Source organism: Notothenia rossii (genome assembly GCF_949606895.1).
Source record: "Notothenia rossii genome assembly, chromosome: 4".
In the NCBI taxonomy this organism is placed as follows: Eukaryota; Metazoa; Chordata; class Actinopteri; order Perciformes; family Nototheniidae; genus Notothenia; species Notothenia rossii.
In genome coordinates this window covers 86638872-86783050 of record NC_136902.1, presented here as the reverse complement: position 1 = coordinate 86783050, position 144179 = coordinate 86638872, and the positions used below count along the sequence as shown (strand labels likewise).

The 144179-nt window shown below is 42.5% G+C and overlaps 5 protein-coding genes across 7 annotated transcripts in view; 1 reads left to right on the top strand and 4 right to left on the bottom strand.

Annotated features, from left to right (window-relative positions):
• LOC307036631 (uncharacterized protein) overlaps window positions 1-8594 on the top strand; it is a 32611-nt gene extending 24017 nt beyond the window's left edge. For both annotated transcript variants that reach the window (XM_079677115.1, XM_079677117.1), the window contains 3 exons: window positions 7123-7206; window positions 7547-7678; window positions 7793-8594. In XM_079677115.1, coding sequence (XP_079533241.1) covers window positions 7123-7206; window positions 7547-7678; window positions 7793-8076 — 500 coding nt within the window. In that variant the 3' untranslated portion in view covers window positions 8077-8594. The remainder of the gene's footprint in view (window positions 1-7122; window positions 7207-7546; window positions 7679-7792) is intronic.
• Window positions 8595-38954: 30360 nt separating this feature from the next.
• LOC307037991 (uncharacterized protein) lies at window positions 38955-79463 on the bottom strand. The gene is made up of 10 exons (XM_079679270.1): window positions 79311-79463; window positions 75384-75537; window positions 71239-71336; window positions 65193-65314; window positions 64919-64980; window positions 63757-63962; window positions 48075-48230; window positions 42971-43213; window positions 42761-42845; window positions 38955-39381 (listed from the first exon to the last, which is right to left on the bottom strand). The coding sequence occupies exons 1-10, from the start codon at window positions 79432-79434 to the stop codon at window positions 39303-39305; spliced, it is 1329 nt and encodes a 442-aa protein (XP_079535396.1). The 5' UTR covers window positions 79435-79463; the 3' UTR covers window positions 38955-39302.
• On the bottom strand, window positions 79453-107079 carry LOC307034955 (zinc finger B-box domain-containing protein 1-like; the record flags this gene model as incomplete). Its single annotated transcript, XM_079673877.1, has 9 exons — window positions 106919-107079; window positions 104589-104730; window positions 103998-104111; window positions 93540-93630; window positions 92521-92572; window positions 91851-91960; window positions 86181-86276; window positions 80764-81003; window positions 79453-79518 (listed from the first exon to the last, which is right to left on the bottom strand). Coding segments are annotated over exons 2-9 (834 nt in total), but the record flags the coding sequence as incomplete, so codon positions are not given.
• A 24751-nt stretch (window positions 107080-131830) lies between these two features.
• LOC307036008 (uncharacterized protein) lies at window positions 131831-133342 on the bottom strand (the record flags this gene model as incomplete). The annotated part of the gene is made up of 2 exons (XM_079675940.1): window positions 131831-132060; window positions 132100-133342. 2 exons carry the CDS (start codon window positions 133340-133342, stop codon window positions 131831-131833), a joined length of 1473 nt encoding a protein of 490 aa, XP_079532066.1.
• A 3743-nt stretch (window positions 133343-137085) lies between these two features.
• The window catches only part of LOC307038126 (cilia- and flagella-associated protein 337-like), a 37804-nt gene continuing 30710 nt past the window's right edge, over window positions 137086-144179 (bottom strand). For both annotated transcript variants that reach the window (XM_079679421.1, XM_079679420.1), the window contains 3 exons: window positions 143689-143879; window positions 140773-140970; window positions 137086-138610 (listed from right to left, as the gene is read on the bottom strand). In XM_079679421.1, coding sequence (XP_079535547.1) covers window positions 138410-138610; window positions 140773-140970; window positions 143689-143879 — 590 coding nt within the window. In that variant the 3' untranslated portion in view covers window positions 137086-138409. The remainder of the gene's footprint in view (window positions 138611-140772; window positions 140971-143688; window positions 143880-144179) is intronic.

The window sequence follows — 144179 nt, the reverse complement described above, 5'->3', positions numbered from 1 at the left end:
ATTCAAAATAAGCACCTCTTCTCGCTTCACCATAGCAAGGAGGGCCGTCTGGTGAGACATCTCACTTCATGTTACTCTGAGAACTGGGGTTACGTAAGTAACCTATAGTTCTCATTCATAACACTCCGTTCGATGTCTCACTATGGGATATTGTAGCTCCCGAATTGCCAGACGAGCTTATCTCAAAAGTCACCAAGACCAACCAGAACTTAACAGTTAGAGCTCTAACTCAGCAGGGGGCCCAGCACTGCATGGGCCACACTGGGAGCAAAGACGTCTAATCTGTAAAAGCGGACAAAAGTGAGCGGCGAGGACCAGCTCGCTGCTGCACAAATGTCTTGGATGGAAACACCCTTGAACAAAGCCCAGGATGTAGCCAGACCACGAGTCGAATGAGCACGCAAACCCGAAGGTGCCTGCAGACCCTGACTCGTGTAAGCCAAAGCAATTGCCTCCACAATCCAGTGAGAGAGCCGTTGCTTAGTAACAGGCTTGCCCTTCTGAGGGTTAGCCCAGGACACAAAGAGTTGGTCATTATGACGAAACGATCTGTCCATATAAGTGCGTAAAGCACGGACTGGACATAGCAAATTCGGCTGCTGTTCCCCGGAGGGACACAGCGGCGGAGGAAATACCTCAATGTCAAAGGGGGTACATGAACCAACCACCTTAGGTATAAAGGCAGGGTTGGGCTTCAGCAACACTCTCGTTAACCCTCGGGCGAACTGAGTGCATGAAGGATGTACAGATAGCGCATGAATGTCACTGACTCGCTTGGCGGATGCCAGGGTCAGTAACAGCACTGTCTTGAGTGACAGGTGCTTCATGTCAGCTTCTTCCAGGGGTTCAAATGGGGCTCGAGTGAGCCCATCTAAAACCACTGTCAAGTCCCATAAGGGCACCAGTGACCTGGAAACAGGAAGGAGCCTGCAAGCTCCCTTCATAAAACGGCAGACCAGAGGATGCTGGCCAGCCGTCTTACCCTCAAAACCCACATGGCATGCAGCAATAGCAGCCAGGTAGACTTCGATCGTGGAGAAAGCTCTGTGTTGATCAATTAGGTCCTGTAGAAATGATAAAATCACTCCCACAGGGCATTGAAAAGAGGTGTGCCCTTTTTGAAGGCACTAGTCCTCAAACACCCTCCACTTACAGTCATAAAGAGACCTAGTGGAGGAAGCAGGAGGACCGGAGGCCAAATGTGCGCGAGCGCGTCCACGCCTAATGGTGCGTTTTGATCGCGCATTGAAAAGAAAAGCTGACAGTGAGCATTTTCTTTTGATGCGAACAGATCTACCGCGGCTCGGCCGTAACGCACCCACAGCTGGCTCACAATCATTGGATGTAGAGTCCAGTCTGCATATAGTGGTACACCTCTGGACAGCAGGTCTGCACCGAGGTTCATCACACCCGGTACGTGCGTCGCTCTCAGAGAGAGGAGACGGCCGCAGCTCCACAAGATCAGTTTGCGTGCCAGCATGTGTAACTGGAGAGAGCGCAAACCCCCTTGTCGGTTTATATACGATATTGTGGTCGTATTGTCCGTCCTCACAAGGACATGGTGTCCTCTGAGAAAAGGCAGAAAGCGTTTTAGGGTGAGGAACACCGCTAAAAGCTCCAGGTAATTTATGTGCGACCGCTGGAGGTCTCTGCTCCAGAGACCCCTCACCGGACGACCTTCGTAAATACCTCCCCAGCCTGTCAGACATGCGTCTGTGGTGACCACCTTCCGTGAAAGGACAGCACCCATAGGCACGCCCCGTACCAGAAAAGTCGGGTGCAGCCAGTGGCGCAGTGCCATTACGCATTTCACAGTAACCATCACTCTCCGTGCTCCATGACGCGCGGGGTTTAGTTTTAGAGCGGCTACCCAGCGCTGAAACTCCCTCATGTGTAACCGTCCCAGCCGTACAACCAGGATGGCTGACGCCATGAGCCCCAGTAACCGCAGGCATGATCTGAAAAGAACATGTTTGCGCAGCTGGAAATGAGCGAGGCAAGCTCTGAAAGCTTTCACTCTTTCCGCTGACAGGCGGGCTGGGCACCGAGTTCAGGTGTAAACCCAGGAAGAGTACAGTCTGTGCCGGGCACAACATGCTCTTTTCTGTGTTTATTATGAAACCCAGGTTGAGCAGTTGCTTTACGAGGACATTTGTCTGCGTAATAGTCTCCTGTTCCGACTGTGCGAGAAGCAGCCAGTCGTCTAGGTAGGTTGCCAGGCGAATACCCTGTTGTCTTAACGGGCTATCGCGGCTTCCGTACATCGTACAAACACTCTTGGACTGAGAGACAGACCGAAGGGAAGTACTCTGTATTCGTAACAGATCCCCTGAAATGCGAACCTCAGATATTTCCTGTGTGGGTAATATACTGGGATGTGGAAATACGCATCTTTCAGGTTGACTGATGTAAACCAGTCGTTTTGTCGCACGAGACGCAGCAGAGATGTGTGAGTGAGCATTCTGAATTTGTATCTTCTTAGATATTGTTCAGAGCCCTCAAATCTAGTATTGGCCGAATTCCGTTCCCTCCCCGTTTGGGAACGAGGAAATACTTGGAATAAAAGCCGCTCTGACTCTGCTCGGCGGGTATTATAGATATAGCCTCCTTTTCTAGAAGTGAGAGAATCTCTCTTTCTATAATGTGGGCTGACTCCCCTCGGGCCTGTGAATACAGAACGCCCGAGAAGCAAGGGGGGGTGACAGCGAATTGGAGTCTGTAACCCCGTGTAACTGTCTTGAACACCCAAGCAGACGTTGTGAGCATCTTCCACTGTTCGCTCCTTAGAGCCAGCGGAGATGTCACGTCTTTTGCCCTCTGAGTCTCTATTTGTTGTGTTATGGGGCCCTCTAGTGTCTGAACACGGTGGTACCCCGATTTGACAGTCCCCACCGACACTGCGCATGCGCGTGACGGAGGTGCCTTCACAACCCCAGCCGGCACTGTGCCTGCACGTGACGGTGGTAGCCTCACAGCCCCAGTCGTTACTGCGCATGCGCGTGGCGGCGGTGCCTTCACAGACCCGTTCATCATCCGCCTTTTGAGAGAGGCCGTAGCTGCTCTCAAAAGGGGAACAAATGTGGGGCTGTTTATTGGTTTTATTGTTTTCTCTTTCATTTTTCTGAGCTGCGCCCTCAGCCTGAGGCCTGGATGCGTCAGCGGAAAATGCTTTATCCGAGAAAACAGAGCAATATTGTGACATGTGTTTTGGTGCACTTGAGGATGGCTTTGAGGCATCTCTCGAGGCAGCGGGAACACATCTGGAGCTGGGGAACCTTCCAGCTCCGTCACCGAGGGAAGAAGAGGAGGCTGTCAGGCCGCCAGCTTCTTCTTCCTCGCCTGCTGGCCGAAATTCCGGGTTGGCTGCGCCTGGGCTGCAGCCGGAACCGGAGACTTTCTGGGCCAATTCGCCCTCGTCTCCTGCCTGGGCTGGGGACTCGGGGCGGGCCGTGACCTCTGCTGTTTCGGTACTTTAAACCGAGCAGCTGAGGTAGATTGGGCGAGGGACTGCCGCTGTGAAGGCAGCGGCTCGACCCATCGAGGAAGACAGAGGTGGAGGGCCTCGTCTTCCTTCTTCTTGGACTCGCATCTCTTCTGCATAGAAGCGAGCGCAGATCCGAAAATCCCCTCGGGAACGATGGGCATGTCCAGCACATCCTCTCTTTCCCGGTTTTGGGAGGTTGGTGAGGTTGAGCCATCTAGCTCTTTCCTGCACCACCATAATTCCCATTGCCTTTCCCGTGGCCTGGACGGCGCAGCGTTGAACGCGGAGACAGATGTCCGTGATCGCGGCTATCTCGTCCAGTACTGCCGGTCCAGGATTACTCGATAGATCCTCGCAGAGCTCCGCTTGGTAAGCGGTTAGCAGCGAGGAAATGTTCAAAGCCCTGGCAGACAATGCTGCGGCTCTGTAGGACCGTTCAGTCATGGTTGACTGGAACCGGTCCGCCTTTGCCGGCAGCGTGGGGTTCCTGCTCGGTGTAGTCGCCATCCTCGGGAGGAGGTGAGCTGCCACCAGCGGTTCCATCGGCGGTATGCGGAGCAGGCCGAGCCTCTCCATACCGTCGCAGTCTAGGGGAGGAGGCACCCTGGATTGGGGCCTTGTTGCTGAAGGGCCGGTCTCTCCACGAGATCGACACCTCATCCAACATCTCCGGGAAGACCGGCAGGAGTTGCCTCTTTGTCCTCGTTGCTTGGGGCAAAATTTTCCCCTCGTAACGGGACCTGTAGGTCTCCTTGGCCATTTCGGGCCATGGGATGTCTAGGCTGGCTGCGGCACGCTGACACACGGCCTGCAGGTCTATACTCAGACAGGGCAAAGCTGGTGTGCTATCGCCCGGGAGAGCAGCCATCGCTCCCGGCTTTGCAGCCTGAGCTGATGACACGAAGACATCATCGTCTTGCTCATCAGAGTCGGACAGGAGGAATCCAGAGGTTTCATCCTCTTCGTCCTCCATGTAGTCCAACTCCGGGACATCATCCGCGGGCGAGACCATGGTGAGGTCCAGTTGGGAGCCCCAGCTTGACACAGCGCGGGGCTCCGCTCGCACGTCCCTCGCTGCCACCGAGTCCCAGCCTGACACGGCGCGGGACTCCGGTTCTGCAGCTGCCACTACTGATGAGCCCCAGACCGACACAGTGCGGGGCTCCATCTCTGTGGTGGACGCCCCCGTGTCCTGATTTCCGTCCGGTAAATCAGAGGACATGAGGGAGTCCTGACCCGACAAGCTAGCTTGGCGTGCTAGCCGTCGGCGGAGGCTCTTGATGGTGAAGCGGGCACAATGTCCGCACGAGCCGGGGTTGTCGATAGCCTCCTGGGCGTGTTCCAGCCCGAGACAGGACGAGCAGACCTGGTGTGAGTCTGTGCCTGATATCTTCAACCCGCAGCCACAGAGCCGAGCCTCCGAGTCCCTGACTCCTCTGGTGTGAGGGAGAGAAGCGTCCATCTCGGTCGCCGTGGTGACGGCGTGGAGAGGACCCGCTCGTAACAGGTACGTTGCTGAGAAAAAATACTTCCCCAACTGTCGTTAATCCGGAGAAAAAACGACGGTGTAGAATTTTATTCTCAAAGAATATTAACTGGTGTGTTAATACCCTTTTTATCTTCCCCTCCTCTGGTGTGAGAGAGAAAAAGAAAAAACGTCCTCGCTACCGTGGTGTCGGTAGTGAGGGAAGACAAGCTAGCAACACGTGTGTTGCTAGCTTGAAAAAATCAAAACCTTACCTTTATTCCCGAGGAGAAAACGGCGAGGTCGATTTGCAATACTAACTGGTGTGTTGGTATTAACAGTCTTCTTGCAGAAGTATATATAGAAGTAGCCGGCGAGCGCCCGTCGACCGAAGGTTAGCTTCGTAAATCAGTCTGTGGACCGTTAAGCTAGCTAGCTACTGATCTTTTTCGAGATGTGCTCTGAAGCGAGAAGAGGTGTTTGAATGACGCATGCGGCGTAGCGCAAGCTACTTATAGGGGGTGGATTCCCTGACGCTGACGTCAAGATCACCAGCCAATCAGGATTGGCGTAATGAGATTAATGCTTCTGTTTGCTCCGCGATGAGGCGCATCCCATAGTGAGACATCGAACGGAGTGTTATGAATGAGAACTGTTACTGTGCGAGTACGTTCACATTTTATTGTCCACTAACAAGTCCTTAAACAATGCCAGAGCAGCCCATAATGTGTTCCTGTTAGTGTGTACTTCCTGTCTGCCATCTTCTGTCGATTGACGTCCAAGGCTCTGTCTTTAAAGCTCTTTCCTTATCTCCCTTGATTCTCCTTTGCATTATTTGTTGCTAAGCAGCTGTGTGTTATCTTGTATTAACAACCTCTGCAATTTCAAAATTGACCAATCAGAATCGAGTATTCTACTTAGCTGTGAAATAAACGAAAGTAGTGCAGGAATCTTCTTTTTTTTATTGTTCAATAAATAGCTATACATTTATTTTATTATTTAATAAAGCACAAACCGCTAAGCTGGAGTTACAGAAGACTGAACTGGAGAAGCAGAAGACTGAACTGGAGAAGCAGAAGACTGAACTGGAGAAGCAGAAGACTGAGGGGGACAAGCTAAAGCAACAACTTCAAGGTAATGTGTGGACAAGATCGTGGCTCTGACAATTTATAGTGAAAATTATTTATGATAGTGTATATTAAAGGTCCCATGTCATGGGCATTTCCACTGATCATAATTCCATTGTGGGGGTATACTAAAATACATTTATATTGTGCAATTTTCCAAACTCACATTGGTTTCTCATACAGCATCTCTGTATAGTATGTGTATTCACTCTCTGTCCCAAACGGCTTGTTGGAGCTCCTGCCCCCCCCCCCCCCCCCCCCCCCCCCCCTCCCTGTGAGCCCAGTGGCCGTCTGCGAGACAGCGAGACACTGTGGAACCCAGCCCGAAACACACACACACACACGCAGCCTGGCTGGGAGTTTGTGTGTGTGTCCAGGCTGAGTTCCACGGTGTCTCGCTGTCTCGCCGACCCCACACCAGTGAGCCAGCTCACAGTGTCCCGCTCCTCGCAGCAGCGAGCCTCGCAACGTCCCGCCGAGTGAGTGTGTGTGTGTGCGTGTGTGTGTGTGTGTGTGTGTGTGTGTGTGTGTGTGTGTGTGTGTGTGTGTGTGTGTGTGTGTGTGTGTGTGTGTGTGTGTGTGAGGAAGTCCGCGGATTGGTCCAAACGTAACGGCTCCGCGTACGTAACGTAACGTAACGACACCAATCTGTGGAGCCGTTACGTTTAGTCACTATACCGGAAATACGTCACTATACCCAAGAAGTAAACAATGGAAAAAGAGAAATCTCCAACGAGGCGTTACTCGCTACAGGGTGTACTTTGAGGGTTTGTGACTCTGCAGACCGTTTACATGCATAAAAAGCTACATAACACACAAGGGGACGGGTAATAACCGGAAAAGCATGACATGGGACCTTTTAGGAAAGGAGAAAACCCTGTTTGAGCAGACACATATATTATACTATATTATACATGTATTTTTTAAACATAAATATACCATAGGCATAGCAAACCTTGATGAAGACAGTGATGATGAAATACTTGAAACTATCAAACTCTATTTCTGTCAGACACAAATATGTAATGATGTCACTTTGTTCACAGAACAAGCAGCAGAGCTGATCACTGTGAAAGCCAGGTCAACTGTCACAGAAAACCAGGTGGGGGCTCTGAAGAGAGACGGAGAAGGTAAAACATCTAAACAATAGGTTGAATTTTGTAACATATGTACGTATTTTTAAAGCATGAATTCACAGTAGGGAAATAAAATCTCTCTCTCTCTCTCTCTCTCTCTCCAATTCGATTCAATATGCTTTATTTGCATGTATGTCAGGTGAACAATATTGCCAAAGCGTCATGGATAATACAATCCAATAGTGATATGATGGTACAAAAAAAAATGCATTCATTAAACATTTTACAACAATATATTATTACAAAACCGCAAGTATGAAATGTAAAAAGAAACAAAGAAACAAAAGAAAGACACATGAAGTAGAGTCTCTCTCTCTCTCTCTCTCTCTCTCAGTCAAACAGGTGGCTTTCTCAGCCTCTCTGTCGGCTTCAGACTCAACAACTATCGGACCATTTAACACTGAGACTAATCTGGTCTTCACATACGTCTTCTCAAACATTGGGAATGCCTACAACCCAAACACAGGTACTCAAACTCAATCATTTAAAATTAGTTTTAGGTTTTCGGCTATGCTGAATAAAATACATGATCAGCAAACAAATCGATAGTTACCTTCACTGACAAAAAAATGTCCCACAGGTTTTTTCATTGCACCGGTGAGAGGAGCCTACCACTTTGAGTTCTACGTACATGGTCCCGGTGATCCTTCACATCCTTCAGGTGCTGTGTTGTTCAAGAACGGAGAGAGAGTTTGTATTGCATATCAACATCAGCCTTCAGGTTCGGCAAAATCTTCTAATGGTGCCACGCTGCTTCTAGAGGTCGGAGATGTTGTGTTTTTGCGTTTGTGGGAAAACTCCAGGATACATGACAATATACATCATCATAGCACCTTTAGTGGTCATCTACTTTTCACCATGTGAACAAATAAACCGTTTTTATTTTATGTCAGTACTTGTTGAAAAAAGTGTCATTTGTGTCATACAATACACTTTTTAATCAAAGATATGTGTGCATTTAAGTGTTTTGGCTAAATGTAGAGATCACAACAGTCGTTAAGTTAATTTGTGTACCTTAATATAAAGTGTTACCATTAATAAAAAGTGAAACCTTGTAAAACATTAGCAAACTTGTCTTTATAAAGTGTGTCATAAGTTAGTAATTTGCCTCCAAACCTTTTATTTTATGGGCAACAGCATTTACATACATTTTTTAAAATGTACGAATGACAGATGGATAAACTAATGATAGATAATGAAAGCTGTAACTGTAGGCCGATGTCATCCTCCACATGTGGCCTCTGAATGCTTTGCGATTTCCACTTTCCCCCATTGGTAAAAGACAACAGAGCAATGAGTCACCAAAGTTAAAAAGCTTTCCCTCTGTGGAAATGAACTGAAGTGTCTCAAACCGCATTAAACACTTATTATTTGTTTGCTGATGGATGGCTCTCTTTCTCTCTCACTCTGTGTGTGTGTGTGTGTGTGTGTGTGTGTGTGTGTGTGTGTGTGTGTGTGTGTGTGTGTGTGTGTGTGTGTGTGTGTGTGTGTGTGTGTGTGTATGTGTGTGTGTGGGGAGTGATAATAATGCATTTGTGTGTGTTTTTTTATGAGCTAGAAGACGAGAGGGTATCTCTCTCAGCTGCATACATATTAATAACAGTTGGAGTGTTTGGTGGGAATACTTCTCCTCCAATAGTACATCATACAGGCGCATCCCCACACACACACACACACACACACACACATCTGAACAATCATGATTTTCTCTATGCATCTCTACGTCTCTCTCTTGCACATGCATCCACATTAGGATGGATAAACGCGGCAAGTATTTCCACACACACACACACACACACACACACACACACACACACACACACACACACACACACACACACACACACACACTCTCTCTGGGTTGGATAAACTTCCTTATGACAGCTAATAACTCCCCTATTCCCTCTGGTCTTAATTAAGGCCGGTTATTACGGAGTGTTTGATGCTCCTCTCCCTCCTCCTCACACTGTTGTACAGCTTGATTCCTTCATGTTGTCGAGAGTCAAATGTGGAGAGAAGGGAGGCAGGACAACTTCCCCAAACTCCACTCTGCTTCACTGTTGGGGGTCCGGGCAACCAGTCTGCATCCCACACACGTATATGCATGCAAACACACACACACACATATAATTATCATTCCCTGTTTCTTTTATGCTTTGCATTTAAGTGTCTTGGCTCAACTTGGCTCCCTGCAATGTGTAGATGTTTTGGCAGTTCAAAGTTAGGAGCTGTGTGATGGACGGAGGGAAGAAAGCGGTCATAAACTGGACTTGAACCCTCAACATTTCAAATGTCAAGGGTGCTCCTTTTTACATCAGCAGAAAAAAGTGTTTTCAGAAATGTTTTCCAATTCAACAGCCCAAACACAAAAAACTTGTTCAAACACACAAAAGAGGAAAGCCATGGATGGAAACGTTGTCGTCAGATATATCCTGGTACAGCCATGCTTCTGTAAAGTACATTAAACTACATCCCAGATAGTCTGTCTAACTCCAGCTAACGCCATTAGCTCGTCCATTTCATTAGCCAGTGATCTTTTGTTGCTCATATTGAGAGAGGGTCTCCAAAAACATGGACCCAACGTTCCTCCTACATCTCTTTAGCTATACAGAATCAACTCAACGGTGTTAGGAACCTTGACTCAATAGTTTAGAGGACTCAAATGCACAACCCAGAGACTAAAAAGGTTTGAAGAAAAAATAATCTTTGCCTTGCAAAAACAAAATCACTCTTTTAGAGGAAATAACAAAAGACAAAAGTAAAGTGCTCACATGGAGGGAAAAGGCAAAACACTGAATCTCTTAAGCGATGGCTTGGATCTGGCTTCTTGGGACGACGAACAAGCGAACCGACAACTAACAAGGGGAGACAGGACAATATATACATGAGGTAAATGGGCACAGGTGGAAACAATCAGGGGCGGGGCAGACACTGACGATGGCGGGAAAAAGAACCAAAGCAGGAAGTAAAGGGACCTGGAATGAGACAAGGAGAGTACAAAATAAAACAGGAAGTGGAACATAAACTAAATTAACATGAACATGACAATCACAAACATGACACAACTTAACATAATTGACGGGACACTAAACGGAGAAAGAAACACAAATCTCTCCCTACAAGAAAGTTAAGAGAGGGCAAAGCTTCATGAGTTACTTATCGAAGTTAGTTAAAAAAATTATAACAAGTAAGATCAAAAAACAAGGCTAACATTTGAGTAGTAAAAAAAAAAACTAGCAGGAGGAACTGCAACAGGCTGCATGCATGGTCAAAGGCTCACTTGCCAATGTATTAAACCATAACAAGGGTTTTTACTAATACAACTATTGGTGGTATATCTCGAATGTTGTCCAATGAGATTCATTGAATTACATCTTTATTAGAGAAATTCTTAGATTTTTTATATCTGGCCCACTTCTATCTCTTCAATGCCCAGAACTTATATAATATATTTAAACCACTCAACATTTGATAAATGCCCCTAGTGTTTGGCACATTATAAAAATGCAAAATAAAACAGAATGCATTAGAAAGAAATGGGAGGGGAACCAGAGGCAGAAGAAAAGAAGGACAAGGACAAGGACAAGAGTTTGAATTAGTCGTAGCTTGATTTGACGAGCGGGTGACCTCATGAATTATGCAGAAATTATCTTTGGTCCCAACATGATGTCATGATCTGAGAGAGGGGCATGTAGTGAGCCTCTAAACATCAAATATTCATCACACACACACAGACACACACTATCACACACACACACAGACGCCATCTTACAGCATGTTAATTGGCTGTTTTGATTGCAGTAGTCTTGAGTTTCTATATTTAACCCACAGCTGACAAAAATAATTTTAAAGAGCAATATGAGATCATTTGTTCGAACAGCTTGTTATTTTATGGATTTCTTTTTTAGAGAGGTTTAGTTATTTGTTGTAAACTGCCAGAGCTTGTTTTCTGTCGAGTAATGACCGGGATGTCTGTCTTTTTACGACGCGTGTCTCTGTGCCTACAAAATGTTTCACTGTTAGATTTGCTTTGGCAGCAACAACAGATGACCAGATGGCACAGCTGAGCCATAATCATCCCAACATCAATGACTCTGAAACAATTACATCAATGTGCCCTTTGCCACCAGGGCTAGAACATATTAAGGAAGAACACAACAGCCAAATGGAGATATTTACCTAAATCTAAAGTACGTTTATTGTCAGTGCAGAATAAATAAAGATCAGGTAACATAGATTCATTTTTGAAGGCTTTATATTTTGCTTTGGTGTTTCCCTTTCCTTTAGTGCAGGGGTGTCAATTTCATCACGGGCCACATTCACATTATGGTTGCACTCAAATGGCCGGTTGTAACTTTAAGACTATATAAAAAAATATATATTTAATATATATAAAATAATGTATTATATTACATTATTGCCTCTGCGTTGGATTGTTATGGGATAGGGTAATAATTTCATAGTTAACTACGGCTGAAAGCAGAAGTCTGGGTAAATAATTGCAAGTCTCTTCAGTGAGAATGTCACAAAATTATTTTAAAAAGAAAAGACAAATTCTGAGAAAAAAGTCAAATTTGAGATGCATTGTGGGACATGTAGTTTATGGGCAACTTGCTTCTGTGAATCGCAATGTAACCATATAATAAACATATTATAGTCTTTGCAAGCTCTTGAGGGGCCACATAAAATAGAAGTCACGGGCCAGATTTGGCCCCCGGGCCTTGGGTTTGACACCCCTGCTTTAGTGTGTTTATAGATGTTTATGCATGTTAATGGTCTGCAAAGGCGAAAATCCTTGTGTTACCTCCAGAGGGAGTTTCTCTCCCAAACACTCCCCCCTTGCCTGAAACGCCTCCATTGGACTCCTTTGTTTACAGAGCCAGGCAGCTAACCAATCAGAGCAGACTGGGCTCTGGTTTCAGACAGAGGGTGAAAAGAGGTGCTGCTGCACAGGCATTATGAGAAAAATAAAGAAATGTTAAACACTAAAGCATTCCACAGTATAGCCACAAAACAAAAACAAAAACCGAAAATGAGCAGAATGTCCTCTTTAAGAAAGAAAGGATCACAAACACTGAGCAAAGGTGGAAGTTGTAGATTTTCCTCCTTCGAAAGACCTTTTTTCGAGCGAAAACTTTGTTCAGCTACTAGTCTTAGCTGGCATTAACAACCAATTTTTGTTTTTGGTTATTTTTATGCAATCTAGCTTATTGCTCTTGCATGATGGATGCAGTCATCCATGTTTTACTAAGTCAGTGGCTTCATGTTCCAGCGAGCTAACTTCATCCAAGAGTGCAACCTGTCTGCCAGCTCAGTGATCATAAACGTTGATCTTGTTTATCTGAGCTGACAGGAGAGCTGAAGTCTTTAAATGCTTTCGCAGGGGCAAAATAATCCATACAGTACTGAGATTTGGTGTCTCTCTCCCAGTGTGCCAATTCAGTGGTTTTAATTTCTGCTTTAAACTTGAAAGTGTCAATTAGAGTTTCCAGGGATATCATTAGTGCTCGGTCAGTCTTTTGCATAGTTGCCGGGTAAATCGACTGGGTTGTAATTGTGTGTCGTGGCAGAGGATGAGGTTGTAAACTGCGATCCAGACTGATCATGGCCCAGCGGGTTATAACACACATTAAGGGTGACAGGTGGTGCTCAATTTGAGAGGCAGTGTAAGCAGAGCCGGATAATATGGAAATACATATCATCATGCAAAATGAACTTTACGGGCCTGTCTACACTCACATTTTAATATTTGAAAAACAAACAATATTACTTTCTATTTAAAGAGTACATAAAGTATAATGATCATTTTCTTGTTAATATTAGTAGGCTATGTAGTGCCTCTACTGGGACATGTCTCCATGCTTTAATGTTACAAAAGGTATTTATTTTTCTCATACCGCCTGTGCTGCAGCACCTCTTTTCACCCTCTGTCTGAAACCAGAGCCCAGTCTGCTCTGATTGGTTAGCTGGCCGGCTCTGTTGTGATAAGTCAACTGCGAAGAGATATCCCGCTCTATATCACATACAATGTGTTGGAGGCTAGCCAATAGAAGCGTGAGTGTTACATAGTGATGTCACTATGTACCAGAAATCCACAAAGTAGTCCAATGGAGGCGTGTCAGACAGGGGGGGGGGGGAGGGTGGAAGAGAAAACTCCCTCTTGAAGGAACACAGGGATTTTAGTCTTTGCATTTACATTCACACAAACCTATACAACACACTACTGGAAAGGGGCAACCTCCAAAAGCATAAAAGGGCCTCTTTAACTTTAACAAATGTAATGCATACAAAGGGACAAGGCCTTCTCCTGAGTCCTTAAGTTGTTCCTCCACCACAGAAGATGTGTCAGTCGGGTTCAGGAGTTATTCAGTGTCTCTTCTGCCATCCAACTCCTCCGCTTTCTTTTCCTTTTCACGGCCATGTGATTCATGGTAAACATCCGCACTGGAATTACGGGAGGGGATCGAACTTGGTAATGCGATGACTTTGAGTTGATTGTTTTAAGCGTTAAGGTTTCTAGATTATTGCGAGCATTCACGCGTTACATTGACAGCCATGTAGTAATATATATTGTTGTGGCGTGTCATAACATGTCAACGTTGGGGTTTACTATAACAGGAGATGCTTGGTTAGATGATAGATGGACTGTGACCTTAGTGTACTGTAATCACCATTAACATGACATGCATAGCACTAACACTCAGTGCCGGGAAACTGTGTGTTGCTATAACTTTTATTGAAGCAAGCACATACACACACTCTCACACACACTAATGAATCTCTCAGACTTAAGCTTGGATGGCTCATTGACTTACCATTAAAAGAAGGAGCCTTCATTAGTTAGGATGTCCCTCCAATCCAACTGTTCATATGCGTGTGTGTGTGTGTGTGTGTGTGTGTGTGTGTGTGTGTGTGTGTGTGTGTGTGTGTGTGTGTGTGTGTGTGTGTGTGTGTGTGTGTGTGTGTGTGTGTGTGTGTGTGTGTGTGTGTGTGTGTGTGTGTGTGTGTATGTGTGTGTGTCAGGGGGTTGTTGTCTGAGATAAATGCATAACCATTCAACCGGTCCCCCAGCACAATGCGAGCCCAGGAAGGCGTATTTATTACAGGAGGGGCGGCCATTCCCCGGCACTTGGAAGCTCAGCGAAGCGTTCATGGCTGCGGCTGGATGTAGAGAATAAAAACATACTGGGACAGATTCAGATGAACAGAGTGGAAGAACACAAGCGGAACATTAAGGAGCGTTTCAGAGCGAGAGACAATCAGGAACAAACAGGATTGCAAATGAATTCAGGCAGAAAGCTTAGGCATTTTCCAGGCTAGAAATTTTACAACAGGAAGGACGAGTAATGACAGAAATTATGTTCAGTGGCTCGGACATTATATAATGGTAAGTAAGCTTCTATGTCAAGGACAGATTTTCTCTCACCGCCTCTCACACAGAGAACTGTGGTCATCAGTCATCACTCCACGTACTGCCTTGAAAGAGCTGAAATACATTTGGATTAGTCTCACATGCTTTTCTTTTTTCAAATCCCACCAAATACTTCTAGTTAAAAGAAACTAGAATATATCTGTCTGTCTGCTCACATTTTATTTTCCATTAACCAGTTTTTAAACACTGCCAGAGCCCATATCGTGTTGCCTTTAGTGTTTACTTCCTGTCTGTCTTCTTCTGCTGTTCCTGTTAGTGTTTACTTCCTGTCTTTCTTCTTCTGCTGTTCCCTTTTGTGTTAACTTCCTGTCTGTCTTCTTCTGCTGTTCCTGTTAGTGTTTACTTCCTGTATGTCTTCTTCTGCTCTTCCCTTTAGTGTTTACTTCCTGTCTGTCTTCTTCTGCTGTTCAATTTAGTGTTTACTTCCTGTCTGTCTTATTCAGCTGTTCCCTTTAGTGTTTACTTCCTGTCTGTCTTTTCTGCTCTTTCCTTTAGTGTTAACTTCCTGTCTTTCTTCTTCTGCTGTTCCTTTTAGTGTTTACTTCCTGTCTGTCTTATTCTGCTGTTCCTGTTAGTGTTTACTTCCTGTCTGTCTTCTTCTGCTCTTCCCTTTAGTGTTTACTTCCTGTCTGTCTTCTTATGCTGTTCCATTTAGTGTTTACTTCCTGTCTGTCTTCTTCTGCTGTTCCCTTTAGTTCTTACTTCCTGTCAGTCTTCTTCTGCTGTTCCCTTTAGTGTTTACTTCCTCTTTATCTTCTTCTGCTGTTCCCTTTAGTGTTTACTATCCGTCTTCTTCTGCTTTTCCTGTTAGTTTTACTTCCTGTCTGTCTTCTTCTGCTGTTCCTGTTAGTGCTTACTTCCTGTCTGTCTTCTTCTGCTGTTCCCTTCAGTGTTTACTTCCTGTCTGTCTTATTCTGCTGTTCCCTTTAGTGTTTACTTCCTGTCTGTCTTCTTCTGCTGTTCCCTTTAGTGTTTACTTCCTTTCAGTCTTCTTCTGCTGTTCCCTTCAGTGTTTACTTCCTGTCTGTCTTCTTCAGCTGTACCCTTTAGTGCTTACTTCATGTCTGTTTTAGTATCTGACGTCCAGCTCTCTGTCTTTAAACGTCTTTTCCTTCTCTTGTTCTCTTTTTATGGGGACAGTTTTGTGCTCTCCACAAATATAAAAATAAATATAAAAAAAATATTCAACTGTGTTCTCTGATGAAGAAAACAAATGTCTGTTGTCCACAGCTGACATTAAATCATATAACAGACCCCTGAATGTCCCAATTGACCAATCAGAATCAAGTTTCGAACCACGCCACGAACTAACACTCAACTTTACTGTCGACCTACGTGTAACCTTGTGTTAAATTTGTTGCATTTTATTAGAAATCCTCACGTTGCAGACTGAGCCTCAGTTAAAAGGAGCAGCTGCCTGTTAAACAGTGTTTAAAGCAGCGGAAGAGGAACAGATAAAGACGAGCAGATGAATCACCACTTGTGCGTAAAGATTATCATCACCATTGTTAGGGCGATGTCTCCCCTCACACCCCTCATCAAAACCAACTCGGTATATAATGATGCTGGAGCTCAGGATTAGTCGAGAGGACGATATTCTCGCTGCGCCACGGTGACTGTTGTTCAGCCGCCCTGAATCACGTCTGTTAAACAATGAGTGTGTCGTTGCAACGGCAGATGTTACAGCCCCAGTCGTCCAGCAGCAGCATGTGCTATGGATGTGCATGATGATCAGATCACATTAAATATGACAGGCTCATATATTGACGGTAATGCTGTTATACAGACACCTGCGCCGTGTTTATGCTTTCGTCAAGATGAGCTTTCAGGGTAATGTACTTTCTCATTCACTGATTAGATTGTTGTGACAGCTTTAAATGAGTCCCTCCACCTTTATATACACTTCCTTCAGACGGCTATGTTGGAAAAAAGTTAGTGGATGCAGTTCTTGTAGTTTATAATTAGATATTGTTAAAGCAGCAATACATATTAGGAATTATTACATGGCTTAGTTGAATACTCAATTCTGATTGGTTGATTTCAACATTTCAGAGGTTGTTAATACTCGGTAACACACTGCCGCTAAGCATAACGTGACCTTTTCTAAGGACGCATTTACTTTCTTACTATTTTCCGCAGTGATTTGGAAGAAAATAATGTGAAAAACTAATTACCCCAATCTCAGATTTACAACCACGTAATACAACAAATCACCAGATTCAATCAATTTTTTGAAGTGTATTTGTTCTGATACATTTTAAATCACAAATAGTGTTGATGTAATTAACACAGCAGTTTGACACTCGTCCACTTGAACACTAAATACGTCAAAAAAAGAACAAAGAGTTGCTCCACAAATGCCCGTATATACACCACAAACACTTCACACGCGAGTACAGGAGGAAAGAGTGAACATTAAGTAACCTTGGAAGTTTTGAAAAGTATTAACTCCTTGAAGTTCACATAGAGCACAACATGACTCATAAATATGAAGTACCTTTCTCCTTGGAGACAAACTCCTAAACAAAACAGTTACCCTACGCTGAAACTGTGACAACCAGTTCCTGTGTCAGGGTGAAGGCTCTGGCTGTTTATCAAGAAGTCAAACCCTGACGGTGCCACAACAATAGCAAAGAGTTCTTAGCAAATCCACCTCGACGATCACAGAGAGCTGTGGGTGAAAGACAAGATTTGAGATGGATAAGGATTAAAAGCCAAAAAGACATGGATTGTGCACGCTATTAAGTAAAATGCTTACTTAACTGCACATCAAGATTAAGTAACCCCCATTGGGGCTTTGAACAAGCATTACGCAAATTGGTCCAAACTGAGTGCAACCTGTGTCTCAGAAAACCCATTGTTTGTTCTCATTTAAGTGTTGGTTTTTTAAATCTTATTATGTATTCATTATTGTATAATCACATTTAACTAATAATTCTTCAGTGTTGTTACCTTGTTGATTTGTTAGCCCATAATATCTAGATAGAAAGCCAAACCTCTTCCATGGATTTCACAGTCCTGTTTCTACACAGAACAGACAAACCAAAGCTACGCCTCTAGATAGATCTTGAATTGTTTGATTAACCTGTTAAGCCCCGAGCCTGTTTTTCAGGCCTCAGGCTCGAAAATGACATTCCCAGAACAAATGACTATATTTTCACTTCTAAAAGGGATACATTAATAATCTTTTTTCTTAAAGTAATGATAAACCTGTGAGTTGGATGTAGAAAAGTCAGAATCAATATAGATGTTTTTATTTTAAAGTAAATTCAGATTGAACATAGTAAAACAAATTAAATTATATTGTCCGTCCAAAACAAACCCATTACTTATAGTGAAAACCACCCTTGAATGATGGGTTAGTAGACTAAAAGCTTTAGGAATCCAAACTATAACATATAATAAGTACTCTGTATCAAGATTGATGCAAAACAAGTGACATTTGACCTTTTTAGAGAGATTTATAAAAAAAAACACTTCTGGGGTCATTTGGGTGCATTTTCCATATCTCTGGCCCCCCTCGGTCGATTTTGATGATTGACACCTCTTTTTAACCGCTAGAGCCAATAGAATCGAGGGGGTACGTTCCTAAAATCCATCTAAACTTTACCTATTGGTGAATGAGTGATGCGTAGCCAGAAGGCCTAAAACAGGAAGCTGTCATACTCTCTGGTAGCAGCTAATGTGAAATCTCCGTTATTGAGATAAATATGAAGATGGATTATCAGTAATCATTTCAAAGTGACAGACACATTGGATTAACCTTCAGCAGCATCTTTATCGTTGTAATGCCATTGAACACAACTTTTGAAACAGCAAAGGTAAGAATATCTCCGTGTTTCCTCCGCAAAGCTACGTGGTGTGATGTCTGGGTTTTTTCCCCCTGCCGCGAGTTCTAATTGATCAGTAATGATACTTATATTTCTGTAATCTGTGGAATCTCAGCTTGCTAATCGATATCTTGTTTGTGTAGATCCGATAAGTAATAAGGGTATTTTACCGTGAGTTATGTGCTAAGTGTGTTAGCATTTTTTCGCTCAGGGCTAATGCAGAGCCTTTGGTATTACCCTTGTGTTTTGTTTAGCGAAAAATGGTTAATATTTTCTGATAGCTGAGTTTCTACCCGTTAAGTGAATATGACACATTCATAGTTTGTTAAATGTTAAGAAGCCCTCAGACGCTGTTTCTTGCAAGATGTTGCGTTTTGCCCTCAGTACCGGGGGCATGGGGCTTAAAGTCAGCCTTAGCTCCCAACATGCTTGTAAAGCTGCTTCAACGCCAGTCAAAGCATGAATTGAATTGCTCCTTCACCAGTATTACGGTAAGGATGGCTTCCGGTGGATTGTGATGAAGACATGACTTTGTTACCATGGTTTTTTACCGGGCAGAGAGGCACAACATACAAATATAAACCGGAAAATGAGCCCCTCTAAGAAGATTCATTAAGTTTATGGAATGACTCAGCTACTTATCATTATTTTCTTTCATTTGATGCTTACATGCTCTCTTGTTGCTAATTAATGTCCTTCCTCCAACCTTTTAAGTAATAAAGAAATAACTGAGGAACTGGCACACTAAAGTTATACAAGTGTGTGTGTGGGGCGAAATGGACCAATCTGTCTTTCAATGCAACTCAACCTCAGTGGGTCTGGTGCAAGAAAAACGCACGCTCAACTCGCAGATGAAATATTAGCCAGTGACTTTTATGATGTAGAAATGTACCCTCTATTTGTGTGATTCATGCAGTGCACTGACACCAGATAAAAGGAGTGTGTTTCTTCATATGTGATTGAAACGTAGTGTAATAACATAGTATCCCCAAGAAATCTGGTCAGCCAATTCAAAGAATAAATGTTCCTTATCACATGCTGCCATGCATGTCATCCATCTCATTATCGTTTGCCTTTTCCCAGGATTTCAGTTTGCTCTTTTTCAGATGGGTCTCCATGCCGAGTGGGTAGATGAGCCTCATGAATTTACTCCTAAAATGCTATCAGAGCAATTCTTCATTATTTCCACTGCAGCATCCATAATTTCTCGGCCAGAGGAGGTAGGGATAAGTGCAGAAAGGGAACAAACCCAAGCCCAGGAACAAATGTTGACGGATTACTCTGTGTCAGGTGAAATGTACGGAGGCCGACAAGTGAAAGACGCGCTACAACGGGCCAAAACATTTCCATGAGGAGAAACGCGCGGCAGCTTCAGAAACAATCTTAATATGAGAACATAAATGTGCAAAAACAAATGTACAGCATTAGGAAAACATGCATCATCTTAACAGTTGTGTTGACAAACACAAAATGCTACAAGAATCTCAAAACACAACGGAAACCATGTGGCATTAAAAATTGATGCACACAGCTGGGACCGGAGCTGGCCTTAGAACGTAAGACTTTGGATAAACGGCCTACAGCTTATAAGTCACATTTTGTTAGGTGGATTTCTAACATGAGGGGCCGTGCAAATTAGTTTATGTTGCCGCTTGGCATGAACGCCTGGCACTGGGTGTATCCTCTTGTTGCAATATTGAAGGGTGTGTCCACATTGACAAAATGGATTAGAACGTGTACAGTGCGCAAGGACAGATTGAGCTTTGTAATTGTGGTGGAGATAGATGAACGAGCAGATGAATAATAGATAGAGAGCAAATCGAAAAATGTGCTCCCAATGATCTATTCACCTGACTCACATCTTAATGGAGATTATCACACACACACACACACACACACACACACACACACACACACACACACACACACACACACACACACACACACACACTGAAGGATTATTTGAATTGTTTGAAGGATTAAAGTAACGTGTTATGGCAGGAAAGTTAAATCTGGTATATTCATTTTAATGTCACCTTATATATATTCATGTGTGTTAAATTTGAAGGGACAAAGTATCTTTTCCCTCCCCCAATATATTGAGGTGAAGTACTTGTGTTTAGAGAAGAGATGGGAGCATGGGACACCCTTATTTGGGAATAGGGCCAAGACTCTGGAATGTTTCCCTCGTAAAAGAAGGGTGTGCGTTACACAATCTTGTAGCAGATGTGTGTGTGTTTTCATTGCAGTAAAATATATGTGCTACAGGATTACTGTTCAACTATACCTCTGTTCTTATTCTTTCATGTGTGGGTACTAAATGGCTACAAACATTGTGGAGAAATTAGCTTAAACATCTTTCATTACTCTATATGAAATGGAAGCAGTTTTTTATGACAGGGACGAGAGAGTTGGGGGAGGGACACATTCCGAAGAGTTTCAGCATGTCAATTGTCAGGGGAATCGACTTGTTTTCAATAGAGGTGTGTGGTTAGTTACTTTGTATTAATAATAACAGTATGTGTAAAGGAAGCTGGAAATATACAATGTGAAACCTTTTACTTGAATTAAAGATGTGAACAATAGCTCAAACAAATGGAAGGGCCATAGGTAGGCCTGTGAGAAGTTTGACTATTTGAAAAGCATCTCTAATACTGCTTAAGAGCATAGGTAATGTGTTCCTCGTTGTTATTGATATGAAAGTAATTAACATGTATTACGTATATTTAGCCAACTATAACAACTATATCTTAAAACATACTTTTAACTTGTGTGTGGCAGCCTGAGGCGGGAAGATGGACACAGGGACAAAGGGCCATAAAGGGGATGTGTGTGTGCTGGCTACAAGATGTGAAATAAGATAGGGAAACTTGTTGTTGAGAGCAAGTTCGTACCAGACACCAAAAGGTGTCTGGTCTTCGTCAAACTGAATGAGACTTTTTGTTTCCGGGTTTCTTCTGCTGTGTCGCACTGATTGGGTGCGACAGGCCATGTGTTGGTCTCTGCCAATAAGATGACCTCGGGGGGAAAGCCCGCACACACCTCCTCCTGTGTTTTAGTATGAAAGCCTGTGTTTTCCTTTGGTTCGCGCTCTTGTTTTTCACCGGCCGTTCCTGAGACCTGTCTCACACGGTGGTAGAACCTGAGCCCGGAGTACTCTGCAGAGTGCTTCGTGATTTCTTTGTATTTGTATCGTTACTGTTTATCATTAAAGCAAGATTATTGTTTAACTTGTATTCTGGTGTTTCTTAATCCCTTCCTTTTCCCGAATTCACCCAGCTTATCAAACGACACGCGGAGACGAGGTTGGTTTTCAACATCCTCCAAATCTCCAACAACACACACACACACACACACACACACACACACACACACACACACACACACACACACACACACACACACACACACACACACACACACACACACACACACACACACACACACACACACACACACACACACACACACAAACATTTGTGAACAGGTGTGCATAAGCCATTACCTGCCGTTTTCCCAATGTCCTTATAAATGTGTCTGTGCGTGTGCGCGTGTGTGTGTGTGTGTGTGTGTGTGTGTGTGTGTGTGTGTGTGTGTGTGTGTGTGTGTGTGTGTGTGTGTGTGTGTGTGTGTGTGTGTGTGTGTGTGTGTGTGTGTGTGTGTGTAAAGAGAGGTGTAGGAATGAGTCCTAAACATTTCCAGGCTCCCCCTGTCTTCAAATCCATGTATTTTAGTTGTATTCTCAAAATAAGGTCTGTGATTAAAACAAGCTGATGAGATTTCAATGTTTTGTTACAACAACATGAAGTCAGTAAATGTCCCACTGGTGAATGTCTAAAGTGTGTCTTGAATATGGTGATTGGTCAGTGCTACTCTTTCAGCAAGTCCAAAGTCCAAGTACTGTATGCAACTACAGTATAGTATATTGTGGTGTTGTCTTGTCCTACCTACAGTATGCTGGGTGAATAAACAACATGCACTCTGAATGAACCCAGCTTCTCTCTGAGCATTTCCTCTTTGAAAACACAAAACGGGCAAACGAGACGACTGTAGGGACAGCCAAGACGTGCCAAAAGAAAGTGACAAACAAAAATGATTTCTTACATCTCATTTTATTTGAAAATCATAGTAATCCTGGACCCCTAAATAGATGATATCATACATCAGTCGCCCCATTTCCATGGTGTCTCACGGGGAACTGATTTCAAACGCAGATCTGATTGGTCGTTGGAGCTGCTTCCCTCTGTGCTGCTAATTAGCAGGCTCATTGCTTCCCTCAGGTCTGTAGTGAAGTTAGTGGGACAACAGGCTTTCATACTGAAATACACACAAATGCGCCTTACTTAGAGATGTATCCAGGGAAAAAACTAGAAGCAGGAAGTCAGTGAACTCCCATTGCAAACTGAATGTCACGAAACACACAAATCCTGGAAAATAAAAGACACTCCCACTCCCACAGCAGTTGTTTCACTCTATGATGAAACCACATCCTGCTTCTCTTCATCTTTCCCGTCTAACTCACTTCCCTCACCTTCCTCTTTACTTAACTCTTCACCGCCTGTCCCCTGTTCTGTTATTCATCTCCTCTTCGTGGGAGAGTTAACACTGTTTATTGAAGTTAGCCTCTCCTGCAATGGGCTTTAAAACGTTTCAAGAGACGTATTTACAGTAACTCTAGTGGCAGAAAGCTCTGCAGTGTGCTTAGGGGCCTGTGAATGTGCAGGTGTGTTGCAGGTCCTGCGATGGGGGTGGAGCTGAAGAGGCCAATCAGTAGTGATGGCAGTTTGACACTGAAGCTTCGAACGGAGCTTCAACCCTGGACTTCCTATTCCATAGAAGCAGTCCTTCGAAGCTTGCTTCAAATCACGTGACATGTGACGTCCGAAGCAGCAGCTGCTTCAAATCACGTGACATGTGACGTCCGAACCAGCAACTGCTTCATTTCCTGAATGAATCAACTCACTGGTTCACCGTCCAATCAGGTGATTCAATGCACTGCCTCGTCTCGATTCTGACAGGTGACAGAAGAAACAGTTTCAAATTTGAGCGCTTCAACACTTTATAACCACTCTAAACAATGCGCGATGTGTGGGTTGTTGTCGTAGTTTGCATTGTTGCTGTTGAGTTGTTGTTGGCATTGCATTTGAATTGGATCATTATAGAGCAAGCCAGGAAGAAAAATAGGTCGTTCTGGCTCATGAAACACTTCGAAAAGTGGAGAAGTTGTGAACAAAAAGACAATGAGTAATATAAAAACACTTCGATGGTCTAAAGAATTGATAGCCCAGTGGATAGAGCCGGCGGCCAGGATGCGGCGATGTCCTCCTGGTTCAAAGCTTGGAATATTACACTTTTAATCATTGCTTTTCAACTTTAATACTTTAATAACTGATAAAAGGCCCTCTCCGCCCCAAAAAATGTCAAGCACTCTCTAGTCTCTTCTCAATAACCCAATACACACTATTATCAATCTTTAATTGCAAATAGAACATGATATTCAGTCCGGCCCGTCTACACTACAGGCATGAAAAAATCTTGGAGCTGGGCGTGTCTGAAGCTTGGCGATTTTTTGCGAGCAACCAATCAAATGAATCTCCCGCCCCCGACATACAAAGCAATAGCAATGTTAAAACGAAGTAAACTGGATATAAACTCTCCAAACAGGCGAAAAAACTACCAGTTTCACCCACTGTCTCTGCCACCTCCCTCCATGCCTGGTTCCTCCGGTTTGTATCCCGGTAAATAGTTCCGGTCGTAAAGAACCGGGTGATTTGCTACCGTAATATCTCGTTTGGAATATGAGGAAATGAACTGAGGTCTGGCTCTCCCAGCTTGCACGCGGTTTGATTGGCTGCGCTTGCACTGGCGGGATTTGCATAAACGGAATTTGATTGGCTGATGCCAAGCATCGAGCCTCAAAAGTTGAACATTGTTCAACTTTTGATGCCGATAGATGCTCGTGATGCTTGCAAAGCCATGCCATGCTCCCCACAATGCAGTTCGGCGAAGATTAAAAATCTTCTACGTCACCCCATTCAAGTGAATGGGCGAAGCGTTGAAAGCATTTTTTGATGCCTGTAGTGTAGACGTACCGTTAGTGTGTGTGTGTATCGAATATTTTTCAAGGCAAAGATGCGTTAAACCCACTGCAGCCTTGCACTTCGCCAGGAGAGGTCGCTGTAACTGAAGCTTCGAGAAATGAACCTATTTCCGACACAATTGTCTAAGTGGTTCGACGCTTCATTCAAAGCTTCATTTTGCCATCACTAGCCTACCAATCAGCATGACCGGGGACACCTGGCCGGAGCCGAGGTGCTACTTAAGCCCAGCTGCCCGGAGTCACATGGCCTTCATGACTCTCTCCAAGCCTGCTGCAGGAAGACTCTCGCCGTGGTCCTTTCCCCTCGCCCATCCTCTCATGTTTCCGGTGTTGTGTTCTGAACTGTCACAATAAAAGTGCCGTGGTTTTGGAACCCTCGAACGTCTCTCTCTCTTTCCTGTTGTGGCCTACGGGCCGGTCATAACAGTAGGTAACATTATAAACACTGGGAAAGATGTTTAGCCTCTGCAGACCATTTACATGCTAACCTATACACAACACACTACAGGAAAGGGACAACCCCTAAAAGTATAATCTGGCTCCTCTAAAGGAACAGTTAAACATTTTAAGCTAAAAAAGATTAGCGTATTTTAGCCACCATGAATAACAACGTTCATGCTCTCCACAAATGAATAAATTATTATTAAAAAATGTTCCGTGGCGTTTTACCATCAAATGTTTATTGTTCACAACGGTTTAATTGACTGGATTTCTTATTGCGGATGGATATGGCTGCATATAGTTCCTTTAGCCTCCTTAGCAACAGTCTGTTGTCCTAGCAACGGTCTGCTAGCAAAAAATAACCGACCTCTGAATTTCTAAATTGACCAATCAGAACCTAATATTCAACTTTCTTATGTAATAAGTGTACTCAGTTACTTTCCACCACTGGGTAGAAGAGAGCAAGATCCAGATAAAAAGTCGGTGAAAGATATACAGTGTGTTAGCGAGATAATAAAGATGTGAATAAAAGTGAGACAGCAAAAAGGTTGGAGGCGAGGAGGGGGATGTTTATCCTCCCCGTGATCATGTAGCCGTCTGTCTCTCATTTAGCCCAAGGTTCTGATTAAGTCGTTTGTGTTTAAAGAGGAGGAAGCCTATAATTCCCCTCCTTTCATCTAATTTAATTATGTGCTCTCTGTTTCCTCCTTAGAAGGATAAAAGCAGCTTAAGCTTTTATGTGGAGCTTTAATGACAGCGCGAGGAAACTTTACTCACTGATTGCCTAGCCTTAAGTGTGTTTAGCCTTAACACAGCGCGGCACCAGTTGTGTACGCGCCCGGCGATACACAAACTGTTTTCCACACACAGGGTGAAGCACAAAAGAGTCTTTTATGTTGAAGTGGAGTTCAGTCAGGGGGCTGGAGATGCTCCGTGACCCGCAGCCGCCTTCAGGTTCATTCTCACTGTTGGGTTTTGAAGTTGTTAGCATCGCGCGTCAGGCGTCTGCTGGGGTTTTTCATGTTTTACATTGATTTGTGTGGATTTCTCCCCATGTAGTAGAAAATAGGAAGAGGAAATTTCCCAAAGATGTAAAATTGTGTGTTGTGAAGGAAATATTACATTTGCTTAAAAATCAGCACAAACAAACATATCTGAATACAGTACAGTTTTACTCAATTATGTTAAAATAGTGTCAAAGAAAAAATGATTAAATATAAAAAAACATGAAAAATATAAAATGCTTTTTTCAGTAATTTGTTAATGTTATCGGCTCCAACTTGTATATGTTCTCTCCCTTTTTAAAATACTGCTACTTTTTCTTTCTGTTAACATTTGTTGGCTATGCCTTTATGCCACCTTTTACCTTTTGACACCATAAACGGATAGCCTAAATCTTTTCTGATCCTGAAACGTGTTTGCTGTTTTAATTTTTGTCCTTGTATGTCATAGTTCTTAAACCCAGCTGGAGTGAACATATACACCGATGTCATGTTGTGGCAACCGGTATTTATGTATTTAAAGTGGACCTATCATGCTATATTTGAATATTATAGTGTAGGACCATACCTATATAAGGCATATTTATACTTTTTATTTTTCAAAATACCAAACAGATCATGCATTTTAGCCATTCCTCATTTCTCTCAATTGAACACTGTCTTTGCATGGGCTGATTCTGTGAGAACAGCACCATCTACAGGCCTGGCATATGTACTACAGCGTCTCCAGCGCTTTCCAACGGCAATGTCCGTGGCTGTCTCCTCCTGATTGGTGGAGTTGGCCCAATAGCCGTAGCGCCACTTCTGTGACGTCATAGAAGTGTTCAAATCTGGATCAGTCTGTATCAGATCCGTTGCAGCCCCTTTTTAAGAGATTTGGGTATGGAGGAAAATAGAGAGGGTTGTGTTTTCTGACTCTTGGTGAGTTCCCTGGAACACCGGGGACACATATTCATGTAGAAAAGACGTACAAAAGTGCATTTTGCATGATAGGTCACCTTTAAGTTTTAACTTACTTAACCGTTCAAAATCACTCAAGAGTACACACAGTGCTCATCTGCTTTTGTGTTTCAGGAGTTAAAACCAATTGTGCAGCATTAACAAAGGATGGTTCAAGCATATCTCTGCAGTATTAAACACTTACCACAATCCCCTTAATTATTCCGCAATGATACATTCTTTGCGATTAGGGCAGAAAATTGATATTGCAATTGTAGTTTTTTTTTATTTATATCTTGCAGCCCCAATAAAACATGCAGGATTATTTTTAAATTGCCATCTCCTTTAAAAGGCTGTTACTTACCCACTACTGTAGTGAAGTGTGCCCCAGCTGCAGGATAAGTGCTTTAAAAAGATTTAGGGAAGAACAAAAACACATTTCATTCAGCCCTCTGTGAATTTGAGAGGAACAGAGAAGCTTTGGAAACTTTTCACAACACTGCAGGAAATGAACACACGCTGTGCAGTGGTTCTAGAAAGCATTGAGAATGAGGTAACATCAACACTTTCAACAGTATTTCCAAAACATCCTGGATATATGAGATTATTCGGTGCCACATATGGATCAGTATATACTTTATCTTGTATATGGCACATTGGACTACTGTCACGATTTCTGTCTCGGCAAAGTAATAAATTATCCAACTATCCAGAGATAAGTAAATCTGCAAGCTTTTCTGGGAAAGTTAATTAGGACAACAAACCACATTTTTATACGAACACTCATGAACTAACGCTAACGCTTGCATTTTCCCACACGCACACTGACGGGGAGCTTCGTTAATAATCTGGGCATGTCTACACTACACAAAAATAGTCATCTCCTCCCCATCAAAAAGTACGTTTAGAGACATTCATCAAAATATCGTACAGCCACGGCTTAGCTGTACGAATCAGCTGTATAAAGAGGCGCTGTACGGGTGGGAGCGAGCCAAATCAGCAGAATATCTTTAATTAGGATGAGGCTATGGGTGTAGTGGCAGAAACAAACAAGCCATTAATCACCTCATCGGCATTCTCACACAAATACTTTACTTAGTGTGTGTGTGTGTGTGTGTGTGTGTGTGTGTGTGTGTGTGTGTGTGTGTGTGTGTGTGTGTGTGTGTGTGTGTGTGTGTGTGTGTGTGTGTGTGTGTGTGTGTGTGTGTGTGTGAGGATGAAGACAGAAAGTGAAGCAGAAGTCAGAAAGAGCAGTGTGAGAGAAAGCTTGATGAAAATGCTGATAGGATAAAAGCTGAACACAGTTAAAGAGGACGGCCCAGTTCCAAACCGACCCAGAGAGTGAACTTTGTCTGCAGTCTCACTCACAGCTGAAAGAGGCTCCTTCTTTAAGTTGGAGGGTGTAAATACAGCAGCAAGCTTTGGGACAAACTCCTCTCTCCGGCAGAAACAGGAACTGTCGTAACTTTTAGTAACCATGCTGTACAATCAGCATCTTTCTCTCTCTAGTTAGCTTATTTTCCTTTTTTAAATCTGATGTGTATGACGTGCTTGGTTTTGGGAAACAGTCCCTGTGACTACACAGAACTTTTGGAGGCGGGGCTTAAGGAGAACTTAAAGGGGACCTATCATGCAAAATGCACTTGTGTACGTCTTTTATACATGAATATGAGTCCCCGGTGGGTCAGGGAACTCACCAAGTGTCAGAAAACACAACCTTCTCTCTTTTCCTCCATACCCAAATCTCTAAAAACGGGGCTGCAACGGATCTGATACAGACTGATCCAGATTTGAAATATCTCTGACGTCAGAAACAAGGAGCTCCGCCTATGGGCAACTCTCCACCTATCAGGGGAATGAGAGGTCGGGTGGCATGGTAACAGCATGGTAACAACATAGTAACATGACGCTCGTTCCTCGCCCCCCTCCTTTGCAGGGGGGCGTGGTCAGCTGCAGCTCATTTGCCACAGAATCAGCCCTTGTAAAAACAGGGCTGGAATAGAGCAAATAGAGCGAAATGAGGCATGGCTAAAATGCATGATCTGTTTGGTATTTTGAAAAAAAAACTTCACAGGCATGTTTCATATAGGTATGGCGCTACAATATATTATTCAAATATAGCATGATAGGTCCACTTTAAATGTCCACTCTCTATGGGTACTTTCACTCTCAGGAGGCAGGCCATTTTCTCTTCATGCGCCTCTGAGCAACTTGTGTAGGAAGGAACAATGTACCGCCTCCAACGCTGTATCCAGTTCTCTTTATACATCGATGGCTAAGTCAGTTAACTTTAAAGCTTTCCAGTGAAAGTAAATGTGGAGTGTTGGTTTTTGTTTGCCAATGAATAAAAAGAGGTCTGTGGAAACTTCTAACACACCAAGGTTGCACATTAATAAGTAAATATTTATCCAGTACTTTTTTGACTTGGCATCAACCTTGCGTGTTTGCACAAACAAATAGGCTTGAGCATAAAGGTCTACAGCGGTTACATCTGAGACGCTGGCAAACAGCTGCAAAGATTAAAATGAGAGAACATACAAATCTATCTGGTACACTTGCAGTCTAGAGGGGAGACAATCATTTTTCATATGTATTCAATCAAACCTTACAACATTGGTCCTATACAGTATATGTAGTAGATCTGCTCTCCACTCTACTTAATGCCCTGTTGTAGTTGCAGCTGTAATCATTACATTGGTTGGTTGTGAAAAATGACCCACATACATACTCTCTCTCAATGGGATTCATCTCATGCAAATACAAGACATAAAGTTTACTGCACTCTAAAATCATTTCAATGCAGTCTACTCGTGGTTCTTGAGAATCGACAAAACATGTTTTACTTCTCCATCCACTAAACTTTCATCTCTAACGATCTCACAAACCAAAGCATCACCTTCTGTATCCTGAAATTTGAAAAAAGCCTGTCTCAAAAAAGTATATATTATAATAATTGAACCACAGCCAGCGGGTACACACCTGCACATACACACACACCCTGCACAGGAGAGGGACTAGGAGTCTAATGGGACCTGAACAAGGGATGCCTAACGAGGAGCTCTAACAGGTGTTTCTCATTAAAGCAGGAAGACATGAGTGCAGAGCAGAGAGAGGCAGAGAGTGTGTGTGAAGAGGAGAGGAGCAAACGATGAGCTGATATATTCCCGTGTTATTCATTAGTGTCTTACAGGCTGCTGATATTAATGATTCACTGTCCATAAGATTCCCTACCTTCTCTCTCTCACACACACACACACACACACACACACACACACACACACACACACACACACACACACACACACACACACACACACACACACACACACACACACACACACACACACACACACACACACACACACACACACATACACACACACACACACACACACACACACACACACACACACACACACACACACTACATCACCCTCCTCTCTCTGGCCTCCTGCTCTCTCCACGCTGATATACAGATTTATATTGTCTACATTTTTATAAATCCTGCCGCCACCTCTCTTTAAGGGTTCCCTTTTTCTGGAGTTGGATAGGCTAAGGGGCGGGACATCCCAACAGCAATTGACCAATGACAACAGAGCCGGCCAGCTAACAAATCAGAGCTGACTGGGCTCTGGTTTCAGACAGAGGGTGAAATTCCTGAAATACCTGAAAATAAGCATGATATGATCTCTTGAATGTTACTCTTGCAATCTGTGTGTGCAGGCGTACGTGTGTGTGTGTGTGTGTGTGTGTGTGTGTGTGTGTGTGTGTGTGTGTGTGTGTGTGTGTGTGTGTGTGTGTGTGTGTGTGTGTGTGTGTGTTTGTGTGTGCATGTGTGCATGTGTTTATCCATTGATCATCTGCAAGAATTAGGACAGCATTTAAAGACTGCAATTGATGAAACTGCAACTGCATAAGGTTACCGCAATTAAGTTGTCAAGCTGTGAGCTAATAAAAGCACTCATGACAACATGCTTGGACACACACACGCGCACACACACACACACACACACACACACACACACACACACACACACACACACACACACACACACACACACACACACACACACACACACACACACACACACACACACACACACACACACACACACACACACACACACACACACACACACACACTTTTACCTGTACATAATCCACCAGCTCGAGCCATCCGTCACCTTGGGAACTGCTCTGATTAACCCTCAACACCCCAACCCTGCCTACCTTAACCCCCCCAACTCCCTCACCCAGCAATCAGCAGCTGCACTCCGCTGCACATGGACGCCTCCGCTCAATTAATCGTTGAGCTGGACTCTCCCTAAGCCCTCGTGCAAAAGAAGGAGAGGAGGATGAAGAGGTGGGGCTCTCATTAAACACTTTGAGCCCCGACAGAATCAATTACAGTGATGTATCGATTTGTCAGCAGTTCCCGGTGGCTCGGTCAGGGCGCTGGAACCTGCCGTAACATGGGACGCAGAGAGAACAAATGGAAAGATTAAAAGGAGTGGTGGGAAAGGGGGAAAAGGCGGGAATGGAGGAAGACGTAAGGGAACGAGAGGGAATTGGGAACGGTGCAAAAGGAGGGGAAGATGAAAGGGTAAAGAGGAAAGTGTTAAAGGAGAAATGGTGGAGCGAGTGGTAAAAGGAAAGGTCAACGTGGAGACGAGAGAATGCCGGAGGAGCGAAGATGAAAACATGTAGACCTTTTAAGGAATCAAGGCGGAAGACAATTTGAGGTTGGAAGAGGAAAGGACAGAAGTTGACGACGATAAGGAGGGCAATATGGGAAGATGAAGAAGGAGGATATGAAGGAGAAAGCTAGAGTGGAGAAAAGGGACAGATGTAGAGACAGAGAGAAAGATAGAACTGTAAAAGGACGAGGGGTGGAACGAATTGAAGAGGTGGTCTGAAGAGGGAAGTGCAGCATTTGAAGAAGACATAAGAGAAGGAAGGATGGAATAGGGAAGGGCGCAAGGCCAACGAGAGAAAGCCGAAGGACGTGAAAGGAGAAAGCTGGGAGGACTAAAGGGAGTTATAGGAAGAAAGGTTTGAAGGAAAAATGGTGGAGTAAGTGTTAGAAGGAAAGGCCGAGGTGGAGCAAGGATGGGAAAATATAAACCCGGGCAGAAATACTGTCAAGGTTTGAAAAGGAAAGGAGAGAAAGACATAAGGGAAAGAGGGATGGAAATGGGAAGGACGCATTGCTCAAAAGTGGAGGATGGAGAAAGCTGGAAGGACTAAAGGGATGGAGCTATAGGAAGACAAGGAGGAAGGAGAAATGGTGGAGTAAGAAGGAAAGGCCGAGGTGGAGGAAGGAGAAAGGAATAAAGACCTGTAAAGGGACGGGTGGCGGGAAAGATTGAGAGGTTGAGAGAGGAAGGAAAGTTGGTACGACTAAAGAGGTGGAGTTATAGAAAGGCAGATGTGGAGAAATGAGGAAGACAGTGCGAGGGAGAGGGAAAGTGGAGAAGATGGAGGATGTAGGAAAGGAAAACACAAGGGAAGGAAAGATGGAATTGCGAAGGAGGCAGCACCGAGGAGGGGAATATGAAGGGTTAGGGTTAGGGTGAAAACAAATAGGAAAAGGCAGAGTGATGGAGAGACATATAGAAGATGAAGGAGAAAGTAGGGAGGACGGTTACAGAGAGAAAGGTTGAAGGAGGGATGGTGAAGTAAGAGAAGTGGGGAAGATGAAGAATGGCTTGAAAGAAAAAGCAGGAAGGACAAAGGGGTGGAGTTATAGGAAAGAAAGTAGGAAAGGGTAGAAATGTGGAGAAAAAGATTTAGGCGCGAGAATAAAGAGAAATATGGACTTTAAACGGAGAGCGGAAAAAACATTTCATTATCAAACTAGAAAGCGTTCTCTATCCAAGCGCCGCGCCATTTCTTTCATGTCCTTCGTTCACCCTTCTTTCATTTCCACTCACCACCTCTCCGTTCCTTGTATTTTCTCACTTCATCTCCCTCGCTCCTTCCATCCGTTATAACTTGTTCTCTGCCTGAACTCTCCGTCCAGGGCATACTGTACTTCCAGCACCAGCATTGGGGGGGGGGGGGGGGGGGGGGGGGGGTCATTTCTGCACAGACGGGGCCGTAACCTTGAAAGTTAATATCGAGTTAAAGCTGTGCAACATGTGGGGACGCCGCAGGGACGTGACCGCGGAGACATAATGTCACTGTGTGCACGAAACAGAGTTGATTAAAGTTGGAGAAATATGGACTCCTTTGGGTTCCCCCGGTGATACAACTTTAAGATAGCGGACAACTTTATCTGTGCATCCATCTATACGGCTAGGTGGTGCCTTTTATGGCTTTTACATGGGGTGTTCATATGTGCACAATCCCATTATTATCTTCCTATGCCTGAATCATCTCACACCTGTGCTGCTTGCACCTCTATTCTGAGCCTGGGAATAATGGGCTCGACGCATACGGCAGCCTGCACAAGCTAAGTATCGGTGAGGCTTTTTATGTTGCACAGATGACAGACAACACGTATTCTCCTTCCCCTGTAATGAGGACGGCAGGGCTCCGATAGACAACATGGGACATGATTAGACGGCACATTCACGGCGAATATGCCTCCAACCTGACAACCACTGAAGGAAAGAAGCCAGTCATTCATGCCGCAGTGTTGAAGAGGCGTGTAGGTTGAATACAAAAGACGGATGGTGTATGTTTCGCTCACAGTGTGTCTTTTCACAGGAACAAGGGTAATCATGTTGTTGAGCAGTAAATAGAAGTATAGCACGCTGAGGGAAAGTGCATTCTCTGCAACCGCAGGCTACATGAACATAAAGACATAATAATAGAACTGGAGTGGAAAATATTCTCTTAAAATCGTAATTTTATATATATATTTTTTCATATTCTGCTCAAGTTCAGGTTCGTATTCGTATGTTGTGTCTCTCCTGTGATATGTTTACACGCTTTCAAAAAGCTCTTTATTCTTCTCATACTGCAGCACCTCTTTTCACCCTCTGTCTGAAACCAGAGCCCAGTCTGCTCTCTTGGTTAGCTGGCCGGCTCTATTGTGATTGGCCAACCGCTTAGAGATATCCCGCCCATTAGCCTATTACGTACAATGTGTTGGTGCGCTAACCAATAGGAGCGTGTGTGTTACATAGTGATGACATTCTGTTCCGGAAGTAAATATAGGAGTCCAGCTTTTCAGGCAGGGGGGGAGTGTGGGAGAGACACTCCCTCTGAAGGGAACACAGATTGTAGACCATTTACATGCACTAAATCCTATTTAACACACTACAGGAAATGGGAAACCCCCCAAAACCATAACAGGGCCTCTTTAAGGGTTAAACTGAGCCTCTGCTTGCCACACATCTTTGCATGTAAACTATTATTTTTATATTTTTGCAAAACGACGCATCAAACAAAAAAATGGCAAATGTGAGTTTTTATAATATCCTGCTTTTTCAGTCCAAATCCCAAAGTTTTTGTTTAATATTATATTTTTGAATAAAAGATTAAAAAAAACTGCATATTTTAGAAGCTAAAAACCGCATTTTCTGACATTTTTGCATGAAAAATGCCAACGATTATCCTGCCATTAAAACAGTAGGTGATTTATTTTCTGCTTTCTGTTTTTGCAGCTCTAACAACGATGTGAAAGCTACAGTGCAAGATTTCGGAGCGCAGCATGCCACCTGTCATCAATCAGACAGACACAACGAAATATATTACATTCATGCAAATACAAAAATGTTATTAATGCCATTATTTTTGGTCACAATGGGACAATGGTTGGTCTATAAAACTGTCTTCTGAAAGCACATTGGACGGTGTTATTCTGTAGAAAAATGTCTAAAGTATCAAACATTTTTATAATATTTAACAATAGCCACCATCTTTCCTCACACGTTCTGAATGCAGGATGCAACCTGTGACATGTTTGCACTGTATTCTCCTGAATCACCTCATAAAGAGGGTAACAAATGAAGAAGTAGTATAGGAGAAACAACCACTTTCTACAGTAGTGTGCCATGTCTTCCATTTGACCAATTTCACAGTTTATTTGTGGACTCAGATTGTCCCACATGGATGCAGCTGCTGCCCCTCGCAGCTCGCTGTAGGTGACTTCTGAGCCTCTGTGAAACTAGCAAAGTCCTTTCAGGGCATTGTGGTGTGAGTTAAACTTAAATAGGTTTTCATCAAAAGACAAGCGAACATGCAGCCAGAGGCAGAGCGAAAATGTTTCCTACTTGCAACTTCCTGTCAAAGACAATGCCAAATTCCATGAGGTCCACAATAACTAATGTGGTAAGAATAAGAGAAAAGGAAAAGGAAGCCACATTAGATTTACTGTTGTGTTTAAAGGGGCCCTATTCCGCTCATTTTTAGGTTGATATTTGTATTTTGTGCCTTTACATGTCTCCATGCTTTAATGTTCAAAAAGCTCTTTATTTTTCTCACACTGTCTGTGCTGCAGCACCTCTTTTCACCCTCTGTCTGAAACCAGAGCCCAGTCTGCTCTGATTGGTTAAAAAAGGACATTTGACCAACTGTTTATCTTTGGTTTTGCCACAAAAACAAACATGTTTATGTCTAGAAAATGTAGTTTCATTACCATAAGTACAAATTATACACGAAGCAAAAATGTTTTCAAACAGTTGCAAGGCAAAAAAAACAACAGCTACTGTATAGCACAAATTAACCCCATATTCTGCTCATTGTCAGGGTCATATTTGTATTTTGTTTCTTTATACTGTGACATGTCTCCATGCTTTAATGTTCAAAAAGCTCTTTATTGTTCTCATACTGCCTGTGCTGCAGCACCTCTTTTCACCCTCTGTCTGAAACCAGAGCCCAGTCTGCTCTGATTGGTTAGCTGGCCGGCTCTGTTGTGATTGGTCAACATCTTAGAGATCTCCCGCTCCCTAGCCTATCAGGTACAATGTGTTGGAGCGCTATCCAATAAAAGCGCAAGTGTTAAATAGTGATGTCACTATGTTCAGGAAGTAAATAAAGCAGTCCAATGGAGGCGTTTCAGGCAGGGGGGGGGGGAGAAATTCCAGGAAAACAGGCATTTTAGTCTTTACATACCATGTACGTGCACACAAACCTATCTAACACACTACAGGGGGAAAAAGCATAATAGAATAAAAACTGTAAAAGTTTGTTCCAAAAGTTTACTGAATATGCCCCCAACAAGTTTCAGAACACAGACGAATCTTCAATTTTTTTTGCAATAAACAGAGTCTGAACTCCACAATAGAAGTTAATAAAGTCAAGTTAAAGGTCAACTCCTCCAGTTACTCTGTATTTTTGACGGCATCAACAACATAACTGACAGCTCCAAATCTAACAAAGGTCAGCCATCTTTTTACCCTGTTTGCCTGCATGTGTGAATGTGAAAGAAGGATGGACAGAGAGCGCAGATCACAGTCTGTCCAATATCCATCAGATGTGTGTCTGTTATTGTCCACTCCTAAACAGCAAGCGATAAACTGAGTGAAGGACATAATAACAGAAGATCTGCCTCCTCGCCTTTCCCCCCTCTCTCTTTCTCTCTCCGTCTCTGCCCTATCAATCGGTGTTGGTGTGATTGCTGTTGGATTACGGGGCTTTTGCTGTCAGCTTCTGGCGATTAACGTCGGGACAAATAAAATACAGTTATATCCCTGCACAGTGTCTGAGGCAAACACTAGAGCCACATGCACACATGCTCATATTCAACAAATGATCCTAAATCCTAAATGCAATCACAAAGTTGGCACCTTTGACATCCCTCCTACTTTTGAGTTTCTGCATTAGGTTGTGTAATAGTCAGATCTTTTCCCCTGTGTCTGCCTGTTTAGGCCGCTACACACCAACCAGAGACCAAAGAACGAGTACCGAAGGCGTCCTGACTTTTACGTCCACTCGGCTACGCCGCCCGCCTACGAACACACCGCAAAGACTTCAGTTGACGAGTGGCAATAACTGTCCTTACCAGCAGGCAGTGGTAGTGTGTATTCGTCCTTCAAAAGAGGCAACAACCGGAAGACAGACTATACACCGAGAGAAGAAGAACAGGCTGCGTGATTTAAACAAACAACAAACAGCGTCTGGGTTCCATTTTCACTGTCTCTCGTCGATCGAAAACATGTAAACATAAAAAAGAAACTCTTGCGTCCAGGTGAGATGAAAATGAAAAAGATGAACCGTCTGTGTGTGCCTTCTTAATCGTTTGTTTTGGTCCCTCACTTCCGCTTCGCTTCTCAAGCACTGACTCGCTAAGCTGAACAGCCAATCAGAGTGATTTCTTTGTCCCGACTTTCTCTGACCTTGTGAGGTGTGAAAATGTGCCGTAAAGAGACAACGGTGCGGGACACACCAACCTGAGTAGGGCGCCGCGAATGCCCGACTGCCTTTGACTCCCAAAATCGGGTAGGTGTGTCAGGGCCTTTAGTCTTCAGTTGTTGCTGCTCACTGTGTTTTGAAAAGTGGTGGGGACACTTTTCAGATAAAAAAATAAAACAACTAGTGTATTGCCAGTAACGTTGGCTTATTATTGGTTAGCAACACCTTAACGCAGCGTCCACATGTCATGGCAGTGTGCTTTGAAGCTTGCCGGCGGGCGTGTCTGAAACTCGACCAACAATCAATCACATGAATCTCCCGCCCCGGACACACAAGCACACGGTTAGATTGCATTACATTGGCTAGAGATTGTACTGGTATATGATTTGATTGGCTGACGCTTCCGTCGAAGCTTGAAAAGTTGAACTTTTCCCAACTTTTGAAGCGAGCAAAGCGAACCAACAGAACCACAATGCAGTTTGGCAACGCGTGACGTCACCCCCTTCAAAGTGAATGGGAAGAAGCGTTGAAGCTTCAACGCAGGCCGCCGTGTGGACGGGCCGTAAGACGCTGGTTCTACTCTTCAAGGTCAAAACTCAACAGCATGACTGTTCTTCGATGTCACAGAGACAATGGAAAACGTAAGAGTTTGTTAACGTTTTTGGTCAGCGAGTGCATATTTTGGGTCGTTTTAGAAACAGTAGGATAAGGGGGAATTATCTTCAGCTGCCGTGGGAGCGATGTTTGCTTGTCTATTTTCTACTCAACTTGTTTTAATATTCAATGTGTTACTTCCAAATTGCACCGCTTGGGTCTCCAGAAATACCTGTTTGCAAGTGCGAATAAACCTTCTCAAAGTATTCTCATTTATAGAAGGAGTTTCTCTCCCACACACTCCCCCCCCCCCCCCCCCCCTCCTGCCTGGAACGCCTCCATTGACTCCTTTGTTTACTTCCGCAACACAAGGACATCTCTATGTATCATAAATGACGCATATGACCTCAGCTGAGGATAAAGAAGTAGACGGTGCGTTATGAACTCAACTGAGGACATTGGCAACCATGATAGATTAGTACTGGCTGTGGGGAGTAGTGCAAAACAGCAGAAATGGGAAGGAGAAAATAAACACACTCACACACCAACGTGTACACATTCACCACAGAGAAGACAAACCAGTTCCAGTGGCTGGTGTTTATCTTCTGCAACTCCTGCACACACACCGACAGATGGTAACAGCGGCCATTGGCAGAGCTCCTTATTCCCTACCTCACAAACATAATTCATCTCCTGCAGCAGTGTGTGTGTGTGTGTGTGTGTGTGTGTGTGTGTGTGTGTGTGTGTGTGTGTGTGTGTGTGTGTGTGTGTGTGTGTGTGTGTGTGTGTGTGTGTGTGTGTGTGTGTGTGTGTGTGTATATAGTCTGACCTGATCCAGTTGCATTCTAACCTTATTGAGAAACAAAGAGGTAACAACAAAAACATTTAGAGCGTTCAATCACTTTTGGTGAAAGTGTTTTAAAGTTGCAGTCGTCTCTAAAGCACACACTCACCTGTTCTCCTGTCCACATCCGGTGTCTGTCTCGTCACTTTCTTTACATCTTCAGCTAATCCAGCAAAATATGTGCCTTTTTTTATAAAGACAAAATATAAACATTGTGCACAGAAAACATGGAAACATTAAAAAAAGAGGCAAATCACCATGAAATTAAAACGGCATTTAATCGCTATACTGCAAAGTATTTCCAAACAACTACAATTTTTGTTTTTATGTATTTGCACAAGTGTTCCCCACATATATAGTATTATAGACACTAGCTTTTACCCACATGAACACAATTAAAGTTACATCTTGTGTGTTATTGCTATCTCTGTGTCCTTATTTAACTAGCGTGTGTGTGTGTGTGTGTGTGTGTGTGTGTGTGTGTGTGTGTGTGTGTGTGTGTGTGTGTGTGTGTGTGTGTGTGTGTGTGTGTGTGTGTGTGTGTGTGTGTGTGTGTGTGTGTATGTGTGTGTGTGTGTGTGTGTGTGTGTGTGTGTGTGTGAGTATCTCAGGGTAGTGAGAGGACACTCTGCTCGTCTGTCTGTGCGGCCGCCTCCTCGTCCTTTTGTTCCTCGCTGGCTCTGTCTCTGCAAAAGCAAACCCACCAATCAGAGGCAGAACACCGCACATCACATCACTCAGACACCTGATTAAAGATGGCAGACATCGTAGATTTCACTCTGGAAACATGTGGGACGTATTCACACCCGCTGGAAGGGTCATTTAAATAATGTCTGCCTTGGTCATCACTTGTAAATAATGATCATTTTGAAACACTTTACTGCACGAGGTACAATTAACTGCACCAATGGAGCCTGCGTTCTTTTTTAATGAGACACTTAGGAGGTGCCTCTCCCAGTTTGCAGCTGACTATGACAAGGCAAATTAACTTAACTAAGATTTTATAGGCAGCAGACATAACAATGCCATCCACAACGCCCGTCTGATCTAATGCTGGTGTCAGAGGCCTCGGTTTCATTAAATCACTTGTTTTTAATGTCATCAAGCTTCAAATTATTTTGTACAAACACAGGTTTTCTCAGCTAAATTGAATGTGTGAGAGTTATGGTGTTTAATCATTGGTTTGATAATGACTGACGTCTTTGACAACTGAACTGTGCTTTTATGTAAGGCATTTCTTTTGTGCAAAATGTACATGTAAGCATTTCTGTAAGAAAATTACGAATACATCCATTTTCCAAATATGAATGTAATACTGCTGTGCAAGTACGCACTGACTGAAGGTTAGATCAAAGACAGCCAATAGACCGAGGCTACACTAAAGCACACCCAGACAGCTGGAGGCAGCGGAGTCAGAGGCAGATGATGAATAGATGTCTGGATATGAGGTAAACACAGGTTGGGTTATAGTAGACGCACACATCTATGCATGCACTCACAATGTGAAGCAGCATTTACTTCTGTGAAGAGTACTTCCGACAGCTCTTATTACCTGAATAGACATTCAAATAAATGTGTATTTGATAAGTTTTCTATAGCAATGAATTCTAAACCCACTCAACAAAACACAGTTCTTGAAAATGATGATGGGCAGCAGAGACTAGTCTAAGTAGAACTGTATTATCATGCAACTACTCTGCGATGCAACTGTCTGTGAGTACCTGGTGGCTGAGAGGAAGCTTACATTGAACACTCCGGTCGGGAGGGTGCAGTAAACCTATTTTAAAAGTGCAGTTTTTAAGTGAAAGGGGTCGTATTCTGCACATGTCCAGGTTCATATCTGTATTTTGTGCCTCTATTGTGACATGTCTCCATGCTTTAATGTTCAAAAGGTCTTTATTGTTCTCATACTGCAGCACTTCTTTTCACCCTCTGTCTGAAACCAGAGCCCAGTCTGCTCTGATTGGTTAGCTGGCCGGCTTTGTTGTGATCGGTCAACCACTTAGAGCTTTCGCGCCCCTTTTCATGTCCAATGTGTTGGATCGCTAGCCAATAGAAGCGCACGTGTTATTTAGTGATGTCACTATGTTCAGGAAGTAAATAAAGCAGTCCAATGGAGGCGTTTCAGGCATGGGGGGAGTGTGTGGGGGATTTACATGCACAAAAACCTATATAACACACTACAGGAGGGGTGTCAAACTCAAGGCCCGGGGGCCAAATCCGGCCCGTGACTTCATTGTATGTGGCCCCACAAGAGCTTGCAAAGAATATAATATGTTTATTATACGGTTACATGCTGATTTACGGAAGCACGTTGGCCATAAACTACATGTCCCACAATGCATCTCAAATTTGACTTTTTTTCTCAGAAGTGTTTTTTCTTCAAAATATCCTTTTTTTCTCAGAATTTGACTTTTTCTCAGAATTAGTTATTTCAAAACGTTGCTTTTTTTTCAAAATGTTACATTTTTTTTAAATGTGGCTTTTCTTCTAAAATCATTTTTGTGACATTCTCACCGAAGAGACTTGCAATTATTTGCAGTAGACTTGCTTTCAGACGTAATTATGAAGTTATTACCCCATCCGATAATAATCCAATGCAGAGGCAATAATGTAATATAATAAATCCTTTTATATTAAATATTTATATAGTCTTAAAGTTACAACCTGCCCTTTGAGTGCCACCATAATTCCAATGTGGCCCGCGATGAAATTGAGTTTGACACCCCTGCACTACGGGAAAGGGAAAACCCCTGAAATCATCAAAGGGCCTGTTTAATGTGAAGGATCTCAGTACTTCTTCCACCACAACATAACCTAACTCTCGAAAAGAAAGTTAATGGTCTTTATTTTAGTCCCACATTTATATTTTGGTGTCCCCAGAAACAAATTAGTTTTTTTTTAAATCTACATTTATTTGTGGATCATTGCTTGGGTCATGTTGGAATAGCTTTATGAAGATTAAGCAAAAACTATTGAATTCCCAGATTGTCAGCGTTACTTTTCGCTTGTTAAACAGCCAAATCTAAAACTAAATTAGAGCAGTGCCGCTGGGTTTTACAAAAATAGAGCCCCAAATGGTTTTGTAAGCGAACCTGAAAAAGTTAATACACCGCCCTCTAGAACTTTAAAGCAGTGCCTGCTGTGTCAAATCTCCATAACAATTTGATAACCTGTAAGAAAAATGTGCTTTTTACTCTGAGAGGATCTGAGAGTAGCTTTAAGACTTCCTGTTTCTCTGCTCGTGTCTTTTCACAGTGATCGGCATGTAATCCGTTGCTTTCTCTCCCTCCTGCGCTCCCCAACACTCCTCAACCATTTCAATGGTCACGATGGGGGGTAATCCCTCTTTTTTTGTGCGCCATCAATCCCTCTCTCTGTCGGATATGTGGAGTCTGTAATGGATCGTTAGCCAGCAGAACAACTTCAGCTCTGACAGCATGTTGGGTATCAGGTCTTAATGTGCGGCTTAATGCGTGAGTGTGAGTGTGTGTGTGTGTGTGTGTGTGTGAGTGTGTGTGTGTGTGTGTGTGTGTGTGTGTGTGTGTGTGTGTGTGTGTGTGTGTGTGTGTGTGTGTGTGTGTGTGTGTGTGTGTGTAGTGGGCATAATCTGCGCTCAAGGCCTTGTGCTGAGCATAGCAGTGTGAATATCACATTGAGACGTGTAATAACCGGATTAACACACACACCACACAGAGGGCTCCCAAAACAGCTGTTCAGGTATCTCTTTGAATTTCTCCCTCCTTATCATACAGTCTTTGGTGAACGTAATTTTCCGTTAATCAAACAGGTTTCCTGCCAATCTTTTGAAATTAGATCGGCCAAAAAATATTGATGTATCTAAAAACAAGGCCTCGATTGGTTTTAAATGTCTTGAATCACATTTGTTGACTTTTATATATATGTAATATTTGCCTATAACGTAGTGCAGTAGAATTACAAAGTAGCATACAATGGAAATACTCAAGTAAGGTATGTCAAAACGGTACTTAAGTTTGGTACTTGGCTAAATGTTCTTAGTTACTTCTCACCACTGGGCTCTGTTAGTGTGTGCATGTTACTCACTGTGTGAAACGATGATTTCCATGCTGATTTGGACTATCTCTGTCTCTCGTGCCAAACACCACAGCCTGCTGCTCTGCTCCTGAAGCTGAAGGAAGGTTTCAATGTTAACGCCTTACTTTTATACAGAGTCTTTTCATAATCAAAGGAAGCCAGAAAAATAAGGTGTGTATGCATACATGACTTGTGAATGAATGCATGGTGTGTCTGTACCATTTGCCATGAGCCTGAGTTCCTGCTCCAGATCGTGGAGTGTGTATGCAGTGGTGTCAGCGTCCAGGTCGGGGTCCTCGCAGCCCATCTGGTCCACACTACAGATGTCCATGATCTCTTGGGCTGCCTGGGATAACGGACGCAACGCTGGACCTATTCCTGAGCCCGATGCAGGACGAGACAAGCCGGCAGAGAGAGGGCTTGGAGACTGCATTGGTGTGGACTTGCCAGACAGTGAAAACCCTGAACAAGAAAGAAAGAAAGAAAGCATACATGTATTATCTTATTTAACTACACACACAACATATATTGCATGTGTGGTCGTCCTGGGAGAGGAATCCGGCTCTATTGATTTCCAAAAAGTTCCTTCCTCCTTTTTGTCCCATTCATTTGAAGGTTTTTCTGCAAGGGTCTGAGTATGCTGCAGACAGGGCTTTAAGGGTTACTTTAAAAATGTATTCCCTTACAATTACTAGTTACAGTAACTTCATCTTAGTATCACAATATACAAAAAGTTCAAAACACAATTTAAAAAAGTATCCCAGTACCTGGTAACTGTAAGGGGAAACAGTTACCTTTTTAAATTTGGTATCCGGATTCATAATGCCCTTAGATGTATTCCATTACTCCCGTAGCCTGTCTGTACACACTGCGAAACTCCCTTAGAGAAATGTGCACATTTTTGATATCGGGCTGTAATTGATTGTTGTATCAATGCACAGTAAGATAGATGGCAGCAATGTTTCTGAGGACACACAGAGGTACAGAGTTCCGGAAAGAGATGGGAGGAAGACAGAAGAAAGTAAGAGCAAGGAGAGGAGCGGCTCGAGACTGGGTGTGAAGAGGGTGAGAGACGGAGACTCTCACAGCAGTCAGTGGAATGAGTGGTGTCTCATCCCACTCCACTGCGAGCCACATCAAATTGAATCAGATTGAACATCCATCTCCACCTGCTCACTGTAAATTACATCGAGGCCCCCATTGAGAAGCTATGATGGTGTGTGTGTGTGTGTGTGTGTGTGTGTGTGTGTGTGTGTGTGTGTGTGTGTGTGTGTGTGTGTGTGTGTGTGTGTGTGTGTGTGTGTGTGTGTGTGTGTGCGTGCGTGCGTGCGTGCGTGCGTGCGTGTGTGCGTGTGTGTGCGTGGCACACTGATTCCTCATGCTGTGTGCTGTCTAACCAGCTTCAGCTCCAGTGTTAAGTCTTTTATTCTTTCAATCTTCCATTGTCTCCTTAGCTCCGCCCCCTCCCTCCCTCTCCCAGTGCCTGGCTCTGTCTTCAGAAGACACAGAACCTCCACTTAGGGCTTCACGGGCAGCGGCGCTGTCAAACCAAGCAGCATGGGAGCAATGATCCATGCAGGACAGCGCTGCTAACACGTGTGCACTCGCACATACCTGTAGACTCAATGTACATCCATCTCAAAGGAGATAGCTCTCGATGTTGGGTTCTGAGAAACGCTTTGCCTGATTTATATGTTATCAGGGTAAAATGAGAGTGAGACTTAAATCTAGCCAATAGAAATGCGAGTGTTACATAGTGACATAGCCTCTTCAAATTTGAATTCACATGTCTACAGCCTGAATCTGCTTTGTGGTTTTCACTTTCTTCTTTTTAATTCGGTGAACGTATAAGTTCATAAAACTGTGTGTGAGTTTAACTGTGTGTATTAAACTAGACCGAAGCATTTTCTGTCAGCTCAGATTTTATTTCTGCTTCTTTAAACTGTAGTGTGTGCTCATGTGTTTCATTGTTGGTGTATAGGCTACTGCCTGAATATGATTAATGAAAGGCAGGTTTTCCTTGAAATAAAATCTCTGAGCAGAGGACACATGTTTGATCCTAAATATCTGGGTTTCTTCTTTCCTAAGGTGATATAGTTCTGTTATCTTATACACTTTAGTACAGTGGTTCTCAAACTTTTTCTGTCAGGCCCCCCATTTGGAGAAAAAAAAATGTCGGGCCCCCCCAACACAAATAGTCAGGCTCAGTGGCCAACACAAATAGTCGGGGTGCTGTGGGGTAGCTTGACGTTTCATAGAGGGTGCTCAAACATTTAGGGTTTCCCATTAATGTACCGGTCGCCACAGTTGAATTTGAAACTACAACAATCCCCACGCATATACACAGTGTACCCACGGCTGTTACAATTAAGGCTTGATAATCAGCTCACGGCATAGGTGTAAGAAGGGGTAAAGTGCTATTTTTATAGGTGGTGTGTGGACCTCACACCACCTAGACCGGGGGGTCCGGGGGCATGCTCAACACCCATTTGAAACAGAACTGTAAAGAGATTTACTTTTTCTTTATGGATATTTTACAAATCACCCTTTTAAACTTTGTTATTTTTTTACTGTCATATAGTATTTCATACCTGTTTTTAATTTAATCTCTTATTTTTTTATAACTATAATGATCATATAAAGGTGTGCCTCGGAAATAATTGTTTACATTAATGGTGACCAAAACGTTTGAGACCCACTGAGATAACACTGAGAGAGTCCTTTAGCTCACTGAGTCTCTCAGTCTGACAGGAGAGGACTCTCCTCCACCTTGTTGTTGAAAAAACTCCTTATATCCGTTAGCGTAGCTCGCTAGCACCAGAAGCTAACAACAACGATCTCCGGTACCGGTGCGCTCTCTCTCTCTCGCTCGTGCACGCACACAAAATGGCTCGTTCCACACACACACAGAGCTGAGCTTTAATGAAACACAGAGACCCAGACGTAATAGTACTGTACTGTATCATATTATTTTCGAATAAATAATTTTTCAAATTATGATTTTAAAAAATAATAATTTTATAACCATTTTTCCTCCTGGTCTCTCGCGCCCCCCCTGTCATGCCTCTGCGCCCCCCAGGGGGGGCCCGCCCCCCACTTTGAGAACCACTGCTTTAGTAGAACACATGTTATTGATATTTATTTTCTCTTGTATTTGTTTGCAATTGAGTTGGAAGGCTAGTAATTGTAACTTGAAAAGGAGTTCCCTACTCAGAGAAAAAGATGCTCAGCAACTCAAAGCTATTTCAAGACTTTCATAAATGACACTTGGGAGCCGAAGCACAGATGTTCCTGCGAGCAGCCTTCCTCACTGCGCTGTCAGACACACACTGGAGCAGCGCTCTGACAAGGCGGCACAATGAGGCTCAGGGAGGAAGGAGGAAACTCGCCAAAACGTCTGTGATAAGGGTCCCTGGAGGAATTAAAAAATATTGAAACATTTTTGGAGACCCAGGAGTCCTTCTGATGCTTTAATGACATATGTTCAAAAGGTTCTGGAGCTCGAAAGGTTTCACAAGTGTGGACCACCTTTCCAAGCATTCAACTTAACTAGACTTAAATGCACCATGGTGCTCACTTGACTTAAAGTATCTGATATTAAAGCACAAATGAATAAGGACAGGAATAAAACATAAACATGTTTAATACATTTAGAGCCAATCAGAGTCCTTTATTTATCCCAAGGGGGAAATTGGTGACGTCAGGTGGGTTGTTTTTTTTCATACTAATGTCATTTTGACCAGTTTATCAGAACATGTGGTACATTATCGTTTTTGGAATCACATGTTAAAATATCACATATCTGCAATACATGAGAGCAACACATCTGAGTACTTGCCCCGCCCATTTTGGGTGAAAATATCTGCTGTCATTTGACTTATGGTAAATCCAGATGCTGAGGTCTTCATCAATCTGATTATAAGAATCGGAATACTGTACATCTTATTATCTACAAGAAGCCCAAAGGCAATGGTCATTCAGGCAAACAATTACACAATGTCATTGGAGATCATTGATCTTTGTCGATATGGTGAAATAAAAGCAATGCATTATTGATGTCCTTAACAGGCTAGCACTTAAACTGGGATTTCCTTTGCATGTCATTGTTTTATATTTCAATGCAACATCTGCAGTCTCTACTTTGACTTTTAACATTACAACTGTTTGACGTTAGCTACGTTAGCAGCATAATGTAGCTGTGGTGAAGTGTTTCCCACAGACGTATTGAATTACCACGTTGATTACGTTTTCTGTCCTCTTTGTTGATGAAGTGAAGACACAGATATGTCATTGTACTGCCCTTTTTTCTACTTAATAATAAAGAAAATAGTTACTTAAAATTATTTTGATTGTTTGCCGTTAAATACATGACACAGCAGCTTTTAAAGAGGATGACTCTTTTTTTCCTTTTCGTGCTGATTCTTTGTTTTCATCAGAAAGGGGAAGGCTCTCTCATTTCGCCAGGCAGTGACACAGCGCTGCGCTCATCTATGTTTGGGTAGTTTGTCCACATACTTCTGGCCACATGGTAGCTACATATATCTGGGTTATCAGCAGTATCAGAAATGTGTTGTAAGTGCAATAAAATGTATTAAGATCCCAGGGCTAAATTGCTTGGAAGTTTAGAAAGAACAGAGTGATGGATTGAATTGGATGTATTTAAACATGGTTGTTGTTGTGTGAGGGAAAGAGGGAGGGGATCCTGTGATCTGGTGAGCAGTGGAGAGTATTAGATATATAACAGAGTAAAACAGATTATCCTCGTGTCTCTCAGGTGTCTATGTGTGTGTGTGTGTGTGTGTGTGTGTGTGTGTGTGTGTGTGTGTGTGTGTGTGTGTGTGTGTGTGTGTGTGTGTGTGTGTGTGTGTGTGTGTGTGTGTGTGTGTGTGTGTGTGTGTGTGTGTGTGTGTGTGTGTGTGTGTGTGTACATAAACAGATTGCTGCAGTGTTTCTGGGTTGTGAGCGAGGAAGTGATGAGAGGACAGATTCCTGGACCAACTCCCAATACTGTGTGTGTGTGGGTGTGTGTGTGGGTGTGTGTCTTGCATGTGTGTCTGTTCATGCTCGAGAGTGATACGGTATAATCTCTTTAAGAAACCTGCGCGCATACTCAGTGCCAAGAAAGAGTGGCTAAATGAAGAATTGAGGTGTATTAATTGTGTGTGAAATGGAGTTTTGTGTGTAAGCAGGAAGAGGGGCTCAGCGCGCTTGATAGTGTTCACACAGACAAAATACACACACACACACACACACACACACACACACACACACACACACACACACACACACACACACACACACACACACACACACACACACTTACCAGATGTTCCTAGTTTGTTTGCTGATATGTCTCCTCTCCTTGTGGGTCTGGCTGAGTGGTTTTGAATTCCAGTTGGCTGTACGAGCTTGTTCTTCATCATTCTTGAAACCAGGTCTACCTCAGGGTAGGGGCTGCTTGGTCCATGACCCTTTGACCCTAAAAGAGTGAGAGAAAACTCTGAGAGGGTGCACACTGAATACAAGATATGGGGGGGGAAAAGATACTCAGAACAGCCATACAATCAATCAATAACTCAAATGAATGAATCACACTATTAGGTTTCCAAAAAGTTGTACCATATTAAAATCAAACAAATACATATTTATATAAGCAAAGTAGAAGTCCTTGTAGCCACAGGGACATGATGAAAACCCAGGCTCATGGTGAAGGAAGAAATCGATGGAAATGTTTTCGTAAGATATATCCTGGTGCAGCCATGTTTCAGTGAAGCTCATTGAACTACACTCCAGATATTCAGCCAGGCTCCTAGCTACGGTGGTTAGCTCGTCCATTAGTAGCCAGTGATCTTACGGTGCCCATAATGAAATGGGGGAGACACAGCACCCAGCTCTCCTCCTTCGTCTCTTCGGTTTACCCTGCAACCTCTGTGTCCTTCTTCACATTTCAGTGGGGATTGCCGTTTCTAAGACCATCATGCTAGCCGGCCTTAGCGTGATTAGCTCCCCCCTGGTGTAAACATGGCAGCCATACAGTTGCTAAACAACAGTTGCGTGGATGCACAATAGCAGCAACTTAAAAATAAACAAGACATATCTTTACAAGAAAGTTTAGAGAGGGCATAGCCTCATAATTTATTAGTAGAATGTATTTAAAGAAAAATAACAAGAGAGATCAAATGAGAAAGCTAAAAGTTGGAAAGTTGCCGGAGTAACAGGTGGCATGCACACTAGATTGCATTAATGTCTGAAAACTTTGGTAGAATATAAATATTTGTAGAGTACTATTTGATCCCTTCTGACACTGTTTTGAACACATCTCTTCACTCTACCTATATTGCTCATTACATGCTCTACACGACATTTGAAAAATCTGGAAGCCATTTAAATGAGAACCGAGGAGAGATCGTACGACTTCACGCTGATATCAGGAGGACATATCGCTCCCAAATGGAAATAGCAATGCATTTGATTTGCTATCAGACTCCAACAGTGAGTGATTTTGTGTAGATCAAATGCATGGAATAAGGTTTTTTGTGTGACGAATCGATACACAAAATACAAAGCTGTTGGGTGATTTTCTGAATACAGTCATTCGTTTTCATGGTTGATCAATTTAAAAAGTAAAACTAGGTCATGGTTGTATTTTGCAGTGCTTATATTTGGAGTCTATCACTACAAGTGGTACAAATGATTCAAACCTTGTCCTAACACATCCATTCAATATACTGTACAGGAGAAACAATGAATAGGGAATAATCCACGGCTGTGACGAGCTTCCTCAATCCATTAGCCTTTTTGTGATTAGAAATATATCAATGAATCCAAGCAAATTTGGTAAATTACATTTGATACAATAATCCATTTGTTCATTCAGCGGCAGCATCTGCACCAAACCAATAACCGCTTCAGCCAATCCTGACAGCTGCAGAGCAATTACTACAGTTTTTTCTTCTTTCTCTCCAATGGTTAGCCAATCAATTATTACTATTGGCTGCATGAATAATCTACTAACTAGTCTAAATCAGCTGCAAATGAAAAGAGGAAGAGGAGGAGTGTGTGAGACAGCTGGCTTCTAAATTCACAGAGGGTTGAAAATACTAAATGAGTCAGAAATGCAGAAAGAGCTATCAATATAAGTCAGTCTTTCTGCTTGTTTTTTCATCTATGTGTGCTGGACTGCATACTAAAGCTCATGTCAACAGCTTATAATAACTATCACTGCCAAAAGGGTAGACAAAGGTCCTCAGTGTTGACATTTATAAAAACAAGTTAACCTAGTGACCAAACTCAATTAAAATGTCACTGCTCCTTAGTTAGCAACTGTTAGCTATTTAGCTAGCAAACATTACCTATCTATCTATCATTGATCTATCTATCTATCTATCTATCTATCAATCTATCTCTATCTACCTACCTACCTATCAATCCATCATCTATCTATCTATCTATCCATCTATCCATCCATATATCTATCTATTCATCTATCTACCTATCTACCTATCTATCCATCCATCATCTATATATCTATCTATCCATCCATCCATCCATATATCTATCTATTCATCTATCTATCTATATATCTATCCATCCATCTATCTATCTATCAATCTATCCATCCATCAATCTATCTATCTATCTATCAATCTATCTCTATCTATCTACCTATCTACCTATCTATCCATCCATCTATCTATCCATCTATCTATCCATCCATCATCTATTTATCTATCTATCCATCCATCCATCCATATATCTATCTATTCATCTATCTATCTATATATCTATCCATCCATCAATCCATCTATCTATCTATCTATCTATCTATCCATCCATCTATCTATCCATCTATCTATCCATCCATCAATCCATCTATCTATCTATCCATCCATCCATCCATCCATATATCTATCTATCTATCCATCCATCCATCTATCCATCTGTCTATTCATCCATCTACAGTATCTATCTATCTATCTATCTATCCATCAATCATGTATCGATCTATTTGTAAATCAAGCTACCTAGTTAGCTAGCTTACTTTAGCTACCTGTCTAACAAGCTTGCTAGCGAATGTTAGCTATCCAGCTAGCTTTAATTGGTGGCTCATGTAATTTAAATTGGAATTATTATGTAACTCCCTGATTTCATATCGCATTAACGCCATATCCCTACGTGCATTACGACTAAAACATCCAATCAGCGAGCTTAAAACATAGCTGAGGATCTTGGGTAATCAGTTCAGTCGCTGTGTATCGCAATGATGCTCAAAATGTCCCTTATAGGCCTACCTCTGTTTCCGGTTATTTTTATTTTTGGTAAATTCAGTTCCTAACGGACGCCAAAAAAACAAGAGATGATGGAATAAAACAAATAAATAAAAACAAGGATAATTGTGTGTTATTGGTGAGTAAATAACAGTGTGTTATTTCGATAAGAATAACAAATGAAGCCTTCCAAGACCCGAACGGACAAAAATACGTGTTGCAGGCACGAAACATACTACCAATAGAAATACATTGCTTTTAAAATCGTTCTGTGTGACACGAAAAAAAGGGGAAAATCGTGTTGGTGAACACGAATCAATGGATTAAATGTCGTAACTATAACACGAAATGCGGCGAGACTAGGTTGGCTACAGCCAGCGAAGCACAAGGTGAACACTTTTATTCATACAGATGAGTGTATCTCTTCTCTCTCTCTGTATAGAGTCTTTCTATCCATCTGTCTCTACCATCTCTTTCGACTCCACTTCGAGCGATAGAATTACGAACAAAGAATTACTAACAGAGCACTTATATACTAATAAAGGACTGGCTTATGTAAACCTGATGTACTTCTATGATTCTGTTCTCTTCAAGTTTGTATCTTCTTGATCGAATGTACTTACTGTGAGTCGCTTTGGATAAAAGCATCAGCTAAATGCAATGTAAATGTAGTGTCTCTCTCTTCGGATGCACACGAGACAGAAACTGCACAGTAACAACCTCCTTTTCTGACTGACTGGGGGACAGAGAGTAGGAGGGAAAAAAGAGAAAGAGAGGTGGAAAGGTAGAGCAGGAGACATATAAAACCTGTTGGATCTCAGCCCTGTCTGCCTGGGAAGAAAAATAAAAAAAAGAGTAAAATAGAGGAGACAGATGGAGGGACATAAATGAGTGCAGAGGGTTGTCAAGGTGATATTCCTCCTTGCTAACCTTTCTCTCTCATTAACTTTGGAGCTTTAACGACGGTGGCAGAGACGGTGCAGGGTTTGACGAGCAGCGGGCGGCATGGTGAGGAGTCTCTCACTGTCGACCTCTTTCGTTTAATGCAGGCTACACGGTGAACCGGTGAAAAGCTGGCCTTCCATACTTGATGAGGGAGAAGGTTGACGGGATTATTTTGAGCTAAATAATTTACTTAAAGGGACAGTTTACCGGAAAATACAAAAACATTATAATTGCCCTCTAATCTGTGGTGCTGTTTTTATGAATCAAGATTATTGTAGTTTCTGAGATTTGGATATATCAATCTTATAGCTGTCAGTATTCTTTTAAAGATGACGGAGCTCGATGGCACTTGAGTAGTGGTGCTTGAAGCGGACGAAACATATTTTCTATCTACCGAAATACACTCACCTAAATTGTGACACAGCTTATTTGAATACTCTATTCTGATTGGTCATATTGGACATTTTAGAGTTTGTTAATTCTCGCTAACAGACCGCTGCTAAGGAGAGCAGACTGTTGCTAAGGAGGATCAAGGGACTTAGTGCAATCAAATCAATCCGCAGCAAGAAGTACGGTTAATTCAACTTCCGCTGGGTACAGCAGAAGAAGACAAACAGGAAGTGAACAGGAACAAGGTATGGGCTCTGGCGGTAATTAAAGAATGAGGCTGAATCTCACTTTGGTTCAATGAAATCCTTGCGTCCCTCATTTGCGTAGTTTCCCTGCGTTTAGTCCCTCCCACCAGGGAAGCATGGAGAGACGCAAAGAAACCACGAGAAACAGGGAAATTAGTTTTAAGAGCAATGGGACGTCCTTTTCTCCGGAGCGTCACGTGAAGCGACGTCCGTTTGTGATGACGCTGCACAGCTGTTCGTCTGACAGCAGCCAGCTCTGTCCCCGTTATTTTCACAAACACCTCTGCCTCTGTTAGTACACATTTACTGACACAAACATTTGTATCATCTGTTGTAGACCCAAATACATTAAATAAAATAAGAACTCATTCTCAAAAAAGATAAACGCCATTCCTAAAATGTATAAACGAACAATAGTTTGATTAATATTGATTAGAGCACAAACGAAATAAAATAATTGAGAGAAGAAAAAGAGATATGTTGTCTATCAAAACCCAGTTAGATTAACATCCATTGGATTGCACACTTTGTTTGTTTGTTTGTTTGTTTGTTTGTTTGTTTGTTTGTTTGTTTGGATATGTAGCAAATTAACACTTTATTGCAATTAATGACTGACTGAATGGAAATGATAATAAATGAAAATGTAAAACGAAAAAAACGATCATGAAAATGTTTCCAATAAATGAATAAATTAATTTTTGACCACTTTGTTGTTCAGATATTTCACATATTTGTAACTAAATGATACATTAATTGAAACAAAACACCTGATAAACTGAGGAGTGAGTCCTGTGAGTTTCATGTGTTTTCTTCGCTCCGCTTTTAAATTGCTCTCACGTCAAGAAGCAACAGATCAGTACATGCGCTGCATCGTCCAATCAGTGAGCGATACACAGTAAGGGGGCGGAGCGAGTGTCTGAGGATTACACCGGAGGATGGTCTGGTAGTTCCTCGATTATCGCTCCTCCGTTATCGCTCCTTGATCCTCAGTCCTCCGGCACCACTGGGACGTTACTCAAGATGGCGCAGACAAATCAACTTCCGGTGATACCGAGACCGAGGAGCGAGGAAATGAAAAATAACCGAAGTGAGACGAAGCCCGGGTAATGGAAAAAAATGTCATTCAAAAGCCTTTGACAAGATTGCAAGGTGTAATAAGTACCGTGATGTATTAAAGTGATTTGATCCTAATATGGTTACGTTAACTCAATTTGAAAGGGGGAGACTACATTGATAAAGTCTTGTTGGGAGTATTGAGAACCTCATAGACACAGCCACTAAACATATTATTAATGTAAATAATATATATGTTTGTTTTTGGTTTTGTATGTTTTTTGGTTTATCTACATATACATTTGAACATTCTTCGGGCGGTTAAAGTCAAAGTGAACTTTAGCTTTATTTAAGTAGAAAAGAAACCAGAAGAAAAGGCTGTGTTTGTTTGTGATATTGTAAAAGTTTCTGGTAAAATGTGTTCCCTGACAGTTTAAGAAAATGAAGGCAGTAAATAGAAAATAAGAAGCCAACACAGAATAAAAAAAGGGATCTCGGAGAAAGCTCCCCCTGGACCCACCAGTAGTAAATTATCCGTGTTGTCCCCCATCTTTTTCGTTTTCCACCAAGCAGCCAGCATTCCTCTGGGTTTAAAACTCATTTTCATCTCTCTTGTAAGCTCTGCGTTTTTACATATTTGTTCTAAATCCTATTATGAGGGCTTTGTGATATGAATAACGCTTGCAAATTGGAAAGTATCTGGAGGCAAAAAGTTGGACACAGAGGTAATCTCCACAATCTAATCTCCCGAAGCACAGGAACACTTTCTGATGAAGTTTATAGGAAAACATGAACCAGTTTTTAGAAGAAAAAAAAATCTCAATGAAATAAGGAGCATACAAATTACCACACACATGCACAGGCCCGGGGAGCATCGGATAACATTTACATTATTACATAATCAGGATATAAAAAAGGTAAATGTATTTCCTTACAGTTACATAAAAGTCCTATCGTGCTTTTTGTGGTTTTCCCTTCCCTTCCCTGTAGTGTGTGATATAGGTTTGTGTGCATGTAAATGGTCTGCAAAGGCTAACATCCCTCCCTTTATATGTGTCACACTCCTAGGCTCATGTCACGTTGGTAGTTTTGTATGTTTAGGTTATGTCACGTTCTATGTCTAGGTTTGGGTGTTTTGCTGTTTTCCCTGTTGTGTCTAATTTTCTGATTATGTTCACCTGTGGCCCCTGTGTTTCCTCCTCCCTCCTCACCTGTGTCTTGTTGTGTGATTAGTCTTTTGTGTATTTAAGTTCTGGGTTTTCTGTCTGTCTTTGTCGGTTCGTCTTTTGCCTTGACTAGTTCTGCAGTGAGTGTTCTGTTTTGTCTTTGCTTATATCATAGCCTTGAAATAAAGGAGTTTTTTCAGTTTATATCTGCGTTTGGGTCCTGCTTCCTTCACAATCCGTAACAATATGCATTTCTATTGTATTCAATTTGGTATTAATCTAAAGGTAAGGTGATCCAAAAGTACCATGAAGTAATCAGGATACATTACTTTTATATCGTGGTACTTAAATAGGATAACAAATATTTTACAGTAAACTATTAAATGTAACGAAGCTTGCCGGAGGGCGTGTCTGAAACTCGACCAACAACCATTCACATGAATTCCCCGCCCCGGACACACAAGCACACGGTTTGATTGGCTAGAGATTGTACTGGCATATGATTTGATTGGCTGACGCTTCCGCCGAAGCGTAAAAAGTTGAACATTGTTCAACTTTTGAAGCAAGCGAAGCAACGCTCCCACGATGCAGTTCGGCAAAGCGTGACGCCACCCCATTCAAAGTGAATGGGCAGAAGCGTTGAAGCTTCAAGGCACGCCGCCGTGTGGACGGGCCGTAACAGATTATATTTTTAAAGTAACCATCCCAACCCTGGACAAGCTTAGAAGCCTTCCCCTCTCTATCCTACCTGTTTGTTCTGAATCATGCCGAGTCATTTGGGATGTGTGCGGCGGGTCACAGTGTGTGTGTTCTTGCGTGTCTGAGTGACCAGAATTCATGTCCAAACCCTGAGGCTGAAACCCATCCGGATCACAGAGCCGCTCTGATCCCGGCTCAGCGCTGTGGTTGTGGTTCACCTGAGGGGATATGAAAACAGATGGAGGCATGCAGGAGAAGGAGGGATGGAACGAAGAGGGGGGGGGGGGGGAAAGGGAATAAGTGAAGGGAGTGAGGTGGAAAAACAGATCACAGGAGGATTAGAGTGAGATGGAGAGATGGTATAAAAAGAGATTATGGAGGACAGGTAGGAGGGGTGTAAAACAGAGAGGACAGGGGAATTAGGAATTAATAGTTTGGTCTTCACTTTCCTAACACAATCAGTCCAAAGGACAAACAGGAACTCAATATCAATTTAACTTTTATTAAGACAGGTAAGAGTGTTCAAATGTGTGTTTTTCCATTTTCTACTGCATATTAATAAGGAGGTGTCTTTCACTGGAGATATTTCCTCTCTCTCCCTGTTTCCTTTGTTTCCACTTGATGAATGGATTTTTAATTAACCCCTGGAGCCGCTGAGAGCATCTCACAGCGGCGTGGTGGGTTAGTTTTTCCTTCCAAGTGTCCTCCTGTGAGACTGGGGAGGGGGAGGGGGGGGGGGAGTAAAAGGAGGAAGCTCTGTTTAGTTAAGATTAGATCTGATGCTTTAGCATGCTAGCCGGAGCATTCAGGAGACCATGTAGATGGGCCGGGAGAAAATAGAAAGCGAGGCATGTGGGAATAATGTCGCTGAGAAAAGAGGAAGGAGCGAGGATGTGGAATGACAAGAAGAGAGAAAGAAAGAAAAAGGAAAGGCATTGCCAATGACATGGCAAGAGACACAACACAATGGGAGTGTGTGGCGGGGGGGAAATGGAGTTTTTTTGTGCAATGTTTAACAAAAAGGATGCAGCTGAGAAAAATAGACCAAAGGAAAGAAAGTATGTATATAGGACAATAGAGGAGCAGTGACCGGGTCCAAAAGGAAACGCTAAAGAAAATGGCTATCTAATCATTTTATGAGCAGTTTGATTCAGGTCCGGAGGCCACAGATAACCACCATCTTCACAATCACGAACCTCATTTGCTCCATCTTTTTAATAAAGCACTACCCCCCCTTTATTTTGTCCCCCTCCCCTGTCACAGTATAAAGGATTCATACCATTAAATAGCTGATAGGTCATTTGGGACCATTCAGGTGGTCTCTTTTGAATCCACTCTCTTTTCTTCCCTCAATGGGGTGCACCTTTAACACCACTGCCTGGCGTGTCTCTGAGTTACAGATGAATAATGTAAAGTAATTAGCGTGATACAAATGTTATCTAATAGATCAGGTCAGCTACAATAAGACACTCTGACTGTATGCTCCTGAGTGATTATGTCCGGCAAAATGATTCTCTAAAATTTCTAAAAACTTGCCAATTTATCAAATGTATTACCCGGCTGGAAAGACAAACTTTAACATTAAAAATATATATTTAAATAACTATTAAAACCTTTTGGGGTTATTCATTCGTTAGCAATTTGATATTTTTCCCTCACTGTAATAACAATTATAATTAGTATCAAGTCAAGGAGCTTGCGTGCCCTTATTTAATTTAAGTCATTCTATTTGTATGCAATAAAACGTTGCGTATCTAAAAACAAATGTGTGTTAGTGATATGAATCAAGAACAAGTTGCTGTGAGTGAAAAATATCTTATTAGAAATGATGAAGGGGTGTCATTATTAATGTCATGCTTTCTTATATTTCCCCTTGGTACTATTTTGTTTTTGCATGTTCATTGAAAGAGGTCCTCTTATGCTGTTTGGGGTGTTCCCTTTCTTCTAGTGTGATACATTGGTTTCCCTGTGTTCCTGTCACGATTCTCATGTTATGTCACGGTTGTAGTTTTGTATGTCTGGTTATGGGTGTTTTTCTCCTTGTATATTGTCTGGTCCTTCTTCCTGTGTTTTTCCTCGTCGTTAGTTTCCCTGGTGTGTCTAATTGTCTGATTGTGTTCACCTGTCGCCCTTGTGTTTCTCCTCCCCTGCCCGGCTGTTTCTCGTCTTTAGATTAGCCCTTTTGTTGGTGACTGAGTTCACCGGTGAGTGTTCTGTTTTGTCCGAGTTATTTTCATTATCCTTGAAATAAAGGTTAATCAGAGTTATTTGCATTTGGGTCCTGCTTCCTTCACTCAACCGTAACAGTTTCATCCAGAGGTCCTTTCTCTCCTTCCATGTAAACCAACCCAGTCTCACGGCATTTCGTGTTATAGTCAGGAAATTAATTTAATCTATTGATTCGTGTTCACCAACACGATTTTCGCATTTTTTTCGTGTCACACAGAACGATTTTTAAAAGCAATGTATTTCTATTGATATTGTTAACTATGTTCGTTATTCTCGCGTCCAGGAGAGAAGCTTTAAAAATGAGACTAAATGGAGTCTCTGAGAAGATTCAAATGGGATACTTTAATTTAAAAAAGGCGCGGTAGTGTTACAAGCAGAATATTGTTCAGGTGAGGAGAGAAAAGCTGCAGCTCCCTCTCGCAATGGCGGCCGTGAAGAAGAGAGCACACCATTCTTCGTACTTCCCGCTTTGTGGCTGTTCGCTCCTCCTCTCTGGGAGCTGTAGTGACGTAGGGGACTCCCCCCTCGTTCTTCTGAGTCCGATCCGATATTGCGTTATACGGAGGATTCCGACATTTTACATTCATTGCTTACTTCCACATGCCTCTTCTCCTCATATTCTCTTTCATCACTTTTCATTTAACACATTCTAAACGCTGTAATTCATACTTTAAAAATACGGGAAATACTTCACGGCATTTTGGTTTCCGGTGGAGTTCCGGATGTTGTCACATGCTACCCACGTCTGTAAACAATAATGTATTCAAATAAACTGTACCTTCATTTAATATTCAGCATGGTAGTATCTCGACATCTATAGTTGTAGTGTTAAATCAGTAGGTTTCGGTTTGCACCACTCCATGTCATTTCGCTACTAAATTCATCTCTTTAGGAAATCGTATATTGACCACATGCTAAATGCTAACCGGAAATGAAGGATTTTCAGAATAAAAGCTTAACTGGTTGTGCAAGAGAATTTCTGTTTTTTTCAGTATAAAACAGCATTTAAACTGACGGTATGTTTAAGCTACATTATACCATCAAAACATTGATTTTAATTTCTAACAATAGTGTGTTTCGTGCTTGCACCACGTGTTTTTGTCCGGTCGGGTCTTGGAAGACCGGAAGCTGTGTGGCTCATAAAAACATGTTCTTACTCAATATCTCACCCTAAGCCTAACCCTTTTATTTTAAATTGTATAACGTCTGAGTTTTTTTGCCGTCCGCGAACAAAACAAAGGGCTCAGAGCCTCAGAATACTGAAATCTGTATTTAATTATTTTTGTTTTCCTTCTAATTTGTTATTATTTGGTGCAGGCACGAAACATACTACCAATCGAAATACATTGCTTCTAAGATCGTTCTGTGTCAGAATACTGAAATCTGTATTTTTTTTAAATCTCTTTTTCCTTCTAATTTTTTATTATTTACATTGCTTTTAAAATTGTTCTGCGTGACACGAAAAAAATACGAAAATCGTGTTGGTGAACACAAATCAATAGATTAATTTTGTGACTATAACACAAAATGCCGTGAGACTGTGTTGTGTAAACATGTCACGAAATACATATATAAACCTGAAAATGAGCATAATGGGCCCCTTTAAATTTCACTTGTATTTAAGTCTGTCTGTTTGGCAACCATTTATAAATGTATATTCACATTTGAGCCCTGTAAATGTATAATATTCCTTACACTCATAAGGTTCTTCCAACAAAGAAGGAAAAAAGCTTGTATGGAAACAGGTTACCACGGATGCTTCTGACAGCTGTTCTTGCTCATCGGTCTGCAGATCTTTTCCTCTGTGTGGGTCTTCAGGAACAAAGGGATCTTCAGAATGAGACGTGGCAGGATTCCCTTCCTTCCCCTCTCTGGTTCTCCCTCTCGTTAAACGTCTGTGCATCTGCACTTCTTCGTCTGAAGACTCTTTCTCATGTGGATCCAAACCCAGGCTATCACTGGACATTTCATCACCGCTGTCTTCAAGAGAAATACACACACAAGATGTTCTTTTCAACAAATATTCTTTAAAAAAAAAGCAATGTATCTTCATCACTCAAAACAAGTATGGAGACATTGATCGTCCTTGATGTTTCTCACTTATAATCCCTGAACATTTCCCCTAACATCGAATGAAAATGTAAAATAGATGTAAATGTCCTTGACTTTGTTACACACGCATTGAGCTCAGTTAAGCTGTTAAAGCAGGCGTTCACTGGTCAAAGAGATGTAGGAAGTGAAGGGTGAGAAGAATGCTAAGAATGAAGATAGAAATAGAGATGATGGATGTATAGAGGAAGAGAGGTAGAAGTGTGAAATGTGGCTGAGGGAAGTTGAAGCAAGATGAGGAAAAGTTGAATGAATAGGTTCGTGCAAACTGTCCACACAGATTTACAGTCCTCGGATCTGTGTTTAAAGTCCAGATTTTAGCACAATTTTCAATTCTAAAGAGACAATAAAATATTTGCAATAAAAAAAAAAATACCCTATAGCAAACTTATCCTTAACACACACACACACTCACTCACTCACTCACTCACTCACTCACTCACTCACTCACTCACTCACTCACATACACACACTCTTCCAAATACGCATACAAAGTGTGTCCTTTGCAACAGAAAAAACGTGCTCCCTAGTGTGAACGTGCATGTACGAGAAAGAAGCATGTACAGTGAATATGAATGTGTGTCTGCTGTATACCAATGGGAAATGTACGGCCATTCTTTACAAAGTAATTACCTCCGTCTGATGAAGTATTATGATATGTGTTATTTAAAGCAATGATCGATATTAAGAGGGAAAAAGTGCAAATAGGCCATTTGGCTTCCGGATTAAATGGCAAGATTTAGCAAGAGGAAATCATAATAGCTATTCAGTATAATTTACTAACGTCTAGGGATGCATACCGGTATCCGGTATTATCGAAATACCGGTTACTGGTGGCTACGGTATACCGTACCGACATCAGATCCGGTTTCGATTAAAAAAAAAACATATTTTTTAATTTTATTTTAAAAGTGAGTCCGTGATGGCGGGTGTTATAAATTAGATTGCATAATCGTTTTTCTTCATATTCTATGTATTTTTCATTGTTTGTTCAATACTAGAAAGGTAAAAGTCCCACAAATGAACTGTGATGGGATTTGTTTTCTCTCGCCAGTGAAGGCAAATGTTGATTTTAAAGATGAGATTTGTTTGTTTGTGCAATGCCGAGATCTCATGACCTTTATTCTGTTATTTATTTGTTCTCTAGTCGAATCTCTGGTTTAACATGAATTATAACGGTGCTATGACGGTCTGTTTGCATCGACAAGATGTGCTATTCACGCGGCACACCTGATGGCGGGTGTTATAAAAGATATCCCATAATCGGTTTTCTTTATATTTGTTATGTATTTTTCATTGTTTGTTCAGTACTACTAAAAGGTCCAAGAAGTCCCATAATTGAATTTAATATTAATTTGACATGATAACTATATCGCAAAGCGCTTCATGGGAGTAATTGTGGGATGATACATTTTCAAAGTATCACGATATGTATCGGTTGAGTATCGGTATCATTCAGTGGTATCGGTATCGTAAATGAGTCAACGATATGCATCCCTACTAACGTCAAGTATTTTTTTAACAGTTATTTAACCTGACCACTAGAGTGCCTCTTTAGATCACCCTGGTAACAGTGAACTGAGAAAAATACAAACATTAAAAACCAGACATGAGGGAACAAAATGATGAAGCTGAGTCACTTTGGAGCAACATGTGGGAGGCTGTTATTAGATGTGTGTTAAATGTGGCAACAAAAGTGATGAAGGTCACACTCCTTTCAGCACTTGAAGTACCACAGAGGAACTATTTAATTGTGAAATCCAACATATTTCAGTCTATTATCATGCTTCCTGTCTGCCTCTTGGTCCAAGCTGGATTCATCTGTATACCACCAGTGGCCTTCAGCAGATTAAGTACCGGTACTCATTTTAAGTATTGAGTTGTTGTTTTTCAATAATGTAATTAAGACTGGCAAAACAGCTGGCTTTGAACAATCAATCAATCAATGTTTATTTATATAGCCCAATATCACAAATGTTACATTTGTCTCAGTGGACTTCACAGTTTGTACAGAATATCAGTATGACAATACGACACCCTCTGTCACAACAACAAGATGCATCCTTTCAGAGTTTCATCTATGTCACAAGAATGTAATAGGGGAAATGTTTAATAGAGGTGTTCATGATCTTTCCAAATCACATTTAGATAGAGCTTAGATTTATGAGTAAATTAGCAAAAGCTTTTCGAATAATGAGAAGTGAATCTCAAGAGGGACCAACTGAGCAAAGAACTGTATCACTGGCATCAATGTGAATGAACACATTTCTGAGACATGTGAAAAAAGTTGACAATCATCCTATATCCTATCATGAATAACTATTAGCAACTATTGCACGGTCAAAAACATTCAACATTGAGCGTCCAATTGGTGCTCTTTTTACGATTTCAACACCATCATTGCTCAAACACATATGGACACAAAGAGGCAATTTATACAAATCAATTACCTTCTTCCTCTTCTTCTTCTTCTTCTTCTTCCTCCTCCTCCTCCTCCTCCTCCTCCTCCAGTTTCACATTTAAAGGATCATTCTGGATGCCATCCATGAAATGTGATGGAAGTCTATCCAGAGTTGATTCATGGTCCACAGAGATAGGGGTAGAGTACTCAAAAACTGAAGAATCCTCTGTTGTTGGAGTTTGTCCATGACTAGAGAATGCATCTACAAAGGACTCGTTTGATAAATATTTCACAGCTGGACTTAGTGCCAGATATTCTGGTGGGGTGGTTGAACTACGAGACCCTGGTGGCAGCTGGAGTTGATTGTCTGATAGGAGAGACTCTGGGTCACAGCGGGAATGTTGGGATTGCCTTGAGGACACTTGATTACTTCGGAATGACTGGGAAAGCTTCGGTGATGAGATTGTTTCTGGGAACAACTGGGAAGATTGGGATTGTTCTGGCAACAGAGATACATCGGAGCCTCTCTGTATTGGAGTTGATTGGTGAACTTTAGGCAATAAGATTGACTCAGTGGAGCTTGATGGTGAGACTTCGAATGTAGACCTTAGGGAGAAGGAAATGGACGGAGAAGGGGAAAGATGGTGTTCTAGTATTGGAGGTCTGTTCACAGTCACAGGAGAAGCATCAGGCGGAAACAAGACAGGGGAGAGTGAGGGTTTCAGGATCTGAGTTTGGGAATGTGCTGGTGAGGGAGAGGACAAATGTTGAACTGATCCAAGGTCAGGTTTTGATTCATGGACTTTGGGTGGGCAATTGGGCTTTTTTGACGGCTGTGTTTTGATCGATGTCTTCGAAGTCTGAGCAGTGGGGCTTGCTGATGGCTTACTCTTAGAGGACGATGCTGTGCAAAAGATAAAATGAACAACAATAGGGACATAAGTTATGTTTTGTACGCATGTGGTCCCATTTTCATGAAAAAGCACACAAGGGACATTTCCCACCGTTTTAGGGAGTATTAAGTTTGTCCTTGAGTAATGTTGCTGCCAGCCTCCAAGGCCCAATACTGGTTTACCAATGTAAGAAATTATATTCCTGTAAAATAAACTAAATTCTAATTGAAAATCATCTTTTGCAGCTGACCTGCATGTGTAAAAGACAACAATGTTCTAACACATACATGTGGGATGTTCATGTCAAACTGAACTGTAAATCATGTCGTCGTCACATATCATTGCTAGTTCTTAGAGGCTATTTTAGAAGAAACAGCTAAACTTACTGTATAATGGTCAAAACCCTTTTTTTCTTTGATTGGTCAGTCAATAACTGATGTTCTTATTTTTCATTGAAACTCCTAAAAAGTTCAACTTCGAAAAATTCCATAATCTCTAAGATAAACATGTGTTTTAATATTCTACATTTCCTCCGGTTTCTGATGTGAAAACTGCCGGCAAAACGTTACATTGTTACTTGTCCTTCGGAAAAAAATCACAAAGCTTACATTTTGTCAAATGCTCTGGGTGGGAAGTCTGATTCCTGGATAGATGGAGCCTCTTAGCTCCTTTGGCTGGTGTTGGTGCTGTAAATTGCCTGGATGGTAGTGCTGGACTGGGAGAAGAGCAGCTGACTAATGAGGACCCGCTGTTAATAATAGCCGCTTGGGTCAGCAGAGTTCCCTTACTAAGGGGCTGCTGAACAGAAGGAACCCTGTGTGGGAAAAACAAGACATCGAGACTTCAGTCGTGGCTACACAGGACTCTTCTGACAGTGGACATAGTCATAAGAAAACATATCAGCAGCCTTGGAAAAGATTTGCCAAATTTGACTATATTATTAGAATTACCGATAAATACAGACTGAATTTTAAGGAATGGTAGAAACATTCTCTGTCTACTCCTAGTACAGAATGAGTCCTTACCCCAAGTGAAATATCTTGGGGTCTTTCTCATGAGTGAGGGGACAATGGAGTGTGAGATGGGCCAGGAGACTTGAGAGCAGCAGGAGCTTTACCGCACCGTGGTGACAAAGAGAGAACTGATCCAGAAGGCAAAGCTTTCGATCTACAGGGCAATCATCGTTCCTACGATACAAGCTTCCTACCTCTCGGGGTATAGCTGCTGCTCCTTTGCGTAGAAAGGAGCCGGTTCAGGTGGTTTCGGGCACCTAGGAAGGATTTCACCCTTGCCACCTCCCTGGAGAGATGATATGTCAACACTAGCCTCGGAGCGCCCTGAAAGTCAGAGCTAGATCATGTGGCCAGGCAAAGGGAAGTTTAGGGCCCTCTGCGAGAACTGCTTCCTTGGATAAACAGTTTACGATGGATGGATGGATGGTTGGTAGTAACGTCATGATGTTTAGCCCCAACCCTTAACTGTTAATTCAAACATCCGTAAAGATGTTCTTTCTATTTTGTCAAGATGCCAATATTTCACTTGACTGGATGGGATTTATCATTAATTGTCTCAAAAAAACAACAGATTTCACAGACAATTCAACCAAGTGCACACATGCCGAGCAGCTGATAACTGTCACTAACTCTCTTGTCTGTAGATGCAACGTCTTGTTTGTTTTAACAGTTTACGTATTTGACAGTTATTCCCACAGGCCAGTGTGAATATGGTAGGCACCTTTGAGATCACAGTTAAATATTGATAAAAGCTTACTTTCTGTTGTTGTCTGTCCTCTGTTGAGCAATAGAAAGTCCATGTATGTCTTCCTCCTCTCTCTATTGAAAACAAATGAAAACAGTCAAGTCATCTATGTGAACAAGACAAAGAGAGAGGAATGGAAATACAAATATGCTAGTGTCTGTGAAGCCTATTTACAGATGCCTGTCTTCTCCCCCAGTGACCCTCACTAAATTAACTACAGTATATGTTTCCATGTTGTGTGTTTCAAAGAGTGTTTGTTCAAATGAAATGCTTCAGTTATTCTCACCTCATCCAGGACTTGTATGACAAGGCACGACTCAGGTTGGGTAATCTGAGGCTCAGGCCTGCCACTGCTGACAGGGTCGGCAAACAATGATGCACAGTAGCGATGAAAATCCTCCTCTTGAGCTATAAGCACGCACGAACACACACACACACACACACACACACACACACACACACACACACACACACACACACACACACACACACACACACACACACACACACACACACACACACACACACACACACACACACACACACACACACACACACACACACACACACATTGTTACGCAAGATGGCTAGAGGGAAAGAGAGTCATGTAATGTGCTGCAACATGAGGGATTTAGACTTTGTCATATTTGTTGTTTTTTAAATCTGCTTTTTATTCCAGGAATGCCTTTTTTAGATATGGTTCAGCTATTTTGAAAACAATAAATACTTGTATTGCAGGGCTTAGTTCAATACTCAATTCTGATTGGTCAATATGGACATTCTAGATAACTGATATTTTCTATATTTCACTAACAGACTGCTTCTTAGGAGGACAGTGATCAAGGGAGCGTCAGCTGTAAACATTAACATAGGTTTAATTAATCAGAAAACACCATGGAACACTTATTGAATATTTATTTGTATAATTGTGGAGGGCACAAAACCTTGGATTCATGATAGCTAAGCTGTCATGAAGACAGGAAGTAAACACTAAAGGGAACACGATCAATATTGTGTGTCGAGTCGTTGGTAATAGGTGGGATAATGTACTGTAAGCCGGCCATTATAGACAAAATAACACCAACAGGGTGAGCAGGATCCTGACGCACATTATCCCTTACATATTAAGTTGTAATACAATTATTGATTATTCAATAAATCGATCAATATTTGCATTGTCAGGAGTGTGTATCATTAAACATGCATACTGGCCGGTGTATTGATCACAGGACCAATGTACAGCCCCTCAGCGCTCTGTCTGACCCTCAGGTCAACTCAACTTTTGGCATCCAGCCAACTTATCTATCAAGCTCTTGCTCTGCTCTGGCAGCACTTAAGGTGACCCAATGAACACGTAATGGACACAGCTATCAATAAAGCTATTTGTACAGATCAATCAAAATCAAACGTACCAGTTGAATTTTCCCCAAAATCTGTTTTTTTTTAATCATATTTCTTTCTGTTCTCTTCCCACTTCAAAGCTCGCAAGATAAAAAAGAAAGTTCAAACATTTCCCAATTTGGGATCAATAAAGTACTTTCTTATCTTAAAGTCACCTCAACCTTCAGAGAGGCTTTCTTTAATGACCATTTTAAATTTTAAAAAAATGTACCAGACATGTGATGTTGATGTTTCAGGTGCTTGTTTGCAGCACCTCTTATCACTTCTCTACCTGTGAAAGATGCCAGGGTTCAGGCCTGGACCCCTTGAAACAAATACAGTCATTTTCCTCTCTTACACCCTGCTCCAATGGGAATCAGAGGTCAGGGTCATGGAGAGCTACACCACTGGCTCTGTCTCCATTTATTACCCTGTGTCAGATGAAAGATGTCGCTCAGCAGGGGAGGAACAGCAGTTTCCCCTCTGGAGACACAGCCCTGCTGCTCTGAAGACAGCAGACAGGCGGTGATCTCAAGTACCTGTGTGTCTTTGTGATGTTTATAGTATCTATAGTACCTTGCAAAAGTATTCAACAAAACATTGAGATTTAATTGAGGTTTAAAATAAAAAAATGTAAGGGTCAGTTTTGTGAAGTAAAATATGAAAGTATCATTAGGTTTGTTAGAAACAATTGTGGGAAACATTAAAAGGCTACACAAATGAAAATATTGATATACTACATACATATATCATTTTTTAAAAGGCATTTGTCTTTTTCTAATGTCCCCATACACGTATATTTCTTGAAAAATCCTATTCTTTAATGTTATAATAGTTTTAAAAATGTCCATATTAGTTCCTTATTACTACAACTTAATTCCTCTAATGCACTGCAACAAAGTTATAATGTCTTGTTCTCCTACTAAACCTGATTCTGATTTTTACCGAAGAAGAAGGGCCACATGTGGTCTTTTTTTTTATCGGACGTAAAGTGTTAGATCTGGCCTTAATTCTCTGCCGTTAATTCCATATGTGTGCATGCACTGATATTTAGCAAATATCTAAAGGTCATTTCCGCTGATATTGTTGTAAAAGCAGTGAAACATATAGTATCTGGACTACATCCACACATAACACATTTCTTACAGGCAACAAAAGTAACAACACACTTTATGTTGAAATAAGTTTCTTTGCCGAATATTGTAATTTTGTCAGTCTGGGTCTCACTCTCGTTGTGTTCCCACTGCAAGTTACCCGTCTGTGCCACCTCCGTATATCTCTCTATGTCATCCTAACAATGCTTCTATCGCATCACCACATGGGTCTGACAGCTCGGGAAAATGAGAATTTAAAACAAGGGAGAGTCCCCGCACGACTCCGGAAAACAACTTTTATTATTCATGGCCACACACGTAGCCCACCCTTTCATAATCAAAGAGAGGAGAGGAGGGGAGACGCTGCAACCTGTTGTAATCGTTATGCGTGAGAAAAGTTTGAAGCAGGTGGATGGAATACTTTCTAAGCTGCGTAACAGCTCTACATTTCCCAGAGACACTGATGTCTTCCTCACATCTGCATATCGCTGAAACAATGGAGTGTCAATCATTTCACTGGAACGAGAAATGAGATTCATTATGTGAATGACTGGTTTTTAGTAATGATTGGTTTACTTAAAGAGTTGGAACAAAATGAACTTGAGTTTCATTTATAGTTTGTCCAGTGGTGTATGTAAGTCAAATCTTTTTGAAAAAGCGTCTAATAACATGTGATTCAAATCCAGATGAGATGGAAGAAGAACTTTTCAGAATATAGCCGCAAAGTCATAACAAATAATGTACATGTTATGGAAGGCATAATGAACAGCAAGGCGGTCAGTAATGAAAGAGAACACCAACATGTGCAACAACAACTTGACTGATAATATTGATTTAAAATGATTTTCTGATTTATAAATGATCGTATTGCCTAAGCAAAGGTCTGTTAGCAAAAAATGAACAACCTCTGCCATGTCCAAATTGACCAATCAGGATTGAGTATTCAACCAAGCCTTATAATAAGTGATTTTCAGTTCATTAAATGGTGTGTATGAAAGGAATGCACTTAAATAAAAATGGGTAGTGCAGCCGGTTATTCTTCCCTTCTTGCACAGCATAAATAAACACTAATCTGCATCATCGTGTAATATACACACGTTAAAGTGATTTTGCTTCGACATTGCACTTTAAAAGTACGGATGTGTATGTGAGCGTGTGTTAAACGTTACTACTAGGGTAAAATAACTCACCCTTAGGTGCAGAAAAACTAACATTTGTTTGAAATGTAATTTGTTACAACAATCTCTGCCCTTGGAAAAACGAACAGATTACAATATTCAGATTCTCACAACACATGTTCGGCTTTCTGGGTTAATGGTGGGTTAATGAGAATGTTGCAACTAAGAGAACTGGGTCATGGGATAGAGAGGTTGCGAAACCTTCCTTTGGGGAGCTCCTTCAAAAGCAGAGTATTTCCAAAAAATAAACCCAAATAACGGCTTGCAAAAAAGCTTTACTCCTCTGAAGTAAACGACTCTGACTGAACTTACAGCCTTCAGCCTCATAGAGACCAAGATCTGAAGAAAGCTAAAAGTCTTGTTCCTTAATAGCTTTCTAACCAATAGAAAGTACTGAGAGGATATTCATGAATTTTAAGTTTGTTGCGTAATCAAGTCCTTTGTCAAAACAAAGTTTTGCTGGTAGCTAAAATATTGTCTAAAAGGGCCCTATTAGGTTCATATTAGTTTTCCGTGCCTCTACTGGGACATGTCTCCATGCTTTAATGTTTTAAAAGCTCTTTCTTTTCTCATACTGCCCGTTTCATCTTTTCACCCTCTGTTCCTGCTGCTCTGATTGGTTAGCTGGCCGGCTCTGTGGTGATTAGTCAACCACTAAGAGATGTCCCACCCCTTAGCCGATCTCGTACAATCTGATGGAGCCCTAGCCAATAGAAGCGCGAGTGTTACAGAGTGATGTCACTATGTTACAGAAGTAAACAAAGGAAGTTAACAAAGGAGTCCAATGTGTTTCAGTCAGAGGAGAAGTGTATGGGAGAGAAACTCCCACAGCAGCGAACGCAGGGATTTTAGGCTTTGCAGACCATTTACATGCACAAAAAAAAAACTAAAACACACAAAGAATAATAGGGCCTCTTTAAAGAATCAGCCAGAATGTGGAAAAGGAGATTATGTGTTATGTTGTTAATGTGTCATCATTGTTTACGGTTTCGTGGTGTTTTTGCTGTTGCATGATCTCTCCCCCCTTCTCTGTTTCTCCTTCTCTGCAGGGCTTGTGAGTGGCAGGGGGCGTGGCCGGCAATCCCCTATCTGCAGACGAGGCACACCTGTTCCCAATCAACCAATCAACCTGCTCTATATAAGCCCAGTCCTCACTCCACTACTCTGCCAGCTGATTTAATGTAGTCTGATAATTCAGAGTGCCTCGCTGCAGCCTAGAGCCTTGTGTTCCTGAGCTCCAGTTATTAATGTGAACTCTAGAGTTAATCACTGGAGATGTTTCTGCTACCTAGCCAGCTTCTTATCACTGCCTGCCTTTTTGTTTGCTTTATTCATTCTATTAAACATCTTGAAATGTTTACCTGAGTCCGTCTCTGCTTTAGGGTCTTTTTAAATGTCAGAGCGTTACATGATGATTTGTTTGTTTGGGATGTGATTTAAAAAAAATGCAGCTCATGGTTGAAAGGTTGGCATTATAGGAGATGCCGGGGAAGGGAGAGCTACAAGTGAAAAAAAGTACAAAACTGCATATCTAAAAAAGTTGTAATACTTTGGAGGCAGCAGCTGTTAGTGTTTGTTTAGACTGCGGTTAAGGCATCTCTGATTTACTAGAGCTGCAAGAGGTTATTGTAAATTAATGAGTCCACACTCCAAACAAACTGTAATGCATCTCATTTGTGTAATATATTAAACATTTCTATGGGGAGCATAGGCAACTTGTTTGACCTCTAAAATGTGTGGAACTATTTCAGATAGTCGGGTATGGGGTAAGCAAGGTGTTTCAGATCCTAACAAGGTCGGGATTGGAGTGAATCTTGATTGATGTGATGAGAGGCGGTTGACAGCCCCCGGGGTCCAGAGGTTTTGGGAGGGGAGAGATAACCGTGGTCTACCCGTCTCCTGACAGCCTCGGCTTGGGGCCAGACAGCCAGGACACTCCCCTGACTGATGAGCTGCAGGCCCTGAGCTTTAGACTGCAGGCCATCCACCCCCCAACCCCCTTTCTGCCCCATCCCTTACCCAGGCAGAGCGCAAACTGTCAGGCATGAGCCGCCTCTAACGGCCCTCTGCCCACACAATCACAGCCAGTGATTACCCGTCACATCGCCACGGATGGATGGGCAGGCAGTGATACGTCTGACCCCTGAGAGGCAGAGGTTTTTTACTTTTCTATCCTGATTTTGTGTGTGTGTGTGTGTGTGTGTGTGTGTGTGTGTGTGTGTGTGTGTGTGTGTGTGTGTGTGTGTGTGTGTGTGTGTGTGTGTGTGTGTGTGTGTGTGTGTGTGTGTGTGTGTGTGTGTGTGTGTGTGTGTGTGTGTGTGTGTGTGTGTGTGTGTGTGTGTGTGTGTGTGTGTGTGTGTGTGTGTGTGTGCAGTTCATCTGTCAAATGACTGTCTGTAGCTGTGTCTTGGTTGGTATGTCTATCAGCAAGGTGGTATGTTCAGCAAGAGTACATGACTGGCAAGGCTGTATGTCAACATCATATCTTGGTGTCAAAAGGTGCTTACGAGTGTGTGTGTGTGTGTGTGTGTGTGTGTGTGTGTGTGTGTGTGTGTGTGTGTGTGTGTGTGTGTGTGTGTGTGTGTGTGTGTGTGTGTGTGTGTGTGTGTGTGTGTGTGTGTGTGTGTGTGTGTGTGTGTGTGTGTGTGTGTGTGTGTGTGTGTGTGTGTGTGTGTGTTACCTGTTAGGCTTGCAGTCTCCTCCACAGTGTTTATGTTAGGTTGTGATTTTGAATCATTACCAGAGGCTGACGATGGACGATAAGTTTTGATTGGTGTCCTGCAAACAAATATGAATATATAAATCATTGAATTCACACTACATGGATACACATATAACTTAGACATAAACTCTGGGTCAGTTCCTACACAATTCTAATATGCATGGGGTAGGGTAGTTAAGAATGGAGAAACCAGTACACAACCGAAAATAATCTGCCCCTTCCTTCAGACTTCCCTCCAACAACACACACGAACGCGCACATGACCAATGAGGGCACGAGATAAGTTTGTGCACGAGATGGAAGGCTGACAGGCAGGTAGGCCATCCAGTTATTTGCCGTGGGCCGTGGCAGATAACTGAACTTGCGCCACGGCTTCCACAGTCAAAATATTTAATGTATTCATTGCTATCGGGATGTGAAAAGCATTCCATGGAATATAACAAAAAGTGTTTCTGAAGTGAATTACCTACCCCACCTTTAAGGAAAACTCAAGTGTGCAAGCTCTCTGGGCTAAAGTCGCCGGTTGATATACTTTCTGAATCTACAGTCAGTGCATTTTGGCTTAATGCCCTACTTAACAACTCTCATAGGAATGAACAGGGGCCCGTCACAAATTTGTATCAGTTTATCTTTTTACATCCACAACTTTATCCTTATTCCCTTTGTCCCGGTCTCATAAAGCCAGGTCAAGGCCAATGAGAGAGAGTTTATGAGAAGCTCCAGGCTGCCCATAAGGTTAGACTGAGGTTATATATTTCCTCTTCAGTCAATATTCCCCAATCTGAGCATTTGTATCTTTTCTCTGTCTTTTTAATGAGTGTGTTATATGTAATCCTGCACCTCACATCCCTTCTGTTATGCTTTCGCTTCATCTATCCATCCTTCTTAAATACAGTACTTTAAAAACAGTAACATCGCTAGTCTTAGGCGGTTTGCATTTCGGGTTTGGCCAGAGTGCAGGAAAAACAAGTGTGTTTCTCTTCTGTTGTCCTCTCGGGTCTTGTGTTTATACCTCCCTTTGGAGATACATGTTTGATAAAGAGACCTTCAACCAATTGAGCCTATAGTTTACACGTCTACTGAAAAATAACAACAACTGGTGAAGTGTTCCTGAGGAAGGATTTTGAATCCCTACCCAATTACCCTGCACCTTGTAAGAAAGAGTTTGAGAGTTTCCCTACAGTCATTTGTGCCGGAGTAAATAATGTATAAGTCTCTCTAAGAGGGAGGAAGTGAGATACAGTATAACCTACGATCTTCATTTCGAGACTTATTATGTAACGATGTTGAAAAATAGGTGACACACGATACTTAATCTTCAACAGTATTTCATTTTTTTGTTGAAGCATTATTAATGGAAATACCCTTGTTTGACATTCTGCAATAAAGTTAACGCAAGAAGGATATGGCAGCTTCAATAAGACCATTACTGTTGCTATATTCACTCTGTGGACAGTGGGTTAGCCCGTTCTACTTTGACAGTTATGCCAAAAGTGCTTTATGGAAGTCACCACTTCTCACAGGGGATATTTTCAACAAAACACCCCAACTTTTTTTCTATTTCTGCACTGTAAGCTAAAACTCTGTCTCCAAGTAACTTCACGGCAGAGGTCAAATGAGATGCTTCGGACCGGCCTGACCGTTCTTGTACTTCAAAATACAACCTTAAGTTTATAGTTATAAAAAATCAACACATGAGGGTCTACAGTTTCACAAGAACAACATTGTAAAAGTATTAATGCGAGAAACGCCACATCACTGCCTGGTGAAATGATGGCCCCGCCCACTTTCAGGTGATTGAAAGGAATTGGCGATCATTGATCACCAATCACATTGTGTAATTGTTTGATGAACAGACCATCGTATTTGGGCTCCTTGTAGATTAAAATGCGAAAAAATTGTTTATTCTTATTCCTTTTGATCTAGTTGAGGAAGACCTCAGAATTGGTATTTTACGGCCAGTCAAATGACAGCAAATATTTCCACCCATGCCCTCATGTAATTGGATAAAATCCACTGGGCATTTTTGTTTAATAGAGTTGTTTTGAGACATTCTGACATCTCTATGCTCAAGTGCAACAAACCCATAACATAATGTTTTTTGGCCTTCCTTTCACAGAACAGCATCATCACCCCATTGGACTCATGTCGAATAAGCCAATAACAGCTCCCAGGCTTTTATAAGCTATTGTTGATCTGTACGGGGAGGTCACTGTGACCTATTGTGTGTTTGCCTAATGGGGTGGCTCCCAGATTTTTACTTTGAGAAAAGCTTTCTATTTGTGTAACTGAAATCTCATCATGCTTTTTTAAACCTGGCAGTACAAGTCGGGCGCAGTCAGGTCTTTCAGACTTGGGCGGGGGCCAGTTCAGATCTCAGGTCCTTTGCTTGTGCCGGCTTTTATTTCAGGGTTCAGTGCCTTGATCACAGATTCTTCTGGCAGTTGATGGAAGGCCGAGCGTTCACTCCCCCCCCCCACACAGCGGCCTGCCAGCTCAGGAAATCAGATTGATGCCCTCCTGGTCACCAGCTTGCTTTCTTTAACTTGCAGGCCACCCACCAATCTGATAGAGTTTATGACTCTAATATAGCTTAGCACTTTTAGCAAATCCTTGAAAACTATTTCCTTAATCACACTGCCTCCTTCTCACTCTTTCTTTCATTATTACAGAGGCTTGTTAAAATGCAGCCTCCACTCTTATTGTCTTTCTGCCAGCCAGCCTCTCTGTCTCTGCATTAAGCTCTGCCACCGTCACCGCTGCAGGCTTATTGCACTCTAGATTGGCTCTCTAGTCTATTCCACAGTTAAAAAGCTTCTACAGCAGGGGATGTAGAGCGTTCCAGCTCAGGCAGTCAGCAGGCCTAAAACTGCACTCTGTTCTCCTCTCCTCTGGCCTGCTCTCCAGTGGGCTACTCAGCCCGAAAGGAGCCGCTTAAATAAAGGGCTTTAATAATGGGACCTGCCGAAACCAGGCCCTCAGGCAGTCTGCTGCACAATAAGTACTGAGAAGCTGCTTTGTACACCGGTGGCTCGTGTAGGATGACTACAGGGAGGAAGAAGAGGCATGTTCCGAGGAAAGAGAAGGTGTGTGGATGTATTTATGTCCACAGTAATGGAGGCGGCAACAAGGGAAAGGTGTGTGTGTGTCATTTGAGAAGAAGAGCTTGTTGTGAAAACTGTGTGTGTTCATATGTTAAACTGCACTGTAACTTTTATTCATGTGTTTTTTCTTTTAATGTTTATTTTATTGTCTTTGCTTTTTAATGACTGTTTTTCCATATCTCTGGTTAAGAAAATAACCTGGTTGGATGAAAAAGACCAATTGTTGAACAGCATTTCCGTGCACATGACTTGTGTTTAAAGTTTATAGTCCGTTTGAGTTTTGCCCGTTTGAACCATGGATGTATAATAAGAAGTGGATACAGCGTGGGAGGCGGGGTCTCGTTCTTACCTATGAGAGCTGCTCATTGGCGCATGAGGACAAAATGGCCCAACTTTTGAGAGAGCGAAACGTCACAGATTACCCGATGTATGTGCGCTCATAGAGCATACGCAGTTGAGTTGCCCCGTAAGCCCCGCCCCCGAGCTCCCACTCTCAGATGTACGTTCATAATGCAGAGGAAAATAACTCTCAGAATAACGTTATTAGCACATTTTACAACTTGAGGACCGAATGTTTTTAATAAGGGCTAAACAAATGTTCATACTGGGTAGGATAAAAATTATCCAACGATTTAAAGACGTCTCTTTCCCGATGTTAGTCAATGGGAAAAAGTGTTTCCGGGCCCAGCGACTGATACGGAAGTGTAGTACCGCCGTTTGGCCACAACGAATATTTTCCACAGAGTCCGGCGCACTTCCTGGGGGCTTGGTGTGAACGCAAACTGAACCTTCAGAAAAATTAAACAATGTAACAAACTGTCGTCTATTGCGCACCAGAGAAGCGGACTATTAGGTTTGAATGCGTCCTTACTGTGTCGATGTATCTGACACACCAAGCCCATTCTTATATATGTAAACATACTCAAACCTGTTTCTGATTCTGATAACAGAAGATGCAAGCTTTAGAAAATATATATGTATGTGCATTGTTGTGTGTACCTGCGGTGCTTCTTGAGAAGCAGTCTGTCAATGTAAGTAAGGCTGTTTTCTGTGAACTCCACCCTGACAGGTACACTTCCTTCTCCTCTTCCTCCTCCTTCAGCTCCTCTGACTGGCGCGAGGTCAGCCTGGGTCGCCATAGCTGACACAGATACTGGAGAAATATGGGGAAGAGGAGAGCACACAAAAATAAAGTAAGAGGCAAACAACAGCTTAAAGGTGAAGGAGTCAGACACAGGAAGGGAAAAAGAAGCGGGAAAACTTAATTCGCCAGCTCCTTCTTCAACACCTTCCTCAAAACATCTCCCCTCATGAAGTGAGAAAACACCTTGTCACCACGCCGAGTGCCAAAACACAAACAGACAGCAGAGAGAGCCCCCTGGGTATTAGAAGAAGATGTACACACAACACGAGAGGGACATAGTCAGCGAGTGGACGAAAAAGGAAAGATGTAGGCAAGAAAGAGAACTGTTATGATTGTACTGCAGACACTTTGGCAGTCCACAGCGACGGCTTTAAATTGGACCTGGGTGCCACTGGCCTGACAGAAATAATTAGGGCTGGAGGGGCTAGCAGCAATTTGCAGAGCAGAGCGAAGGCAGAGTGTGTCCAAGCAGTAAAGCAGAGAAAATTGGAGTCCTAATAAAAAGCACAAACACTGAGACACATACAGAACCTGGAATAATGGCTCCACTAATACACACACACACACACATACATGAACCAAGACACACTGACGCTGCACATGCGCATAAAAATTGCCTGACGCAGTGGTGCTTGTACACACAGCCGAGGCGATTAGTGCTGTGGTGTGGAGTAGGGCCACTCCTAACCCTCCTGTCATTATCTCAATATGCAACAGCCATGGATTACCCTCCTACTGCAGAGGTAAGCACTTTCTGTAAGGTCTTAACAGATCAGAGAACAGACAGCGAGAGAGGGAGGAGGAGCTCAGGAGGATGTGGCAATAAAAAGGTGAAATACCATTTAAAAACATTTACTTATTAATGTGGATATACACACCATCTTAAGGTACCTGCACTTCACTTTGGGTTTTGTTAAAGCCTTCATTAACCCTAAAATGGGCATTCAATATTTCGGAAAATCAATTGATTGCTATTTACACTCATATTGCATTGTTATTACACCCATAGTACACATTAATACAACCATAGTACAGTTATAACACCCGTATTATACCCACATACCAGTGTTGTAGTTAAGTCACCAATTCACGAGTCCAAGTCACTCTCGAGTCACCACTCTTTGAGTCCGAGTCCAAGTCACCTAGGGAGAGTCGTAGTCGAGTCCGAGTCCAAGTCCGAGTCACCCAAGGAGTGTCCGAGTCGAGTCCGAGTCCGAGTCACCATTACCTGTGTTCGAGTCCGAGTCCAAGTCCGAGTCACCCAAGGAGTGTCCGAGTCGAGTCCGAGTCCGAGTCATCATTACCTGTGTTCGAGTCAGAGTCCAAGTCCGAGTCACTTAAGAAAAGTCCAAGTCAAGTCTGAGTCACAAGTCTTCATGTATTAATCTTCGTGGATATATGTGTTGAAATGTAGCTGCTCCTCTACATTGCTTTTATCCTGTCATGTTATATTAATCTGTCTATTTAAATGCTGTGAAGCGAGTTTGGCTACAATTCTTGTAATAGGTGCTATTGTGGTGCCGAGAGATGGGAGTCGGAGGCGGGGTATCGAAGCTACAAGCTAGACTTTTATTTAGCATCGGAACACACATGTAAACAACTTCATGGACGGGAAGCGAAGAATGGCGGAAACAGGAAAAATCACTAAAATGTCCGTGCGGAACAATACCCCAACCCATAGATCCGTGGGTGAATAATGTCAATCACCACACTATACAAATATAAAGCTAATTAATATTATTATTATTATTATTATTATTATTATTATTATTATTATTATTATTATTATTATTATATATAAATAAACTATATTTGAAATGAGTTACCTTTTAGAGAAGTGATTATATTTGTATGCCAATATTTTCGTTTTGCACTTTTATTTTGATAGTAATAAGATCGGGAATCTTATTTTGAAGGAACTTTTACCGCATCCATAACATTCATCTGGCTGATACTTAGAAATGATTTATCAAATCATATTCCAATAACTTGTATATAGACTCTTATTGCACTATTTCACTATTTTTCTTTTTGTATTTACTTGCATACAAAGTGTTTCTGTTTTTATTGTGTTGCTCTGTTGGAGGAGCCTGTGACCTGAGATTTTCATCGTCATAACTACACTGTAGCTATGTACGTATAAAAGCATTGAACACCGTTGTTATATATATATATATATATATATATATATATATATATATATATATATATATATATATATATATAACATAGAAACTGTGATAATTTTTTGTTGTGAAAGACATAAAATTGGACACTGTTTGTGGTTCCTTTTATGTGAGCATCTTTTTTACCTTTATTGAACCAGGATAGGTCTCATATAGAATTAGAAGAATTGGGGAGGGATGAAACCCTCTTTAATGGTCACACATGCAGGGCACACAGTGACATGGGTGTAAATCTGGGTGTGACCCTAGATAACAAACTGTCCTTCACTGCAAATGTAGCTGCTACAACCCGCTGCTGCAGATACACTCTTTACAACATCAGGAGGATACGTCCCCAGCTGACCCAGAAAGCAACGCAGGTTCTGGTCCAGGCTCTCGTCATCTCACGCCTAGACTACTGCAACTCCCTCCTGCTGGTCTACCTGCATGTGCCATCCGACCTCTGCAGCTCATCCAGAATGCAGCGGCTCGTCTGGTCTTCAACCTTCCTAAATTCTCCCACACCACGCCGCTCCTCTGCTCCCTTCACTGGCTTCCAGTAACTGCTAGAATCCACTTCAAGACACTGGTACTTGCGTACCATGCTGCGAATGGATCTGGCCCTTCCTACATCCAGGACATGGTTAAACCGTACACCCCAGCACGTGCACTCCGCTCTGCATCAGCCAAACAGCTCGCTGCACCCGCACTGCGAGGGGGACCCAAGTTCCCATCAGCAAAAACACGTGGGTTTGCTATCCTGGCTCCAAAATGGTGGAATGAGCTCCCCATTGAAATCAGGACAGCAGAAAGCTTACACATCTTCTGGGGGAGACTGAAAACTCATCTCTTTGGACTCCACTTCGAGAGATAGAATTACTAACAAAGCACTTATATACTAATAAAGGACTGGCTTATCTAAAGCTAGTTGAGTAGCACTTGAAATTTTTTAGCTCCATGAAACCTGATGTACTTTTATGATTCTGTTTTCTTCAAGTTTGTATTTTGTTGGTCGAACGCACTTATCGTAAGTCACTTTGGACAAAAGCGTCAGCTAAATGCAATGTAATGTAAAATGTGTTCTCTGCATTTAACCCATCCTAGTACCAGGAGTCTAGTACTAGGAGCAGTGGGTAGCTATTGTACAGCTCAAGGGCACCACGGCAGAGTAGGAGGTGAACTGGGACCTCTCCAAGTAGCCAAGCAGTCCACACTCCATATTTAGGTCTGGTTGGGGACTTGAACCGGTGACCCTACAGCTCCCATTCCAAGCCCCTACTGACTGAGCCACTGCCGGACAAATATGAATTTGCCAGAGTGTTAAAGCCCTTTTGCAGATTTGCGTTATTTGTATATTATGATTCAATATTATGCATGTGTTGTAGCTCATGTTTTGGATTCCCCTGTCTTGATGGAATTAAAAGATGTGATTGATGTTGTTAGAACTCTGATTACTGATGATGAATAGAGATGTAAGCTGCAGGCATGTTGTTGGCCCTTTTAATGTAAGACCGGTGAACAAGCAAACTATTTTTCTAGGACACACTATCTACTCTTAGCATCCGATACAACACTTCTGAATGATAAATATCCCACTACAACATGTATACAGTTCACCTGGTCGGATGGGGATCCACATTGCCTCCTCAGTCGTGGTTTCTGCTGCTTCATCACCTCTCCATTGTCTGAGAGCTTCCTGAAAAGATCTGGTAGACTCCTCCTCATTGTACTCTCCTGTCATAAGAGAGGTGGGAAATCCGTCCCCATCCTCCCTGTCTTCAATCCTTTCCACCCTTTTCTCCTCTCCTTGATCAACAGCCAACATCTGTGACACACGAACAGTCTTCAAAGTATGACATAAGACAAAGAAGTTTCTTTTGAACACTTGTTACACTAATCTTGTTTTCTAATATACTTACAGAAAAATTTCTTTGCCTGTATACTTTTCCTTTCCATGACTAAATATGAATGTGTTGATGAGTGAAGATTTATTGGTGGTCCATTCAAACCCGTAGAAAACCAACACATCACAATCATATCACATCAGTGTTATATAACCTGAAGAACACTTCTGATGTATTCTGTAGACCAATCTTCTCACTACCTTCTGATCCCAGCTGTTGGGAAATGACTGTTGTGTGAGTAAGGTCAACTGAGCTCCGTGGTGTTAAAAGTCTGAAATGTCACTCTGACTGTTCCTGCCAGTCCAAGTCTGTTTGGGGGGGAGGGGGCATGTATACAAAAAATATGCTTGCAGTCCACCAGCCTGCCTGTAGATACGTCGTCAATTAGGGTTTCTTTGAAAGCTTTCATTTCACTCGCAACTCAGGCCGCAGAGGTAAAACTCACTCGGTGAAAAGGCTTGTTTCACATGTTTCTCCTGTATTATCGCAGCGAGTGAAATTTCATTCATGGGTCATTAACCATTTGGAAAACACATCTGTTTTTGTCGGAAGAACGGCATTATTTATAGATAGTGTTACATATTTTGAAAAATGAATTATTATTATTATTATTAGTATGTGTGTGTGACGAAGGTAACTTTGTCACTGTGGACTGACGGCTTCGGGCCTTGTATTATTATTGCACATGTGGTTTTATTTTGAAAAGTGTTTCCCTTTCCCCATGTCTGTTACTCCTGATTATGTTCACCTGGTGCCCTGTGTTGTCTCCTTCCCCCCCCCCCCTACCTGTGTCTAATTGCTGATTAGTGTGTGGGTATGTAGGCTCTGTTTCCCTGTCTGTGTTGGCAGGTAGTGTGTGTGAGAGATCCTTGTGGCTGCAGGCTGTGTTCAGGGAGAAACAGCAGGATTGAGGCTGTGTGTCATGTGTTCATGATTTAATAAATGCCCACACCGGGTTGTATTTTGGACGTTCTGCCTCTGCCTCCTTGCTTGGTCGGGCCGCTCAACAGTCAGCTTCACAGTGTGCAAAGCTTAGTGTTAGAATTGAAAACAAAACGAGCTTGAAAATGACCATAATATGTCCTGATTAACTCAGCCATTACTCACGGATTCACCGTAGTGTACAGTTTATGACTAAAAAGATAACATTATAGAATACCGCCTACCTGGCTATGTTCAGGGGGAGATTGCATATATTGTGCCCCAGCATCTGGTCCTTTTTCTGGGATCTGATCTCCTTGTCTGGTGATTGAATTGGATGAATACGTTTGATTGGGAGCTGATTTGGAATTGGGACTTGGATTGGAGTTATGATTTGCGCTGGTACTGGGAGCGGGGCCAGGGGGAATCTTGTTCTGGAAGCGGCGGACAACTTCTCGAGCGCTCACATGGGTCTGTAAGTCCGTCTGTAAAACAAAGACATGAGAGACAATCAACTTTGTTATTACTGAACTAAATGGCAGCTGCTTGCTTTTTTTCTTTTTTTAATTAAACAATAAAATAATGGCAGGGAAATTGAATGAATCAGACACAAGTGAAAAAATCCTAAAAACAAATTAGCATACAAAGCAAGAGATAATACCGCATGACACATAGCTGAAAGGCAAGAGATAATCCTGCATGAATTGAGAAATGTGGCAGTCATTTTTCAAAGCTGTGTAAAAATAGCAACTAGAAAGCTTCAAAATCGTCCAACTATAGACAAGGAATCAATTAGGCAGAACTTTTCCGGATTTGATCATATAATTAAGTATAATTATTACCAAGCAAGTTCCAATTCATTTTCACTAATGACATGCAGGCAGGGAGATAAAGCCACTATAGACAGCTGCCATGAACCCCATTTAGAGGGTCCAACCTAATCATTTAAAGTGCTCGTGCCTACATCACTAGCATAACCTTGAAAATCACAATGAACTCAATCCAAAGAGTTAATGCATGCCTCTTTATTGTATGCAAATATAACCAAGGAGAGAGTTTGTGCAGAAAGACAGTGTCGATGTAATCAGATGGTACCGCGCTTCATGCCTTTACACTACATCCATGACACACTGCAACACATACAAATCTTTACTTCTTCCAAGAAAAAAAAGAATTTACATAAAATGTTATCAGATATTTCCATACATAGAGGAAATGAGACCCACACTGCATGAGTGCTGATTGATTTTCTCTATTCCACGGGCTGAATTAATTATTCTGTTCCATTAATCACCACGGACTCGTAGGGCTGCGGAGGTTAACACGTCTGCAGTCTGTTATGCTGTCCTTGAGGAACTGAGACACGTAGAACTTGAGAAAAGACAAGACGCACAATTCGGGCGGTGCTCGAAAGCTCCAGTGCGGTATCATTTCGCTCATTTTATGATACATTTTTATTGCTGACCCTGTAGCACCTTCACAGAGATTCACATTATCTGCCAACATGTAGTCCTATTCTGCAGGACACGAGCAACCTTTTTTAGGCTGGGGAAAAGTTATACGATCATTTCATCCAAGAAACACAATAAAAATGAGTCTCGTGAGCCCCTTCTGTCCAAGGACCCTTCGAGGTGTCCTTGTTAGTTTCACTCTAAAGAAGGCCTCTTGCAGCATAGCATCACTTTTCACATTGACATGACCTGGTTGCTATCTTTTTAGTTTTGGATTCCGCATCTAGTCTTGATCATGAGCACACTGTTATGATGGCACTTCATATATTTGACAAGCTCAAAATGGAATCTCAATCACAATATTGTATAGCAGTGTAATCTCACATGTTAAGTAAAAAGCTAACGCTAGGCTATATCTACTACATCATGGTGGCATGGCTGCGTATCACCACCGCTAAGATAAAAGCAGACTCTTGTCGGTGTGATGATGTTTAGGAGTGACTTTTAGTGTTAGCAACCACCGTTTTCGACAAGACAAGGGAACCAGAAGTTGTTAAATGTCAATTTATTTCCAGGCTTATGGCTGCTCCACTTTCAAATGATTATAACAGAATATTTGAAAAATACCAGTCTGCGTGAAGTGTCGTGGAACTGCGGAGATACCCGCCCTACAAATTGTATTCGAAAGACTCAACAACACATTTGTTTTGGATCCTCTGAAACGTTTCAATTATAATGAAAATAATTATTAAAACATGAGCGTTTCCTCTTATCGTGAATCACATCGCAATTCCCATATAAGTCAAAAATAATGGCCTTTTTTTTTTTCTGTTGCAAATCGTGCAATCAGTACTTCCATAAAACAGACTTGTTCTTGTTCTAAAACATCTCTGGTGTTATGGTTGATGAAAGCAGAGTGCGGTTCATTCAGTGAAACTCTATCCATGTGTTGAATTAGTTCATTCGGTATCTCTTAGGAGGGAACTTGCCCATGGCCGTGGCAATCAAATCTTTAAGTATCTAATATGTTCTGCAAACAATCCCTCCAGCCTGGGGGACACCACTTCCCTCTTCACAACACGCTTTCATCATCGCGAGAGAATTTTAAACAGTGGAACTGCAGAAGGCATCGTTCTTGCCATTTCTCTCAGTCTTCATGCTCACTAGCCAACTGCTCTCACAGCTGCACAAAGTTCTTAGAGATAGTTGGCCAACATAATTTGCTATGATATTGGGGACAGAATCTCCTCTGAGTGTTTGGATAAACTTAATTTGAATTATTTATTACACACATCAGAGTGGATATGCAGTGCATCATCACACATCTGAGGCTAGCATAATCATCCAAATGAGCAAAGACATCTCTAATCCCTGCAGTTACTTTAGATTAACTCTGAATTTTGCAAAGAACATGTGCATTTCGGAGAATCTAGGGTTCAAGCCATCTCATTGTGCCTTCTTTAACAGCTGCAGGACACAGGATGAGAGTGATGCAGGGCAGCCTTTGTGCTTCTCATGTCATCAGGGTGGTCAGAGAGAGAGAATAAGAGATAGATATGTTTATGAGAAGAGACAATAAGTAAACACGTGTTATACAATACTATTACAGAATCACCTAAAATCTGAATTTGACACAGCATACCACAACCACCTCTACTCCACATGGGCTAATTCAAATTCAAAGCAAGAAGACTTTGTAAACATTAATGAAGTGTAACTGTGTGTGTGTGTGTGTGTGTGTGTGTGTGTGTGTGTGTGTGTGTGTGTGTGTGTGTGTGTGTGTGTGTGTGTGTGTGTGTGTGTGTGTGTGTGTGTGTGTGTGTGTGTGTGTGTGTGTGTGTGTGTGTGTGTGTGTGTGTGTGTGTGTGTGTGTGTGTGTGTGTGTGTGTGTGACATTCAGAGCTGAAATTAATATGCTTTTTTTGTCTCTCAGTCTCTCCTTCCCTCATTCTTTCCGAGGCAAATGAAACAGGATTAGCAGCAGAGGAGAGAGAGATGCCTGCATCAGCTGCATGTGTATAATCCCCGGTCTTTATGTCCTGCCAAAATACACGCTTTCTGCATGTGTGACTGAAAACCAGAGTGTGTGTGTTGTGAGTAAGCCTCAACCTATGCCTCGATCTGGATTGGCTGGAGCGAGGAGAGGAACAGAGAATTGGAGATACAAAGAGTTGTCCTGTCGTTGCACAGCTGTGGATGACTTTGTTCCACCATTGTTGATATCCGGTAACACACTACCTTCAGGGAGGACGTAAGCACAGAACAATTGAAGCTACACGGCACAGAGGTTAATAGTGAGCTGTTCTGTGCATTATCATACAAAAAGCTTCTACGCATATAGGTGTATATACATTCCTGCAAACATGTACAGATCATCTGATGTTTATTTATAAAGCCTTTTCAATGCATTCTCGCCAAAGCCCACATCATGGCAAAGTCAATCGCTTTGATAGTACTTCTAGATGAAAAATAATAGCACCCAAGAAAACAATAATATGAATAGAAGCCGGCAAAATCACACAAATCCTATGAGGGGGGAAAACAGTACAGCAAGCAGGAAAGAGGACGACGCACAAAAGCCAAGAGAACTGAGTAGTCTGTAGCCGTTTACAAACACTGTAAAAGAATATGAAAACAGAAAAACAAACAGTACATGACTCTTACTCTTATTTCACATCAGAAAATGGGAAGACTTTCGAAAAGGTGCTTCTAAAGGCATGACCACAGCCAATCAGTTTAGCTCACTTAATAATGGAGACCGTAACGGTGTTGCAATCAAAAGGGTCACCACGGTAACATGCAGCCGTGGAACTCAGGTTGGCAATACCACAGTGCTTCAAAACCTGCCATTCTCATTGAGGAGCTGGTGTTTAAAGAGGGCCTATTATGACTTTGACGTAGTGTGTTATATAGGTATGTGTGCATGTAAATGGTCTGCAGAGGCTAAAATCCCAAAGTTATCTCCAGAGAAAGTTTCTCTCCGACACACTCCCCCCCCACCCACCCGAAACGCCTCCATTGGACCCCTTTGTTTATTTCAGGAACATAATGACATCACTACATTACACATGCGCTTCAATTGGCTAGCGCTCCAACACATTGAACATGATGGGGCTAAGGGGCGGGACATCTCTAAGTGGTTGACCAATCACAACAGAGCCGGCCAGCCAACCAATCAGAGCAGACTGGGCTCTGGTTTCCGACAGAGGGCGAGAAGAGGTAGTACAGGCAGTATGAGAAAAATAAAGAGCTTTTTGAACATTAAAGCATGGAGACATGTCACAGTAGAGACACAAAATACAACCTGAAAATGAGCAAAGCTTATTTATAACAAATACAAAAATTGTAAATGATTCCTACCTTAAGTGGCAGACACAAATACTGCTGTGTAAACTGAGCACTAAAAAGGAGCAATGTCTTCTTAACATCCGTTATGCAATATGCTGTGAAGTGCAAAGGATTTTTAATTTAATTGATCAATAAGGTCCTTTTAAAAATCAATACAATTAAGTGGGTTACATCAGCTCGGCATATCTTATGAGTAGTTGTGTATAGCTTTGGATGTGTTTCAGCTACCGCTTATACAAATACTTTCCATACAAATTCTGCTTAATAGGACTTTGCATAATAAGTACAACGTGTGTGTGTGTGTGTGTGTGTGTGTGTGTGTGTGTGTGTGTGTGTGTGTGTGTGTGTGTGTGTGTGTGTGTGTGTGTGTGTGTGTGTGTGTGTGTGTGTGTGTGTGTGTGTGTGTGTGTGTGTGTGTGTGTGTGTGTGTGTGAACAGAATAGGGTTTTGTGAGCAAGGCATTTTCTAATGAGGGACAGCCATATTGTTATTGTGTGTGTGTGTGTGTGTGTGTGTGTGTGTGTGTGTGTGTGTGTGTGTGTGTGTGTGTGTGTGTGTGTGTGTGTGTGTGTGTGTGTGTGTGTGTGTGTGTGTGTGTGTGCGTGTGCGTGTGCGTGTGTGTGTGTGTGTGTCACACAAAACAGTGGTGAGATTGGGTACAGAAGCATGTCAGGGTGAAAATAGACTTTTAGATACTGTAGCCAGGGATACAAAATAAAATGCAGAAGAAAGAAAGAAAGAAAGAATGAAGCAGAATGGGATCATGGGATATTATTGGAAGTATCTGTGAAAGAGAAACAGAGACAGAGAGGCCGTCACAGAGCGGAGAGCATGCAGAGTGATGCTCGCGGGACCACGCTCACCTGAATGGGGATCATCCTGTGGAGCTTCAGTGCCCCCTTCTGGTGGAACCTGGTAAAACAGCCGATGCAGTAGTCCTCTGCGCATTCGGCACACATCTTCAACACAGAGAGACAGTGAAGTCAAGGGACATGTGAGGGAGAGCCATGCGACGATGTTTTTTTGTCTCAGAGAAGTATCATGTGACTCAGATGTGTGTATCTCTTGACTAGGAGAAACTTTAACAATTTGTTGAAGCTGATGCTGCAACTGGATTCAATGCATCTCCCTTTATAGTGGCAGAGTTAGCTACTGTATGCACAATATCAAGAAAAAAGCAATCAATTGTTTAACATGTCCAATGACGCTCATATTAACAGTCCATGGCTCCAGCAGCACAGGGTCTCTGCCTCTCCTCTGGTTTCGTGTGCAGTCTCTCCCTCGCTGCAGTCGACACAGCCCTTGAGCTTTATGCAAATGAATGTGCAATGACGTATCAGTATGCATATTAGTGTATACTAACTTATAGATACATGTGAGCAAGTGCTATCTACTTCTATTAGAAAAAGAGTTGGCAACACTGCGCAGGACAAACTGTGTTTTGTTTTTCGACAGCATTGTGCCGTTAATCCAAAGTTAATTTTCAGAGGAAATCCTTCCTTTGATAGACATCATGTCAAAGTGAAAGCGAGGCTTATAGGGAACTGATCTAAACACTGATGCTGTCACACTGTGTAATCAACCTTTATTTAAAAAATAAGCCAAAAGTTGAATATCTTTCCCTTTCATCTAACCTTAACCTTGCCAAACTTTGAAAGGAGGGATGCATATTGAAATGGATTTTCTGGCAAGATGCTGCAAGGTGTGCGTTAGAGAGGTGGAGTGAGTGTGTTAACATTCATGCTAAAGTGTGTGTGTGTGTGTGTGTGTGTGTGTGTGTGTGTGTGTGTGTGTGTGTGTGTGTGTGTGTGTGTGTGTGTGTGTGTGTGTGTGTGTGTGTGTGTGTGTGTGTGTGTGTGTGTGTGTGTGTGTGCGCGAGTGAATGCATCTTAAGGGAGGTCATTATCATTTCTATCTGTGAGAATCCGCTCTTATTAGTGGGGGAAAGTCCTTGCATCAGCAGGTTGGGGAGATGTAGGCCTAGAACTGGACGACGCACGAGGGCGAGGCCGGGAGGAGACGGCGAATAAGAGGTGAGGATATGTGGAAGAGAGGAGGGAGGCAGGGGGGGAGAAAAGGTATCTTACATTTCCAAAATAATAAATAGTAAAGAAGATATCATTTTTTTTTTGTTCTTCATTTGACATGCAGGTTTATTTATCGTTATAGCCGTCAGCTTCTAAAGATGCCTTATATGCTTGTTGGTGTTTTCCCTTTCCTGTAGTGTGTTCTAAGGGGTTTCAGGGCGTGTAAATCGTCTGCAATGGCTAACATCCCTGTGTTCCCTCCAGAGGGAGTTTTCTCCCTCACACCTGTCTGAAACGCATCCCTTGTTTACATCCGGAAAACAGTGACATCACTATGGAACACTTGCGCTTCTACTGGCTGGCGCTCCAACACATTGTCCGTGATAGGCTAAGAGGCGGGACATCTCTAAGCAGTTGACTAATCACAACAGAGCCTTCCAGCTAACCAATCAGAGCAGACTGGGCTCTGGTTTCAGACAGAGGGTGAAAAGAGGTGCTGCAGCACAGGCTGTATGAGAAAAATAGCTTTTGGAACATTAGAGCTTGTCACAGTAGAGACACATAACACTATTATTAACCTGAAGATTAGAATAAATGGGTCCTTTAATACCAACTTCAGAAAGTATTTTTTTTATACAACTTTGTCATTTCTTTCTAATGACTTCCTTCTCAGTCCCTTCGTTGCTACTCACCTGTCTATTCACTGACTATTGTACTGGATAATTGAGCTAATTACGAGGCAATACAATAAACAAAACAATTCAACGTTCCATTAAGATTCATCGTGGATCAGCAGAGGTCTTACAGTGCACATTTCTACCAGCAGATCCACCAATTAATCCTCTGTGTCTCTGTTTGTTCTACTATCTCACATTCTCCCCCTTTAGTTCTTTAGTATGTTTTAATGACCGCTTGTTTTTAACACTGTTTTCAGTCTTTTTCACCCTTTTTATTTCTTACTCATGCATATTGATGCCGGCGCGTGTGCGTTCCCATGCATGCATGCCTACAGCTGCGCCATTGCCCTTTAATGGTCCCCATAAAGCAGGGCCTCATTTCCCCTCTCAGGCCTAGGGATAAATTACAGCCCCTCCCCGGGGACTAGACATCCCGATCAGACATCTCTGTGCTCCGAGCTACACAGGAGGGAAATAAGCTCCTTTTTGTTTGCCTGGATGACTCTGGAATACAGCACAAGGCTAGTTGTGAAGTGTGTGTCCAGTGTTTGTGTGCACATGTGATTCTGGGCTAGTATGTGCGAGTCGTGGTTTAAAAAGAAGCCCAGGTGTGTATATGATTGTGTGTTTGTGTGTGCAGTTAAGTGCGGATCCAGACAGAATGGCAGGGAGAGAGTCGTAACGCTTTCCATTATTGTCGTCATTATAGGCCACAAGGGCAATCCAAACCGTGTGTGTGTGGATTCTCTGTATTTGTGTGTGTGTTTTGCGTGTGTGCCGGCACCAGACTACTTTAAGCGCTGCCATTAAGCCCGTCACTATGGGGCATCGGGGGCATTGGGACCCTTCACAATTCAGCCCCATCATCATCAAATGCACTATCGAGCAAAATGAGCACATTACATTATAACGCAATGTGTGCGGTGTGCACTTAAAATAAGTTATTCCACGACAAAAGGGGTAGAAAAATGGTGGCTGTCAGCTCAATCAGTTCATCCCCTCCCTCTCCTTCATTCCCTTCATGAATCTCTCTTCCTCTCCCTTGTCGCTCTCGTTTAGCCTTTCAGAGGCATCAGCTACTCAATCCTAAACTCTTAATCTCCACATATTAACGCCACTTTAGGATTTTTGAAGTAAAAAGCTAACGCTAGGCTATAAACAAACTTCATCACAGTCACATGGCTACGCATCACCACCGCTAAGCTAAAGGCAACTAATGTTCGGCATGATGGTGTTTAGTAGTTTATTTAGTCACTTGTTAGCAACCAACATTTTTGTTGCACAAAGAATGACGCAAATTCACCAGAGAACAAAAACGTGAAAATCTCTTCAGCTTGTTTAAACCACAGACCTTATTTCAGGCTTCTAACCACACGTTCAAAAAAACACTGACGAGGGAACAGGAAGGGGGTGACATGCTAACTCATTTACGGGTTTTAGAACTCATTCCTGCACCTCTCAGTCTGCCACAGTCCATTATACACACACATCAACACACATATACACAGTTGTATTTCTCTGTATCTCTTCTCATAGTTGCAGGCCACGGCCCCTCCTCCCGAGCAACAGTGGATGAAGAGCGAGAAAGAATAAACAATGGTGCCCTCAGAGGTGTCGGGTATCGATGGATCCGGCTAAACTGTTATCAGTGCAAACACAAACACACAGATAGACCAACAGATAGGACAGCAGAAGCACGGCGAGAGAGGAAAATATTAGATGGATAAACACAATGGCAGGCGTAAAGAGAGAGTGGTAGAAATATAGAAGGAGGGCAGAGGGTACAGTACACCAGAAACAAATTAACAGATAGAAAGATGGGGCATGATGGACAGGTGGATAAAAAGAGAAACCAGAATTGTAGCTATGTCTGACTCCTGGGGCCAGATGCTGTGGAGAATCACAACCAAAACTTTGTGTACTCACTAGTTTGAATATATGCTATTTTATGCAGGTATAAAAAGCGGTTTTATTCATGTTAAAGGGGCCCTATTATGCTTTATATGCTGATTTTCCATTTCCTTTAGTGTGTTTATAGGTTTTTTATGTAGGTTTTTTTTTGTTTACTACCGAAACATAGTGATGTAACTCTCGCGCTTCTATTGGCTAGCACTCCAACACATTGCACGTTATAGGCTAAGGGGTGAGACATCTCTAAGCGGTTGACCAATCACAACAGAGTCGGCCAGAGCAGGTTGGACTCTGGTTTCAGACAGAGGGTGAAAAGAGGTGCTGCATAACAGGCAGTATGAGAAAAATAAAAAGCTTTTTGAACATTGCATGGAAACATGTCACAGTAAAGAAGGGGTGGGGAACCTCCTGCCTCCGGGCAGTATACGGTCCATTTGGTACGGCCCTCAAGGTAATTTATAAGCACACGCAAAAAAGAAAAAAATATTAGAAATCTAAACCGCAAAAGAATTAAACAAGCGAGTGCCCGTTTTTCATGGCCAAGGTCAGGGTCCTTGAACACAACACGAGCCTAACGTGTCATCACGTGGTATATGTCTCGTCTGGTGCAGTTCTGACGGAGAGCACCAGAACGCGGCTCCGGCACTTCAGAAATTGCAGTACCCATAAGGAGCTGTACACATGCTGCAGTTTCTGCGTGGCTGTGTCTTTAGTTGAAAGCCCAGTGGCGATCTGTTCATCTGTCATACTGATCATACAGTCAATAACTTTGTTGTTATTAGCATCTGGTTAGCTAGCTATGCTAACGAATATAAGAAGCTTTTTCTCCAACCAGTGAGGTAAAGGCACATCTTTTGATGATCATTATAGTTATAAAAAATAATAATAATAACAGATATAAAATACCATATGACAGTAAAAAAAAGTTGTTATTAATAAACACAAATACAGTTTGAAGGGGAGCGATTTGTAGAATATCCATAAAGAAAAAGAAAAATCTGCTTCCAGTTCTGTTTCATATGGGTGTTGAGAGATGTATCCATAGAGCTCCTAATGTTGCTCTCAAAGTGCACCAGATTGATGCTTTTAACTTCAACATTTAAAAAAAAGTCTTCCCGGGGGAGCATGCCCCCAGACCCCCCTAGAGGAGGTTAGCTCCCCCCCCCCCCCCGCTTAAATCATGTTCACATGGATAGGAAACTAAATGCATTTGCACACATCTTGTGTCCATCTCTTTCTGTTGGGGTGGTCATGCCACACCGTGCACGTGCATGCATACGTGAGTCATGGCCCTTGAGAGGAAAAAGGTTCCCCACCCCTGCAGTAGAGGAACTAAATACTAATAAGAACCTGGAAATGAGCAGAATATTTCCTCGTTAATTAATGTAGAACTCGGCCCACATGCCCAAGCCTCATTTCCAGACAGCTATCCATAAATTGATCTAGAAACGCCATTTAACATATGTTCTCATATGGATATGTGTGCCCGTTCCAAAACTAATTAAATGTGTCATTAACACGAACGGCAAAGAGGTCAATAGCACCTGAACAGCTCTGTCATTTAACAATCATTAACAGGAAAGAAAATGGCTTGAATGTAAACTAATGTTGATATGCATTACTCGTAAGTTGCTCTGTCGATTGCAAGAATAGAAACACCATCAGTGAAGGAAACTGCACAAAGCACGTTTTCTATAAGGATTTCTCCACATTCTCCCAAGGCATTTTTCTTTTATATTGTGCATTTGTATAATTTATACATATGGTGTGTGTTGCTTCTGTTTTTTGGTCAGATGAAAAGCTCGCTAGGGAATGTTGTGTTATTTAACGTTCTGTCCAAAGAATACAAATTGGACAGTGGAGAGACACAAACATTTCAGAGTGAGGGTGTCTTCTGTATGTCTTTCTGTGTGCTTACTATTCCTGCAGTCTTGACTTCACATTGTCCACAGTGCGTTCCCCTCAGTCGGCTTTTTCTCGTCGTCCGAAGACCAGTGGTGGAGGGTAAAGGTGGTGGCTGAGGAGGGGCTAAACACAGCAAATATGCTCTTTAAATCTCAATGTAACTGTTTAGACAAATCTGTGTATTTCTGCATGTACAGGAACATGACATGCTTGTGTTTTTTCAGCCAAAAATGTACCTGCTTATACAACCAGTTGGAATTTCAGCCAGTTTATATCGAAAATAACAAAAACAGACCTTTTGAAAGTTGCATTTAATGCCTCTGTAATAGTAGCTTTTATGAAACATTCTGATTCAAGGTGCAATTTTGTGCCTCAGGCTTGTTTGAAGCATTAATAATTCTGCCAAGGCTGGTTAGTGGCTAAAGAGCTCCATCTTTAACAGGAGCACTCCACAGTCTGGCTCCTGTGATGCCGAGTATTCACTGTGCTGAAGTAACTATGAACAAGTCATTGAAGCTCTCCCAGGTCCCGGGGTGCTGCGCTGGAGCTGCTCTTGAATGCTAACCTCCATGTTGAGGGTAAAAGAGATTTCAGTACAGGGGAGATTATCAAAAGGAGCCACAGTGTCTCGTCTACCTGGTGCAGATGACCTTGAGCCGAGGTGGTGGCTGTAAACTACCCACCTGTTGGAGGTTCATCCTTCAGCACCCGGATCTTCACCTTTCCTGCTGACAGCTAAAGAGGACACAGAGAGAAACACGTGAGTGTGAGCTGCCTGCGAAGGTATGTGCAGAAAAAAAGTTTGAAAACCAGGAAATGAGTGAGCATCACACCACAACTCCTTCCCTGCATTTGTAATGTGCAAACAAAAAAAGAAATAGAAACTTGCTAACTGAGATTGTTTGTCTGTCCTAAAGTAAATGAACTGCATTTCTACAGCACTTGTACAGTCTTTGTGACCCCTCAAAGAGCTTTACATATTCAAGTCAGCATTCACCCTTTCAAATACATTCATACAGAGGCAGAGGCTGCTATACAACCTGCTCAGGGAGACTAACATTCTCACACACACACACACACACACACACACACACACACACACACACACACACACACACACACACACACACACACACACACACACACACACACACACACACACACACAGTTGGCTTGGCGAGTAATTTGGGGTTAAGTGTCTTGCACAAGGATATATTTAAATGTTGGCTGCAGGCGCTGCGAATAAAACCTCTGACCCTCTGATTGGTGGACGAATGTTTCAATTCAATATTCTTTTACTTTTTTCTAGCGTAAAATCGGAGAAACCTCAAACGATGGCTCAAACGTAAAAAAAATGCCATATACATTCTGCCATGAACGCTGCAGTATATATGTGATCGTACGCTTTTGGTATTTTTTACGGTTACAGGCACGTAGTGTATCAACATCAACAAGGACACAGGAATTAGGATACTTCTTTTACAGTGCATGAAACCTTAAAAGTTACAGCTTACAATACAAAAGCTTCTCATAGTCTAAGGAGCCATGCTTGAGAATAGGTGTATGCTAGTTTTCAGTAGTAATAAGCATGGACACAAATAATATTTTCACATTATCCATCAGTGACCTTTATGAAAACACTTTGGAGAAACCAGTTCATATTTGACACCCTGATCCCCAGAGGGATAGATTTCTCTTGTACCTTTTGGAGCCGGTTCTCCTTGTTCTTCTTGGTGCTGTTGCTGTTTAAAGAACCGCTTTGTCCAGACTTCCACCTAAACCCTCCAGATTGCCTGAAGCAACAAAAAGACAAAAGCAGAACAAGAGAGTTCTTCTTCAGCAACATGTAAAGAAACAGTTTGATAGCAATCACATTTCAAAAAACAGTGATTATCTGTTTTTGTCGTTGATTAGAATTTATTTTTGCCTTTTTTTAAATGGAAATATTTAACAATATGAGCACGTGTGGCGCAGTGGACTAGTGCGTTTGTGTTGGGATCAGGGGGGCACAGGTTCAAACCCCACTGCAGTCAGCATGTCGTTGTGTCCCTGAGACACTTCACCCCAAATTGCTCCTGTGGGGATTGCCCACAATATTGAATATGTACGTCGCTTTGGATAAAAGTGTCTAACAAGTGGAATGTGATGTAATGTAACAATCACTCCGACATCCATTCTTAATTAGTTATAATGTGTATAAGGTTTAAAAAACACAATCAATTAACCCCACTAGCTGCACAAATACTTTAATCAAAGCGCACTGAAATGGGTTAATTATAAATATGTTTTCTTGGAGAAATGACAATGTATATATTTAATGCAAAGTGAGATTAACTATAAGAGAGAACAAAATCCTTCTCAACCTGTATAATACTTCAAAGATTTAGCACCAAACTGCAAAGCAAACAACTTCCTGTATTTCCAATAAGGTGAAAGTGATTTAGCAAAAACTCAGGATTAATGCACTTAATCCATTGAAGTACCTCCAGAAGACTAAAGCCTTTTAATAACAGTGTTAGGCTTTAAGTAGACCACATGGCACTGATGTCAAGAAAGAAGAAAATATCAGCATAAAAAAGGCGTAATAGTACCAAGTGAGTAAATCCTAAATCCTTTAGACTGAATCCATGAGGAAACGTAGAAAATCCCTTTGTTCCATTCAGAAGTGAGTGAGTAATGTATCTCAACACCAAGAAGCAAGGGAAAGCACTTTGCCACGCGCCTTTACATACACACCAGAGTCTGGCTGTTCCAACATCAATTATGTACATATGCAATGTTATATGGGTCTCTTTCACATCGCGTGATTCACACGAAGACCAAGAGGATGTTTTCCGTCTTGTTGCAGACAACGGAGGTCTATTGAGCCTCACACATAAAAACAGAATATGAGAGGTTACAGGAGTTATTCCAACTCAACCACACATAGGCTCAGATGCAAATCCAAGAAGATGAATGCAAATGCGCACACGCATGCATAAACACACACACACACACACACACACACACACACACACACACACACACACACACACACACACACACACACACACACACACACACACACACACACACACACACACACACACACACACACACACACACACACACACACACACACTGATGCAGGACGCTCCCGTCGGTCGCAGAGAGTGAAGGAATGGAGAGGGATCTTCATTTAGACGTAGGTTATTCATGTTCATGTTGTTGAATTATTTATGCTATTTATGCTATTGTGATGTCTGGCTGTGTTTGATAGAAGTTTATTTTGGATTGAGCTGGCAGCCTGTCGAGGCGAAGAAAGTCAGACGTGGGTGTGTGTGTGTGTGTGTGTGTGTGTGTGTGTGTGTGTGTGTGTGTGTGTGTGTGTGTGTGTGTGTGTGTGTGTGTGTGTGTGTGTGTGTGTGTGTGTGTGTGTGTGTGTGTGTGTGTGTGTGTGTGTGTGTGTGTGTGTGTGTGTGTGTGTGTGTGTGTGATGGCAAGACTTGCCACCACCCTTGATGCCGTGGCAGTGTTGTGCTGACACTGAGGGTGGCCGTCAGGTAATCACATCACCTTGGCAACTGGGCTGTCGCTAAGGGAGACAGTTGAGGCGCACCCCTGTGGGTGCAGGGTGACAGGGTGTCCCCTCAGGACAGGCAACCTGGAGAGATAAAGTGTGTGTGTGTGTCTGTTTGTCAAAATTCTCATTATCTAATCCACACAGACCCACACACACATATAGGTAAACACCAACTTGAACATAATTATGGCTACAATTTGTTTTCAGAAACATAGATACTGACACGCTCCCATAGTGCATGTTTCTATGGTGACCGACAGGTGCAAATGCGTTACAACGGCCCAAAACATTTCCATAAGGAGAATTGGCCACAGTTTTAAAATTGAGGCAAATGTAAAAACACAAATGTGCCAAAACACATGCAGATGAAGAAACACCTTCCCCAACCGAACAACACATGGGCAGCATTTTGAAAACATTCAACAACTTGAAAAAAACACTAGAAGCGTTTACTAAAAGCACTACATAAACGAAACGCTAACTTTATAACCATTGAACTTCAAAACAAGCACTCCGACCCCAGCTGAGTGCATCACTTTTTAGTGTCCCCGTTTCCGTTGTGTTTGGAGCTTCTTCCAGCACTTTTTATTTGCAGTGTTTTGTTTATGGAGCGCTTTTAGTAAACCATGTGCATGTGTTGTCAGGTGGGTGAAGATGTTTCTCCATTCCCATGTGTTTTGGCACATTTGGGTTTTTACATTTCCATTCTTTTTGAATGTGCATCACGTATTTCCAAATGGAAGTGTTTTGGGCTGTTGAATTACGTTTGAACGGGTTGGCCACCGAAGGTTTTTTTCTGTCTCACAAACACACATTTCCCTTTTAAGCATTGACTGTGAGTGCTGCTGGCGATGAACTCCAGACTGCAAAGATTAATCAGCAGAACAAAGTTATTTCGAAGACTTTCATCTTTTATCCATCAATAGTGTGCATGCGTGCAAGTGTGCGTATGTAGGTGTGTGTGTGGGATCGAGAGGGAAAGAGAGATTGTGTCAGTCTGTGTAAAGCCAGTACTGCAGTGAGAGTGACAAGCAGTGACCTGACTCCACCTGTTACACCGGGAGAGTCACATCAGCAGACAGACTCACACACTCCTGTCACACACTGTTATGCACCTCTCACTGTGTAGTGGATGGGTGGCAGACGACAACCTCTGAGTCACAACTTGCGTATTGTAAACAAACATCAGACGCGACACTAAATGCCACCTCCAAGAACATTTCTTTATCAAAGCGGAAAAAACAGTGAGGAGGGCAGTATCACGTTAGCTTAGAAAACAATCCAGTGTTAACCCAAAGGCAAAATCCACCTGTACACACGCATGTCTAACACACAGCTATCACCGAATGAGACAAGTGCCAACATCTGAGTCCTGCAGGTTCTCGCATGCACACACTTTTGAGTGAAAAGCCAAGGTAATTGAGAATTCTCTCAATTATTTTTGCTCAGGGTTTGAGACAAGACCGCAAGGCAAAAACAGATTCAACAGTCAACCACTTGACATGATGTCCCGCCCCTTAGCCTAACACGTACAATGAGCGCTAACCAATAGCAGCCCGAGTGGTAAATAGGGATGTCACTATGTTTTCCGGAAGTAAACAATGGAGTCTTATGGCGTTTCAAGCAGGGGGGGGGGGGAGTGTGTGTGTGGGAGAGAACGGGAACTTTAGGATTTTAGCTCTTGCAGGCCATTTACATGCACAAAAACCTATATAAGACGCTAGAGGAAAGGGGAAATCCCCCAAAAAGCATATTAGGGCCCCTTTAAAATGATTATTGTGGGATATTTTAAGAGGATCTGTTCGGGCTCAGGACTTCTCCAGCACTTATTTTGCCTTTACCTTATATAGTGCTTACTGCAATTTGGATATTGCATCAGTCCACATTGCAATTTCCATAACATTTGGATGAATTCGGCACACACGCATCCATGAAACAGACTGGGGACTGTGGGTAAAGCAGTAAAATGGCACAAAGACACTGGAAGAAAAAGAATAAATGGATACTGGAAAAAGAGAATGCGTAGCAAATATAGGAAGAAAGCAAAGACAGAAGGGCGGATGAAAAGGGAACCTCGACTGTACTTTTAGATAAGGCGAGAGCTGTGTAGACCTAAAGACAAAGCTACAGTAAGCTTGTGATCGGGCCAACACATTGAACACATTAGTGTACTCTTCACAAACTGATTATACGGCACCTCCTCTCAGCAAACTACATTTGTTCACCTATTCTGTGGCTGTGTACGTAACAGTGTGTGTGGGTAGACTATAAAACAAAAAGGAACAATTCATCTAGTCTGGGAGCTCAGCGATCTAAGAGACAAGCAGAGAGAGAAAAAACAGCGGTGCATAACACAGACACACAGACACACAGACACAAAGACACACAGACACACAGACACACAGACACACAGACACACAGACACACAGAGCAGAGCCAACATACATCACAGACTGAGGATATACCGAGAGAAGTGCTGGAGAATGCACTGGCATGTTCTGGGAGGAAGTAAAGGAGGGAAGCTTTGAGAGAATCCAGGAAACATCAGAACACCTGATTAACCCTCATTCTTCCCTGCCTTCTCCAATTTCAATCAGAGAGGAAGTGAGCAGAAGCTGTTTCAACTTTTTCATTAGAGGTGTACCAATGAATTGATTCAAACTGTTTTCACATCTAAGAGACAAATAAAAAGGTAGGAGGGAACTGAAGCTACATTGTTCCTTGGTTCGATTGTAATCGTGTTGACAGGACACGTGTTTTTGTTTTAGTGCCTGATAATGTAATTTACTCCGTGACTGCTCCTCTTCAAACCCACTTCATGTGTTATCAGCTTCATCACATCTCACAGAATGTAGGATACCGATTGTTAAGACATCTCTGCAGCACCAAAATACTTATATTTCCACATGTTTAGCCTTTGCAAAATGTCTTGCTTCCTGCGGTTTGGATATGACACGAGTCCATATTGTGAATTTGATCAAACTTCCATTAATTGTGCAACTTTAAATATTGTCATCACTTATTCTGTACACTTTTATGCACACATCTAAACTCTGCAGTAACAGTAGTCTTTCTCCTACACACAAAGACTCTCACTATAACTTCCCATCGAGATGTGAAATCTTTTCAAATATTTCAAAGGGCTCAAGCAGGATTCCAGTCGAGTGACAGAGTTGAGTGTCTTTACTGATTTAAAGAGCACAAGACGGACAGAATCAAAAAGTGCAGCACTCTCTGCAACCCTCCAAAAAAAAAAAAGCTGCGAACACAAGTGGCATTATTTACTGTATGGAGGAGCTGTATCGAAAACACACGCAGGCAGCCCCCCACACAAATACCTTGTGGTATCTTGGGGGGCTGGTGGAGCGTTAAATGTTGCAGTACTTCAGTGTGACAGGAAACACTGTGTTTATGTGCTTATCGCTGCAGCCGGGACAAGAAAGGCCCTCTCCTCTCTGATGTATGGCTTCTTAATTAGAGCTACACTTAGAAACAGAGCTCATATAAGCATACACACACACACACACACACACACACACACACACACACACACACACACACACACACACACACACACACACACACACACACACACACACACACACACACACACACACACACACACACACACACACACACACACACACACACACACAGAGGAAAGAGTGACTCTCATCATCGCTGCTATTGTAATTAGCAGTGGTGTGTGTGTGTGTGTGTGTGTGTGTGTGTGTGTGTGTGTGTGTGTGTGTGTGTGTGTGTGTGTGTGTGTGTGTGTGTGTGTGTGTGTGTGTGTGTGTGTGTGAGCTTTTTCTAGCTGTTAACTATTTGAGGAAGAGTAATATACATCTCCTGGTTCTCCCTAAAGATGCCCCTGAGTTATGTGCTCATATACAGTGATGTACTCCTCCATTACGCCGTTCTCCATAACTTCCCGTTGAATAACACCTCTCTGAGTTATTAATGAAATGAGATGAAATGAGGTTAACTGGGAACGGAGCATAAAACAATCACATTAATAAACAGTGTTTGTTTGTTTTCTGCAAATTAATTCCCTGCTCCTCAGGCTGGGATGCTCCTCAATTTGAATTTGTCGGATAATAGTCATAGGTGCACGCTCCGTAATGAAACGTGGAGAGAACCGATTAAATGTTGTGGTAGCATTTCTGTGTGTGTATGGGCCTGTTCCCTGTGTGTATGCTGTCCAATGCAATAAAGCCTAATATCCAATTGCAATAACAAAATATATTATATTGCAAAACATAAACAATATCACAATAGACGTACAGATGAGTTTAGTGTGTGTGTGTGTGTGTGTGTGTGTGTGTGTGTGTGTGTGTGTGTGTGTGTGTGTGTGTGTGTGTGTGTGTATGTGTATGTGTATGTGTATGTGTGTGTGTGTGTGTGTGTGTGTGTGTGTGTGTGTGTGTGTGTGTGTCAGAATGTGTTGATGCCATCTCTCTGTGTGTCTCACACGTCTCACACTGATGCCCATGCTTTATAAATAAGGCCCCATACTGTACATCTATAACCATTTCTTTAGACGGTGTGTATCAGTCAACACATGACAGTGTTTGTATTTGGCACACTGTTGATCATCACAACAGACAAAACATAATCTTTCTTGTCATGATGACACCTGTCGTTCGTCATTCGACAAATGAGCGTGAACTTGGAAAGTTCTTAGGCTATTTTTTATGGCGGAAAAAACATGTACTTCAAAGAGAACCTCATTGTGCTCTTCGGCAAGTTTAACCACGACGTGTGAATATGGACAGGTCTCTGTTATAGATGGTGCGTGTGACTGTGGACTGACGGCTTCGGGCTTTGTAATATTGCGCATGTGGTTTAGTTTGAAAGTGTTCCCCCTCCCGTTTTGTCTGTGGCTGGTGATTGGGTTCACCTGGTGCCCTGTGTTCTCTCCCCCCCCCCCACACCTGTGTCTTATTGGCCTGATTAGTGTGTGTGTATTTAGGCTCTGTTCTCCCTGTCAGTGGGCAGGTAGGGTGTGTGAGATCCTTGTGGCTGGTGACTGTGCTCACGTGAACAGCAAGATTGAGGCTCTGTCATGTGCCCGTGAGTAATAAATGCCCACACCGGGTTGTATTTTGGACGTTCTGCCTCTGCCTGCTTGCTTGGTCGGGCCGCTCAACGGTCAGCTTCACACGGCGTAAACGGACCTTCGCGCGCTATCAAGCAGTGAGCGTGCGATGTCCTGTTCAGATGACGTCAAATCCAACGGGATGCCATAAATAAACTCCACAGAATCACACTACACACCTACGCAATGATTACATTCAGGCAGACTGTAGAACACAACCTCTTTGGACAATTTATATACTTATTGAAAACAAGCTACAAAATGTAATACCTTGGAAAATGCCGTTTAATACTTTTTAATAGCCTTAATTTTCGCTAAATTGATTTATCAACTTTTAAAGGTCCCATGTCATGGCTATTTCTACTGATCATAATTCCATTGTTGAGGTCTACTAGAATAGATTTATATTGCGCAATTTTCCAAACTCACATTGGTCTCTCATACAGCATCTCTGTATAGTATGTGTATTCACTCTCTGTCCTAAACGGCTTGTTGGAGCTCCTGCCCCCCCCCCCTCCCTGTGAGCCCAGTGTGCTCTGATTGGTCGGGACGTTGAGAGGCTTGTTGCTGCTCGCAGCTGCGAGGAGCGGACAGGTTTCCGGGTCGGCAATACAGCGAGAACAAACTAAACTCAATCCTGAGCACACACAAACACTCACAGCCGAAGTAAAAACAATAAGTGTGGCTTGATATTGAGTAAGAAAAAGGTTTATAACGCTCTGAGCATGGGTCTGCGGAGAGCATTTCTCCGCGATCCCAACGTAGTAGCCCGAAATGTTTACCCATTTAAACAGTCGTGGTAGATACCTTGTTTGTTTTAAACATCAAAAATACACAAACAACAATGAGTACTTACAGGTTGTGTACCCAAATCTCCCGCTGGTCCAAACAAAGTAGGAACAGCATCGATCTTCAGTGCCCTACGCTGTACATATCCGGCATGAATCGCTGAAAGGTTTGTGAAGCTTTGTTTCGTGAAAGGCTGGCAGAGGGTGTGGCCTCTGGGTATCCCCACGTCACAGTACCCAGGAAGTAAACAATGGAAAATGAGAAATCTCCAACGAGGCGTTTTGGGGAGGTCTTTTCTGTGTTAGAGTTTTACTCGCTACAGGGTGTACTTTGAGGGTTTGTGACTCTGCAGACCGTTTACATGCAGGAAAACCTTCATAACACACAAGGGGACGGGTAATAACCGGAGAAGCATGACATGGGACCTTTAATACTTTTTAAGACCCCGCGGACACCCTGGTAATGGATTACATGTAACAGGGTCACGTAGTAATCAGATTCCTGGTGCATTGACCTTTAAAATAGTCCACTACATCGAGCCTACTTCATCTATGAGTGGCTTTTTCAATTCTCCCCTTTTTTCCTTCCACGGCAACCTTTGCTTGACCTTTACTGGTGGAGAAGTCATCAGCCTTATTTAGTCCCTCCCTCCATCTGTCTCTATTACTCAGTGTCTCTGCTTTCCTTGTTGCTCGCTCTCTGTCGCAGTGTTTTTCCCACCTTCCCACCTCCCTCTCTGACTCCTGTCTTCCATTAGTCTCCTGCTCCGTTCCCTGTGTTTGGCTCTGACAGTGAGGAGAGTGTGTTTTTTTTTCATTTATATGTTAAGCCTCTTATCTCTCACATTGCTATGTTCATCCCTCTTGATCGTTAAGACGTTTATAAAAGGCAACATGAGATTTCTTGCAAATGCCATGTACTATAACATACTAGTTGTTGTTATTATTGTGTGGCTGTTACAGCATGTTAACTTATCTGATGGATAAGAGTGGACAAGTGAGTGGTTGTAAGGCAGAAAGGGACATATTTGAAGAGGACATATTATGCTCCTTGTTGTTGGGGAAATATTTTCCAAGGCCCGTAACTTTGACCCAGTTTATCAGTTCAAAGTGTCCTGACTGAGCACACGCACCTGTAGCCTTGGCTGCTGTGCTCTCAGTGTTCTGTCTCCCTGTTCCTGCCTGTTGGCGTCAGCTGATAGAGGTGTTATGATTCTATCTTGTTATGCAGCATGTTGATTATTCTCTCTGAACTAGCTAAATACACGGGTCTGGGGTAGTTCTTCAGAATTGACGTGGCAACTCTACCGTGAAGTCAGAACCTCTGGCTCTTGGACTTGTGATGTGAATTCTCCGGCCGAAGCTCCTATAATAAACCATCAGTGTTTGACATCAAAGCTCCTGCTCTTCCCGTGTCTCCTTCATGAGTCGGTGACTCCCACTGCATTGCTACACAGAAGTTTCCCTTACACTTGTCATAATTGTATTTTGTGCTTCTACCATGCTTTTTCTCATACTGCCAGCACCTATTTTAACCCTCCGTCTAAAACCAGAGCCCAGTCTGCTCTGATTGCTTAGCTGGCCGGCACTGTTGTGATTGGTGAAATGCTTAGAAAATAGCCACCCCTTAGCATATCACGTCGTACTATGTGTTGGAGCGCTAGCTAACAGAAGCCTGATTGTTCCAGATAAAGACCTTTTTGAGCATTAAAGCAAAAATTAGCAAAAAGTCCAACACAATTTGAAATGCAACAAACTAATCACACAATATCCCAATGTGATGGACTGAACAAAAAGCAGTAAAATGGTGTGTGTTGAATCTCTATAAGGTCAAACCTGACTCACGGAATGTGAATCTCCGGCTGCTGCATCCTGTCTTGCACAAACTCATTCAATATGTTCCTCTCTCCTATCTCCTCGTACTGTTCCATTCTCACCTTCCCTCTTCAGTCTGCCTCTATCTTCTCCTCCTCTCTCCTCCCTCTCCAACTGTAACACTGTAGCCTCATCCCAATACCCCTCCTCGACTCCTCCTTTCCCTCACTCGCGTCCCTTCCTTGCATCTTAGCTCCGCCTCCGTAAGATGCGAGCGAGACACGAGGAGGTGACGCGAGGACAGAGGAGTCCTCAAGTATTAATTGGGATGTCCTCGTTCACTCAAACGACGTCTGTTAATGATGACATCATGTGCACAGCTGTATCCCCTCTCATCGGGCTTAACTGAATAACCCTTAGAACAGGCCCATTTCTGGTTAAATATTTATTTAAATGAATGAATCTTTCTCTTGTTAGTCAAGGAATTCAATGTATGATGGTTGGTCCTGCTTTTGTGTTCCACTTTGGTGTAAAATGTAGCCTACATTTAAATACAAATATAATTATAGTAATGTGAAAGCCTTTTAGAAATGAATTGCACATAATAATTCCCACGGAGCTGTGAGCACTTATACATGTATGTGACGCTTTTCCACTCATCTTCCAGTTGTCGGTTTTCCTCTGTTGAAATGGACCAGCTGTGAAGGTGGGGGCGGGGCTTTTATACGCGAGTAGTGAAAACACTTCCGCGTGGTCTGCTCGCGTGTATCCTCCCTTTCGTCTCCTCCCGCGCCCCTCCTCCCTCACTATTGGGACGTCCTTCAAAATGGCGTGTCTTGGAGGAAGGGAAAAGAGGAGTCGAGGAGGGGTATTGGGATGAGGCTAGTAACTCACCCTCTCTCCTCCTTCTCTTTACTCATGCTCTCCTTCAGCTGTTGCAGTTTCTCCTCCATCTCTCTACTCTCGTGGGCCAGCGACACCGTCTCCATCTGTAGCACTTGCAGGTTCCTACGGCAACATCAAACACACACTCACATATGTGCAATCAATCAACAACGATCAATCATACAAATGACCTACTCCGTCAGATTGGACGGCCGGGCTTTCATCAATATGTTCTATTCATCTACTGCACTGGCAGATCCCTGTTGCCATGACTGATCAATACTTTAATCAATTAGTCACTGGATCAGGGAACCACCAAGCCAGACATCAATCCAGTCCATTACCTGTTGGCAAATGAGAAACTTTGTGGGAGATTGGACTCAATTTTGCACTGGGGCATTATGTAGAAAACAAATACCCTGCTCTGAGAATGATCAGAGTCCAGGTCGCATGGCTTATCTGGCCTGAAACTGCATTTTGTGAAATGCTCTGTGGGTGGAATTTGAATGGGAAGAGATGGAAACAGTATGGCCGCCAAGTAACTCTAATGGGCTTCGACCAAATGCCCTAAATCACATCATTGATCGTATCTCATCTTACCTGGCATTGAGCTTGACGGATTTGGCCTTGTTGTTAGGAAGCACCACAAAGTCATTTAAATTCATCTCTCTTCTTTCCGAGGGCTCAGGTATTCCTCCTGCGTCTCACGATGTGCTTCTTTCTATTTTACGAAGAATCTCTTCTGCAATAAAAAGCAACAGTAATGGCATAAAACGGGCTATCATGCTGCGCCCGGGCAAAATCACTCACTGCCATAAATGAATACAGCTGCGATGAAATGGCAAGGACATATTTGGTCAAATGTATAAGAGGCAGTTAAAAAAAAAGCGATCCTGTGTGATTAAATTGTATCTGAGAGACTTAGGTGCTGTTTACACGGGATAGAAATGGGTTGTATCTGCTACTTTTCTCTTTCGTATAGCCCGTTCGTTCACACAAGGCCGTAACGGAACCGCGGAAACGGACCCCTAAAACGATAACGGCGGAAACGGACCCCTAAAACGATAACGGGTCCCAAAGTGGATAGATCTGCAAACGGAATGCTCTGGGGGGCCAAACGGCTCCGTGTGTACGCCCTACACGATCATTTCCTGATAACGATGAAGCCATAGCCCCGCCTCTCCCCACCTCTGCTGCTCACTGCTGTAGCATGGTCAGTAGCTACTGACCACCATGCTACAGGTGTTAGTGCACAATCTACAGCTGCTCTACCACAACCATCAGCAACAAGTGGACATGGAGAACTACATGAACTACATGTTGCTAAATCCACCGCGGAGAATAAACAGAAGGGCAACCAGGCAACCATGTCAACCATGCTCGGGGGTCTTCTTCGCTGCTTTTGGTGTATTTTGTGGCGGAAGTACAGCGCCACTTACAGGCCCGGCATATGTACTACAGCATCTCCAGCGGGTCGATCGCATGGATGTATAATAAGGTCGATCGGTCTTGTGTGAAGGGACACGTTTATTGAGCCGTATCCGTGTGAACGGAAGACTTTTTTGATATCGAATTCGGTGTGTTTGCGTTTCGTTTGGGTTCTCGTGTAAATAGTCTCTTATATGTTTGACAAATAGCTGGCAACTCTTCTATGGCAGTAACAGCCAATTAAGTAAATTAGCCAGCAAGGCAGCATATATTGTTTTACAGAAAAAGCCAGACAGCCGCACCTGCTGGCAACCGAGCTGATTGCAGAGTCACATTAGGGGGAGGTGATTAGCTTCTGATTTGCTCAAGGTGGGGAGCTTCTTAAAAAAGACCCTGACATTTCACCTGCTAGGAGCTACAGTATATATGAAACATTTTTCAAAAAAGCAACATACATTTGTATTTGGGTTAAATATCCTTTAAAATATTGTGTTTACTTTATGCTGTTGTGTGGTCTATCATGACATGACTCATTAGGTAAGGACAACAATGTCCCCACTCAGCTGTGACATAACACCTTGTGCTAAATAAACACATACCTTGACACATGCTACCTATGTCACTTAGAAGTCAACAAAACAATAATTAAACATAGTGAATTTGGATCAATTCATAAAAACGATCACAAATTTACACTTGAAAAAAATACTTGTATACCTCCAAATCAATATGTCTGCAGTTTTCAAGGTGACAGGAGTACTCAGAAGTAAAATAGAAGTACCATAGGAATACTCTGTTACAAGTAAAAGTCCTGCATTCAAAATGTGACTCAAATACAAGTACAACATTATTAGCATTGAATTATATTTAGAGTACCATAAGTACTCATTGTGCAGATTTGCCCATTTGAGAATCGTGTATATTATGTTTTGATTATAATTATTCATGTAATTAATGTGTTTATCAATTATTCATACTTGGTAAAAGTGGAACTAATTTGAATCACTTTATTTACAGCTGGGTAGCATGTCAATTTAATCCAGGTGTAACTAAGGTATCATTTAAATGTTGATCATATTGTTATAATTAATCCATATCTACAAAGTAACTAAGATGTAGTGGAGTAAAAGTAGGCTACAATATTTACCTCTGAATTGCAGTGGAGTAGGCTATAAGTAGCACAAAATGCAAATACTCAAGTAAAGTACACGTAGGCTACTCCAAAAGTATACGAACAGTAGGCTACTTAGTAAATGTAGCCTACTTAGTTACTTTACACACTGCGTGTGGCTGTACAGCTAACGGCTACAGGAAGAAGTCAATATAAAATGTATTAAACTACTGCTAAAGTAACGTTGACTTACTTAAAAGGTTTCAGCACCAGTTTAGTAAATGTCACCAGGATTTAATTGAAAGTAAGTAAACGTGAAAGTGCTGTGTCGGTAACATCGCGTTAACGTCACAGCACATTAACTATACACACTGTGAGGACATTAACTCACCTCCCGTCACTCTCCTTCGGTTTACCAGCCTGTATCAGCACTATCAATCTTACCCGTTTCCAATTCTGCCGGCTTTATTATCATGAAATGTCATCTTATGAAACAAAAATGTATGTTTAAGTATTTAAGCACTTCACGCTCCTCTCTCCGTGCTCAGAGCGTTTGTATTGAGCTGTCGTCTCCATGGAAACCAGCGCCACTCTCGCGATATTCCCGCAGATTTAAAAATAACTTTATTAATCAATAGTCATTAACAAACCTTTAAGGCACTTATTGTACGTCGAATAGACTAAATAAGTGTGTACATCTTAGAAAAATTATAGATGACAAAACCGAAAAAACAAACATCCTTATCAACAGAGGAATAAATAAGTCAAATAATAAGAAAAGTTTCTGTGCGTTTCTTTCCTTTATGTAATGAAGTGATTTTGCTTCAATGCAGTGAAGTGGAGCTTAACCTTAAGATATTTGCATGTATGTATGAAGTGTCTACTTAACCAGATTAAATTGTAAACCACAAATTCCTCATTTTTTTATTTTAAAAATACTCCATCTTTGATTGACATTAAATTAGTTTGGTGAAGTTAACTGATATACCTTTTTGAAATGTATATGAAAATAAGGCCAACTCTATAATGCAAGCCAAAATTGTGGAAAATGCTCACACTGGAAGAAAATACGTTCCACGGTCTCGATGTCTTTTTCAGATAGTCCTGCTGATTGTTAAGCAATAAGCTATACTCTTTCCATTTTTTTCATTTAATCGTTTATTTGAATAGGGACAATGCACATTAATGAACACTTGTTTAGACAAATAATGCTTCAAGTGTAAATATGCCGGATTTTAGCTTTGAGCTCATTTCCATCCGTAGTCCCTGACATACAACATAAAAGAACATGACATTTGTAAACATAGCAAAAAATAAATACATGATATGCAAAAGAGCAAGAGCAGCTCACACAAGCATTTACCACATGGCAGTACACTATAGCAGCAACGACATATTAAGTGCAAGAGATGATACAAGAGGAGATACCCCTGTGTTAAAGTGCATTTAGCGGTGATTGCACGTCTGTTTGTTTTTCAACCATTCTTTGAGTTGACCTTTGCACATGTGCAAGAATATATGAAGCTGTCAATGAGGAAGACATCTAAAACATCTTGTTCTTTTTAATGTGTTTTATCTTCAATTCTTCTGATGTGAAAGTTGAACTGTGTAGAATGTCAATGTCTAGAAATATCTTTTTAAGTAAAGGTACAATTAATAAATACATGAAAAGACTTATTATAGTGTGCCTTTGTTTGTTCAGGGAATACACATCGGATTCAAAGACATCAAGTCCCATATTGCTTCAGCAGGCTGGATCATCGGCAGCGGGAATTCCCTTCTAGGCTTAATTAAAATCCTCATAGCATCAAGATGAATGTTTTATCGCTCTGATTAGAGCTTTGAACCCATGGTTTAACAGACTTTCAAGATGACAAGCATCAGAGATCATAAGCAAAATGATTCCCCATTCGCCCATAGCCTAAATGTGTATCTTTGTCCACAGTAAAACTCAGACACCATCTGCTAATTATATAAACATAAACAAAAGGAAAAAAAAGTTTTCAACAGGCAAAAGGGCAAAGAGAAAGTTATTTAACTGTTTACACTGCCTGTGTCCTTACATCAATTATATATATCATAGTGTTTGTGTCTTAAAGATAAAACGATAGACCGTTTTCTTATCAGAATATGAAATAGCCCAATGTTCATCATTTCCCTTGATGAGTGCACACAAAAAACGCAACACAAAGCAATGTTTACTCTTCAAATCTAAGGTGTTTGGTTTGGTTTTCTCCTAAATCTAAAAATGAATTGAAACAAATAAATAAGTAAATAAAAACTCTTTTTGGAAAGTACTAGTTAGAAGAGGGACCAAGCGTGTGCACAAGCAGGCAGAATACTCAAATGAGAGACTACATATTTAACTGCAGGGCACAAAGGGGGTTTGCAGAATAAAGAAATTAATAATAGTTAATTTAGCTTTTCTCTTCTTCAGACAACATTCAAATCTGTTACATCTTCTTTCATCATTTGTATTTTATCTGTGTTATTATTCATAATAAGAATAGTGTATTTGTATTATTATAATTTAATTGCATTAGTCATAGTAGTAGTGGTATCATTTTATTTTAATTCATTATTATCATTGTAGTTATCGTGGTAGTACCGGTAGTAGTAAAGTCATAGAAGTAATATCATTTGTATTTTATTGTATATAATTGTATTATTATTTATTTAGTTTCGTTTTTTGTCATGTTCTAGATGCCTATGATGCTCTGTACACGAGTCTATCTGTCCCGCATACAGTTCTGCCGTGCAGTCATACCGCGCTGATCTGTATTCTACGACAAAGGAAACTTTCTGACACTGCTGCAAAAGCCCTCCTCTCCTTCCATTGCTCTTTTGTTTCGGTCTCTATCCTTCCTCGCTGTCCTCTCGACCAAACCACAGGACAATTATGGCTCAGCAAGCTGCGAACACACCTCCACCTCCCCCCTCAATCCTGCTCTCCCCCTTCCTCTCCTTTGGTCTCTCTCTCTAACATTGTTGGTGTATGACCTATTGCTCCTGCCATCAGGGAAGTGTGAGTGTATGACTTATTGAGCGTGCCTGTGTGTGTGTGTGAGCGTGGATGGTCATTTAGGGTTGTGACCCTCCAGCTGGATTCTGTCTGTGCTGCTAAACAGTGACTCTCTCCCCCTTCCTCTCTTTCTCCCTCTCTCTCTCTCTGCCCGCATAGACAGCTGGGCGTGCAGTAGCATACCGATGAGCGGACGAGTGAGGAGAAGCGAGAGAAGGAGTAACAGAGGGATATAAAAAGAGGGGGAGGGAGAGAGAGGAGGGCATTGCAACAGGCCAGGAGGCACATGGAAAAGCAATGCGAGAGAAAGAACAAGAGAGAGACAGAGTGCATGAAAGGAGGGGTACAACAGCAGAGCAGTTGCAGGAAAAGGACAAGCGCTGTGCTGTGAAATGTCAGGGCTATTTAATTCATTAGGAGGCAATGATTATGGCGCCGCGCTGAATGTCATCTGCTGGGTTAAACCTTCCTCTGCGGCCTCATGCTGCATGTACTGTATATATTGACTGTTTGGAAATGGTTGGAAACCTTTTTAACAACGACAGAGACAGAGGAAGGACAGCATTGTTGTGACTCCTAGTATGCACAGGGGGGTTGTAGATAATCCTGGGCGACAGAATAATGGAGAAATTGTTAAACAACCTTGAAAAAGAGGTAGTACACATTCATCCTTTACACCTACTTAAAGTCACAGTGGGGTGGAGACTATCCCTGCATGAACAAATGGCTTCAAGCAGGTCACCTGTCTATCATTGGATTAACAACAGGTATCTGGGTTTAACGGGCAATTTGTAATCTTCTTGGTCACCTGATCTGTCTTTGGGGCTACAGAAAGACAGGGAGAACAATCACAGATAGAGCTGGCCCATGATTCAGGACTGTCTCGCTTTGACTGTCAGGTAACAACATTAACCGCTGAAAGTTAATGATGTGGAAAGCATTTAACCTTATAGTAATTGTATCCTGACCTGAAATTATCCTACCAAATCAAACTTAAGTGCTTTGAATAGAAAGAAATGTGTGGTGCAGGAGATTACTTTAATAATGCCACACAATGGAGCTGGTGCTAATTGTTTAAGCATATAGCATGGAAGATCAGTTCCAGTCTAAAATAATGAAAAAAAGATAACAAGACACAGTAAAACATTCAAACGCACACAAAAAGCAGCGAGCCATTCATTAATGACTAAAGAACCCAATAACTTTATTCATGTCTGTCTTCTTCTGCTGTTTCCGGTAGTGTTTACTTCCTGTCTGTCTTATAGGGTTCCCGTTAGTGTTTACTTCCTGTCTGTCTTATAGGGTTCCCGTTAGTGTTTACTTCCTGTCTATCTTATAGGGTTCCCGTTAGTGTTTACTTCCTGTCTGTCTTATAGGGTTCCCATTAGTGTTTACTTCCTGTCTGTCTTATAGGGTTCCCGTTAGTGTTTACTTCCTGTTTCTTTTCTTCAGTTTCAGCCCTTGAACGCAGTACAATCAATACGATCATTTTCAAATCAACAAAATAGTTTGGAATCAATATTGTGAGTCAAGTCTTTGGTTTATTTAGTGCTTGTAAGAACTGGGGAAATGTACTTTGCCTCGGGATCCTGCTCACCCTGTCGGTTTTCTTTTTTCATTAATGACCACCCATATGTCCCTTACATACGTTTGCATCTCTACCATAGGGGTGCACCGTTTTTTGAATGTGGGATATTGTTAAGAGGATTCACAACCATAATACTCATGCTGCTGTGTCGAGCAGATTGCATCTTCGGAAAATAATGACATTCCTTCTCGCTGAGGTTCTTATCACCGGCAAACCCTTCTCAGGCCATGACTGTGAGGTACTCAGTGGATATACCAGTCTGAAAAAGATGACAAGGGTTCGAGAGGCTGGAGCAGACAATGAGTTTCAGATCCATTACCACCCCACAGCGGGAAGAGACGATGGACAGGAATACTTGTCCTAGTCCTTGACACGAACAGAGTCCAGTATGCTGACTCTCCTAATGATGTCTCCGTATACTTCCCACTGTGTGTGTGTCTGTTTTCTGCCATAGGATAGATGAAAACAGGAAACAATTGAATAAAAAGAGTATTAAAGAAATAAAAAAAGCGATGGGAGATGGATGCTGACTTTCCAAAAATAAGGAATATGGTCAAATAAACGACATATGCTGTAGTAGACTATTCTGCTGTATAAAAGCCATGAATAGGATTGACGTTGACACTGGATATATGAGACACGGAAATAAAATAAAAACGTCTTGACGAAGCAGAATCCACTGATTATGGCGGCAGCAGCAGAGGTGGAAGGAAAGACAGAGACCAACACACGCTGAGGAGGTGAGTGTATGGACTGATAGGAAATTAGAAAGTGAAGGGAAAAGTAGTAAGTGATAAAGACTGTTGCAGTATGAGTGACAGGGGGGAAAAAAGAGCGCGACAGAGAAATGAGAACATGGAGGTGTCAGGAACTGGTCATTGGATGTCACTGAGACAGAGAGGTAATGAGAGCGGTGGAGGACCCAAAGGCCAAGTCAGAAATTGAAGGGTTGAGGAAGGGAAGGATGGAGGCAGGGAGGGAGAGATGGATGAGCGAAGAGGAGGTTGGGGGCCAAAGAGGATTGCACGTTATTGGCTCTTCATCATGTGAGTAAGCTTATGCTGATGGCACTGTGGTGATCCTTTAGACATTCATGCACACGACGGAGAGATGAAGCTGATCCATCAAAGCTCAGGTGAGTATCTGACTTGAGTGGGGCTTAAGACTGCCTGATGGTGGGCAATGATTATAATGCCTCTACTGTGACATGTCTCCATCCTTTAATGTTCTAAAAGGTCTTTATTTTTCTCATACTGCCTGTGCTGCAGCCCCTCTTTTCACCCTCTGTCTGAAACCAGTCTGATTGGTTAGCTGGCTGACTCTGTTGTGATTGGACAACCACTTATAGATGTCCCTCTCCTTAGCCTTATCACGTACAATGTGTTGAAGCGCTAGCCAATAGAAAAGTGAGTGTTCCGTAGTGATGTCATTTTGTTCCAGAAGTAAACAAAGGAATCCAATGGAGGGGATTCAGTCAGGGGGGAGTGTAGGGGATACAAACTCCCTCTGAAGGGATTTAAGCCTGGCTTTGCAGACCATTTACATGCACCAAAAAACCTATAACACACTACAGGAAAGGTTAAACCCCAAAAAGCATAAAAGGGCCTCTATTAAAATGCGTTTGGATGAAATCAGGGAAAGGGATGGGTGTTGATAGACGACAAAATGAGTGTACAGTTAAGCAGGGTATAGTGAACCACAATCCTCCACTGGACGGTGATTTATTGCTAATTTTGGCTCGGCTGGAAGGTTTGACAGCAGCACAGCACTGACTTGCCTTGTTAAAGCTGCGTGAAGATAAAATCATCCTTATTTTATTTAGTTTAACCCAATCTATTATATCCAACTCTAGGATAGTGACAGTAACTACTGTGTTGGAATCTGGGTCAGACATGACGTTTAATAACCAGGGAACAAGATGAAACTGTTTGATCACATCATCGTATTGTTCTGCCATCCTTATAGTGACAAATGGTGGCACTAACAAGGTTTACAATCGACAATTTTACCTCAAATGTCTGTAAAACAATGCGTGGGTGCGCAGGTAAAAATAAAACTCCAATACCATTCACTGCTGTGTTTTTTTTTGTTACTGCTTGATCAGTCTTGCGAGCCCTCTCTCTTTCTCTTGCTCACACAGACACATTTTTGCAGGTACACGCATACACCTGCATATAAGCACACACACACACACACAGTCATTGTTGAGCTGCACCTCTACTGCCATCTAGGGCTCATATGTGTTACACATCATGGATTGAATGCACCAGAGGGATGAAAGCTAAGAAAAATGACTGTTGACCTCTCAAGCTATCATTGTGATTTTATACACACAAATTGGGGAGGGGAGGAAATAATCAGATATGCATTGGGATGTGATCTGCACAATATAGTTGAATGTCACACACACGTTAATAAACTGCAAGCCTTAAATGCATCAGTGTTGTGAGTGAATTACATAAGATCACAAAATGACTGTCTGCTTGAGGAGCAAAAAACCAGTTCGAAAAAATCAAGTCTTTTTGTATTGTCTCATATGCCTCCATTACAGTGTTCAGTGTGTGGGTCTGTGAGCTCTGTGTGCATCAACACCATCTAATGCCTCTGATTGTTTGCTTTTGTCTGATATGACTGTTTACCATCCAGTTTGTGTTTTGGGTGGATAAGCAGTTTGCAATGTTGATTCCTGTTTGTTTTTGAGTCTGATAAAATGTGGAGAGTGTGAGAGGTTTTTCAAATAGGGGACCTTGTAAATAAACTGCATTACATAGAGAGGATGAATAAATCTTAAAACACGATAATGATTCAGCAATTTACAACTTCCAGTTCCCTTGGTTAGAAGTCTGAAATAGGTTCTATAGTTAACACAGAATGAAGAGGTGTTCACGTGTTGTCCTATAACAAAAAACACGGCAGTAATTACTCCACTCATGAATGCCCAAAGCTTCTATCCGTCACCTAACGTTAGCTTTTTATGTCTGCCGATTGCCAAAAGCAACCGATCAAATGTTAGACTTTTTCACAAGCCAATCTGCGTTCATTTATCCAGTCCCAAACAATAAAAGACCAAGGATTTGTGTTAATCATCAATGTATCAGCCACATCACCTGCTGACCTGTTAATACGTTGAGAACCTAACCTTTGACATGTCTATTGTTGTATGGATAAGATAACAATATATGAGCTAATCAGTGAGCTTTTCTATTTGGTAGAGTACACCAAGCTAGCTACTTCCAGCCTCAAAGCTAAGCTAGGCTAAGCTAGGCTAAGCTAGGCGAATCAACCACTAGTTTCAGAGCCCAAACAAACAATGCATGTGGTAACAATTTTCTTATCTTAATCTCTAAAAAGTATGTTTTTTCTCAAAACTTTTCAACTATTTATTTAAGAACCACCAAAATCAGTGTCAGTATGAAAAATGGTGGAGAAATACTGCGTTATTGACGGGAAAAGCCTCTTTTTCACAAGCTAACAGGCTTCAATTATACTCTCGCTTTTCCACCTCTACCATGTCAAACACTGAGACATTAACTACTGTTTCGTGGTGGCAAATGGTATTTAATTAGCTTTGTTGATCTGCGTTCATTTATCCAGCCCCCAACAGTAAACAGCCAAGAGTTTTAGTTAATCATCACTGTATCAGGCCAGACCACCTGCTAATACTGATTATCTGTGGATTAATGGCTAAACACATCTTTCGCCACACATACACATGCACACAAACACAAAGTTTGGAAAGCCTTTTTTCTTTTTATTATATCGAATTATAGTCTTATATAATCATGCACATGCACAGTACATACATAGGCCTACATAGACACAGCATTTGGGATGGACATTTTCTGTCATCGCTGCACTTTCCCAAACAGGCTCTGATTAAACAGCAGCTTAGAGCGCTTTAATTTCATGGAAGAACAGACAGCGAGAGAGGGAGCGATGTAGGGAAACAGAGAGAGAGAAGGTGCGTGTGTGTGTGTGTGTGTGTGTGTGTGTGTGTGTGTGTGTGTGTGTGTGTGTGTGTGTGTGTGTGTGTGTGTGTGTGTGTGTGTGTGTGTGTGTGTGTGTGTGTGTGTGTGTGTGTGTGTGTGTGTGTGTGTGTGTGTGTGTGTGTGTGTGTGTGTGTGTGTGTGTGTGAGAGAGAAAGAGAGAGAGAGAGGGCTGCAGATACATGGACAGAGACTGAGAAAAACACGGTATAACTCAGGACTGAGAAAGAAATGGATATGGGGGAGAGAAAGAGGACACGGAGGGGTATAAGGGCACTGGAGAAAGGAGATAAGAAAAAAAGAAAGAGAGAGGGATAAAAAGATCTGAGAGCTTGTCCAGAATTTAAAAAACCTTGAATAGAAGGTGAGGAGAGGTTTGGGAAAGATATACGCTGCAGGGAGGTGGAGGGCTTCAATATTTCAGACTCATAAAAAATTCAAATCCCGACTGAAATCTGGGAATACTTTGTCATCAATGTGATTTGTCATCTGTTCCGTCACACAACATGCTTTCTTCTCTTTTACCACTACACACACACACCCTATAATACTTTCACGACACACACATGCTTCAAGTTAGCGACTGAATGGAAAGAGGAGGGAGATTATTAGGGGATATCAGCGATGGGGATGTGACCGCAGGGCCAAACTGTCACACCACGCTCTGAGCCGACACACAAGAGAGCGGGAGAGCAACTGAAAGGAGTTAAGCCACCATCCTGGTGTGTGTGTGTGTGTGTGTGTGTGTGTGTGTGTGTGTGTGTGTGTGTGTGTGTGTGTGTGTGTGTGTGTGTGTGTGTGTGTGTGTGTGTGTGTGTGTGTGTGTGTGTGTGTGTGTGTGTGTGTGTGTGTGTGTGTGTGTGTGTGTGTGTGTGTGTGTGTGTGTGTGTGTGTTGGATAGGCAAGTTCTATACGCTGTTCTATGGATTTCCACACTAAAGTGTTTAAGTTAAAGGGATTTTAAGCATTCAGAAAAGACAATGTGAGCTATAAGTGCACACAGTCACACCCACACAGTCACACCCACACACACACCCACACACACACTCACACACACACACACTCACACACTCACACACACACACACACGCACGCACACACACACACACACACACACACACACAGGCTTTTTAAAATGCAGGGCTTTGTGATATATGTTAAAGTGTCTGAAATCCATTTGCTTTGAAGAGCTCACTGTGGCCTTAAAGAGAACTGAGGAATATCTAGCTATGGAAGCAGAATAGTAATAATATATGAATATGTATGCCACATTCTCCGCTCTGAACTGCCTATAGATGGCACAGGACCTTTTCCGCTGGCTGCTTAAGTGCCGTCTACTTAAACATGGATGAGAGAGGGATTGTGCAAGGAATATGGATATTAGAGCCTTTACGTTCTGAGAGTTGACAGAAATAATGACGCTGATCTGAAGCTAGAGACACTGTCAGGGGGAAATTCTGCTACGTGACAGTTGCAACATATTGGAATGAAATGAATAAGGAAAAGAAAAGAGAACGGGAAAATATGGGATAAAAGTTGGAGCCATAGAGACCCGCTGAAGACTCAGGCTCACGGTGAAGACATGATGAAGACTCAGGCTCATGGTGAAGACATGATGAAGACTCAGGCTCATGGTGAAGACATGTTGAATTCTCAGGCTCATGGTGAAGACATGTTGAAGACTCAGGCTCATGGTGAAGACATGTTGAAGACTCAGGCTCACGGTGAAGACATGTTGAAGACTCAGGCTCATGGTGAAGACATGTTGAAGACTCAGGCTCATGGTGAAGACGTGTTGAAGACTCAGGCTCACGTTGAAGACGTGATGAAGACTCAGGCTCATGGTGAAGACATGTTGAAGACTCAGGCTCATGGTGAAGACATGTTGAAGACTCAGGCTCATGGTGAAGACGTGTTGAAGACTCAGGCTCACGGTGAAGACGTGATGAAGACTCAGGCTCATGGTGAAGACATGTTGAAGACTCAGGCTCATGGTGAAGACATGTTGAAGACTCAGGCTCTTGATGAAGACTTGATGAAGCTCTCGGTGCAATCTCAGTCAGCCCAAACATACCGTAAGCCATCGATGGAAACGTTGTTGTCAGATAAATCCTGGTGCGGCCATGTTTCCGTAAAGCTCATTAAACTACAATCCAGATATTATGTCTGACTCCTGGCTAAGTCCGTTAGGGGGGGAGACAAAGACACCTCGTCTCTTCAGTTTACCCAGCACCCTCTTTGTCCTTCTCCAGATTTTGGTTGGGATAGCTGTTGTTCCGACCTCACGAGTAGAATCTCCCTGGTTAAAATAAGACAGCCATAACAAAATGTCAAGTTATTAACAGAAAAAAAACACCCAAGATCAAATAAGAAAGCAAAAAGCTTTAAAATAGTGCAACCCGAGCAGGAACAACTGCTTGCACATCATTATCATTTCCATCTTCTGCTGCTGTTGGGTCCAATTAGCCGATCACACCAACTGTTTGAAAAACGTTTCTGCAAGTAAGGTGAGAAGCTCAACACCATCTCCCTGCCTGATGGAAAAGAGTAAAAAATGTAAAAATCAATAATGTAATAAGATGTCTTCTTCAATAATGCACGAAACATGACATCTGGTGTGAAGACCAAACACACACTTACAAAAAAAGTGTGAAAGGCTGCTTGCTAACGAACTTCAGGTACACTTCCCTTTCGTCACCTTTACTCTTCTATCCTCCGTTCTCACTAGCTGTATTTCCACCTTTTCCTCACCTCACTACCTTAATCTTTCTTTGATATGTATCTACAATTTCTCTTTCGCCCCTCTATGTCTAACCTCTCCTTTGCCTCTTCATTTCCTCTATCTCCACCGGTCAAACTCTCAAACCTCGTCTTTCACTGCTTCTCATCTTTCTCCAATCTTTGCCCTCTTGTTACCCCTCTCATCGCATATTCCTTTACTTGTTTATTTCCAGCCCTGTTTTGGAAGTCTACACCCGTCTTCTTTACCTCCCCCCCCTCCTCCACTGTTGAGGCCGACTAGGGTAGATAAAGGGAAAAAGAAACCTGTTTTGACTTGTGAGGGCATCGGTATTTACAACCCAAGTGTGTACTCCCGCTGATCAGCAGCAGCCTTACCCAGAGGGAAGCAGCGCACAGTGTCAAAGGGAATTTATTGCCCTGCACCCTTCTCAATATTAAGACTGTTTAAATCTGCTGCTTAGCATTCTCATAGCATGCATCTTAAGTCAAACGCCCCTCCTGCACAGATGCAAAACAGATACACACACAGAAAGTGGATGTATAAACTAGTCATGCTCTCAGGTACAGTTTAATAGCACGCAGATGGATTGCTTTCATCAAATCTCCTGTTTTGGGTTTCTTTTCCTGCTTTAATTTAATGTCCTAACAAGGTGCATCAATGGATGGACACACACACACACACACACACACACACACACACACACACACACACACACACCTGCCTCTCAGGGGGACAATAACACAGCACATAAGCTTGATTTCAGTGATCAACATTCAGCGCTGTAGTTCCTCTACACAGCACGCCAGAATGGGTTGAACAGCCCCGCTCGCCATTCCCTACGCTCCCCTCTCATAAAAAATATAATATCCGGTCATTTACATATTTTACAAGTCGGGCCGTAATCATAATGCAATTAAAAACTCATTCTGGCAATATCCGTGTTGAATCCCCTGCTTAGAGAAAATAGGGAGGAAAGAGAGTCAGGTAGAGAAGGGAGGCAGCATTACTGATGGATGTACAGGCAAAGAAAATATGCTTAAACAAATTCAGAAATGAGGGAAACAATACAGTTGTTTTGAATCAATTACAGACAATCCTCACAAGGTTATTACTAAGTTCTCATGGCGTAATCTGCAGTGGCCCTGAAGTGCAAAGCATTTTACGAATGTTTTGCAAAAATAATGTAATTCAATGTTGTGTTTTTTGTACTTCAGGGCCATCCCAGTCTGCATTAACAACAAAACAAATGGGAAATTAAATAAATAAATCAGAATAATTATTATTAGATTAAATGCTGGGAAGAAATAGGATAAAAAAATAAATAAAAAATTCAAGAAAATGCTGCTAGATTTGTGCTGCACATGATATTCGAGCCCAGTCGCACACAAAAACGTGAAATAGTGACGTTGGTCGATAGGGCAAAACGAAGTATATTCACAAATAACCCTCTCAAGACGTGACATGGATACAATATGTTTGTCCTATTCATTTCTAATGACCAGTGCCTGCCATTTCACGAGATCGCAAACTTTCCCAGTGAGAAAAAAAACATGACTGACAACCCGATTTATTTTTTATTGGAAAATCCTAAATTGTACGATATAGTTTGGCCGTTATAATGCTTTTTGATTACATCTCTAGCGAGAAGTTTATATTGTACTTTTATAATGCACATCCAGTGGGGAGGCGTGTGGTGCAGTGGGTTTTGCGTTGGTGTTCGGATCAGTGGGTCACAGGTTCAAACCCCACTGCAGTCAGCGTGTCGTCCCTGAGACACTTCACCCCAAGTTGCTCCTGTGGGGATTGCCCACAGTATTGAGCATGTAAGTCGCTTTGGATAAAAGCATCTAACAAGTGACTTGTAATGTATTGTGTAGGATCTATAGTTTGATAGATATTACGAAGATTATTTGAGCTCCATGTTTTTTTTACAAAATATTGTATCCATGTCAAGTCTTGAGAGGGTTATTTGTGAATATACTACGTTTTGCCCTGTCGACCAACCTAGCTATTACACGTTTTTTGTGAGACTGTGTCAGGTTTGGGGAAAATAGGACCCAAGTGTAGTTTAAAGGGCTAAAAAAGGTAAGGTAACAAAAAGCGAGCTTTATTCAAAAAAAAAGCCGATGACAAAAGAAAACAAGAAACCAATTAACACTAGAGAATGCAATTCCTGAAGAAATTGCTAGTGGGAATGCTTTATGCTGAAAAGCTGACGCTAAACTGCTATGCTGAAATGTAATGTGTAAGAAGAAAGTGAAGAATTTAGATTGAAATGATACATGAACACTGGAGGCTTGAATGTGTGCTGAGAGAAGAAAAGAAAGTAAAAAGGCTTGGAAAAGCCGCAGAATATTTGAACTGCAAACTTCTGAACTAACTTGATGGCGAAAGATCTGTCGCCATGGCAACGGCATTTGATGACACCACATACTACGCTTAGATGCGTTGATGGATGCATCGTTACCAAACCTGTGAAGTTCTGGGCTGTTTGGAGTATTTTCCCTGAAGTTATGAGAAAACCGTGTTCCAAGGCGAGCATTGTGTTGCCATGGCAACGGCATTTGAAGAAATCTCAAAACTATCCCGTAGATGTCTTCACGGCTGGACTGTTAGCACACATGTGAAGTTTGAGCACTTTTTGAACATTTTCATAGGAGTTATACAATACATTAGGAGGTTAAATTACTCTCTCTCTTCTCTTGATCGCCCTCTCTCTCTCTTCTCTCTCTCTTCTCTTGAGCTTCGTCATATGATGATGACACCCCATAATTGACGTAGAGCTGTTGAGGGCAGTACCATTAACCTTAATCTGAAGTCGGCTGCTCTGAGCATGTCAGTTGGAGTGATGACATCATCGTGTTCCATTACACAGGTGTTTATATTTGAACCTTTACATACACATGCCAACCTTTCCAAATCCAAAAGAGGTAGGTTTGCGCGTGGCAAATGTGCACGCCCAAATTAGGTAATCAGGTAGAAATGGAATCCCAGTAATCACATGTATAAACCATGTATTTAACATATATTGCATCATTTTATGCATTTTTCAGAAAAAGTGGTAGTTTGGTAAACAGTGACATCAACGACATGTCTGGTCGGTAAAATGTCCGAAAAGTAAAAGAATGGGAGATAAATATCCCAAAGTCTCCACATTTTATTATATTTTGAATGTGTTTCTGGTCCTCTTTCAGTTGAGACAGTGTAGATGAAGGATGTGTCAGGATGTAGAACTCTTGTGTGAACATTGGATAAAGCCAGGTTCATATTCTTGTTTCATGTTGTTGACATATTAGAGTCAAAGGTTTGCACAGAGCGAAATATCTTTGTGTTGCGCGATATATCAGAAAATACTGCATTAAAAATGTCATTTCCTGCAGTTTTCTACTGATAAAGTGTGATATAAATAATGTACAGGCTTTCAGATTGCTGTAGCTCACTAAACACATTAACGACATGTTTGGTGTTGAAAATGTCAGAAAAAGTCAAAGAATGGGAGATAAATATCCCCAAATCTCAAAATTGTATCATATTTTGTGTGTGTTTGTGGTCCTCTTTCAGTTGAGACACTGTAGGATGCTTCCGGAAAAGACCAAACACTGGATGTCTTTCAGTCGCCAACATGTGTTTTCGAGACACTGATATTAACGGGGAAATCCTGCAGGACTCAAATGCCTCGTCGGGGGTAACGCTGCCTTTCCCGCAGCAGCTCCTCGACGTGCATTTAGAGAAATGAGATGTCCTTCAACATGGCGCGCTGAAATTCATTTCCGGGTCACTACCGGAGGACCGAGGAGTCGAGGAGTCGAGGAGGGGGATTTGATGAAATGAGAAAGGGCCAAGGAGGAAAACATTTCAAAATAAAAATGTGGAAAATGAAAACATAAATCCAAAACCATGACAGACTGTGATGGATATTCTGTGTTGCTTGATCTTCTCCATATGAAGATATATTATATTAAGGGTTTGAAGAGGCCCTATTGGTGCTTTTGGGGGTTTTCCCTTTCATTTAATGTGTTATATAGGATTGTGTGGATGTACTCTTTAAAAGGTGATCACAGCATGTCATGGTCACCTGCCTCTACTTCTTCACAAGAATTACCATGTGTGCACTTTTGGATAATTATGAAATGGAAAATATCGAGAAAAGTTGAGATTTTAGAACAAAATCAGGCTCCTCGTGCACACTTGATTCAGTAAGAGTTGTGAATGTTAAATAAAGCAGTAAATGTCAGGTACATGCAAGTACTGCAAGAGTTTGGCTTGTTTGCTCACTAGACCCAGAAAATAAGTGACTTTTTAAATGCCAAAGTGTCTGAAACATTTTTGCTAATTGCCTAATGTGTACACCATTGGATCATTATGTCTTCTTAACATTTAAAAACTAAACGATTAGTGTTTTCTTTATGTGTATACATGAGTAATTGTCATTAAATAACCCAAAATGCAGCTGATTCCAAGTAAATAGGGAACAAACAAACGTACATTACAAGTGTTGCATCTGAATCTGTCTTGGTTTTGGTTCCTCAGATCTGGAATCTTCTAATAGTAATGGACAACATCTCAGAGAGTTGATACAGGAGCTATAAAAACATAAAGGACTTGGTAAATAAAATGTTGGACGGGAGAAATTCCTAACTTTAGCTCGAACAGTTTGATCAATTCTTCTCTCTGCACTACAAAAACAAAGTGTTTGTTTTCTATCGCTGACAGGCTACAACACTGCAGTGCCCATTGTGCTTTTTTAGTTAGACAACCAAAGCAAACAAATGGAAAATAAAATGATCACAGTTTGCAATGTCTTCCTTTTAAATGCTGTCATATTTATTTGACAGACTGCGGTTATTTTAAGATGTTTATTTATGGATTTGTCCACCTGGCTCGCCCTTAGACCGAAAATAGTATTTGTTTTTTATGAACAGTCCCTATGACAGCCACAGTAGTTAGGAACAGTGTGATATAAGGTACTGAATAAGATGGATTTACTGTTTTTTTAGACCACAAAATGAGACAAGAATAAGCTATAGGCAGCGTATAGGCCTCCTTAGCAGTGGTCGGCTAGTTCAAAATAGCAGACTGCGGAATGTGGAAAATCGATCAATCAGCATTGAGTTTTCAAATGCTGATTGTATGTAATTAAATACTGTAATACAAATCTATAGATTTTAATTTAAAAATTCAAACATTTCACAGCCAGAATGGGAGCATGTTCAGTTTGGTGTTGTTGTGACATCTCTCCTGTGAGGATGATTCCTTGCAGTTCATCCAAACCATAAATTCAATCTGAGTCGTATCGCCCGCTCTCAGCATGGCTGGTAATCACATAAGAGACAACCAGTAAAGCAGTGCTGTGTTGCCAGTGTGAACGCTGAGCGGTGAAATACTGTATCTGAGGTGTCAAATGTTCACACACATCGGGGGTATTATTATAGCTCCCTTGAGACATGTGTGGGAGGTTTTTGTGTGCATGTGGTTCCTGTTATTAATCCGTTGACAATAAATCGTATCTGTGCTGGACGCTTAAATGAACCAGCCTATACCAAGATGACTTCTAAATTACATGACAAATGTACATTTGATTTATGGTGATTGTGCTGCAATGAGATGCAATGTGCATGCAGACTAATTCACCGCCACCAACTCATACATACAAATGAAGCTATCTTTAAAATAATGTATGCACAGAGATTTATGCACCATTCAAACAGATAAGGCAATGTTACAAGCTTGGGAGCTTAAGGCCAATTAATGTGTGGAGCATGCATACACTCTGTGTGCATATTATATACTGTTTATTTGCAATAACCATAACCTCAATTATGAGTTAAAATCACCATTAAGTGAACCGATTCTCTGGAGGCAATCTGCTCAGGAACTTTTACTGTGGAATTGCAATTTAATGGTTTCACAAACTTTATTCATGTTTTGATATATAGACACAATAATCATTAAGATGCATGCATTCACTACGGGAATATGAACAAAATGTGTGCGAGTTGATCCTGACAACATTTAAAGAGCGCATGTTATGCTCTTTCTCGGATTGATATTAGTATTTCATGTCTCTACTGTGACATGTTTACATGCTGCAGCACCTCTTTTCACCCTCTGTCTGAAACCAGAGCCCAGTCTGCAAAGACATCTATATAAAAAACTGAGCAGAAGGACATCACATTAAAATAAACTTCCGCTGAAAGGGATGCAAGTAAAAAATGCAAAAAACAAATACACACAAACACAAAATAACTTCCTCAAATGTCCCCGTACAGCAGTGCACTTAAATCCCAGAGTTCATCTAATTTGCTCTTCTCTCCTTTACTCCTGGTCTGGTTCTTATTTATATTCATAAGAAAAGCAGAGGAAGGGGAGCCAGCTCCTAATAGCTCACTGATTTACATGATGAGTGTGTAGCCCCATAGACAAACTCCTGGGAAAGGAGTAGGGAGAAAATAAAAGTACACACAAACACCTTCACACAAATTCAGACAAACAGAGGAATGTAATTTGTTTTCTTACAGCTAAGACAAAGAATTAGAAGAAGATACACACTCAAATCTGTACCCAAACACGCACGTAAGGTGAACAAACAAGGTGGCGTCTGCAATAGAGTTAGGTCTCGCGCACTGCTTTGCTTGTTTAGCGTGTAACTCAATTTGAAATGCTAACACTGCCACAGGCTCAGCAGCACGCAGCAGAGGGCTCGTATCAGCAGCAGCCCACTACCTAGCAATTGCACTGGCCAAGCAATTACATTATTTGGGAAGAAGGATAAGAGACTACCCAATTAGAAGAAGAAGAAGAAGCAGAAGAAGAAAACGAGAAGAAAAAGAAAATGAGAAGGAGACGAACACAAGATGACAAATGTCAGTCAGTCTGTCAACGCCAGGAGACCTCCGCCCTCTATAGAGCAGCACAAAGCTCCTGCATCTGGAGAGGCCTGTCCAGCTGTGAGTTTGTTTTTTCAGGGATTCGAGGCAGTTCAGGGAAGAAACCTTCGAACAGCTCCTTGTCCTCTTTATACTCACAGCAACGAGAGGAAATCAACAGCCCTCTTCTGGATCTGCCTGGTTCTGTTCATTCAATTTCATTTGCCCTGTCACTTCACTTTTTAGTTAAGAGTGAAAAGTTAAAACTCTATTAAAATGCAAGTATCCACTTTTAGGTAAAACGTTTCTGATAAAAAATAAAAAAAAGTGGTCAGTATAGCCAGCTGGCATAATTGTACACATTCGCAAAGTACACAACTGGTGTTTAAAACAATAAAAGGATTGAGTCAGGCTATCATCTGGTTACACCATATACTGTACACCAGTGACCATTAACTGGCGGCCCGCGGGCCAAATCTGGCAGGCCAGACATTCTCATCCGGCAGGCGCTGTGGCGCTGGAGGAGTGGTTAGTGGGTTCGCCCCCCACTCGTTTTCTTTTTACAACGTCTCATGAGTAAAGTGCAGTACCGGAGTCCAACAGAGAGGCAGCAGCTGCAAGACAGTAGCCTGCGTACTGCGTAGCCTTCCCTGCCCTGAAGAAGAAGTTATCCTTCGTTAGCGTGAAGAGTCTGCTTTATGCGCTCCGATACGAGGCTCCAGCGACTTGACAGTACATGAGCGTGCTCCACTAGCACCCCCCAGGTCAACAACTGCAAAATTCAGGGCTATCGCTGGCCCCCGAAAGTGTCTCTAGGAATAATTTTGGACCTTGGACAAATGTAGTTGGTCATCCCTGATATACACTGTCTGGAGTCTGCATGCATCCTCTTCCGTACATACACCAGGCCATGAGAGTAGAATAGTTTCCTTTTTTAAGCTTCTTTGGCACCATTAACATTTAGGCTACCCACTTTCAAAAATGTCATACAGATTGAGATAAGACAAATGAAAGCAAAAGTTTAGGTGAGTAACACATGTGTGCCTTTACCATCATTATTGATTAGTTGTTTTTTTAACTTTCAGTACAAGTTTTTTTCAGTCTATAGACTTCTTGATCAGTGAGGATTTACCCTTCTTTGTCCCTCATTGCAATTAGGAAATAAGTTGAGAAGAAGAAGGAGAAAAATGAGTGGTTGTAATATACTGCATCATACTTAAGTTGTTGTTTCTAATCTGTGTGATCAGTTGTGTGTGTGTGTGTGTGTGTGTGTGTGTGTGTGTGTGTGTGTGTGTGTGTGTGTGTGTGTGTGTGTGTGTGTGTGTGTGTGTGTGTGTGTGTGTGTGTGTGTGTGTGTGTGTGTGTGTGTGTGTGTGTGTCCTGCAGAGCTTATGACCGTGAGCCCATTCATTAGAATCCATCATCTGTCTGAGACGTGTTGGCTTTGCAGGGAGGGGGGATAATGATAAGGATGAGGCAGAAGAAATGAATGACTAAATCGATCACGTATGCACATTTGCACAGTGCACATTCAATTAAGCATGCAGGCTCCACTGTAATGTAACCGGCTGTGTCTGACTCTGCGTTGTGTTGTGTAGAAAGACGACGACCCAGACGTGTAGCTTCATTCAGGATGTACATTTATTTTCACTCCTGACGAAACAGCGACAGAAAGAAAACATTTCTCCAGTCAGTACTCTCTTTAACGTGCCCCTCTCCCACAGAGATCAGTATCAAAAGGGCATAACGTAAAAAGTAACACAACATACCTGACGAAACAGCGACAGAAAGAAAACATTTCTCCAGTCAGTACTCTCTTTAACGTGCCCCTATACAAATTAAACAACACAGAAATACATTGTGAACACCCGTGAGACACTACAACAAAAATAAGTAATAAAAAGTAACTTAAATTGCATAAAGTCGACACTAAAACACGGAAATTGCTTCTGGCTGAAGAGCCGCCTACCTCTCCCACAGAGATCAGTATCAAAAGGGGAGAACGATGCATGAACCCCGCGAAAAAAAGGGGAACAGTGTCACATGCATAAGGAACGTAGGGGTACACGCTAAAATTATAGTTCCACATACTGATGTGAGTCCTACTGCGTCAGGTATTAACACAAGATGAAACAAGAATAAACACAGATTTTGTGTAATTATATAGACATATTTACATAATATATTATATACAAATGAGACATAACTGTCCCTGTTACACTCACCCCGCTAGAATTATGCAAAATTCTGGGTCGCAAAACAATCCACATATAAACACACTGGCCATTACAACAAGCAACAAAACCATATGAAACAGCAATAAGAGCTTCCTACCTAAAGGATAAGAGAATGAGGGACTCGCTTGGGCCCAGCAAGAACCCACAGTACTCTACAGACAAGGTGAGGTGCAGTTTACACCCCACACCCTGGCCAAACGATGTGGATGAGCGAAAAATAAAATAAAAAAAGGCTCAATACAGCAGTATATCACCAGAGCACAAATAATGGCTAACACGCCACATTTCACACATTAATAACAGCACGCGGCCTTATCTCAACCCTCAAGAAGGGACTCAAGTTGTGCCATGGACTCAATGAAGCGGCGCACAGGTCTAATGACTCTGCCGAATCGTGAGGTAACCTGGCCATCTACATGTGATGCTTGACGCTTATTGGCAGGGGGCCGTTGTGGCAGAGGAGCTGGGAAAGCCATTGGGGTCTCTACAGCAGTTGCAGGGTCACTAGAAACGGGGGTGACCAACACAGAAGGAGGTGGTGGGTGGTCTGGATGAACAGAGTCATCAAAAGGGGACTGCTCAAGGACCCATGAGGCGGTGCGGCCATCCTCCCCGTCAACATCCGAGAGGGAACCAGCTAGGGATGGCCCAGCTGTTGCAGCTGCTGTGTCTAACTCGGACACCTCTGTCCCATGCCAATCAGATGCCGGAGCGGTATCGGTCATGCTAGGGGTAGGTGCGGGCACAGGAGCATCATCTTCACCATCCGAGGCCTCCTCCAGCGGAAGGAAGTTGACTTGCAGCAGCAGGTTTCGGTGAACAACACGCTCATGTCCCTCTGGATCCCTGATCCGGTAGATATGGAGGGCTGGTTTTGAGGCCACCACAGTGTGCACAACAGGCATCCACTTGTCAGAAAGCTTGCATTTTCCCTTGGCGCCTTTGTTCGCCAGCAGCACCTGGTCACCGACAGACAGAGGTTGGCCCCTGACCCGTTTGTTATACTGGTCACTCTGATGTCTCTGCTCCGCTGTGCAGTTTTTCTGGGCCAGTGCCATGGCACAGTGCAGGTCTTCCAAGAGGGATTTCACGTAGGCATTGTAGTCACACACAGTCACATCATGAAGTACATTCCTGAACAGAAGGTCCACTGGCAGCCTTGGGATTCTCCCGAACATCAAATAGAAGGGCGCGAACCCAGTGGTCTCATGGACAGTGCAATTGTACACGAAAGTCATTGTCTGTATTATCTGCGGCCACTTCTGTTTGGAGCGAAGTGGTAGAGACCTCAACATGTTGCCCAGGGTGCGGTTGAACCTCTCTGTGCCGCCGTTCCCCATAGGGTGGTAAGGTGTGGTGTGGGACTTGTCAACCCCTGACAACTGCAAGAGCTCAGCAATCAGCTCACTTTCAAAGTTTGCTCCCTGGTCAGAATGAAGGCGCTGAGGGAAGCCATAAACACAGAAAAAGTTGTCCCACAGCTTCTTGGCTACTCTCTTAGCTGTCTGATCCTGGCAGGGGAAAGCATGTGCCAACTTTGTATAGTGATCGGTGATCACAAGAACATCCACAGACTTGTTGTGACGGTCTTCAGCTGACCAGAAGTCGATGCACACAAGCTCCAGAGGGGCAGAGGTCTTAATGCTCTCCAGTGGGGCTCTTGCGGAAGGTTCAGGAGTCTTGCTGAGAACACATCTGTGGCAGTGCTTCACATGATTGCGGACATCCTTCTCCATGTCGTACCAGAAGAAACGCTGGCGGGCCAGAGACAGTGTGCGGGGCTGACCTTGATGGCCAGCATGGTCGTGAACACCAGATAATGCATCTGCCTTTAGCGACTCCGGCACCACGAACTGGGACCTCTTCTGTCTAGTCAAGGGATCTTTCGTGACCCTGTAGAGGACGCCATTCAGAAGAGTCAGTTTATCCCACTGCTTCAAGACTCTCAGAGTCGGCTGACTCTCATTGTAGCGTTCCCGTCTGGAAGGCCTGCGCTTCCTGTCGACATAGAGAGCGACCCTGGAAATTACTGGGTCCTGTTGCTGGTGTGACTGCAGCTCAGAAAGAGATAGGGAATGCAACGTGTCCTGGCCAGGTGGTTCAAAGGTGGTGAGGTGATCAACCAGGGAGGCTGCACGCTCCCTAGGAGCAGAGTCCCACTCGTCCAAGGAGGAAAGAAGAGAAGAGACCTCATCCTCAGACATTGAACCTTCAATGGCGTCAGAGTGAGATGGACCCTCCAGTGACTGTGGTTGGCAGGTGAGGCGGAAGGCATCTTGCACAGACCCATCACTGACGTCACAGACCTGGTCCAGTAGCTCCAAGTAGGGTTCACGCAGCAACCGTTCCCTCAAAGGTTTCACGAAAGGGTCTCTGCTGAGGGCATCCGCCACCACGTTCAACCTGCCGGGAATATGTTTGATTTCGAAGGAATACGGAGCCAACTTAGCAACCCACCGCTGCTCACAGGCGTCAAGTTTCGGCTTGGTCATGATATATGTGAGAGGATTGTTATCTGACCAGACGGTGAATCTGTGACCCTTGAGCCAGTGGCTAAACTTCTCACAAACCGCCCACTTTAGAGCCAAGAACTCCAGTCTGTGTGCAGGATAATTGAGCTGGCTGCGACTGAGAGTTTTGCTTGCAAAGGCGATGGGTCTTGCCTTCTCCTCACCAGCAGAAATTTGGGACAGTACAGCACCCAGACCATCAAGGGAAGCATCGGTGGAGAGGATGAAAGGCCTATCAAAGTCTGGGTGTGCCAGCACCACGCTGTTGAGGAGTGCGTGTCTCAGATCATCAAATGCCTTCTCACAGGCAGGGGTCCAATCCTGAGGAGTCAGTTCTCGAAAGGTGCCAGCTCTTCTCCGACCGAAAGAGCCCTTGGCTTTCCTCTTCTGCCCTGCAGTTAAGGCGTAGAGTGGCTTTGCGATGGAAGAACAGCCAGGAATGAAGTGTTGATAATACAGCACCATCCCGAGGAAAGACCTGACCTTCCGCTGAGATGGGGTGCAACCGTCGTCGTTCATGAGATCCTCCTTCCCGAAAGCTGAGATGACCCTCACCTTCTCTTGGTCGACTGAGACGCCACTGCTGTCTATCACGTGACCCAGAAACCCCACAGTCCTGCGAAGGAAGTAGCACTTCTTCTGAGACAGCTTCAGGTTGTTGGCTCTGAGCCGCGAGAAGACAGTCTCCAGCCGTTTCAGGGCTTCCTCCTCGGATGGAGCAAAGACAAGCAGGTCGTCCAAATAACAGAGGAGGCTGGAGAAGTTCAAATCACCAAACACACTCATCATCATCCGCATAAAGGACGCGGGACTGTTGCAAAGACCTTGGGGAAGTCTGTTGTACTCATACAGGCCTAAGGGTGTTGTGAATGCCGAGTACTTCCTGTCAGACTCATGGAGGGGGATGTTGTAGAACCCCGATGTGAGATCCATGGTGCTGAAAAAGGCGTTTCCACCAAGGGCAGCAAGACAGTCGGCCTGGTGAGGCAGCGGGTGGGCGTCCTTGACGGTCTTGGCATTAAGCCAGCGAAAGTCAGTGCAGATCCTTAACTCTCCTGACTTCTTCCAGACAAGGACCAGCGGCGATGCATACTCACTGACTGATTTACTGATGATGCCTTTCAACTCCATCTCAGACAGCACCTCTCTCAGTTTGTGATAGTGTGCTGGAGGGACACGGCGATAGGGTAGCCTGAAGGGGTGATCATCAGTGAGATGAATCCGGTGGACGAACTCTTTCGCTTCCCCACAGTCCAGCTTGTCTTTGGAGAAGACATCCTGGTAAGTGAGCAACAGTTCAGAGAGTCTCTTTTTCCATTCATCTGACACCGCACAGCCTTCGAGGTCGATGTCTGCCAATCCACAGTCTTTAAGCTGCTGAGTGTGGGTAGAGCTGGCATCTGAGTTGGGAGGAGGGTCAGCTGCCTGACTGGTCTGTGGCCTATTCACACCCTGAGAGAGGGGAAGGTCTTCCATCGCGACACAAGTAAACACATCGGCCACTTTAGCATTGCGGCGTAGTGTCACGGGACTCTTGGTTGGGTTAAGGACCTTCATAGGGACCCAACGATCTCCCCACATGGGTGCCACAACCCGTCCCACAATAATGTCTTTGGGGGCTGAACGGGAGGAGGTGGGCTCCACAATGACAGTGCTCCCAGGGGACACAGGAACACTGCCAGGTAGCTTTCCCCACACCAGATACTCCTTCTGTGGTGCTAGAGTGATAGCTTGCCGTAGCTTGACCGTGCCAACCTTGTCAGGCAGTTCAGGACCAGACCAACGAGTGATGCAGCTGAGCAACTGAAGAAACTGCTCACAGTCGGGGTCTGAGGTGTTGGACTGGATGAGCTCCCAGTACTTCTCATCAGACTTCATCCTCTGTAATATGGGCCTGATGACGTTGCTACCAATAATGAGTTCGTCTCTCTGCCCTGGGACAAGGAAAGTTGGCACAATGAATTTAGAACCGTAAACCTCAATCTCCAGGTCATAGATACATCTGGGTTGTGTCATAAGGCCACCACAGCCAACTAGGACCACCTTCTCTGGCACAGGCTGAGGACAAGGGAGGACACCAGCAGCTCTAAGATTGGACTCTGCCTCTTCGCTGAGTGTGCATGACATGCTCCCTGAATCAAGCATCCCCCTTAAAGTTGACTGACCCCCTACTAACACTGGGGTATAAAACAAGTCATTGGCTCCTTCAACTCTATGTGAACCCACAGCAATCACAGTTTTGTCATCAGGAAGATTACTACAGCAGTTCACATATGTTGATCTTAAGTCATTTTCCTCACTGAGGGTGTCACTAGTGCCGCCCATGCTATCCCTCTCACTGCACGGGCGGGCTAGTTTAAACCAGCATTGGAGGGAGAAGGTGGCATGGCTGAGGAAGGAGAGGCCTGTGGGCACTGATTTCTTATGTGACCAGGACTGAAGCAGTTAAGGCATAATCTGTAAAGCCTGCAGTGTGCATGGGTTGAATGGTCCCTGGAGCCACAAACCTTGCATGGAAAGGACTCAGATGCCTGCTGGTAACGGGGTCGACCATTCTGACGGTGGACTTGTTGGTGGTTGCCTGGCTGACCATTCTGACGGTGGGCTTGTTGGTGGTTACCTGGCTGATGGTAGTCTGGCCTTTGACTGGTTGTAAGGGAAGCGTTGCACATAGCCAGAACTCTGTCAAACATTGCAACTACCTGTTGAACACCAGCGTCGGTAGTAGGTGGGTTGACGGTGGTAGGGGCTGGGTCAGAGACAGCAGAGAGAGGCAGGGATAAGGGGGACACTTGGGGACTCACCCTAGCATGGTCTGGCTGAGGCTGACTGTAAGCAAGGGCAGTGGCCGGTAGAGAGTTGGGAGGGGGGTCTGGTTGGTGCGCTAATGAGGCCTGAGACATCCCCAGATTGACAGGGCGAAAAGAATCAGTCACAGGGCTCTGACTATAAACTGACAGACCCACCACATTATGAGACTGCGCTGCTGTTTTTCTCACATTTCTCATATGGGCGTCCAGACGCTCCTGAACCTCAGCCGTGGTCCACCGCTCAGGTGCCTTCAGTTGGAATGATATGGCGAGACTGGGGTCAGGACAGTGATTAATGAACATCAAGACCACTTCTACACTGGGGTCATCTACACATTTACCTCGCCTCCGGAGGCACTCGTCCGCAGCATCTATTGACTTGTTAAGGCGTATCCAATAGTCCATAGCACTTTCACCAGCACGTGGAACAGTGCCGTAAAAATCTTTCATGGGCAAGTTAGAGTATGACAGCTCACTAAAGTTACCCTTTAATATGTCAAACACAGCTGTGGGCAGGTCGGTCGCACTCAAGTCAGGTCGGCTGCGGATTGACACTTTCACCACATCCCTGGCTTTACCTGTTAGTCTTGACATAATCAGATCAAACCTTTCTACGTGAGTGTCACATTTCACTCTATTCAGGTAACATCTCATCATGTCCTCCCATTCATGAATAGAAAATACATCAGCACGATCACCCCTGAAGTAAGGCGGAGCCTTGGTGTCTGACTGCACCACAACCTTCAATTGAGACAAATCAGCCTGGTGGGACGGGTGTGGATTGGTGGGAGACTGAGGCTGGGCAGCACTGGGCTGGTGCATGGTGCTTGATATGTTCTCACCTATCTGTTTAGCCAAACTTGTTATCATTTCCCCAAAAGCTTCAACAGATACTACTTGTGTAAGTTTACGGTCTGGCTGCATAATAGGTGTGGAGCTTGCAGCAGGTGTTAATGTTGGGTTGAAATCACTAGTGAACCCAAATCTTTCACTACCTTTAAGTCGCTGGCCCCTCCCCAACCCAAATGTGACATCATGCCCACTAACATCCATATTGTTAATGACAACAACAAAAAAATCCCACAAAGCAATCAAAACACAGTTTAAAGCCACCCACAAGAGATAAAACACTAAAATAAAATAAAATGATAAAACACAGATAGACAGATATACTCAGTGATAAGTGTCCTCTCAGACTCAGTGCATCTCTCAATTTGAATATGTACACTGTCCCTTTAACGCACCTGCCGTCGCAGCAAGAGAGGGGGAAAAAAAAAAAGGAAAAAAAAACACACACTCCAGTCTTTCCTTCTTCCCGCCGGTGGGCAGCAGCTTTACCCCGGGGACCAGACGGCGCTGGTCGCGGATACAACGGGTCGTCACGGCACCAAGTGTAACCGGCTGTGTCTGACTCTGCGTTGTGTTGTGTAGAAAGACGACGACCCAGACGTGTAGCTTCATTCAGGATGTACATTTATTTTCACTCCTGACGAAACAGCGACAGAAAGAAAACATTTCTCCAGTCAGTACTCTCTTTAACGTGCCCCTCTCCCACAGAGATCAGTATCAAAAGGGCATAACGTAAAAAGTAACACAACATACCTGACGAAACAGCGACAGAAAGAAAACATTTCTCCAGTCAGTACTCTCTTTAACGTGCCCCTATACAAATTAAACAACACAGAAATACATTGTGAACACCCGTGAGACACTACAACAAAAATAAGTAATAAAAAGTAACTTAAATTGCATAAAGTCGACACTAAAACACGGAAATTGCTTCTGGCTGAAGAGCCGCCTACCTCTCCCACAGAGATCAGTATCAAAAGGGGAGAACGATGCATGAACCCCGCGAAAAAAAGGGGAACAGTGTCACATGCATAAGGAACGTAGGGGTACACGCTAAAATTATAGTTCCACATACTGATGTGAGTCCTACTGCGTCAGGTATTAACACAAGATGAAACAAGAATAAACACAGATTTTGTGTAATTATATAGACATATTTACATAATATATTATATACAAATGAGACATAACTGTCCCTGTTACAGTAACACGTGTGGGAAAACGCACACTTACCTGATGGATTACCCGCAGGAAGGCATGTGTAAAGACCGCTGAACGTTATCACACTGACACATTAGCCGCCTTTAGCTCAGCAGTGGTGATACGCAGCTATGTGACCGTAATGTTAACTTTTAACTTCTGGTGATATCATTTAGGCTTCAAAAACACTTCATCACACACACCACTCTATGCTTCCACTTGTAAGTATATCATTGTGTGAAAGACGATGTCAGTGAAACAATGAGACCGACAAGTAAAAACTGCAGTGCCTAGTTTGAGTGGAAATCTGATTCCATGCTAAGTTTCTTCAAAGATTCAGTAATAACTTCTGCAAAAAACGTTTTAATCATAATAAAACACATTTCACTAAATACTGCCAATCACTTGTTCGTAATAAACCAGCTTCACCAATTAATTTTCAGAGAACCTGGAGGAGGAACTGATGATTAGGCTGCAGGAAATTCAATAAAACTGAGCTAAATACTTTTTCAGAATCGAAAACTCCACATTTGTGTTTGCTGGCTGCCAACGATAACAGGTGGAGCGCACAGCAAGAGCTCCAATTAAAATCAAAATCAACCTGCCTGCTTGTAATTGCTTCTTTGCTTCCACATTGTGTGTGTGTGTGTGTGTGTGTGTGTGTGTGTGTGTGTGTGTGTGTGTGTGTGTGTGTGTGTGTGTGTGTGTGTGTGTGTGTGTGTGTGTGTGTGGCTAAATTTAATGGGCTTGTTTCGTAAGACTTGTTCCTAATATTCTCTCTTATAATTTAGTTTGTTATAATTTCACGTTATATTTATGTGCAAAATCGGAAAGATTAAACCCTGCACTTTTCTGTGTGTGTGTGTGTGTGTGTGTGTGTGTGTGTGTGTGTGTGTGTGTGTGTGTGTGTGTGTGTGTGTGTGTGTGTGTCTGTGTGTGTGTGTGTGTGTGTGTGTGTGTGTGTGTGTGTGTGTGTGTGTGTGTCAGAGGGCAGCTATTTCTTGACACACACACACACACACACACACACACACACACACACACACACACACACACACACACAACAACCACACACAGTGATGGAGTGAGCGGAACAGACCTGACGCTCTCACTCACTGGTAAATGGGTGCCCTGATGGACTGAGGCGATTCAGACACACTCACCCCAAAACACTTGCACTCAGCCGGTGATGGAGTGAGGCCATTCCCTCTCCTCACCTCGTGCCCAGTAGCTGGCTGGAGGCCCAGTGTAGACTTGCCAATTGGAGCTTCCACCGATTCAAACACACAAACTTTTCTGATGACCTCAGTACAGTACACACACACACACACACACACACACACACACACACACACACACACACACACACACACACACACACACACACACACACACACACACACACACACACACACACACACACACACACACACACACACACACACACACACACACACACACACACACACACGCAGTCAGTACTGATTCTCCCTGGTGGGTACCTCCCCTCCAGTTCACACTTTTCAGCCGTTTCTAGAGTTCGTTATTCCTTTAAAATGTGGGGTCCTCTATCATTTGACCTGCCCTCCAGCTGCCTTAAACACTTCAATTCTGTCTCCTCTCCATATCCACTGTTTTCATTATCCTAAAAAGGTATTACAATGTAGATTCAAATGAAATGGTTCTCTTGATTGGTTTGGATTTGATCTTCCCTTGAGCTTGTTCCATGTCATATGATTACCTCTGATTATAGCTACATATTACACCGGCATTTCATTTTGATGATAGTCTTGAATAGATTATGTTAATAGCTATATGGCTCTAAGCATAACAATGTCGGTCAGTCCATCAATCCACCACCTTGGTCCCGACAGAAATATCTCATAGTGGACTTTGGTGGAGTCCCAATTACCATTTACATGCAAAAAAAACGATATAATTCAAAAGGGAAACCCCCTAAAAGCATAATAAGGCCTCTTTTAAAGACCCCTTCACATCACCTATGAACAATGGCAGTCCCTGAATCTTTCGTATGTATTCATATTTTCATTTTCCCAATTCATTTTTGCTGAGTTGATTGGAGGTTATTTAGATCACCTGTTGCACCAGGGTGTGTGGAGTTACTGCTAATTAATTATTGAGAGCAGCTTGGTGCATTTCCTCTCTCAGCCAATAAGTTGTTAAGACACTCTTTTATTAGAGCGTAAGAGAGGCAGAGATCTGCAGCCAGGTCATTTTGTTTCTTCTTCAGTTTTGTGCACAACTCATTTTAGCAGATATTGACAGAAACTCAGCTCTTTAAGCCTTTTTCACACTTATTTGCTGCCTTATCCTAATTCAGAAACCAGCTGGAGTGAATATGAAACATCTTTCAACTGGCTTACTTCCATTAGGGCAGATTTCAGTATGTCAGACTCTATGTTTGCCTGACGATAACGTAATGCCCGCAGGCTTCAGTTGGTTTATTGGAACATTTTGCTTGAAATTTATTTGCTGGTCAAAAAGGCATTTATCCCTAATTTAAAAGGCATTTTGACTTTGCAGACATACATGTGAGATTGGTTTCTCCAAGTCAATATTATGTTTAACTTTTTGGTTTGGAAGTGGTTCTCAGGCTTCTTCCAGATCAACTCAAACTGGTGGAAAATATTGCCACAAAACCATCAAATAACGGCAGCCAGTCTTTGTGAAAAATGTCTGTTTTTTGTCAGAAATTAGTATACTGTATATCAACAAAAGCTCAATGAAGCAAGATACAGAATTGGCAAGATGGCCACCGTGTCTCTTCGTATAGAGACACTAAAAAGTAAAACTCAGACACCCCTTTTTAAAGTTGAGTTTAATGATTACAGTGATGACATTAATGAGTTCACATTCATACAAAAACAGCCTCATTAGTATGTGTGGCATACAAATGATTCCCACTAATGTAGAAAAACCAGAGAATAAGATTCATGGTGCCAAAGGTAGCCTGGAGCTACTCCATTGGCAACGAATGGGAGTAGAGGACTGACTTTGAGAACAGCATAATCACCTTCCAACCATAATGCACATCCATACTTCCCAGGAAAAATCATGTTTTATGTGATCTCTTTCTGAGTAAGAATCATAGAAATGGCCGTGTCACAAAGCCACTTTTTTCTTTGTGGTTGTGAAAGGCAGCTTGAATGAGTATCCACTGCTTCACTGTCTTGTACATACAGTAATGGCTCATTTGTCTCGGTAGTCGGTACTATAACAATATAAGAAGCAAGAGTTCATTATATCAAGAGAAACTTGACGGATACTTTTTTCAAGATCAAATGTTTCTGTTCCTCTAAAAATCCATTTAAAAATGATGGCAGATCATTTCCTGCAGGACAGTTAACACGACTGTGCAGCTTTTAGAGCATATGAATATATATTATATCGAGTTATATTGAGTAAACATATATCTCAGTCGTCTTTTCAGTCTGAATGAAGTAACCTTGTACTTTGGAACGATAGCTTACTTTCCAGGAAAGCTCAAGAAAATGGTGGAAACACAAAACAGCACAGTTATATAACCATTGTTTAAATTCTGAGAAAAATAGAAGACCTATCTCGTACATTTCCTGTTATTGACTCCTTCTGCGACGGTAAGTCATGTAACGTCTATTGTGAATGTGTGAAAGAAAGAAATAGTTCTTTCTGAGGGAGGTGAATGGATTGTGTGTGTGTGTGTGTGTGTGTGTGTGTGTGTGTGTGTGTGTGTGTGTGTGTGTGTGTGTGTGTGTGTGTGTGTGTGTGTGTGTGTGTGTGTGTGTGTGTGTGTGTGTGTGTGTGTGTGTGTGTGTGTGTGTGTGTGTGTGTGTGTGTGTGTGTGTGTGTGTGTGTGTGTGTGTGTGTGTGTGTGTGTGTGTGTGTGGTATCGACACACTACTTAAGACTGTGCAAAACGTCTATATTATAGATTTTCATGCAAGTCAAACACATAAATCTCCTGTCTCCATTCTCTTAAGTTTTCCAGAATTGTATACAGTTATTAGGTTTTTGGGGAGACAACCTAAGATGTTCATTGTCATAACTACATTGTACTGAAGACTCAACTCTTCACCGAGATAAATGTTTCCTGCTGTCTCCTGCGTTGCTGCCACAGTCCTCTCCTTCGTCTTTTACCCCCCCTGCAGAGGGTCCTGGGTCAGGGAGTGTCTCGTTGGGAGGTGACCTCTCACCTCTCTCCTCTCTCGGTTTCCGCTCTGCTTCCTGCTGAGGGTGCAAAGGTCCAGTTCTCTCCAAGCACCATTGCTCCTCCTACATAGAGCAGTGAAGACTTCATATCATTTATGAGAAAGCTGGTACTCTTGTATAAATACTTGGGTGTGTTGATAGACCAGCCTTTATCCCAGAACAGCCACATTGAATACAAATAATGTATTGTCTCAGCAGCATTAGGTCTTTGGGGCGAGTAGACAACATCATCTTCTTGTATTTTTCTGTGTTTTTGAGTGTATTGAGTGAATACTGCATGTTCCAAGTGTCTGTCAACTGCTTTAAAGTTAAAACTGCTACACCAATCAAACATATACAAGATATATAAAGATTGTCTCTGACTCAAACCGTGTCCTGAACTCAGAATAAGACTTATTACTAGAGATGTCCCGATCCGATCACGTGATCGGGGATCGGAGCCGATCACGTGATTTTCAAAAGATCGGAATCGGGAGAAAAAAGATCGGGGATCGGGATTTTTTTTTTTTTTTTTTTTTTTAAATACTTTTTTTTTATTTTGTATTCAACGTTACAAAACAAAAATGATCATGTTCAAGTCTTAAAGTCATCCTGAGGCCTTAGTTTTGGTTTCAAATTACAGAACATCATGTATGTGTTGCTTCTTTGGGGCTTGTTTTCATAGACCTGCTTATTTCTCTCAAATCTGACAACAGAGTGGGCAGGGCGCAGTGTCTAATTGTAGCAGTAAGCTAACGAGTACTGATAAGCTTTATTTAGTTTTGATCCAATGCTGCACAACTGAACTGATCCAATGCGGCTGTGAAAGAAAGAAGCTATATCCATGTTGGATAGAATATCCAATTTAAATAAAAAAATAACCTGAAGGGACAACTTGAATGCTTTTTTTTCTCTTAATGCATTGCATAAAGATCGGATCGGGAAAAATCGGTATCGGCAAATTGTCAAAATCAAATGATCGGAATCGGTCAGCAAAAAAAGGTGATCGGGACATCCCTACTTATTACCATTCAATTCAAGTTACAGCCTCCCCCCGACTTAATCATGTTAATAGACTGAGGCACTCTTTTGTGCACCAATGAATCCTTAAATAAATACAGACAAAGTCAAACGTGTGTTACAGAGTGTTGAACATGTTTCTCTTCAGTGATTGTGATGTTATGTCAAATGTCTGTTTCCTTGTTTCCTGTCTTAACATGTTTCCTCCTTGTTGACGTTGTGTATGGCGCTACTGTGATGCTAGAACAATTTCAGGCTTGATCTGACAATTAAGTGTTATCGTATTGTAAGACAAAAGAGAAAGAACATTTGGGATCAGCGCAAGATTACAATAAATATTGCTCCTTTGAATCTGTGATTGAATTGCTGGGGTCATGTAGATTTAAGGACTAAAACATGCAGCCTCATCTCCCTGAGGAACTCTCATCAAACTGGAGTGGAAATCTGTTTAATGCGAGTCACTGTCTCTGTATCTTCTGAAACATATTCATAATTAATAGTGTATCCTTTGATAACCTGTTGCTGAATATGGATTTAGTCTTTTATTTTCATCATTAACCTCCGATAATGTACGAATCCAACAATATCTAATGAAATGTGCCATGTTGTATGTATGTGGGTGTACATGCATGATTGCCTTCTATTGATGCATGTTTTTCTTTTAGTTGTGGTGATTTGTAGGTCTGCGTGTGAGCCTTGTGTGTATCTCTGTGAGCCTAAGGCAATCTGAAATGAAGCAACACTGAGCCAACACTGCCCCGGGCTAACTTAATATGGGTGTCCTCTAACACAAACACACACACGCCTAACCAAAGCTTGATGCTGGGTTTCACATCCATTTCGTCAACTGGAAGCCACCCACCAGCGTGCAGCAGAGTGGGAGGTAAAGTCTTTATTAGAGACTGCCTGCACCACTGTTTTCTTGAACCGAGGAGATCTGACACCATTACCTTGACAGTCAGAAACAATATCACTGCTTTAAAAAAAGAAAATCTCACAATCAGGTAATGTTGTGTAGCTGAAGCTGCTGCAGGGTACTTAAATGACCTGATGTAATTGTGTGTGTGTGTGTGTGTGTGTGTGTGTGTGTGTGTGTGTGTGTGTGTGTGTGTGTGTGTGTGTGTGTGTGTGTGTGTGTGTGTGTGTGTGTGTGTGTGTGTGTGTGTGTGTGTGTGTGTGTGTGTGTGTGTGTGTGTGTGTGTGTGTGTGTGTGTGTGTGTGTGTACCTGTCCGAACAGACCCACGTTATCTCCACGCAGGTAGCTAAGTGCAACACTGCAGTCTGATGACGCCGAGAGAACGAGGAGTCTGTTGCCATGGAGACACGTCTCCAAGTGCATCACACGATCAAGGTGAGGACGGAAACTGCTCAGTAGTTTCGGAGGTTCGTCAGTTATTCCATCATGTAGCTCAAGATAATAATGCTGAGGGACAGAGAGGCAAAGCAGCAAGTTACTTGTACTGTTCAGGCTGGATACATAAAAATGCATTTTACTTTTATAAATAAGAGTGAAATAAGCTATGCCCCCCCTCAGTTACGCTACCGTTCCTACAGGATGTATGTGAAAGGTTTACAATACAAACGTCCAAAAACGGCAATGTTTTGCTGAGATAAAAAACAGCAGATTAGCTGTAGCAAGCTAGCTAGCTAATTGAACCTTGGCTAGCTAGCTACATCGTTTTAGAAACCGATGAATCCTTAGATCCAGATAAAAGTAGCAAAAAGCAACACTGTTTTGCTGGCTGAAATGTTAACTATCCTTAGTGAAGTGTAATCATTGTTCTTGTCAATCGATACGTCTTTGATTCCAGATAGAAGTAACTAAAAGCAGCATTGTTTTGCCAGCTGAAATAAAAACAATTCTCTTTCTCAAATATAATAGATGTATCTAGCCAGCTAGCTTGTTTGACTCTTTGCTAAGGCCCACTCCTTGCTACTTCAAGTTGTAAAAGCTAGCATGAGCATTTATTTTGTTGTTGTTACTAACTACACTACCTGGAGAAATATTATAAAAAGGAATTTCAGAGTCAAGCAGACAGATATACAAGAGGGAGTCGAAGAGGTTCTACACCGGGGCAACCAAGTGATTGTTTGTTTGTTGTTTAAAATGTAATATGGGTCACACATTATAGTAAAATAAGTCCAACATAATATAAGCAAAGATTAATATCCCCATTCTGGGAAGAGGTGAAGTCAACAGTTAATAAATCTACATTAAAAAAAAGATACGACCTTGTTTATTGTTCTGAAAGAGAAGTATGCACAAATGCAACACAGTCTCACGGCTTTTCGTGTTATAGTCACGAAATTAATCTATTGACTCGTTTTCACCAACACGATTTCGCCATTTTTTTCATGTCACACAGAACGATTTTTAAAGCAATGTAAATAATAACAAATTAGAAAGAAAAAAGATTACAAAAAATACAGATTTCAGTATTCTGAGGCTCTGAGCCATTTATTTTCCTCGCGGACGGCCAAAAAATTCAGACATTATACAATTTAAAATAAAAGGGATAGGGTTAGGCTTAGGGTAAGATATTGAGTAAGAAAATGTTTTTATGAACCACACAGCTTCTGGTATTCCAAGACCCGACCGGCATACTTGTCAACCCTCCCGATTTTCGCGGGAGACTCCCGATTTCATTGCCCTCTCCCGGTTTCCTCCCGGGGTCATATTTCTCCCGCATTTCTCCCAATTTCTGACAAAATCAGATTTACTCAGGACTGTTTCCACTCAGACTTTAATACAGCTACACCATTGTTTGGTTTCCATGGTAACACGTCTCTTTAGTAGAACGCAACTGAAAGTCTGAGAGGGTGAGGCAGATATTCACAGAAAACAGAACAAGAATCGACAACTACTCTACTCTCTGCTCACTCCTTTCCTGCCCACACATATGCTCCATCAAGGATGGTGCTACAGGCCGCAAGAGGCATTGCACTTAGAACTACAATAAGCATGTTAATGTTAATCTAACAGCTCCGGCGATCCACTAGAACCCCCCCCCCCATTTTGCATTTTGAAATGCTCCTGATTTCTGTGGTCTCAAGGTTGGCAAGTATGCCGACCGGACAAAAAGACGTGGTGCAGGCACGAAACATACTGCCAATAGAAATAGGTTACTTTTAAAATCGTTCTGTGTGACACGAAAAAAATTCCAAAATCATATTGGTGAACACGAATCAAAAGATTAAATTAATTTCGTGACTACAACGCGAAATGCCGTGAGACTGGGTTGACATATGTTATCAACACTAATACTTTGGCATGTTATGTAAGATGAGAAGTCAACACAAACTACTGAGATATATCACTGGTTCTGAACTGCAGAAATATCACCTCTGAGAGCACTGTACAGTATACTGCGCAATCATGTTAGTCATCCAGCTGATTACAAACTTGCCACAGGACAGGATCTCTACTCGAGCACTGAGCTTGTCTAACTTCTTCAACTATGCTACATATATACATAAATCTCCATAAATTAAACTGGGAGCCAAATGAGACGCACTCATCTGAATTCATCCCCTCTTATAAACTGTGACAGAGAGTTGAGCTCTGAATATTGTGGCAATAATACCCGTGAGGGTGTTCTTTTACTGCGATTATTAGCATGACAGTGATGAAGCTACGCCTTATAGCCTACCAATGATACGATCCAAGTCTCCATAATCGGAGTCAAAAAGTCAGAAGGCCTCTCTGAGGTATCAGAAACTCTTCAGCTATCAAACATGTGTTTATTTAAAAAGTGTGCTGAAGGGAATCTCCAAACAGCTAAATTATCATGCAATAATGATTTAATCCTCCAAAACGTGTCTTTTTATTTTACACATACACTTCAATATGTTAAAAGGGGAATGCTAATTTCAAACAATACTCCTCCCATTTATTTCAACAGCTTCTGCAACTCAAAAGAAAATACCAAGGAAGATGATACCAATAGATGTTTTTTAGACGATTGACTGGACTGCTCAAGCGAGCTTACGTCAAAATGCAAGCACAGTCTGTCATTTAGACGAGTAAACACAAAGCCGGATTCCTCTTAAAAATGGAGGTTCCCTCTCTTAATTCCCTTTTAATGTCATGGTGTCATGCAGCTCGGACACAATAACACAAGTGATTGTGACGGAGACCCACCTGTATGTCCCAGGTCTTGAGTGTCCCCTCTCTATCAGCTGTGACTAAATATTTCCCGCAGGGACTGACGGTCATAACAATAGACCCCAGGTCGCTGTTGTGAGCTGTGAACTGTCCCACCAGACGGCTGTGGGCGCTGTTCCAGAGTCTGACCACACCTGAACCTCCGCAGGACACCAAGTCTGCACCGCCTGTTGGAAATGTGGGAATATACAGTGTTAGGTTAATGAATGCTTTACAATGCAAACACACATTGTAGACTCAATCAGTGTGAGGAACAGGGTCTAGATGCTGATTGTTTACCTATAGCTACAGAGAGAAATGTATCAATCACAATAAAATACAAAACTCAAGCATCCACAGGATATTTAAAATAGAGCCAGAGAGAAAAGAGAGATTTGAGGATTGCATATGAACAAAAGTACAAAAATAAATAATTGGAAAACTGGAAGCAATTTCAGAAAATCCAACCATCATTGATGTGAAGCTAC

Coding starts and splice junctions, on each gene's coding strand:
- LOC307037991 (XM_079679270.1), bottom strand. CDS start 79,434: ATGACAGGAGAGTACAATGAGGAGGAGTCTACCAGATCTTTTCAGGAA. Junction 71,337..75,383: donor CTTCTCAAGAAGCACCGCAG/GTACACACAACA, acceptor ATTTGTTTGCAG/GACACCAATCAAAACTTATC. Junction 39,382..42,760: donor GGAAATCATCGTTTCACACA/GTGAGTAACATG, acceptor TTGCTTTTGCAG/AGACAGAGCCAGCGAGGAAC.